The 129838-nt window shown below is 62.7% G+C and overlaps 18 protein-coding genes and 1 pseudogene across 24 annotated transcripts in view; 8 read left to right on the top strand and 11 right to left on the bottom strand.

Moving 5' to 3' along the window:
* Nucleotides 1-1222: 1222 nt before the first annotated feature.
* LOC133264029 (homeobox protein box-5-like) lies at nt 1223-3966 on the top strand. Its single transcript, XM_061443925.1, has 3 exons — nt 1223-1640; nt 2529-2722; nt 3577-3966. The coding sequence occupies exons 1-3, from the start codon at nt 1349-1351 to the stop codon at nt 3826-3828; spliced, it is 738 nt and encodes a 245-aa protein (XP_061299909.1). The 5' UTR covers nt 1223-1348; the 3' UTR covers nt 3829-3966.
* A 4880-nt stretch (nt 3967-8846) lies between these two features.
* DLX3 (distal-less homeobox 3) lies at nt 8847-12663 on the bottom strand. The gene is made up of 3 exons (XM_061443924.1): nt 12181-12663; nt 11667-11857; nt 8847-10035 (listed from the first exon to the last, which is right to left on the bottom strand). The coding sequence occupies exons 1-3, from the start codon at nt 12497-12499 to the stop codon at nt 9694-9696; spliced, it is 852 nt and encodes a 283-aa protein (XP_061299908.1). The 5' UTR covers nt 12500-12663; the 3' UTR covers nt 8847-9693.
* A 2984-nt stretch (nt 12664-15647) lies between these two features.
* On the bottom strand, nt 15648-16690 carry LOC133264018 (feather keratin Cos1-1/Cos1-3/Cos2-1-like; annotated as a pseudogene).
* Nucleotides 16691-18802: 2112 nt separating this feature from the next.
* LOC133264026 (feather keratin Cos1-2-like) lies at nt 18803-19853 on the bottom strand. Its single transcript, XM_061443923.1, has 2 exons — nt 19748-19853; nt 18803-19382 (listed from the first exon to the last, which is right to left on the bottom strand). Exon 2 carries the CDS (start codon nt 19359-19361, stop codon nt 19029-19031), a length of 333 nt encoding a protein of 110 aa, XP_061299907.1. The 5' UTR covers nt 19362-19382; nt 19748-19853; the 3' UTR covers nt 18803-19028.
* Nucleotides 19854-21653: 1800 nt separating this feature from the next.
* Nucleotides 21654-22347, top strand: LOC133264025 (feather keratin Cos1-2-like). Its single transcript, XM_061443922.1, has one exon. It carries the CDS (start codon nt 21738-21740, stop codon nt 22068-22070), a length of 333 nt encoding a protein of 110 aa, XP_061299906.1. The 5' UTR covers nt 21654-21737; the 3' UTR covers nt 22071-22347.
* A 2477-nt stretch (nt 22348-24824) lies between these two features.
* On the top strand, nt 24825-25266 carry LOC133264023 (feather keratin Cos1-1/Cos1-3/Cos2-1-like). Its single transcript, XM_061443920.1, has one exon. The coding sequence runs from the start codon at nt 24852-24854 to the stop codon at nt 25146-25148; it is 297 nt and encodes a 98-aa protein (XP_061299904.1). The 5' UTR covers nt 24825-24851; the 3' UTR covers nt 25149-25266.
* Nucleotides 25267-28814: 3548 nt separating this feature from the next.
* Nucleotides 28815-29943, bottom strand: LOC133264019 (feather keratin Cos1-1/Cos1-3/Cos2-1-like). Its single transcript, XM_061443913.1, has 2 exons — nt 29671-29943; nt 28815-29228 (listed from the first exon to the last, which is right to left on the bottom strand). The coding sequence occupies exons 1-2, from the start codon at nt 29857-29859 to the stop codon at nt 28911-28913; spliced, it is 507 nt and encodes a 168-aa protein (XP_061299897.1). The 5' UTR covers nt 29860-29943; the 3' UTR covers nt 28815-28910.
* Nucleotides 29944-32346: 2403 nt separating this feature from the next.
* On the bottom strand, nt 32347-36353 carry CDK5RAP3 (CDK5 regulatory subunit associated protein 3). The gene is made up of 14 exons (XM_061443941.1): nt 36308-36353; nt 35936-35993; nt 35575-35706; nt 35391-35491; nt 35269-35317; nt 34869-35047; nt 34392-34528; nt 34117-34261; nt 33902-34018; nt 33723-33798; nt 33185-33273; nt 32897-33102; nt 32628-32799; nt 32347-32542 (listed from the first exon to the last, which is right to left on the bottom strand). The coding sequence occupies exons 1-14, from the start codon at nt 36311-36313 to the stop codon at nt 32477-32479; spliced, it is 1533 nt and encodes a 510-aa protein (XP_061299925.1). The 5' UTR covers nt 36314-36353; the 3' UTR covers nt 32347-32476.
* A 1068-nt stretch (nt 36354-37421) lies between these two features.
* On the top strand, nt 37422-39724 carry PRR15L (proline rich 15 like). Its single transcript, XM_061443942.1, has 2 exons — nt 37422-37577; nt 38369-39724. Exon 2 carries the CDS (start codon nt 38381-38383, stop codon nt 38684-38686), a length of 306 nt encoding a protein of 101 aa, XP_061299926.1. The 5' UTR covers nt 37422-37577; nt 38369-38380; the 3' UTR covers nt 38687-39724.
* A 262-nt stretch (nt 39725-39986) lies between these two features.
* PNPO (pyridoxamine 5'-phosphate oxidase) lies at nt 39987-42774 on the bottom strand. The gene is made up of 7 exons (XM_061443943.1): nt 42659-42774; nt 42171-42295; nt 41360-41459; nt 41160-41213; nt 40822-40950; nt 40672-40742; nt 39987-40597 (listed from the first exon to the last, which is right to left on the bottom strand). Exons 1-7 carry the CDS (start codon nt 42701-42703, stop codon nt 40432-40434), a joined length of 690 nt encoding a protein of 229 aa, XP_061299927.1. The 5' UTR covers nt 42704-42774; the 3' UTR covers nt 39987-40431.
* Nucleotides 42775-46234: 3460 nt separating this feature from the next.
* Nucleotides 46235-68611, bottom strand: SP2 (Sp2 transcription factor). 3 transcript variants are annotated; one of them, XM_061443945.1, is made up of 7 exons: nt 68481-68611; nt 53496-53571; nt 52013-52966; nt 50832-51165; nt 48558-48732; nt 47292-47485; nt 46235-47044 (listed from the first exon to the last, which is right to left on the bottom strand). In XM_061443945.1, the coding sequence occupies exons 2-7, from the start codon at nt 53556-53558 to the stop codon at nt 46944-46946; spliced, it is 1821 nt and encodes a 606-aa protein (XP_061299929.1). In that variant the 5' UTR covers nt 53559-53571; nt 68481-68611; the 3' UTR covers nt 46235-46943. The 3 variants fall into 3 exon arrangements, with proteins under 3 accessions (XP_061299929.1, XP_061299930.1, XP_061299928.1); XM_061443946.1 differs by lacking the exon at nt 68481-68611 and adding an exon at nt 57089-57212; XM_061443944.1 differs by lacking the exon at nt 68481-68611 and adding an exon at nt 57092-57149.
* SP6 (Sp6 transcription factor) lies at nt 64323-68773 on the top strand. The gene is made up of 2 exons (XM_061443947.1): nt 64323-64782; nt 67621-68773. Exon 2 carries the CDS (start codon nt 67655-67657, stop codon nt 68771-68773), a length of 1119 nt encoding a protein of 372 aa, XP_061299931.1. The 5' UTR covers nt 64323-64782; nt 67621-67654.
* A 3582-nt stretch (nt 68774-72355) lies between these two features.
* On the top strand, nt 72356-74498 carry SCRN2 (secernin 2). The gene is made up of 8 exons (XM_061443911.1): nt 72356-72405; nt 72572-72743; nt 72824-73005; nt 73096-73295; nt 73383-73598; nt 73720-73885; nt 74014-74191; nt 74320-74498. The coding sequence occupies exons 2-8, from the start codon at nt 72573-72575 to the stop codon at nt 74476-74478; spliced, it is 1272 nt and encodes a 423-aa protein (XP_061299895.1). The 5' UTR covers nt 72356-72405; nt 72572; the 3' UTR covers nt 74479-74498.
* A 253-nt stretch (nt 74499-74751) lies between these two features.
* LRRC46 (leucine rich repeat containing 46) lies at nt 74752-76953 on the bottom strand. Its single transcript, XM_061443926.1, has 7 exons — nt 76835-76953; nt 76630-76738; nt 76405-76451; nt 76136-76245; nt 75837-75906; nt 75552-75712; nt 74752-75132 (listed from the first exon to the last, which is right to left on the bottom strand). The coding sequence occupies exons 1-7, from the start codon at nt 76951-76953 to the stop codon at nt 74774-74776; spliced, it is 975 nt and encodes a 324-aa protein (XP_061299910.1). The 3' UTR covers nt 74752-74773.
* On the top strand, nt 76952-78827 carry MRPL10 (mitochondrial ribosomal protein L10). The gene is made up of 5 exons (XM_061443927.1): nt 76952-77159; nt 77258-77541; nt 77749-77913; nt 78018-78162; nt 78336-78827. Exons 1-5 carry the CDS (start codon nt 76952-76954, stop codon nt 78581-78583), a joined length of 1050 nt encoding a protein of 349 aa, XP_061299911.1. The 3' UTR covers nt 78584-78827.
* Nucleotides 78828-79233: 406 nt separating this feature from the next.
* Nucleotides 79234-86864, top strand: OSBPL7 (oxysterol binding protein like 7). Of its 4 annotated transcripts, XM_061443917.1 has the most exons (22): nt 79234-79376; nt 80142-80329; nt 80505-80627; nt 80760-80813; nt 80939-81052; nt 81134-81226; nt 81307-81427; nt 81514-81617; nt 81698-81790; nt 81910-82039; nt 82114-82238; nt 82455-82535; nt 82610-82741; nt 83086-83517; nt 84527-84664; nt 84742-84805; nt 84886-84964; nt 85052-85196; nt 85974-86115; nt 86209-86335; nt 86417-86539; nt 86659-86863. In XM_061443917.1, the coding sequence occupies exons 2-22, from the start codon at nt 80237-80239 to the stop codon at nt 86765-86767; spliced, it is 2622 nt and encodes an 873-aa protein (XP_061299901.1). In that variant the 5' UTR covers nt 79234-79376; nt 80142-80236; the 3' UTR covers nt 86768-86863. The 4 variants fall into 4 exon arrangements, with proteins under 4 accessions (XP_061299901.1, XP_061299898.1, XP_061299900.1 ...); XM_061443914.1 differs by lacking the exon at nt 81134-81226 and having other exon boundaries at nt 79258-79376; nt 86659-86864; XM_061443916.1 differs by lacking the exon at nt 80142-80329 and having other exon boundaries at nt 79299-79376; nt 80919-81052; nt 86659-86864.
* A 451-nt stretch (nt 86865-87315) lies between these two features.
* TBX21 (T-box transcription factor 21) lies at nt 87316-95619 on the bottom strand. Its single transcript, XM_061443907.1, has 6 exons — nt 94807-95619; nt 89337-89491; nt 89130-89251; nt 88901-89056; nt 88293-88354; nt 87316-88189 (listed from the first exon to the last, which is right to left on the bottom strand). Exons 1-6 carry the CDS (start codon nt 95259-95261, stop codon nt 87544-87546), a joined length of 1596 nt encoding a protein of 531 aa, XP_061299891.1. The 5' UTR covers nt 95262-95619; the 3' UTR covers nt 87316-87543.
* Nucleotides 95620-106763: 11144 nt separating this feature from the next.
* Nucleotides 106764-118103, bottom strand: TBKBP1 (TBK1 binding protein 1). The gene is made up of 11 exons (XM_061443910.1): nt 117934-118103; nt 116872-117102; nt 115111-115339; nt 114914-115036; nt 114735-114839; nt 114163-114316; nt 113916-114076; nt 113777-113826; nt 110028-110146; nt 108610-109355; nt 106764-107815 (listed from the first exon to the last, which is right to left on the bottom strand). The coding sequence occupies exons 3-11, from the start codon at nt 115330-115332 to the stop codon at nt 107687-107689; spliced, it is 1809 nt and encodes a 602-aa protein (XP_061299894.1). The 5' UTR covers nt 115333-115339; nt 116872-117102; nt 117934-118103; the 3' UTR covers nt 106764-107686.
* Nucleotides 118104-122976: 4873 nt separating this feature from the next.
* Nucleotides 122977-129838, bottom strand: part of KPNB1 (karyopherin subunit beta 1) — a 23277-nt gene continuing 16415 nt past the window's right edge. The window contains exons 15-22 of one of the 2 annotated variants that reach the window (XM_061443930.1): nt 129505-129649; nt 127832-127914; nt 127178-127285; nt 126775-126918; nt 126577-126682; nt 126137-126251; nt 125379-125540; nt 122977-124491 (exon numbers count right to left, since the gene is read on the bottom strand). In XM_061443930.1, the coding sequence (XP_061299914.1) occupies nt 124491; nt 125379-125540; nt 126137-126251; nt 126577-126682; nt 126775-126918; nt 127178-127285; nt 127832-127914; nt 129505-129649 (864 nt within the window). In that variant the 3' untranslated portion in view covers nt 122977-124490. Of the gene's footprint in view, nt 124492-125374; nt 125541-126136; nt 126252-126576; nt 126683-126774; nt 126919-127177; nt 127286-127831; nt 127915-129504; nt 129650-129838 lie in introns of those variants that run through there. The other variant, XM_061443929.1, reaches the window with a different exon arrangement.

Raw genomic sequence — 129838 nt, forward strand, 5'->3', positions numbered from 1 at the left:
GGGACATGTGGGGCAGGACATGAGCCCCAAGTGTCCTGGGGTTAGCCCAGAGCTTGGCGGTTAACATCGGAGCTCCTGGCCCCTGCTTGGAGTGACTCAGCCCTGGCACGATGGCCGGATGGAAGCATGTTTTGGGGATGGTTTAATCTCCAGGGAGGGTGGGGACGGGGACCCTCCCTGCCAGCATCCCCATCCGCCTGGCACCGGCTCCCTCGGGGCTGCTCCACCCGGGCAAACCCTGCTCTTGGAGACCTGGCAGCTGGGGCTGGTTCCCCCAACCCATCCCTGCGCTGCAGCCGGGGCTCACAGACCCCCTCCAGGGCTTTGCATAAGATCTGGGACGGGAGGAGGTGCAAATCCCCCCCCTGCCAACAGCACCCAGGCTCCTGCTGGCTGTCCCCAAAGGCGCTGATGGCACAACCAGCCCGATGGGTCGGGGGGGGGGGGGGGGAACGATGCTCCGGTTGGGAGCCAAGGTGGAGGCCACGGGACTCCTCGGGGCCCCACGCACCCCGCCAGGGTCAGGGCTCCCCGGGGCGCTGGGAGGGAGCGGCCGGGCAGGTCGGCGCCTGCCGCCGGGAGCGGGGCCCCGCGGGGACCGGGCGCTGCCGACGCCGGGGAAGGGGCCTCCCGTCTGCCGGGGCAGGCGCCGACTGGGTGGCTCTGGGGTTCCCACCCCCGCGGGGGTCCTCCCCCAGCACCCACGAGCACTGCGGAGGCGCAGGGCCTCCTCAAGCCTCCATCCCTCCATGCGGTGTCCGTCCCTCCCGTCTCCATCCCTCGCGTGTCCCATGTCCCCGCACAGGTGAGCTGAGTGCGAGCAGCCTCAGCTCCACCGTGTCTTGTCCCCCAAGCGCCGGGGTGCCCCGTGTCCCCCTTCGAGGGGATCCGTCCCCCCAAGGGCGATGTGCGGGGACGTCGCCGTCCATCCCGGAAGGTCCCTGAGAACGGGGTTACCCCCCAGCATGGAGCACCCCAATATGGGGAGCAACAAGGGGCAACCTCCCTGGGGAGACCCAGCCAGGACACGGGGGTCCCCCCGGGTGTCCCCTCGGGGCGGGTGCATTGCTCCCGGCCAAGGAACCGACGGGGAGGGTTGCGAGCAGGATGGGGACACAGAGGGGGCTGCCCCCGAGGTGGGGGGCAACCAGAGGGGTGCCCGGTGGATGACGTCACGAGGGGGGGCGTGGCCTTCCACCCGAGGGGGGCGGGACGGGGCGGGCGGGGGATCCCCCGGGCGCGGGGCCGCGCTCGGCAGCGTGGAGCCCGTCGGGGGGCGGTGGGGCTCGGTGCGGCTCCTCGGGCTCCCCGGGGCTGCGCGCCCCGGCCCGGCCCGGCCCTGCCCACCATGACCATGAGCTCCGTAGCCGAGAGCTTGCTGGGGTCCGACCCGTCCAAAGCCGCTTTCCTGGAGCTCGGCCACCCATCGCCGCCGCACTACCCGCTGCACGGCCTCCACCCCGCCAGCCACCCCCAGCACGACCCAGCGCCCTTCGCCTCCTACGGCCGGCCCGGGCCTTACCCCTACCCCGGCGGTGCCCCCCCGCTCCCCCACGGAGGGCCCTACCTGCCCTACCCGCCCCCCGGCGCCCAGCACCCCCCGGCCCAGCTGGCCCACGGCGCCAGGCTGCAGGATGCAGGTAAGGAGGGCGCGGGGTGCTCGGCGCTGCGCACCCGCTCCCGGGCACCCACCCGGCGTGGGGCCACGGGCGTTTATCAGGAAGCGCCGGGACGGAGCTGTCGGAAGCGCCGTCGGGGCAGCGGCGATGCGGGGCTCGGCCTGACGGGGCAGGGGGCTGCGTCCATCCCTCCCTGAGCTGGAGCCGCATGGGGAAGGGCGGCTGCGTGGTGGCAAGAAACACTGGGGATGGGGAGCATCAGACCCCCGGCTGCCCGCATCCTGCCTCAGAGCCCGCTGAAGCCCGCGGCTGCTCTTGTCCTGCCTCTGAGACCTCCCGGCCCAGGCAGACTCTCCCCTTCTGCCCCACTACCAACATGCTGCAATCTCAGCTCCCTGCCCCCTTGCATTCCCATTCCCCACTGTTTTCTCCCCAAAGTAATGCAAAATGCTTCCGTGCCCTGTGCTCACCCACCTTAGCCATGTACTGCTGATCTAGGGGCCACCACCATCCCCACAGAAGGGACCCACTGGGGTAGGGGACTCTCCTGTTGCACCCTTTGTTGCCCCATGTTGCCTGCCCCCCAAGTTGGGTGCACGGCAGAGGGGCCTGTGGCCTGCCCACTTTTGGACTTACATAGTTATATTGTCCAGATAATCCCATCCCTCCCTTTCTCCTCCTCTTCCCCCTTTGCTTTACCTGTGGCTTAAAACACACCAGCAGAGCAAAAGCAGGTCCCACTTTTTTTCTTCCCCTTCCAAACCTAATCTCCAAAAAGCAAACCCCACAGCAGCCCAGGGCCTTGGGGGGGGGGGGGACGGGGACAGCGACGGTTTGGGGTTGGTTGTTGGGTTATTTTCTTTCACCTCCCGGCGTGTTGGTTTAACTCGGTTCCTCTCCCACCCCAAGAGCACGAGAAGCCCCTGGCCGGGGCCAACGGGGAGCTGCGCATCAGCAGCAAGGGCAAGAAGCTGCGCAAGCCGCGCACCATCTACTCCAGCCTGCAGCTCCAAGCCCTCAACCAGCGCTTCCAGCAGACCCAGTACCTGGCGCTGCCGGAGCGAGCCGAGCTGGCGGCTCAGCTGGGGCTCACCCAGACCCAGGTACGGCCGCAGCGAGGGGTGAGGGGATGCTCGCAGCCCCATGGCCGTGCACCCCACGGGAGCCTCGCACCCATTGCTGCTCCAGGAGCGACTCTGCACTGAGGCTGCGTCACGATGCCGGGGTGCAGCTGGAACGCTGCCGAGCCGGGCCGTGCTGCGGCGGGGGAGCTGGCGCCGGTGGGCCCCCGGGGCTCGGGTTCGGGGTGCTCCTGCTCGCACCTCCCAGCGGCACTGGGACTTTCCCAGCCCCGCAGCCTGGCTGCCGGCCCGGCCGTGCCCGGCGCTGGGCGGCCCTGGGCCGTGGGATGGGGCGAGTGGGTTTTTGAAGGCGATGGGGAGAGACAGGCAGGCGGCAGCGGTGCAGCCCGGAGCCAGGGGCGAAGCGAGCTAATAAAGCTGGGGAAGGAGGAGACAAGTGGGAACCTGCCGGCAGCGCGGGGGGGACTGCGGGGAGGAATGAGCGGGGGCCACCACCCCACCGTGCCGCACCCCAGCACCAGCACCCGGTTGGGTTTGGGTGGCCACAGTCCGACCCGGAGCGGGGGCCGTGGGGATGTGCATGGCTGGGGCCTCCTGGCTTGCTCTCCATGTTTGTGTGGGCTCCTCGTGCCTCTTCCCAAACGCTTCTCTTAGTGGAGTCTCTGGTGGCTTGTAAGGGAATGGGCTCAGAGCCCGGTTTATCTCATAGACCCCCATGCCCAATTGGCTGTGCTCCCTGGAAAGGGCTGGCGCAGATGGAGATGGGGACCACGGGTCCCCATAATTATTGATGCTGGGGGTTTATGGGGGGGTGCTGGCCACAGACCCCATCCTCCCCACTGACACCTCTCTCCTCTCCCCCCCCCCCACCGCAGGTCAAGATCTGGTTCCAGAACAAGCGCTCCAAGTACAAGAAGATCATGAAGCAGGGCTCCAGCGCGCCTGATGGGGAGCACCTCCATAATGCTGCCTCCCTCTCCCCCTGCTCCCCCAACATCCCCCCTCTCTGGGACATCCCCATGCCAGGAAAAGGACCCCCCCTGTCCTCCAGCAGCTACATGAACAGCTTTGGAGCCTGGTACCAGCCTCACCCACAGGACACCATCCCCCGGGCCCCCATGATGTGATGCTGCTGTGGCTCCAGCACTTGCCAGCACTGGGAGGACCAGTGAGGGGGATGCTCTGCAGCCACCCCCAAGGGACTGGGGAGCCCAGCGATGCCTTGGGGACCTCCACAAATGGAGAAGGAGGAAGAGGAGGAGGAAGGCGACTGCAGCCTGCAGGAACCTGTGAATTATTTGCTCCATCGTGGTCCGAAGTGAGGCAGCCCCTGCACAACACCTTGATGCCACCATCCCGGTGGGACAGGACTTGGCCTCCAGTCGCAGCCCTGGCTCCCTCCGTTCATAGACAGGGGGCAGGGGGGGGCCTGGAGAGGGGCTGGGGGGTCCCCAGACCTCCCCCCCAGCCTGGCTTTATTTATAAACACCGTCCATTATTGTATGCCCCCCCCTATAAATACCTGTACACTTGTAACGCCTGCTCCTCCATACCTGCCACTGCCTGCTGCGGCTCTGCCCCTGCTATGGGAGTAGACACATCAGTCCTGTCCTTGGAGGCTCCCATCCCTTGGGAAAACAACCCTATGGGGATGGGAGCGCTGAAGCAGGGGGCTGGGGCTGCGTCCCCCCTCCCCAAACACCCGTGTGGGACCTGCTGTTGTTTCCAGACACGCGGTCACTGCCCTGATTTGAGGCACGATCGCAGTGATTGCGGGGCAGGCTCCTCGTGAGGGGCTCCTCGATGCCTCCATGGGGTAATGACAGGCAATTTGGAGCTGGTGAGGATGTTGGCCTTAATAAGGGTGGCAGAGGGAGGTGGGGGGACCCTGGGCTCCTGCCCCATATCTCCAGCAGCCCCTGGAGTCGATACCTGGCTCTGGCAGGGGCAGCGTTTTGGGAATGGGGGGATACTTTTCCGCTGCAGGTTCCCTCCTGCAGTGCATCTCCCACCTCCTTTTGTACTTTCCAGAGGCCAGAACCTGGCTGGAAAATACCTGCTTGGTATTTCCCACTTTTCCCAGTCCCAGCCAGTGCTTGTCCCCTATGATGGGGATGGGACCTGCGCTGAGGTTTCCCCAGCAGAGATTTGCTGGGGCACTGAGTCCGTACTGAGGTTTCCTCCATTGCACAAACATGATCTGCGCTCCCGATGCTCCCACTTTACATTCCTCCCACTCCAAGGGTCCCTTCCTGCCCCAGGGACCACATTTCCCATCCCAGCTGGAAAAGCCTGGGAGGGAGGGATGTTGTGATGCTCTGCATGGCACTGTTTGCTTTGCACCGTCAGCAGCGCATGAGGCCAGCCAGGAGTGGGTTTGATCCCTCAGCCAAGAGGTTTGGGGTGCTGCTGGTGACCCCACCGAGCCACAGGCATGGCTGGCTCCTGCTGCGTCCCGTGATGCCCATGGGTACATTGCAGCGATGGCATGTGGAGGATGTGGAGGCTGTGGGCTCAGCACCCCCCAGGACCAACCGAGGCCAAGACATGGTGCCTGGGTGGATGATGGTCCCAAGTGGGGTTGAGGGGGTGAGTCCAGCAAAAGAAGGGGTCTGTGCAGGGCAAGACCTTGGCTTTATTCCCCTGAGGGATGGAGCCCATCACCCCCACCGAGGCTTTAGGGAGGTGGATGGATTTGCTTTGCGCTGCTCATCCAGAGACTGGGGCAAACCCAGCTCCTTGTGGGTGGGATTTATCCCGGACAGGGGTTTGGGCTGGAAGGGACGGCTTTCCTCAAGGAATTACTCTCCAGCCATGGGAAGGGGCTGGAACGCGGTGTGGTCCTGGCTCCAAAAGGTGGCTTGGGTGCTGGCGGGTGCTGAGCAGGGGATGGGGAAAACAGGAGGCAGAGGCTGCGGCGCCCGCTCGGCTTTCCCGATGGATGTGCTGCCAAGGACCTGCAGCCAGAGCCGCTCACAGGTCCCGGCTTGCAGCGGGAGGGAAGCAGCAGCCATGGGTTCCAGGAGCCAGGATCCATCCCACCCCACACTGGGACAGTGGCTGGCGCCTGGACCCCGCAATGGGGACACCCGCAGCTCCCCCTGCACCCAAACATACATGGGAGAGCCATGGCTGACCCCAGATCCTGCTCCAGCCCATCTCTGGGCACCCCTGGCCCCTGCTGCCACCCGCCTGTGCTTGGGATGCTCCTATGGGATTGGGATGGGGACAGGGATGGGGTCTGGAGAGCAGAGGAGGAGCTTTGAGGGTTGTTCTACCCTTTCTGCAGCTGAAGCGGAGGGTGCCCCAGGAGATGCCTGCACAGCATCACTGGAGCTGCTTTTGCCTCTTCTCCACCAGCCAAAAGTGTCCCCACTCAGAAAAGGCCCAGAGCTCCCAGGCATCCCTCTCTGGTAGGGTTTAACCCACTGGATGGGAGAAAACCCATTAGGGGATGTCTTGGGGATGGGCTTCTTTGGGTCCCTCTTCCCTCCACCCGCACGGGCTGGAAACCCAACCAGCTCCCTCCAAAGCACCGGGGCAGATTTGGGGGGAACCTTGTGTCCCTTTGCTGTCCCGAGCCCAGACAGGGTGATGGGACATGGACAGGGGTAGACACAAAGATCCCTGAGGCCACTTGGAAGCGTTTCCATCCTGTTTTCCAGAGCCGTGAATGGAGCCAGGGCCCTGGCTCGTGGCAATGCTGTGGTTGCCCCGTGTCACTCCGGCTGCCGCGTGCCGGGTTAGCCAAGAGCTGGGAGAGGATGAGGATTGGGAAAGGATGAGGACGCCGTGGATGCCAGGCCAGGCTGTGGGTGAGCAGCTGCCCCCGCTCCTTGTGTTGGCAGCAGGGTGACGCAAGGGGCTGGAAGCAGCGTGGCGCAATGGGGAAAGAGGTGCTGGCACCATCCCCTCCAAGGGGCTGGATGTCCCCAGCATCCCCATCCTGGTGTTAGGATGATGAAGGATGGTCATCCCATTCCTGTGCCAGGGCCGGGTGAGGGATGCTGGGAGGATCTGGGTGATGTTCCCACCCTGGTGTGTGTGTTGGGGGTCCTGCCTTTGGCTCTCAGGCTTCATTCTGCTTTTGGGAGCACTCTGGGGTATCAGCTGCTTGCAGGAGGATGGAGCTTGGCAGTAGGGAGGGAAGGCTGGGTCCTGCAGCCCCAGGAGCTTATGGCTGCCCCATCCCTGGCAGTGTTCAAGGCCAGGCTGGACACAGGGGCTTGGAGCAAGCTGCTCCAGTGGAAGGGGTCCCTGCCCGTGGCAGGGGTTGGAGCTGGGTGAGCTTTAAGGTCCCTTCCAACCCAACTCATTCCATGGGGGAACAAGGGGACAACAACAACCCCTGCGTCCATCCCTGCTGCACAAGCTGCCAGCAGACCCCAGCTCACAGGCAGTGCTGGAGGGGAGCAGGATGAACCTCGGTCCACAGGCAGGGATGCTCCCAGCATTCCTATATCATGTGTGGATACAGAACCTTCTGCCTTTCCCTTCCCTAGATTAAAAACCCAACAAAACCCCATTGCCAGCTCGCGCCGTGCCTCTCACTCCAGGCAATGCCGCTCTGTTTCCTCCTTCCCAACCTGCCTCCTCCCTGCTCTTGCTGGCAGCTCCCCCTAATCACCCCCATGTCTCCAGCCTGTCTGCCCGCCGCCGGCTCTGGGGCGCATTGCACACAGCCTCCAACCCCAACCCCAACCCCAAGCATATGGGGGGCTGGCAGCACCCCTTTGTGTGCTGCAACCAGCCGGGTCACGAAGCAGCTGGATGGGGATACCCAGGCATCCCGATGCTGGATGCATGGGATGAGGTGGGAAGCTGGGGGGTGCAGCCATGGGGGGATTGGGGGAAACCTTCATGGGTGTAAAGAGTGAGGTTGGCCCCGTGTGGTCTTGGCCATGGGATATGGGGATGTGGGGACACCACTGGATGCATCCTGGCTGTGTCCAGCACTCAGCGGAGCTGGGGTTCCCTGGATGGTGCAGAGGGACCATCCTCAGAGCCACCCCATGGAGACCGAGTGCCATGTGGGGATGAAGGGGGACCCTCCAGGATCGCTGGGGATGGGATGCATGGCTCAGTGAGGACAACATTGGGATGGATAATGGGACTTCAACCCCCGACCCTTTGCTGCACTCCTAGGCACAGAATGATGCCGGGGACAGCGGGGACAGCAGGGCAAGGTGATCAGCAAGGTTCAGCCCCAAGGACCGTCCCTATCACCGGTCACTGGAGCCCTCCCAGCCCCAGAACACTGATGGGTGAAGTCACCATCTCTGCGACTGTCGTCCCCATGGGATTGGTACCTTGGGGGGGGGGGGGGGGGGGGTGTCCCATCCCTTGCTCATGAGCATCCCCAAAAGGGACACCGGGGCAGCCCAGCACCTTCCCAGTTTGCATGGCCAGCAGTGTACTGGTCCCAGTAAGCAGCAGGGGAGGGAAGCAGGTCCCGGCTGCAGTGGGGCTGACTCTGCAACCAGGAGTAAAATTCCCTTCCTCCAGATTCCCTCTCAGCGGGGCAAAGTGGGACCCGGGATGAGCCAGCAGCACCCTTGGGTGCCCGCTCCCTTAAGCCCCCAACTGCTTCCTAAACCAGGGCACACCGGCTTTAACTCCATGTTTTCCAAGCCGGAAAACTCAGGAGTTCCTCCCTGCACATCAAAAACCCTCCCCAAAAACGACGTTTGGAGCTTTCAAATTCAAACCACTTTTATTCACACTTCGAGATCAGCTTTTGGTCACTAGGAAAGCAGCAAAGGTCGCTCGGAGGAAGCCTCTTTGTCCTTAGAGGGGGCTCCCAGCACCCAATTTTGGGTGTTTTCCCCTTTTTTTTCCTTAAAAAAAACAACCCAAAAAGCAAACAACAAAACCAGAGCAAAACCAGTTTGGTTTGGATCAACTTTATACAAACGAACCTTTATGTACACTCTCTTTTTTTCCCCCAATACACCCCTATTTATATATAAGGCAACATAAATAAGACCCTCGGCACTGTACAACGTGTATGAACACTTCTTCAAACGGCACTTGCTGCTTTTAAAAAAATAGCATCATCCTCTTAAAAAATAGTAAAATTTCTTTTTTCTTTCTCTTTTTTTTCTTTTTTTTTTTGTTGTTTTTTTTTCCCCTCTAAAACGTGCTGTTGATTCGCTTAGAAAACAGGCACCCCGCTTCGCTGGGAGCTGAACTGACACGGATGGAGTCACTGCTGGGAAACAGACTTTAGCACAGCTTTTCTCTCTACAAAATAACTTAAACCGTTCCTGAACTGTTTAAATATTAAAATAGGATTCTTTTTTTCTCCCCCTCCCCTTACACTTTCGATTTATTCTTAAATAACCACCTTATTGTCGGAGCCGGTCCTCATCCCGCGAAGCCGCCATTGAAACGGATGGGCTGCGGGTGCTGCTTGGCTCCCGTGGGGTATCCGCGGTCCCCCCCCGCATCCCGGCGGTGAAGCTCATCCTCTCATCCGATGCCGTGAGGGTGAAGCTCATCCCGCTCCTTTGGCATCAGCGATGGGCACCCGCACGCGTCCTCCTCCCCACGGGCTCCATCCGGACCTGGGTGCGGGTGCTCTGGGTGCCCCTCGTGCTCAGGGAGCCCCCCCTAAAGGCAGCTGCCCAGGGTGGCCCCAAGAGGCAAAGCTCCAGTGAGAGATTCCCATCGGGATGCGGCTCCTCGGGGGCTGGTTTTTATTAGGGGGTGATGGAATAAGGATAAAAATGCATAAGAAGAATTCGCTGCCACCTTTTCCTTGCCTGCCCTGGGCTGGTAGCTATGGAGTTTAACCCTTTGGAGTCCTCTTGTTCCTGAGATGAGCTGGGAAAGGATAGGATATCTAAGAGTATATTTAGGGGTGTGTGTACATGGGTGTCCTTTTTTGCTTTAAAAGTAGAAAAAAAAAACAAAAAGAAGAAAAAAACCCAAAAAGTAGGGGGAAAAAAAGGAGGCAAAGGAGTTCTGCCACTGTCCCTCATTCCTGGCTCTTAGTAGACGGCACCCGTGTTTGGGGGCGGCCCCGGGGAGGTGTGATGCATCGCGGCGGCCGGTGGTGGCTGGTGGGGTCCGTGGGGTCCGCTGAGGGTCTGGGGGTGGTACCAGGGGTTGTGCTCCTCCAAGAAGCCAGGAGAAGAGCTGTAAGGAAGCGGCTGCGGGAGGGGGGTCCTGCCCGGCGCGCTGCCGTGCGAGTTACTGTCCCAGACGGCCGGGGAAGGCGGGGAGTTGCAGGCCATGGAGTCGCTGTTGTTGGGGCTGTGCTCCAGCGGCACCTCGCCGTTCTTGTACAGCTTCTTGAACTTGGAGCGCCGGTTCTGGAACCAGATCTTCACCTGGCAGGGAAGGAGAGGGGGGTCAGTTCCCCCGGCACCGAAAGCGGGTTGAATGGGATGCTCACGGCGAGGCGGGGGGGGAACGGACCTGGGATGGACCCCACTGAAGTGGGAAGGGATAAGGGACATGGGCACCCCGGGGAGCTTGGCACACCATGGGGACTCACAGACATGGTGCATTGCGGGAAGCCCCCCCAGCTTGGCACCCGCATGGCACCCATGTGGACCCCAGACCACACAGTGCTGGGTGGGAAGGTGTCAACGGCCATGGGCGTCATAGGGACCCCATTGCAGGAAGCCTGCCAGAAGACCCCAAACACCCAGGAAGGCACCGGGCTGTGGGTGTCACCCGGACGCACCACGCAGGCACCACGGTACGGGTGTCACGGGGACCCTGGAGACATGGAGCATCGCAGGGTGCCCTGGTGGGGACACGGGCGTCGGGGGAAGCCCGTCACTGCAGCATCACGGGCGTTGGGAGCGTCCCTGGAGCTGGGTGAGGCGGCGCTGGACGCCCTTGGCCCCTGGGGAAGGGGTGGGTGGCTGTCACCCAAACAGGATGTCCCTCTGGGAGCGGGTGACGCGCTCCGTCAGCCCTTTGCCGAGTGTCCCCGATTGCTTCATCGCCCAAGGGAGGAGGAGGAAGGCCGGGAGGCGCTGGGGAGCGCCGCACCAAGGGCGGCACAAGGGCGCCGGTGCCGGCCCGCAGGCAGGGAGGGTGCTGGGGATGGGATGGGGTGCGGGGGGAGCCCCGCGCTGCGGCGATGGGGGGGGGGGGGGGGTGACAACCGGCTCGTCCTCGCGCCAGCAGATCCGGGGGGGGGAGGATCTGTCCCCGTGCCAGGCAAACCCCAAAAGCGAGGCTTTGGCCCCACATCGTAAGGGGGAGCCCATAGCACCCGTCCCTGCTCTTCCCGTCCAGCCTAAACTGTCACCCCAGCACGGAGATCCGAGGGGGAATGTGGATCCTATCCCAAAATCCCTTCTCTTTGCCCGGACCAAGCAGCACGGGGGAGCCGGAGCCCCGGGAGGAGCTCCCTAAGGGAAGCCTTGGAAAATCCAGCTGGAAGAGCAGGGTCTGCCCCCCAGGTGCTCCCACGAGGCAGAGGGCCAGGACCTGCTGCTGGGATGGGGTGTCTCAAGCACCCTGTCCCAAACGTCCCGTCCTGCATCCGGATTTGGTGTCCCACATTCCCGGCGTGCCGGGTGTGTGGTGACCCAGGACTCTCCCAGACACAGGGGCAGGATTCAGCCTCTGACCCTGCCCGGTGCCGGAGCAGAGCGAGGTCTGGGACAGGGCTTGCTCCAGAGGGAAGGGGATGAACCCCGAAACCTGGGAGCGGGCTTGGCTGGGATCCTTCCCTTCTCTCTGCTCCTTCCCTCCTCTCCACCTTTTCCTCTGCAAAGCAGATCTGCTCCGCACGGGGAAACGTGGCAGCAGGGACCCCTGCGCCCATAAGCAAGGGGGCAGCACCCATCCATAGGGACCCCCAGCCCCTGCTCTGTGAACAGAGCCCCCCTCCCAAACCCCACCGGTTCGGGCTATGCAAGGAGGGCGCTCCCGGCTCCTGCCCTGCCGATCCCTCCTGCCTGTGGCTGGGAACTGGGGTGCCGGGGGGCTCAGCCCTTACCTGGGTCTGGGTGAGCCCGAGCTGGGCGGCCAGTTCAGCCCGTTCGGGCAGCGCCAGGTACTGCGCTTTCTGGAATCGGCGCTGCAGAGCCGCCAGCTGGTAACTGGAGTAGATGGTGCGGGGCTTGCGGATCTTCTTGGGTTTCCCATTGACCATCCGCACCTCCGGCTCCGGCTCCTCCTTCACCGACACTGGGCAGAGAGCGGAGGTGTGAGGCTGGTGAAGGGGTCCCAGCGCTGAGCACGCACACACACACACGCACACCCCATCCCTCAGCTCAGGGTCATCGCACTCCGTGTGCCCCCATCCCCAGGGGCATCCCCTGATGGCCACATCCAGCTTGGATCCATCCCGCTGCATCTCCCCAGCAGCACTGGGGATGCCAGAGGGGGCTGATCCCACAACAACAACCCCATCCCCGGCTTGGGGACACTTGGAGGAGTGCAACTTCGCTGCCTTTGTCCCAAGGGACTTGCGGGATGGATACAGCCCCTTTTTTCCCCAAGCATCCTACCTGCTTCTTGGGCCGGGAGCTGCTGGTCCCTGAAGTGGCTGTACTGGCGGTAGGAAGGGCTGTAGGAATAGTCAGATTTGGGCGAGTAGGTGCCGGCGGTTCCGATGCCGTTGAGGTTGAACTGGTGGTAGGGGTAGTGGCTCACAGGCTGGCTGTAGGACTGGCCCGGGTAGTAGTCGTGCTGGCTGGTGTAGTAGCCCAGGTCGGTGACGGAGGACTCCGGTAAGGTGGGAGAGTCCTTGGAGGCGGCATGGCAGCTCAGGGAGCCCGAGAGGTCGGTGAGGATGCTGGAGAGCTTCTTGTCGAAAGAGCCACTCATTGCTGGAGCTGGGCAATGGGGGGGGGGGGGGGGGAGCTGCCTGCCTGGCTGGGGACCCCCCAACCCGGCGGCTCCGGCTGCCCACGTCAGGCCTGGCTTGCCCAGAGCCGGCTCCTCCACACCAGCTCTTGCGAGGAGCAACCAAGAGACTGTGCCCAAACCTCCAGCCCCGGCCGCCTGCTTAAAGCCTTTAATTAGGGAGCAGGGCAGGGTGGGTGCGCATTCCGATTGGCTCCAGAAATATTGCCTGGGAGGCAAAATAGGCTCCGGCCTCCTCTCTGCCTCTGTGTGTGTGTGTTTTTTTTCCTCTCCTTCCCTTCTTTCCCTCTCTCAAGAAACAACAAAGAGTGGGTGAAGGAGGGAGAAGGGATAAATAGAGACCGCAGGCTCCTGTTTGCGGGAGCAGGGGAGGGAAGTGGAGGGGGGGGGACGGGACGGGACTGGCGGGGCCTCTGGGGACACTGTGAGCCAAAGGGGTGCTTTCTGGCAAGGGGACTTTTGGTGCTGAGGGGGGATTTGCAGGGGGAGCAGAGCTGGGGGGTGTTTGCTGGGGGGTAGAGCAGAGGAAGGGTTGGGGATAGGGAGTAGGATGGATCCAAGTTTGGGATTGGGTGGCTGGGGGGGTACATTTTAGGACCAACCCCACCCCCACCCCCCCCCCCAAGTCCCACCTTCTCCCAGTGTCCCCCAGTTTAATGTCGTGCCCAAGCCAGCCCCATGGAGTGGTCCCCCAGGTACTCCACCAACCTGCCCTTCTCCACCTGCCCTGTGGGGACCTCGGGTGGTGACAAGCCCTGATTCTGAGGACACTTCTCCTCCTCTGTGCCCCTCTCGCATCCCCAGTCATGGTCCTGACACACACCCCCTCCACACCCCCCTCGCTGCCCTAAGAGCCCCCAGCAGCATCACCCAGCCCGGGGTCCCCAAGCCACCCCTGGGCTGTGTCCAGACCCCCCCCCCATATACCCAACTCTGGGGACTTATTTGGGGGGGGGGATCTCTGCTCTGTTGGCAGCTCCTTATCCCTGGGAGGGGCTGGGGGGGGGCTGCGAGCGGATCCTTAACTCTGGAAGGGGCTTTTTCCTCCCATCTCCCCTTGTCCCATCTCTGCGCCCTCCCGGCTCCTCCCCGCCCCGGCAGCAGCACCGCGCGGTGCAATGGCGCCATCTGACGGACTGAACGGGGAACTGCGCCCACGGGGGTCGAGGGTTCGAGTCCCGGCCCTGCCGGCACCGCACGGGCCGCGGGTCAAAGGGGGAAATAATCCGAAAGGTGAATAGAAGGGAAATGGAACGAATGGAAAGGGAGCGGGAAAAAGAACAGGAGAAATAGAATTTGAAATGATGGAAGTAAAATAGAAAGAAAAATAAAGAAATATAAAAATAGAAATAGTAGAAAAAGAATAGAGAAATATAGAAATGGAAATAATAAAAATATAATAGAGAAATATAGAACTATAAATAGAACTAATAGAAAGAGAAATACAGAAATAGAACTAACACAAATAGAAGAAATAGAAATAGAAATAATAGAATAGAAATAGAAATAGAAATAGAAATAATAGAATTAGAAATAGAAATAGAAATAGAAATAGAAATAACTCGAGATCAATTCCAGATTTGAAGAGTTCTTTCAGAGGGGACAGAAATGTCTGGGACAGCCCCAGCCCTGCTCGGAGCTCTGCAGGGCCCCCCCGTGGGGAGGTTTCCCAAGGTCTCGGAGGAGCAGCCGGACTGTCACCAGGGCTGGTTCCTGCTGGGACAGGGTTCCTCCAGCAGGAAAAGCTGGTTCGGGAGCTGCAGGTTGGGGGAACGCGCCCGGGGAATGGGACACAAACAGGGAGCAGGTCCATGCGGTCCTGAACCAGTTTGGGACTGGGAGGCACTGGTGCCTCCAGCTGCTGGAGGTTATTCAGCAAGGCTGGCCCGAAAAGGGGAGCTCATGGATGAGGACAGCTTGTGAGGAGGGAACAGTGTGAGGGGACCAGGACAGTGGGGATGGAAGAAGTCGCTGCATGGAGGTACCCGAGGGTGTCTGCAGGGGCAGCGCTGGCAGGGCCGGCCTCGGGGATGGAGATGAGCTCTTAGGCAGAAGCTCTTCCCTGTGAGGGTGCTGAGGCGCTGGCACAGGGTGCCCAGAGAAGCTGTGGCTGCCCCATCCCTGGCAGTGTTCAAGGCACAGGGGCTTGGAGCAAGCTGCTCCAGTGGAAGTGGTCCCTGCCTGTGGCAGGGCTTGGAGCTGGAGGAGCTTTAAGGTCCCTTCCAACCCAAACCAGGCTGGGATTCTATGATCCTATACAATAGTCGCATATGTAGTTCTGTGTAGCTGATTTGTTGGCCTTATTTCAACTTGTTTTACATTTACTTCCTTAATGGCTATTGCTTTTTAAACGTTCTTTCTCTGCCTACATTTATCCCCTTTCCTGTCTTGACCTTTTAATTCTTTCTTCTCTTTCCTCACTGCGCTTCTAAAACATTTTTCTTTGTCTGCGCTTTCCTTCACTGTTATTTTTTAGTTATTTTCTCTTTAAATCGCTGGGATTTTAGAACTTTCTACTTTTCTCTCCTTCACTGTCTTTATTTTTCAATTCTCTAGTTGTTGACTTCGCTTTTTAATTGACCTTTCTGTGTCTCTGTTTTAGTTTCTTTTCCATATCACTTCTTTATCTATTACATGTAGCATTTTACATGTTCTTTCTATGTATTTAGTACCCCACAGCCCAGATTTTCCATGTTTTTTTCTTTTCCATGTGGATTTCTTTTTTATGTCTTTATTTTCTTTTTCCCCCACATAGGATTCCCTTTTAGCCAATATGTTTCTCCTCTTTTTATTGGATCATGAATCAACATAGAATCACAGCTTGGTTTGGGTTGAAGGCACCTTAAAGCTCATCCAGTTCCAATCCCTGCCATGGGCAGGGACCCCTTCCACTAGAGCAGCTTGCTCCAAGCTCCTGTGTCCAACCTGGCTTTGAACACTGCCAGGGATGAAGGACGTTTGTCAAGGATGGCTTCAAACCACTTCATGTACCAGGATACCAAGGGACAAAATCCACTGCAGGGATGGAGATCTCCCCCTGCTGCCACCTTTTCCCCTGAGCAGAGTGGAAGAGTTCCCATGGAAGGAAGAAGGACTCGGAGGCCCAGGCTTGGATGCAGCACAACTTTAATGAGGGTAAAGAAGAAAAGGAGGTGGCTCCCAGGGAGCACCAGGGGCAGCCACCAAGAGGCGGTGCAGCTCCTGCAGGGTGTCCGTCTGCCTGTCCCTCACTGAGAGGGAGGGAGGGAGGGAAGCCAAGAGGTCCCCACGGGGCTGGTGCGGGAGGTGGAGACAGGAAAGGAATGGAGAGGACAGTGGGAGAAGGAAACAGCGCCGTGAAGCTCTATCTCCTGTGCAGATCCATGGTGTGAGGTCGTGGAGGTCCTTGCCCGAGGATGCTGGCAGCAGCTTTAGCAGGGTCTGCAGCAGTAGCGGTTGGTGATGCAGGAGAGGTCGAAGCCCCCGGAGTTGATGGGCACTCCCTCACAGCTGAGGATGCTGCCAACGGCGGCGGAGGTGGAGGAGCCCACAACGGTGTTCTGAGGGAAGGAGCTGAGGATGGGGCCGGGCAGGGTCACCACCACGGGGGAAGGCTCAATGACGACGGTGGAGCTCTGGCACTGCCTGACACAGCACTCATTGCAGCTGTTGGCCAGCGGGGTCGGGCCGCAGGGCTGGCAGGGCACGCACGGGTTGCAGCAGGACATGTCTGGATGCTGGAGCTTCACCTGGACACAGGGCAGGGGCAAGCAGAGGATGGGACACGGCAGCAGCAGCTCTGCACCCAAGCCTGGGCAAGCCAAGGCACCTCCTGGCCCAGCACACGCTGACCACCTCCAAGCCCAGCAGCCGCCTCAGCTCAGTCCCAGCCTCTCTCTGCACAAGCCCTTCTCTCCCCTTCCCTCTGCCCCCCTCCGAGAAGCAGCTCCCATCCCTGCGCTAGCACAGCCCCCATCAGCTGAGAGCCCCGGGGAGGAACGACCTGCTCTGGAAGCAGCAGCACAAGAGGCTTCGCACTCACCTGATTGCCAGGAGAAGGAGGCCAGAGAAGTGGATGAGGAGCACAGACCTGGGCTGCCTTTTATAGTCGTCCTGCAGTGCCTCAGGCCCACAGGCACCTCTGTGGCAGCAGGAATTTCCTGACAAGCCCATGGCAAATGCAAACCCTCCCAGGTAATGGCAGGGGCCGTGTCCCGGTTTCCGGCACTGCTGCCTTTTCATTTCCCGGCTCATGTGCTTTGCCATAGGAAGGCTTCTGTCAGTGCCGGGATGAGAAGCCCAAGGGTTTCCGGGGCAGAACCACGTGAGCGCAGCAGAAGCCTCCCATCAAGGGCTGGTGCATCCCGTGCAGGCAGGGGATGTGCTCCTGGCTCATTCCTCTGGGCTTGCTTGTGGCCACACTGTGGGAAACGGGCACCGCTCTCGTGCTTCTGTCCACGTGCACAAGGAGCCCCACGGGACAGGACACGGCACAGGGGTGCCCAGGGGACCAAAACGCAGCCTCTGCCTCCTGCAGCCTCCAGTTCTTGCCTCGGGCGCAGGAGAAGGACCACGAAAGCCTGCCCACCTCTGCAGACCGTGGACCCTTAATCGATGCCCGTCTGGTGCAGGGTTGCTGGTGACGGGGACGGGACGCAGGCTCCTCATGTCCAGCCCGTTGCCAGCTGCACTCTGCAGCTCATCTGCCTGCTGCTGAGGGAGGTGGGCTCTGAGCCCTTGCACCAAACAGGGATCGAACCGGAGGGACAGGGCTCCAGGTGCTGCTGTGCTGGGAGGTGCAGGACAGGCTCCCTGGGCCTCCAGGGGCAGTCACAGAGCGTTGAGGCCAACTCGTGTGGGGATCGAGCACCAGGACTTCCCTATCCCCCATCAAGAGCAGGCCGAGGAGCTCCCGGCTGTGTCTGGGAAGGCCGGGAATTGTGACTGAGGGTGACCCGACCAAACCCGGTGCTTTGCCGTGAGCACATCAGGCAAAGTCCCTCCTTAGACGGATGGAACCTTGTGCCACAACCGCCCCGTCCACGTCCCGCTGTGTGCTGAAAGGTGGAGCCATGAACGGAGGAGGGAAGTTGAGTCTGTGCAAAAGAGGAGGGATGGGGCCAAGGCGATTTAAGGGGTTTTGCCCGTTTCTCACCACGCGGATCCGTTTCTCCTCGTCGCCTGATGAAACGAACCTTCCCCAAGTCAAGTCTGTCGCGGCCCTGCCGGCAGTTGGCAATGATCCCTCTGCCTGTATCTCAGCCCCTCACCTTTTCACCTGACTTTCTCCTCCTGTCCTCCTGCGGAAGGACAAGCAGGAAGCAGCAGGGTGGCTCTGGAAGCCAGCCACGCTCCGCTGAGTCCTGCCCCACTTCCTGCAAGGAGAAGTAAGTGCCAGCAGGGTTTGTCATCTCCATGGGCTCCTCCTGCTTTCTCCCTGTGCCACCAGCAGCTCTCTCTCCCTCTCCTGCTGCTGTTCCCCTCAGAGCACCGTGGGCAATGACCTCAGGTGCTCTCTGCACTCGTGTACCTGGGCACCAGGTGCGGGGTCGCAGCCGTGGGCAGAGCAGAGCCCAGCATCGCTCCTGACGCAGCCTCACGTGGGGGACTTCAACGGCAGGAGCCTGGCGGGCAGGGGGCTGTGAAGGGGATGCACCGTGCTGGTGCCTTGCTTCCTGCTGCTCTTCCTGACTGCGGCCAAAGCTCTCCCCTCAGACCCGGTGACAGAGGAGAAGCGCTCGCTCCCTCGGGCATCCCAGGCCTCCTCCAGCTGCCTTTCTTTCCCCACCCACCCGTCCTTCGGTGCCGCTCTCTCCGGCCCGTTCCCTCTCAGCGTTGCCTGGCTGGGAGGACAAGGGGAACGCCTCCGGGCAGAGATGCAGCGAGGGAAGGGCTCGCAGTGAGGGGCTGCGGGGGAGCCAGAGAGCTGGATCTCAGCTCTGAGGGACAGCGCCTGAAGGAGGCCACGGGCAGCGTGTCCCGCCCTCCTGTCCCAGAGCAACGAGCAAGGGGCCGCTTGCAAACACATTTGTTTCCTCGAGGCAGATCTCCTTTCTCCCTGCACAGCTTTAGGGAGCGTCCAGAGAGCAAAGGACCACACAGAGCCAGAGGCTGCGATGCAACAGAGTTTAATGAGTCCGAAGAGGGAAATAAGATGTCTCGAGAGGAGGTCACGGTGAAAGCACCTCAATGGGCAGCCGGGAGTGAGTTCCCCCCGGGCGCAGAGGGGTGGGCAGGTCCCCCCTAAGCTGCCTTTGGTGGCATCAAGGCTGCCGGGGGCAGAAAGCAAGGAAGGCAAAGGAGGGAAAGCAGAGAGTGGAGGAAGGGAATGAGAGGCAGCGGCCGTGTTTGCAGAGAGCCCGGGCTGGCCCCTTGCCCAGGGCTGCCTCCCTTTGAGGAGGAGCGGGGCACGCTCAGCCCCTCTCCGAGGCACGGCCGCAGTCTCCGTCGTTCAGTCTGGCGTCATCTGCTGGGTTCGCGGGGCTCCTTGGCTGGGCTGTCAGCGGTGGCTTTAGCAGGGTCTGCACCTGGAGCCGCAGTAGCGGTTGGTGATGCAGGAGAGGTCGAAGCCCCCGGAGTTGATGGGCACTCCCTCGGAGCTGAGGATGCTGCCAACGGCGGCGGAGGTGGAGGAGCCCACAACGGTGTTCTGAGGGGAGGAGCTGAGGATGGGGCCGGGCAGGGTCACCACCACCGGGGAGGGCTGGATGACGACGGTGGAGCTCTGGCACTGCCTGACACAGCACTCATTGCAGCTGTTGGCCAGCGGGGTCGGGCCGCAGGGCTGGCAGGGCCGGCAGGGCTGGCAGGGCTCGCACGTCTGGCACTTCTCAGGGCAGGACATGGCTCGGGGCTGCAGCTTCACCTGGCAGAGAGGGCAGGGAGGGAGCAGAGCACAGGGACCCGTGAGGAGCAGCCTGCAGAGACACCCAAGGGAGCACAAGGCACCTCCCGTGGGGAGCTGGAGCCTGCGCACGGGGAACAAGGGACCCTTTGCCTCAGCCCTGCCACACCTTCACTGAGCATCTTAGCACCAGTGTGCAGCCAAAGAGCCACCCCGGCCCATCCCCAGGCTCTCGGCATGACAGACCCTCTCTGCTCTGCCCTCAACCACCGCCACCACCTCGGAGCACTAACACAGCACCAAGGAGCAGGTATCTGCGGAGAAGTCCCTGCAGGCTGCACCCTGTCCCATGGGAGGAGTGGGTGAGAATGGGGGCTCCAGCTCACCTGGTTCCCAAGGAGAGGTTGGAGGCAGAAGAGCTGGAGAGAGTGACCCGTTGGGCTGGCTTTTATACTGCCCCCGCAGTGCCTCAGGCACAAAGGCAGGCACTGCACAGGCAACGATTGTCCTGCACGTTCCCGATGAACGGAAACATCGCAGGTAATGACACGGCACGTGCTGCTGATTCCCTCTATGCTGCCCTTGCGCTTCCAGGTTTACGTCATGTCTGTTCCCTCACTATTGCTTCTTCTGAGCGCTGGGATGAGAGGTGCCATGATTTCCGGCACAAGCGTGCATCAGTGTGGGCAGAAGACACAAAGCAAGTGCCAGAGGGGTCCATTGCAGGCCGGTGATGTCAGCCTGGGGTCACTGGGCTGGGTTTTGTATGATTCCGCTGAGAGGAAGCGCCTCAGGTGCCAAAACACCAGTGATGCTCAATGCAATTGCTCAGCCCCCACTCACTGACACCAGCACGGCCCAAGCAGTGATCAGTCCCTTCCGGCTAACTCCCCACAGCTGCGGTCCCAACATGACATGGTAAGGAATATCGCTTTGGCTAGTTTGGGTCAAGTCCTGTCTGTTCCCTCCTGGCTTCCTGTGCTTCTCCTCACTGACAGAGCACAAAAGACTGAAAAGTCCTTGATCAGTCCTTGCACCCACTGCTCAGAGACCCACTTTCTGGCCAGCACCATCATTTACAGGTGGAGGGTAGCTGGGTAGGTGGCAGCAGTGCACAGATCATCCTCTCAGAAGCTCTTTTCTGGTGCCATTGGCTGCAGCCCTGATGTTCACCTCCTTCCTCCTCCCAGCCTCCCTAGGTTCTCGTTCCTTTTCGTATAGCTCCTGGCTCTGGACATGGGCCAGTCATGGCAAAGGGCTCCGCAGTCATGGCAAAGGGCTCCCCAGTCACGGCAAAGGGCTCCCCAGTCATGGCAAAGGGCTCCCCCATCCCCACAGGCACAGCACATCCCTGGGCTGCCAAAGTTTTCACGTGAGTCCTGGGAAGCAGCTCAGCCTCTGGAGGCAGCCTGGAGGCAGCATGAAAAGAATTGGCTTGGGTTTGGGGTTCTCCTGAGGGAGACCCGAGTGCTGTGACCCTGTCTGTGTCCCCTCAGGTAACGGGATGGAAGGAAAGAGAGGACAAGGCACTGACTCAGAGGAGCCTCTGGGGAAGAATCAAGGACGGCAGGGCCGGGAGCAGCTGGGGCGCTTCCTCTCAGCGGAATCATACAAAACCCAGCCCAGTGACCCCAGGCTGACATCACCGGCCTGCAATGGACCCCTCTGGCACTTGCTTTGTGTCTTCTGCCCACATTGATGCACGCTTGTCCCGGAAATCATGGCACCTCTCATCCCAGCGCTCAGAAGAAGCAATAGTGAGGGAACAGACATGACGTAAACCTGGAAGCGCAAGGGCAGCATAGAGGGAATCAGCAGCACGTGCCGTGTCATTACCTGCGATGTTTCCGTTCATCGGGAACGTGCAGGACAATCGTTGCCTGTGCAGTGCCTGCCTTTGTGCCTGAGGCACTGCGGGGGCAGTATAAAAGCCAGCCCAACGGGTCACTCTCTCCAGCTCTTCTGCCTCCAACCTCTCCTTGGGAACCAGGTGAGCTGGAGCCCCCATTCTCACCCACTCCTCCCATGGGACAGGGTGCAGCCTGCAGGGACATCTCCGCTGATACCTGCTCCTTGGTGCTGTGTTAGTGCTCCGAGGTGGTGGCGGTGGGAGAGGGCAGAGCAGAGAGGGTCTGCCATGCCGAGAGCCTGGGGATGGGCCGGGGTGGCTCTTTGGCTGCACACTGGTGCTAAGATGCTCAGTGAAGGTGTGGCAGGGCTGAGGCAAAGGGTCCCTTGTTCCCCGTGCGCAGGCTCCAGCTCCCCACGGGAGGTGCCTTGTGCTCCCTTGGGTGTCTCTGCAGGCTGCTCCTCACGGGTCCCTGTGCTCTGCTCCCTCCCTGCCCTCTCTGCCAGGTGAAGCTGCAGCCCCGAGCCATGTCCTGCCCTGAGAAGTGCCAGACGTGCGAGCCCTGCCAGCCCTGCCGGCCCTGCCAGCCCTGCGGCCCGACCCCGCTGGCCAACAGCTGCAATGAGTGCTGTGTCAGGCAGTGCCAGAGCTCCACCGTCGTCATCCAGCCCTCCCCGGTGGTGGTGACCCTGCCCGGCCCCATCCTCAGCTCCTCCCCTCAGAACACCGTTGTGGGCTCCTCCACCTCCGCCGCCGTTGGCAGCATCCTCAGCTCCGAGGGAGTGCCCATCAACTCCGGGGGCTTCGACCTCTCCTGCATCACCAACCGCTACTGCGGCTCCAGGTGCAGACCCTGCTAAAGCCGCCGCTGACAGCCCAGCCAAGGAGCCCCGCGAACCCAGCAGATGACGCCAGACTGAACGACGGAGACTGCGGCCGTGCCTCGGAGAGGGGCTGAGCGTGCCCCGCTCCTCCTCAAAGGGAGGCAGCCCTGGGCAAGGGGCCAGCCCGGGCTCTCTGCAAACACGGCCGCTGCCTCTCATTCCCTTCCTCCACTCTCTGCTTTCCCTCCTTTGCCTTCCTTGCTTTCTGCCCCCGGCAGCTTTGATGCCCACCAAAGGCAGCTTAGGGGGGACCTGCCCACCCCTCTGCGCCCGGGGGAAACTCACTCCCGGCTGCCCATTGAGGTCCTTTCACCGTGACCTCCTCTCGAGACATCTTGTTTCCCTCTTCGGACTCATTAAACTCTGTTGCATCGCAGCCTCTGGCTCTGTGTGGTCCTTTGCTCTCTGGACGCTCCCTAAAGCTGTGCAGGGAGAAAGGAGATCTGCCTCGAGGAAACAAATGTGTTTGCAAGCGGCCCCTTGCTCGTTGCTCTGGGACAGGAGGGCGGGACACGCTGCCCGTGGCCTCCTTCAGGCGCTGTCCCTCAGAGCTGAGATCCAGCTCTCTGGCTCCCCCGCAGCCCCTCACTGCGAGCCCTTCCCTCGCTGCATCTCTGCCCGGAGGCGTTCCCCTTGTCCTCCCAGCCAGGCAACGCTGAGAGGGAACGGGCCGGAGAGAGCGGCACCGAAGGACGGGTGGGTGGGGAAAGAAAGGCAGCTGGAGGAGGCCTGGGATGCCCGAGGGAGCGAGCGCTTCTCCTCTGTCACCGGGTCTGAGGGGAGAGCTTTGGCCGCAGTCAGGAAGAGCAGCAGGAAGCAAGGCACCAGCACGGTGCATCCCCTTCACAGCCCCCTGCCCGCCAGGCTCCTGCCGTTGAAGTCCCCCACGTGAGGCTGCGTCAGGAGCGATGCTGGGCTCTGCTCTGCCCACGGCTGCGACCCCGCACCTGGTGCCCAGGTACACGAGTGCAGAGAGCACCTGAGGTCATTGCCCACGGTGCTCTGAGGGGAACAGCAGCAGGAGAGGGAGAGAGAGCTGCTGGTGGCACAGGGAGAAAGCAGGAGGAGCCCATGGAGATGACAAACCCTGCTGGCACTTACTTCTCCTTGCAGGAAGTGGGGCAGGACTCAGCGGAGCGTGGCTGGCTTCCAGAGCCACCCTGCTGCTTCCTGCTTGTCCTTCCGCAGGAGGACAGGGGGAGAAAGTCAGGTGAAAAGGTGAGGGGCTGAGATACAGGCAGAGGGATCATTGCCAACTGCCGGCAGGGCCGCGACAGACTTGACTTGGGGAAGGTTCGTTTCATCAGGCGACGAGGAGAAACGGATCCGCGTGGTGAGAAACGGAAAAAGCCCCTTAAATCGCCTTGGCCCCATCCCTCCTCTTTTGCACAGACTCAACTTCCCTCCTCCGTTCATGGCTCCACCTTTCAGCACACAGCGGGACGAGGACGGGGCGGTTGTGGCACAAGGTTCCATCCGTCTAAGGAGGGACTTTGCCTGATGTGCTCACGGCAAAGCACCGGGTTTGGTCGGGTCACCCTCAGTCACAATTCCCGGCCTTCCCAGACACAGCCGGGAGCTCCTCGGCCTGCTCTTGATGGGGGATAGGGAAGTCCTGGTGCTCGATCCCCACACGAGTTGGCCTCAACGCTCTGTGACTGCCCCTGGAGGCCCAGGGAGCCTGTCCTGCACCTCGCAGCACAGCAGCACCTGGAGCCCTGTCCCTCCGGTTCGATCCCTGTTTGGTGCAAGGGCTCAGAGCCCACCTCCCTCAGCAGCAGGCAGATGAGCTGCAGAGTGCAGCTGGCAACGGGCTGGACATGAGGAGCCTGCGTCCCGTCCCCGTCACCAGCAACCCTGCACCAGATGGGCATCGATTAAGGGTCCACGGTCTGCAGAGGTGGGCAGGCTTTCGTGGTCCTTCTCCTGCTCCCGAGGCAAGAACTGGAGGCTGCAGGAGGCAGAGGCTGCGTTTTGGTCCCCTGGGCACCCCTGTGCCGTGTCCTGTCCCGTGGGGCTCCTTGTGCACGTGGACAGAAGCACGAGAGCGGTGCCCGTTTCCCACAGCGTGGCCACAAGCAAGCCCAGAGGAATGAGCCAGGAGCACATCCCCTGCCTGCACGGGATGCACCAGCCCTTGATGGGAGGCTTCTGCTGCGCTCACGTGGTTCTGCCCCGGAAACCCTTGGGCTTCTCATCCCGGCACTGACAGAAGCCTTCCTATGGCAAAGCACATGAGCCGGGAAATGAAAAGGCAGCAGTGCCGGAAACCGGGACACGGCCCCTGCCATTACCTGGGAGGGTTTGCATTTGCCATGGGCTTGCCAGGAAATTCCTGCTGCCACAGAGGTGCCTGTGGGCCTGAGGCACTGCAGGACGACTATAAAAGGCAGCCCAGGTCTGTGCTCCTCATCCACTTCTCTGGCCTCCTTCTCCTGGCAATCAGGTGAGTGCGAAGCCTCTTGTGCTGCTGCTTCCAGAGCAGGTCGTTCCTCCCCGGGGCTCTCAGCTGAAGGGGGCTGTGCTAGCGCAGGGCTGGGAGCTGCTTCTCGGGGGGCAGAGGGAAGGGGAGAGAAGGGCTTGTGCAGAGAGAGGCTGGGACTGAGCTGAGGCGGCTGCTGGGCTTGGAGGTGGTCAGCGTGTGCTGGGCCAGGAGGTGCCTTGGCTTGCCCAGGCTTGGGTGCAGAGCTGCTGCTGCCATGTCCCATCCTCTGCTTGCCCCTGCCCTGTGTCCAGGTGAAGCTCCAGCATCCAGACATGTCCTGCTGCAACCCGTGCGTGCCCTGCCAGCCCTGCGGCCCGACCCCGCTGGCCAACAGCTGCAATGAGTGCTGTGTCAGGCAGTGCCAGAGCTCCACCGTCGTCATCGAGCCTTCCCCTGTGGTGGTGACCCTGCCCGGCCCCATCCTCAGCTCCTTCCCTCAGAACACCGTTGTGGGCTCCTCCACCTCCGCCGCCGTTGGCAGCATCCTCAGCTGTGAGGGAGTGCCCATCAACTCCGGGGGCTTCGACCTCTCCTGCATCACCAACCGCTACTGCTGCAGACCCTGCTAAAGCTGCTGCCAGCATCCTCGGGCAAGGACCTCCCCGACCTCACACCATGGATCTGCACAGGAGATAGAGCTTCGCGGCGCTGTTTCCTTCTCCCACTGTCCTCTCCATTCCTTTCCTGTCTCCACCTCCCGCACCAGCCCCGTGGGGACCTCTTGGCCTCCCTCCCTCCTCCCTCCCAGTGAGGGACAGGCAGACGGACACCCTGCAGGAGCTGCACCGCCTCTTGGTGGCTGCTCCTGGTGCTCCCTGGGAGCCACCTCCTTTTCTTCTTTACCCTCATTAAAGTTGTGCTGCATCCAAGCCTGGGCCTCCGAGTCCTCCTTCCTTCCATGGGAACTCTTCCACTCTGCTCAGGGGAAAAGGTGGCTTCCTGGAGACGATTTATGTTGGTTGCAAAAATGACTTTTCCTCATTCCCAGAGGAAGAGAGGGCAGGACTGCCTGCACTGGGATACCTCTTGTGCTGTGTGCCTTGGAGCTGAGGAAGACATCCCTGACTCCTCCACAGGGAATGGCCATCCGTTCTTGAAGCTTTGCTGTATCTCTTCCCAGATGGGCCTGGAGCGCTGGCCCTGAAGCACGTTCAAGAAGAGGATGGTTCCAAAGGGTGGCACTAATATCTGGGGACAGCTTCATTTCTGCCTTCTCCTCCATTCCATCACCTCGTCTAGGGTCCATGGCTAGCACACAGAGGCACAGGTAGATGGGACCTCACACAGTCCTTCAGAGCTAGACATGCAGGGCTGAGGTAGCTCATGGGTTAGTACCAGTCCCAGTCCCAAAGTGGAGTCCCCACTGCCTGTGAATACACCAGATCATGGTTGTGTATCTGAGGCTGTTTGCGAAGAAACCAAACAAGAAACCACTTCTTTTTTTAAGGCAAAAGCTAAAAGCAGCAGGTCAGATGGGTTCTTTGGACCAGAAGCAGTCAGGAGCTATCAGAGATGACAAGAAGAGTTCCCAGAGGATGTCAGCATCACACAGAGAGACAGGGAGGAAAGGACAGAAACAGACGGATGAAGAGCAGGCTGAGGGAAGATGGGATGAGAGCAGATGCAGGGAAGGACAGGAGGACAGTCCAGGGCAAAGAGAAGAAGCAGGAGGTCCAAGCAGACTCGAGGGAGCTGTGGGGCCACCCCATGCCCGGCTTGATAGGCACAGCTCAAGCCCCGGTACAGTGCTGAAACCTGCTGGTTTTCACTGGGCACCCGCCTGCTCCAATGCAACGCTGCAGGTGACAGCCACTCCTTACCCCAACCCTTCCGCACACCCTGGCACCCAGGGACTCCCTGCCCCAGGGCATGGCTCCCTCTTACCTCACTCTCCTCTGACACCAGGGTTCCACAGAGCCAACACGAAGCCAAGGGGGTTCATTAGTGCAGCTCATGAAACAGCTCACGAAAGGGGGAACAATGGCAGCGGGAGGCTGTAGAACAACACCACACATCAGTTCCTGATGGGAAGAGGGGGCTATATTCCCTCATCCCTGCCGTTAGAGAGGGCATCAATGCCAGGGCAAAGCACCAAGCCTTTGGTCCTATCCTTAGCCAAATAAAGAGAAGCAGGGCAGCAGCAAAGGATATTTGTTTTAGTCCCATAGGCTCTCCTTGAGCTTCCCAAATCCTTACGTCCATCCCATTTTCCCCTTCTTATCGGTTGCAAAGTCCACGTGGCCTTTCCCCAAAGCTCTGCCCGTATTTTCTTCAGGGCTCATCAATTTGCTATGGGAGACTTTTCGGCTTGGTTATCATTATCCCTTGTATATGGGTTTGGTTACTGCATCCCCCTTTATTATCCCACACTATGGACCACGCTGCCCGACTCCATCCAACCTATCCTCATACATGGGAGGATGGCTGGTCAAGGACTGCAGGGCTGGAAGGAGCTTGGCTTTCCCTGCCAACTGGGCTGAAAACAACCCCATAGGGGTGCCCCACAACAATGCCTCCAGCCTGCAAGGGAGCCCTGCAGCACTTTGGACCCACGTTATGCCAGCGATGACATAAGCCTGGAATTCTCATCAGCCCTCGAAGCAAATATCCAGGGGGGAGCGATCATGGTCTAAACATGGGAATTCAAAGATAATAGGGCAGGAATCTCAAACACAGGCCATGCCATTAGCTGGCGGGTTTTGGATGAGCCTTCCAGGACATCATTGCTTCCACAAAGGGTTTCTCTAGGCCTGGAGCAGTGCAGGACCGGGACCGTTCTTAACTCATCTACTTGGCTCCTTGTGGAACAGGAGAGCTGGAAGCTGTGGCCTCTTCCTCCAGGATGTGGAGGATGAATGAACATCCCAGCTCAGTGCTGTGCTGAGGCGTGGGGCTGCCTGTAATAGAAGTGGGGATGGAGAAAAGGTCTGGTATGAAGGGATGCTGAGGATTCCATGAAGCGGGTTCTGAGCTCCGGACTAGACAGAAGCCTTCTTGGGCCTGGATGCTCTTGGCAGGGTCCTTGAGATCCGAAGGCAAGGAATTACATGCGCTTTGCTGTATAGCCCCTGCCTCCTCACACAGTGGGTACCTTGCATTGCGGATTGAGAGGCTGCTCCTCATCCAACCCCATGCCCTGCTTTCCTCTCCCAAGGGACACATCCTGCTGTGCCCATTGCAGAGAGCCCTGCTGCCCACCAGCTCCAATGAGCCCTGTGTCAGGCAGTGCCAGCGCTGGATGGTTGTCATTGAGCCTTCCCCTGTGCTGATGCCCAGCCCCATCCTCAGCTCCTTCCCAGAGAAATCCATTCTGGACTCTTTGTGCATTGGGAGGCCACAGCAGTTCACCAAGGAGCCTTTTGCCTTGCTGGGGATGGCTTGTGAGGGTTCTGTGCTGCCTGAGCACTGCCAATCCAGCTCTGGAGTGCCTGTAGGTTCCGAGCTGCCTACCTAGGTTCCTACCTGCCTATGTAGGTGCATGGCTCCCCTTGAGCCTCGCAGCTCACAAGCAGTCTCCCTGGGGCAGATGTATGGGATCCCAGGCAGCCCTCGGAGAGTTTAGATCCACCTTTTGGGATGAGGTTTGGAGAAGGCAAAGGATGGGAGATGTGTGGTGAGCAATGGGGCTGGAAGACAAGACTCTCCCCATCCCTTTCCCAAAGGCTGAGGAGGGCATTTGTGTGCGAGAAAGGAGCAAGTTGATGGTTGGTGGCCCTATAGGAGCCAGGGACATCTTCCTCAGTGCCTTGAACAGAGCCCAGCACCCGTGTCTCACCCTTCCCTCCCTCCGGGAACGCTGATGCCTCTCCTTTGTGCCTGCAAGATCTCCCCAGAGCGATGCTGCTCTCTCTGGCAGCTGGGGATTGCATCCAGAGACAGAAGGACCACACAGAAGCCAAGGCTGGGATGCAGCAGAACTTTAATGAGTTGAAAGAGGGAAAGGAGCTCCCCTGAGCGGGGCCATGGTGCAGGGAACACCAGGGGACCTTGGAGTCTGTGTGCCTTGGCCAGGCTGGAGTGTGCACCAGGTGTCTGCCCTCCTGAGAGGAAGAGGGGCAGCAGGTCCCTCCTCTGATGGGGCTTAGCAGGTCATTAGAGCCCAGGGAGCAGAAGACAACAGAGGAAAAGGAGAGAGGAAGAAGAGGGAGAGAACAGGCAAGTTACAAAAGGCCACATTTCCAGACTGCCCAGGCATGCCTCTTTCTGCCTTCGTTTGCAGGTGGAGCCGTGGATGCTCGGTGCCTCTGAGAGCAATGGCCGGGAGGTCCGTGCTCAGTCCATTACCATCTCCTGGGTTCCTGGTGTCCTTCAGTGGGGCATCTGCAGCAGCTTTAGCAGGGTCTGCAGCAGTAGCGGTTGGTGATGCAGGAGAGGTCGAAGCCCCCGGAGTTGATGGGCACTCCCTCACAGCTGAGGATGCTGCCAACGGCGGCAGAGGTGGAGGAGCCCACAACGGTGTTCTGAGGGAAGGAGCTGAGGATGGGGCCGGGCAGGGTCACCACCACAGGGGAAGGCTCGATGACGACGGTGGAGCTCTGGCACTGCCTGACACAGCACTCATTGCAGCTGTTGGCCAGCGGGGTCGGGCCGCAGGGCTGGCAGGGCACGCACGGGTTGCAGCAGGACATGTCTGGATGCTGGAGCTTCACCTGGACACAGGGCAGGGGCAAGCAGAGGATGGGACACGGCAGCAGCAGCTCTGCACCCAAGCCTGGGCAAGCCAAGGCACCTCCCGGCCCAGCACACGCTGACCACCTCCAAGCCCAGCAGCCGCCTCAGCTCAGTCCCAGCCTCTCTCTGCACAAGCCCTTCTCTCCCCTTCCCTCTGCCCCCCTCCGAGAAGCATCTCCCAGCCCTGCGCTAGCACAGCCCCCATCAGCTGAGAGCCCCGGGGAGGAACGACCTGCTCTGGAAGCAGCAGGAGCAGCCTTTCCATCACCAAGAACCAGCCCCAGGGGAGTTCTTTCCAAAGCAAGAGCCCAAGAGTCCCCTCAGCCCAAACCCAGCCCTCTCCACACCAAACCTTCTCCCCACTTCCATTCCCAGGACAGGCAGCCCCAACCCCGGTGCAGCTCAGAGCTTCCAACTCACTTGCTGCAGAAGGAGAAGAAGATGAGTGGAGCGGATGAGAGAGTCAAGAGCTGCAATGGTTTTTATACTGGTCCTGCACTGCCTCGGGTCCAGAGGAAGCCGCTGTGGAAGCAGTAATTTTCTGAGAAGCCCATCTAAAATGCAAAACATCCCAGGTAATGATAGAGGCTCTGGCTCCGTTTCCTGCATGCCTGCCTTTTCATTTCCTTGTTTGGCCGTACCCACCTCCCCTTGAAGGCTCCTTTTCAGTCCTGGAATGGAGCCCCAGGGATTTCAGGGGCAGGAGCGCATCGGTGCCAGCATCGGTGAGGGCTGGATGGAGGGACAGGACGCACTGCTCCACTCTGCCTTCGAGGATGCTGGCTGGGAGGTGCCAGTGGAGCTGTTGCTGGGTCCCCCTGGCAGTGTGGGCACCCCATGGTGCTCCTGCCTCGCTCCCCCTCCTCTCTGTGGGCAGAATGTGATGCTCCTCTCTGACACCCAGCATCTCCTTGCCCCTGCAGCCAGGCAGGGGTTCTCTGTGCCTGGGGAGGTGGGAGAGGAGGGAAGCCTCCGTCTGCTCCCTGCAAGAACCTGAACGCACCCATGAGCTCTGTGTGTGAGTCCTGCCGCGGCCTCGGAGGTCCCCGGCTGTGCGGAGATGCTGTGGTCCCCCTGCCCCTCAGATGAGGGATCTACCTGCTAAGCAGGAGCCCGTGTGGGGCTTTCTGCACCCCCCCAGTGCCTGTGATTCTTCATCTTGGTTTTCCAATAGCAGGAAGAAAGCAGTGTCCGGACTCCAGTGAGAGACCTGCGTTAAACAGAGCCCTTTTGGTCTCAGGGCGGGCTTTGGGGGTGAGCAGCAGCACAGGCCCATGGAGGGGTACCCAGGCAGGGTGGCTCTGTCCATCCCTCACCCCTGCAGCACCGTCTGCTCTGCCTGGTGGCAGCTTCCCCCTCTGCCGCTCGGGAGGGCGAGGGGCTGGGAGCTGAGCTTGTGCCGGAGAGGCAGCGGTTGTCTTGGAGACACATGGGGGGTCCTGAATCATTCCCATATCCCTGCTCCTGTTCCCAGTCAGCCCCGTTCCCAAGCTAGGGAATCACCTCTCACTGTCAGGGAAGAAGCTGAATGTGTGAACGTTTGTCTGGGGTCCTGCAGCCCTCCAAGCGATCTCCCCTCGCTGACACTTCCAAGGCTGCACACCCACAGCGGAGGTTGCTGGCACGGGATAACGGAGCCTCCATCCCGGCTCTGTCCCGGCTCCGTCCCGCCTCCATCCCGGTTCCATCCCGGCTCCATCCCGGCTCCCTCCCACAGCCGCCGCTCGATGCTCCCTTGCCGGAGCGGATGCCTCATTTGCATAGCCACACCTCCCTCGCCGGGCCCACTCCTTATATGGCGGATGACCACGCCTAACCCATCTTAGCCCCGCCCCTACGGGGACTGCGTATTCTCTGTCCTGCAGCGCCACCTGCAGGCGGAACTGGGGAGCGAGGGAACCCCCTCCCCGGGCCCCAACACCCCGGGTCCCCCATCCCCACCCCAGGCAGCACCCAGAGAGGGAGCAGAGAACAAAGAGGAGGAGCACAAAGGCTCCCACAAGTGACACAGGGATAACGGGGGGCTCCGGCACACCGGGGGGCACCCCACATCCCTGCTGGCCACCCCACAGCACCCTGCCAGCCCCATGGAGCCCCATGGCCATGCTGACCCCTTGGCTGTGAGAGCCCAGGAGGAGCCGGGGTGGGGGGGGCTCAGGGGGGTGGGAGGAGCTGGTCCTTGGAGACCTTGGACCCAGGTTCTGCACCTCAAAAATTGGCTGAGAGGGGGCAAGGGAGATGGAGGGACAAAGGGATGCAAACAGGGATGGAGGGATGCGGGAAAGGATGCAGGGGTGGATGAAGGGACAAAGGGATGCAAGGAGGGATGGAGGAAAGCAGGAAAGGATGCAGGGGTGGATGAAGGGACAAAGGGATGCAAACAGGGATGGAGGGAAGCAGGAAAGGATGCAGGGGTGGATGAAGGGACAAAGGGATGCAAGGAGGGATGGAGGAAAGCAGGAAAGGATGCAGGGGTGGATGAAGGGACAAAGGGATGCAAACAGGGATGGAGGGATGCGGGAAAGGATGCAGGGGTGGATGAAGGGACAAAGGGATGCAAGGAGGGATGGAGGAAAGCAGGAAAGGATGCAGGGGTGGATGAAGGGACAAAGGGATGCAAACAGGGATGGAGGGAAGCAGGAAAGGATGCAGGGGTGGATGGAGGGACAAAGGGATGCAAACAGGGATGGAGGGAAGCAGGAAAGGATGCAGGGGTGGATGGAGGGACAAAGGGATGCAAGGAGGGATGCAAAGAGAGATGGAGGGATGCAGGGAGGGATGCTCACATCTTGCTCCCGCCCTATGGGGTGGTCCAGCCCTACAGCAGAGCCAGACCAATGGGCAACTGTATAGTTTGAGGGAGCGGGACAAGAGAAGCACGGGGACCAATGGAGTGTCAGGAGGGGTGTGGAAAGTGAGTGACGTCACTGGATGCAGCAGGCCTCCCCCCGCCCAGGAGCTGCTCTTGGAGGGGTCTAGCCTTATCCTGTGGGTCCCCCCATGTCCCACACACATCCCTAGAGCCCAAACCCCACCGAGACCCAAACCCAGGGGACTGAGGGGCTCCTTTCCCCACCTATAGTGCAGAGCAACGGGTGGGAAAAGGGTTTGGGCTTTATTCAACAACATTCACCTCCTCAATGAGGCCATAGACACGTTACCAGCATCCCAAGGCTGTGACTGGAGGGGGGGCAGTTTGGGGAGCAGGACCCCCTCTGCCCCTCTCTCACAGGGAGATGCCCATGAGGTTCACTGGGCGCCCATTGTAGCGCTTGGAGACGTCGGCTTCGATCTGCAAGACAAGAGGCAGAGAGGGATGAACGGCTGTGGGGGACAAAGGGGGGGCCCTGTGGGGTCTCCTTCCCTCCCTCCTTCACCAGCTTCTGCAGCTCCTTGGTCCTCTCCATCAGCCGGTCCAGCTTGGGCTCCAGTGCCCCCTGCTCCACCAGTGCCTCCCGCCTCTTCTGGCCCATCAGCTCCTTCTTGGCCAGCAGCAGCTCCGCCTGCTTCAGCTTCTGCCGCAGCAGCTCACTGACACGGTCCACGTACCTGCAGGGGACAGCCAGGACCCCATCAGCCCCGGCCCCACCATGGGACGCCTCCCACAGAGCCCTATCGCCCCAATCCCTACGGCCCCATTGAGGACCTGGGCGAGGCGAGGATCATGAAGAGGTGCTGCATGCTGCGGGTGCAGAGCTGGCCCAGCAGAGCCCGCGTGGTGGCCAGCAGCGAGCTCACATGGGCGCTGGTTTGGCCTTGGAGCACAGCGGGGGCCAGTTGGAACTGGGTCATGGCCACGACGTCGGCCTCTTCCTCCATCTCCTCCAGGCGCTGGGACAGGAACAGCTCCAGCTGCAGGGACAGGGGTTGGGGGGGAGGAACACTCCACTATGGCATCATGGTGCCCCTTACCCAGCTCCTGCAGCGTCCTCACCTCCATGAGCTCATCAATGAACTGGCTCCGGGTCTCGGTGTGTTCCAGCAGCGTCAGGGCATCGGAGCCACAGGCAACTCCCTCGGGCACTGGGGATGAGCAGGGAAGCAGCAGGGGAGGTTGCTCCACGGCTCAGACACCCACACCCCAGCTTGGCCCATATAGCATCACCCCCATGGCACTGTTTAGTGGGGTCAGGGCCCTGCATGGGGAGTGAAGGCGGGGGGGCAGCAGCAGGACAAGGGGTGATGGGTTTAAACGGAAACAGGGGACGTTCAGGTTGGATACAAGGCAGAAGCTCTTCCCTGTGAGGGTGCTGAGGCGCTGGCACAGGGTGCCCAGAGAAGCTGTGGCTGCCCCATCCCTGCAGTGTTCAAGGCCAGGTTGGACACAGGGGCTTGGAGCAAGCTGCTCCAGTGGAAGGGGTCCCTGCCCGTGGCAGGGCTTGGAACTGGGTGAGCTTTAAGGTCCCTTCAACCCAAACCACTCTGGGATCCTGTGATTTGGACCCTCCATGTCCCTTTGCAGCCGCGCTCACCCTCGGTGCCAGCCTCCAGCACCGTGATCTGCACCTCCTGGCTCTCCCCATCTCCCCAGTCAATGCCATCATCCTGCTGCAGAAGGACAGGCACCGTGTGAGATGGGGGTGCCGGGGACACCCCAAGGTCCCCAGCCCAGCCCTGGAGCAGGGCCAGACCCCAGGATCACAAATGACACCTGAGGACCGGGCTCTACGGTGATCCCCCAGTCAATCCCCTCGCTCTGGGCTCCCCCATTGGCAGCGGCACCATCACCCACCGCAGCCGGCTCCAGCGTGAAGTCTCCCCAGTCGATCTATGGGGAGAAGGACAAGAAAGTCCCTGAGACCCCAACGGGGCCAGAGCCAGGTGGGGCTCCCCCCCCCCCAGCCCCACAGCCCGGCTGGGACTCACCCAGTCCTCCTTGGGCTGCTCCGGCTCCTCCTGCAGCTCCGGCCGCTCCACACGCAGCGGCCGCAGCCCCGTCCTCCACTCATACACGGTGGTGTTGCCTCTGCTCCCCACGAACCGCAGCAGGGGCAGCACCACCTCTGCAGGGCTGGCGGCCCCCATGGGGACATCAGTGCCCGGCATCCCCAAAACCCCATCGGGGTCCCTCAGGGTGAGCCCCATGGGGAGGGGACATGATGGGGATGGGGGGGGGGGTTCCCTGCACCCCCCAAACCCACCTCTCGCACACGAACTCCACGCAGGCCTGGTAGAGCTCGATGGCCTCGGCGAGGGCGCTGGCTCCGGCCCCAACCTCAGACAGCAGCGATGGCAGGTCCTTCACCAAGGCCAGCAGCTCCTGGCGCACGTTGTCACCCTGGGGACAGAGCAGCCCAAGCCTCCCTGTGCTGCCTTCCCCCTCTCCTTGCACGAGGCGGAGCATTTAGATTGGATATAAGGAGGAAATTCTTTCCTGTTGCCCAGGGAGGTTGTGAATGCTCCATCCCTGGCACCGTTCAAAGCCAGGTTGGACAGAGCCTTGGGTGCCATGGTTTAATGTGAGGTGTCACTGCCCACGGCAGGGAGGTTGGAACTGGATGATCTTAAGGTCCTTTCCAACCCGAACTATTCTATGATCGTGGGGTCACCCTCAGCTCCACGGGGACGCCCTGAGGAGCCCAGTGCCGGCACCGGGGCGCAGCAGCGTGGTCACTCACGGTGATGCCGTACTGCTTGCAGGAGGAGCAGAAGCGCTCCCGCAGCTCCGCTGCTCCCAGCTGGCATTCCTCCTCGCGGCGCACAAAGTCCTGCTGCGCCTGCTGGCACCGGCTGATCTGCTTCCGCAGCGACGGGATCTCGTAGCTGATGCTGCGCACCAGGAGGCTGGCGAGCTCGGCTGCACGGCGGAGGTGGGGGGAAACAGGGGCTGAGAGGCAGGGCCAGACACCCAGGAGGTCCTCAGGGTGCTGCAGCCACCTCGGCTGCTTTCCCCAGGCCATGCATGGGACTTGGGAGCCCAGCGCATCCTGCCCCACTTCCCCTGTGCACCCCATCTTCATCCCAGTTTGGAGACTGAAAGGGCCCCCCTCCAAAGGGCTCCCTCCGGAGCTGCCTCACCCAGGTAGGTGTTCTCCTTCTCGTAGAGGGACACGATCTCCTGCCAGTCCTGAGGAGGAAGGAGAAGGTGAGGATGAGCGAACACCAGCCCGTCACCCCAGGCCCCCACGGTCCACGCTCACCTTCATGCGCTGCGACGAGTAGCGCCCAAAGAGGTTCTTGGTGGAAGCCTCAGTGCCCTTGAGGATCTCCACGATGCGCAGGCAGTGGAAGTAGTGCAGGTCTGCGATGGAGGGAGGGATGCGGTCACTGGGGTCTCTGTCACGGGGGTGTCCGTGTCCCTCCCCAGCCCCAGGCTGCACTCACAGGCCCCATCCAGGAGCTGCTTTATCTCCTGGTTCTCCGGCATGTCCTGGATGGCCGCGTTGATCTTCCCCCGGATGGCCAGGACCTGGCTCTGCCATTTCAGGTTGCAGTGCCTCCTGTCCACCAGCCAGTCTGCGGTGCAGGGGTCAGCATGGACAGGGGCACTGGGGGGGGGTTCAACCCGATGGGGTCACCCCCCCCCCCCCCCGAGGCTCCCCCCAACACAGGGGTAAAGCCCCGGCTCCATCCCAAGCTCCGGGAAGGGCTGGAGGGGAAAGGGGGGGATCAACCCAGCACGGCACCGAGGATACGAGTGACCGGACCCCCCCGACCCCATCCCACCCTGTGGGGGTGCCCGTACCCAGCAGCTTCCCGGTCTGGATGTCGATGGGCACGTTCTGGTAGTCCTGGGGAGAGACCTGCGGGGGGGGGGGGGGTGAGAGGCGGCGGATGGAGCAGGGACGGGGATGGAGCAGGGCCCCTTCTCCCCTGCCCCGTCCCTGTCCCCGGTCCCAGTCACGATCCCGATCCCGATCCTGGTCCCGATCCCAGTCCCAGTCCCGATCCCGATCCCGATCCCGGCCCCGATCCTGGTCCCGGTCCCGATCCCCATCCCCATCCCGATCTCGATCCCGGCCCCGATCCCCATCCTTGTCCCGGTCCCGGTCCCGGTCCCCGTCCCCGTCCCCGTCCCCGTCCCCATCCCCATCCCCATCCCGGTCCCGGTCCCTACCTGCATGATGCCACCGCTCCAGTTCCGCTGTCCCCTACTTCCCTGCTCGCCTCAGCCAATCCCCAGCCACGGGGCCGTGCATTTCACCCAATCAAAACGCGCTCCGTCTAAAGGACCCCGCCCCGTCAGACCAATCAGAAGGGAGCGGCATAGCGACAGTGCCACTCGCCCGCGCTCCGATTGGCTGGGATCGGGCGGGGGAGGAGGCGGCGCTGACCAATCGGAAGGGCAGGGAGGCAGCGGGCCCCTCGCGCGTGCGCAGTGCGGAGCATCCCTCTGGTTGATCCCGGGGCAGATCCCATGGGGATCCCCGGGTGCCCCCAGCGCAGATCCCGGATCCCTCAGGGACCCCAGCACAGAGCCGGGATCCCCATGGGGTCCCCACCTGCTCCTCGGGGGATCCTGGGTCCCCAAAGCAGATCCCAGATCCCGCAGAGACCTCTGGGTGCCGCAGCACAGAGGCACCCAAGCAGGTCCACAGGTGCTATAGGGATCGCCAGATCCCCCCAGAGGGTGCCCCAGATCTCTCCGGGATCCCCTGGTGCCCTTCATGGGATCCTTGGGGATGCCTTTGCAGGGAAGGACCCAGAGCAGGTCCCAGATCCCTCCGGGATCCCCAGATGCCCTTCATGGGATCCTGGGTCCCTTGGGGATGTCTTTGCACAGAGGGACCCAGAGCAGATCCCGGATCCCTCGAGGATCCCCAGCCACCACTCAGGGGATCCTGCATCCCTTGGGGGATCCCTTTGCGGCAAAGGGGGGAGGACCCGACGCAGATCCCACATCCCTCAGGGATGCTCTTGGTGCTGTTCCCACCGGGAGCAGCCACCCCAGGATGCCCACGGGCTCCCTGCGTGCGTCCCTATGGGATGTGCCCGCGGGGCAGCGGGAGGAGGCAGGAACCGGTCTGGCAGCCGCTGGTTTCGGCTGATCCCACCGAGCCCGCTGCCGCCTCATGCCCTTAACCCCCGGCTGCCCGCAGCGCTCCGTGTGCCCGCCTCACAGCGGCCCTCGGGGCAGGGGTAACCGGTACCACGGGCAGCGCCGGGAGCCACCGGGGCCGGGGCTTAGCCCCGGGTTCCCCCCCCCACTCCCCGGGTCATGAATATTCAGCCCTGGCCCGGCCCCGCTGTTTGCTCACGCAGGAGGGGTTTGGTCGCGGGTTCACCTTGACCGGCAGCCAACGGGGCAGCGGCAGGTACAGATCCCAACCGGAGCCATCCCGGCACCGCCGGAGCCGGGCGGCTGCAGCGGACACCGGGAGGCGCAGGTACCAGGGAATGGGGTGTCCGTGGTGGGGAGCGGGAGGTGGGAATCCTCAGCGCGTGGTTTGGTGACAGATCCCACCCGGTCCTGGCAGGACGGGGCATGGAGCTGAGAGGGAAGGGGGGGACGGGACACAGCCCACGAACCCTCCCCGGGGGCACCGGTGTCCACCTGGGGTGGTGGTCGCAGTCTTGGTGTCCTTGTCCCCTTATCCCGGCACCTGAAAGCGATGCCAAAGGCACCGTCCGGGAGGAGCTGAGTGCTGCGGGGTCGTGGAGCCGTGCTGGCCCCCAGGACAGGGATGGGGCGCTGGGAATCCCTTTGCTGCAGGGGATCCCGTTTGGATCCTGTGCTCGGGAGCCGCCTTCCCTGGTCCCTGCCCTGGAGCCACACTTGGCACTGGAGCCTTCCTGGATTGCCGGAGCCTTCCGGGATGCAGCCGGGGCCTCTGCAGCAGGGCTGGGCATGGGGCAGGGACCCATGGCAGGGACCCCAGCACCTCCACAGCTCCCATCTGCTTCCCAGTTGCTGTTTGCTCACTGGGCATCCACTCCTGTGGCTGATCCGGCAGCTCCCAGTGGATCGAGTCCCTGGAGCTTGGCAATGCCCAAATCCCAGGAGCATCCCTCCCGGCACCTCCTGCCCTACATCCCCTATGAGCACAGCCAGCGGGAGAACCACCTTTGGCGAACAGGGCCCAAATCAGCCCCCCATATCCCTCGCCCATCCCGCTCCTTGGCTTGGGAATGCCGAGGGACACCCGGGGAAGGATTCCATCCCCTCTCTCCATCCCAGGGCGCAGCGGCGATGGCCGAGAGCCACAGCTGGTGGAAGCTGACGTTCCTGCGCAAGCGGCAAGCGGCACCCACGGTGCTGTACGAGAGCCCCGACAGCCTGGGTGCCGGCACCGGTGCCGGTGCCAGCCAGGAAGGGCCGGGCCCGGAGGGGCCGCCCGGGTTGGCGGCGCGGCTGGAGAAGCTGGTGGACAAGAGCAGCAAGGGCAAACACGTCAAGGTCTCCAACTCGGGGCGCTTCAAGGAGAAGAAGAAAGTGAGGGCGACGCTGGCCGAGCATCCCAACCTCCGCGCCGGCGGCGAGCAGGAGGAGAAGTGACCCGGATCATCGTCGCCTCCCGGCAATGCCGGCCCATGGGGATTCGGAAGGGGAAATGAGCGGCGTTGGTTGAAGGGAGAAGCAAAGACCCTGGGTAATCGCAGCCAGAGGGAGAACTGGGAATCAGAGCCAGGCTCCTGGACTGGAGGAGACCCCCGAGCACTGACTGGTTCGTACTGGGATGAGGATGCTCACCCTGGTCGCTTGCCATGGAGCATCGGAGTCATTGCACACCCAGTTCTACCACGGCTCCGATCCCATTCCCGATCCCCTCCTACCCATCACTCCTGCAAGTGGGGTCCATGGGGACCCCCCTGTCTCATCCCCAAACCCAAGGGGCTGTGTGGCCAAGGGCAGAGCCAGTGATACAGAGCCATGTCCTTGCCAGGATCACCCCCAAAACGACACAGAGGGAGCAACCCCATGGGGAAAGTGCCCCCTGAGCTGCCTCTATGAGGGGCTCTGGGCTTCCCAGGAGGAGCCAGATTCCTGCTCACACCCAGGAATCACTTCCTGGTCCTGGAAGCACCCAGAGCCAGGCCGGGGCTGTTGGGGTCGTCGGAAGCTGGTATTTAACTGCTGTTAATAAATGGGGGGTGGAAACAAAGCCCCCTTGGTTGGGGGGGAGAGTTCAGGGGACTCCCAGCCCCAGCCTGGCAGAGCCGAAGGTGCCACCACCGGGAAGCCCTGACCCTGCAGATGGGGAGGACACGGGGGTGCCCGTCCCTGGTGCTGCCACCCCTGGGTGCCCGTCCCCATGGTGCTGGGTGCGGCCGAGCCTGAAGTCAACAGCAGCAGCCACTTCCCAGCTATGACAAAAGCCGGATGGTGCCAAGTGCCGGAGTCCAGCTCCCCCCGGGTTCGCTCTGTTTGCTCTGCCCCAGCTCACAGCCTGCTCTTTGTCCCCACTGCATCTGGGATCCTGCCCCACACGGAAGGGAGGGAGAGCAGGGAGGTGTCAGCGCGGATTCGGTGCCCGCAGGCTCGGCTGCGCCCATCCCCGTGGTATCTGGGCTCCCAGCGCCGGGATGGGTGGGAGACCCCATCTCCCTTCCGCCGTCCCCACTGTCCCCTCTCACTGCCACCCACCCCAATGGCAACCCAATCCATGGGGCACGATCCTGTCCCGAGAGCCAGTGACCGGGAGAGCAAAGACAGAGCCAGGGAATGGGGGGACCTGACCCAGGGGACCCAGGGCTGCAGCACCCCATGGGGCCGGGATCCCCCCGGCTGCACCGGCTCTGGAGAGCGCAGCCTGGCCCCATGTGGGTAAATATTAACCAGAGCCAGCACGCAGCGCTGCAATGATTGGGATTTATTATGTCCAAGCTTGGCCAAGCAGGGGGGGGGAACAGGGAGAGGAACCCCCAGGATGGGGTCCCCTGCTTACAGGGAGATGGGATGCGGTGGTGGCAACGCACAGCCACGAGCACGGGTGGCGTTAATGCCACGATTCAATAAATTATTGCACAATTAAATCAGTTCTTGCACACTCCCAGGGCTCTAACCAGTGGTGTCGGGGTTGGGGATCATTGAGGTCTGTCTTGGTCCATCCACAACCATGAACGTGATGAATTCAGCAGGAGCAGGTGGGGAAGGAGCCGGTCAATGGGGCTGGAGCAGAGCCCCACACACCCACAGCACCCCCCCTCCCAGTGCTGGGTGCGGAGCAGGGCAGCTTCCGACCCCATTCCCAAGGGATAAGCACGGACAACGCTCCCAATGGCCAGGGGACAGCGGTGGCATCAGGGTGACAAGCGCTCGAAGACCCACGGGCCCTCGCCGAGGTGGCTCATGGCACCCAGGGGCTCGGAGCCGTCCCGCAGCCGCCGGAAGACAATGCGGTCGTGCAGGCGGTTGGTCTGCCCCTGCCAGAACTCCACCACGTCCGGGTGCAGGATGTAACCCCCCCTGGCACAGGACCACGGGGCTCAGTGGGGGCCGGCGGGCAGCAGCCCCGCGCCGCAGCACCCCGCAGCACTCACCAGTACGGCGGCTTCGGCACCGGCACGTCCCGGTACCGCTCCTCCAGCTCCGCGTTCCTCTTCCTTAGGTACTGCAGGGGAAGCGGGTGAGCGGGAGGGAAGCACCAGAGCTGCCGGGGCCATTCCGTGGGGAGCGGGGTGGCTGCTCACCTCCCTGTCTGGAATGACGGTGCTCTGCCGGCTCACCACAGCCCCGATCTGGCTGCTCCTGGGGCGGGAATGGAAGTACCGCTCCGATTCCTCCTCCGGCAGCCGCTTCACCGAGCCCTCGATGCGGACCTGTGCCGGGCACCGTCACGCCATCAATGGGGCCTCAGAGACCCCATGGGAGGAACTGCCCCGACCACCCCAATAATGGGCACTTCTCATCCCCCTCATCCAAGTGGGAGCCCCAAACTCCCACCCCAAGTGCGGAGCGCCCACGTGCCAAGGGCCTAACCTATGGGTGCTCCCTCTGCTCCCCATATCCCCGGGGGAACACAACTCACCTGCCGGTTGAGGGGCTCCCAGTAGAAGACCAGGGAGGCGAAGGGATTCATATCCTGGGATGCGATGGGGAGAAGACGTGAGCGACCAGAGGAACCCCACAGGTGTGCGGTGCAGGACCCAACCTGGGGCTGCTTCACCTCTCTGAGAGCCACAGCCCCGGTGTTCCCCTGCCTTGGATCCCCCATAGCTGCAGCCTCACCAGCTCCTTCCCCTTGCGGCTCTCGTGGTTGGTGAAGAAGCGGAAACCATCCTGCCCGAAGCCCTTCAGCAGCACCATGCGGGCCGAGGGCTTCCCGTCCCTGCAGAGGGGATCATAGAAACACCATGGGATGGGTTGGGTTGGAAGGGACCTTAAAGCTCCTCCAGCTCCAACCCCTGCCACGGGCAGGGACCCCTTCCACTGGAGCAGCTTGCTCCAAGCCCCTGTGTCCAACCTGGCCTTGAACACTGCCAGGGATGGGGCAGCCACAGCTTCTCTGGGCACCCTGTGCCAGCGCCTCAGCACCCTCACAGGGAAGAGCTTCTACCCATCCCATGTGGCTCCATGCCCCACGGATGCTGTGCACTGCAGCCATGGGTGTCCCCAGCATCATCCCCAGCAACCCTGCTCTGTCCTCACAGGCTGGGGGGCTCCAGCTCTGCTCCTTGCCTAAGAGCTCATCTCATCTCCCCTCAGGCAGGTTCAAGCCATTCCCCTTGGCCTGTCCCTACATCCCTTGTCCCAAGCCCCTCTCCAGCTTTCCTGCAGCCCCTTCAGGCACTGGAGCTGCTCTCAGGTCTCCCCTTCAGGAGCCTTCTCTTCTCCAGGCTGCCCCAGCCCAGCTCTCTCAGCCTGGCTCCAGAGCAGAGCTGCTCCAGCCCCCGCAGCATCCTTGATGCACGGGGACGATCCCCTCCCTCCATGACCATGATGCTCCCCTTGAGGCTCTCACCTCTCCAACCCATCCAGATCCCAATGGGAAGCTCCGTGTCCTTCCGTGTCCCCCCCATATCCCCCTCCCCACCCTCACCTGGTGCAGGTCGCCAAGCACATGGCATTGGCCTCCCCGATGTCCGGGCAGCTCACGGCCTCCTCGAACCAGGCTCGGAACTGCTGGATGGGGTCACGGGAGACCAAGTTCTGCTCCTCGAAGGCCTGGGGACAGCGGGGACACGGTGAAGGGGGGGGGCACAGCAGAGACAAGGGCACGACCAAGGCATGGATCCCCCCCCCCCCAACCCCGGGTGATCCATGCAGGGGATGGGGTGACCCCAGCTCCGTGGTAAGGGGGGGAACACGGGGGGGGTCACCCCAATAGAGGGGCACAATGAGCACGGGGGGGGGGGGGGGGGCACCCCATTCCCACTGTCACCACCAGCACGTGTGTGGGGCACTGCAGGCCTCGGGCCAGCCCTGGGCGGGGGGGGGGGGGGGCACGGCGGCCCCAGGTCACAGCCGGACCAGGGACCCATCGCCCCCCCCCGCCCCGTTCGTGTCCTCCTCACCCCCCGTCCCCACCTCCTCGTCCCCCCGGTAGCTCTTCCGCAGCGGCCCCAGGTCCATCCCGGCCGATGGGCGCCGAGCCGAGCCCGGCGGAGCCAACCGGACACCCCCCGCCCCGCAATGGTCCCGTCCAAGGCCATGCCGCTCCCCGCCTCACAGCCAATAGGAAGCGTCCTCCGCAGTGACGGATGAGGAGCGCTTGGAGCCAATTGGAGGAGGAGGGGGCGGGACGAAGAAACCCGGAAGGAGTGCGAGGGCTGTAAACAGACACATGGAGGAGCTCTTAAAGGTACAGCGTCCTGCGGGGGAGCCGGGGGAAGGGGGACACGGGCTGCAGGACAGTGGAGAGGAGCGGGGGGGAAAGAGGAAGGTGGGGGCAAGACATGGGGCTGAGGGGAGGGGGGGGACCCTGGGGATGGAGGCAATGGGGACAGAGTGGGGGCAATGGGGATGGAGGCAATGGGAACAGAGTGGGGGCAATGGGGATGGAGGCAATGGGAACAGAGTGGGGGCAATGGGGATGGAGGCAATGGGAACAGAGTGGGGGCAATGGGGATGGAGGCAATGGGGATGGAGGCAATGGGGACAGAGTGGGGGCAATGGGGATGGAGGCAATGGGAACAGAGTGGGGGCAATGGGGATGGAGGCAATGGGGATGGAGGCAATGGGGACAGAGTGGGGGCAATGGGGATGGAGGCAATGGGGACAGAGTGGGGGCAATGGGGATGGAGGCAATGGGAACAGAGTGGGGGCAATGGGGATGGAGGCAATGGGGATGGAGGCAATGGGGACAGAGTGGGGGCAATGGGGATGGAGGCAATGGGGACAGAGTGGGGGCAATGGGGATGGAGGCAATGGGAACAGAGTGGGGGCAATGGGGATGGAGGCAATGGGAACAGAGTGGGGGCAATGGGGATGGAGGCAATGGGGATGGAGGCAATGGGGACAGAGTGGGGGCAATGGGGATGGAGGCAATGGGGATGGAGGCAATGGGGACAGAGTGGGGGCAATGGGGATGGAGGCAATGGGAACAGAGTGGGGGCAATGGGGATGGAGGCAATGGGAACAGAGTGGGGGCAATGGGGATGGAGGCAATGGGAACAGAGTGGGGGCAATGGGGATGGAGGCAATGGGGATGGAGGCAATGGGGACAGAGTGGGGGCAATGGGGATGGAGGCAATGGGAACAGAGTGGGGGCAATGGGGATGGAGGCAATGGGGATGGAGGCAATGGGGACAGAGTGGGGGCAATGGGGATGGAGGCAATGGGGACAGAGTGGGGGCAATGGGGATGGAGGCAATGGGAACAGAGTGGGGGCAATGGGGATGGAGGCAATGGGGATGGAGGCAATGGGGACAGAGTGGGGGCAATGGGGATGGAGGCAATGGGGACAGAGTGGGGGCAATGGGGATGGAGGCAATGGGAACAGAGTGGGGGCAATGGGGATGGAGGCAATGGGAACAGAGTGGGGGCAATGGGGATGGAGGCAATGGGGATGGAGGCAATGGGGACAGAGTGGGGGCAATGGGGATGGAGGCAATGGGGATGGAGGCAATGGGGACAGAGTGGGGGCAATGGGGATGGAGGCAATGGGAACAGAGTGGGGGCAATGGGGATGGAGGCAATGGGGACACAGCTGGGACAAGAGGGGGGTGCAGGAGATGGGGGACCCGGACCCCAGAACCCCCCCTCAGACCCAGCCGGGGCGGCGGGAGGTACCGGGCACATCCCTGTGTCCCCCATGGGGAGGGGGCTGTGAGCCCCACACTGAGCCCGCTCCATCCCCGGGCTGGGTGAGGAGACCGCGGCAGCGCAGGGTGACGGTGCTGGTCTCGGGCACCCGCTGCATTGGTAACGGCAGCAGGGCCAGGAGTCACGGGAATGGGTTGGAAGGGAGCTTAGAGCACATCCAGCTCCAACCCCTGCCACGGGCAGGGACCCCTTCCATAGAGCAGCTTGCTCCAAGCCTCTGGGCCTTGAGCACTGCCAGGGATGGGGCAGCCACAGCTTCTCTGGGCACCCTGTGCCAGCGCCTCAGCACCCTCACAGGGAAGAGCTTCTGCCTTGTATCCAACCTGAACTTGCCCTCTTCCAGTTTGAACCCATCACCCCTTGTCCTATCACTACAGCCCCTGATGATGAGCCCCTCTCCAGCATCCAGCCATGGGGACCCAGTCTGTGGGTGGCACTGGGACAGATGAGGGGAGCACAGATGGAGTGGGACGGGGATGTGCTGGTCCTGACCACGGCTGCGCACCCGCTGTGACCCCACAAGCATCAGTAACAGCAACGTCCAGTTCCTCAAGAGGCTGGTGGGGCTGCTGGAGAGCAACATGGCCACAGAGGTGAGTCTTGATCCCCACGTCTCCCTGTGTACCCATCCCATGTGGCTGCGTGCCCCACGGATGCTGTGCACTGCAGCCATCGGTGTCCCCAGCATCATCCCCAGCAACCCCACTCTGTCCCCAGAGGCTGGGGGGCTCCAGCTCTGCTCCTCACCCACCCCAAGGGAGCAGAGCTGTGCCCCGGCTGACATCCCCCGGAGCCCCCACCGCCTGCCTGGAGGCTCCAGCCCCTGCCCCAGCACCGAGGAGGGGCCCGGCCCCCCCCAGCCATGCTCACTGACACCCCATGCCTCTGGGAGCAGAGCAGGGGGCACCCGGTGCCCGGCAGCCCCTGCGCTGGGCATCTCCTGTCGAGGTGGGTGGAAGGGCTGGATGGGGCTCCTGGGGTGTCACCGGGCACGGAGCTGTGGTTGGAGTGGAGGGGACACAGAATTGGCCCCAAGGTCTGGAGTGTGTCAGAGTACCCCAGGGTCTCCATCCAGGACCCAGACGAGAGCTCTCCCCCTTCACCCCAGGAGAACGGGAGGCCCAGAGTGGAGCTGGTGCCCAACCTGGGGGTCTGCATCACCCACCCGCAGCTGCACAACCTCTTGCAGGGTGCCAGGGACAAGCCCAAGCTCATGACCCAGTGCCTGCTCAGGTTCTTCACATGGGAGACGCTGGCCCGGTCCTCAGCCACGGGGCAGTGGAGGGGATGAGCCCAGAGCTCTCTCTGGTGCCGCAGACAGGGAGAGGGAGGACCAGGAGGGATGTGCCGGGATGTCGGGATCGTGTCCTTGTGCTTACAGCCGGAGGATTCACCCTGCAGACACCAACTGGGGCAGCCCCATGGTGGTAGAGCTCATGGCCACGTGTCCTGCTCGCTCCAGCAGCAGGGAATGGGTGCTGGCAGGGATAAGGGCTGGTTGCGATGCCAGTGCTGGTGTCCCTCAGTGCCACATGCTGATCCAGCAGCCCTGGGGGCACATCCAGGCCTGTTTTCCTGTAAATCAGTTAATTTCCAGCGACGTTTGGGATTCCTGTTAATAAACCCACTTGGTTTCTGGCCGAGGAAGCTCTTTGCTGCCCTGGTCCCACACGGTGCCAGCTCAGGAGAGCAAGGACCATGGTGGCAGACGCTGCACTCTGGTGACTACGTTTATTTAGCAAGGCAAGCTCCCGGCTGGCTCCACAGCTCCAGCTCATGGAGTGTAAGAGCTCTGTCGCCTCCTGCAGGAAACAACCCTGGGCGGTTACAACTCCAAAATAAAGCAGATTTGGTTTAATTTAAAAGCTCCAAAATAACAAGCCATATTGGTTTTTTTTCTTTTTGAAACACGTAGTAAACACAAAAGCAATAGAATCTATGGTACAATGTACACTATACACAGGGTGGAGGGCAGCAGGGGAGGGAAAGGGACTCGCGTCCCGAAATCGGTGAGGAAATGCCACGTCGCTTGGGAAAGGGGAAGTGGGGAGAGCGAAATCATTGGAGGGAAAGGAAAAACAAGCCTTCAGTGTGGGAAAACAAGGCAATGTTAGGAGAAAAAGGGGGCAAAACGGGCAGCAGAAATTAAATAGATTCCAAAGAGTGCTCACAAAACACAGTGCTCGTCATCGGGAGCGGGGAGCGTAAGGCAACGATCTCCATAGAAAAAAAGGGACCTTCCAAAGGGGTTATATAGATATTTATAGCTATTTATAGACTTTAAATATAAAGTAGGAATGTGCTGTGGAGCCTCTCCCAGCCCGCCCGCACCGGCGTGCGCAGTCCCCTCCGTACCCGGCTCCGGAATGCTGCTGGATCCCGGGATCCGCAGGGAGGTTCGGCCCCTCGCCCCCTTTGGAAGCGGCTGCTGCGTGGTGCCATCGGCCAAGGGCAGGAGGATGTCCCCGAGGGCTCCTCTCCGTGGCACTGCTGGGTGGGGACCCCCTGGCTGGGCTCTGTCCGCTCGGCCGTGGGGCAGCCCCTGGCCCTACAAGTTCTTGGTGACCAGGTGGGTTTTATAGTGCTTCGTGAGGTGGTCGCTCCGCATGAAGCGCTTCTGGCACTGCGCGCACTCGAAGCGCTTGTCACCTGCGGGGAAGAGCAGATGTGGGTCAGGAGGTGACAGCCACCCACCTGCTTCTAGCCCTACAGCCACCGCCGACAGGGGGGCAGCAACACCCATCCAACCGGTCCCCATTGCAGCCCCTTCCCGTGTCACACCCCCCATCAGAGACAGCTGAGACCCCCCCAGGACAACTTCGTGGTGGCCCGGATCCATCCCAATCCTTATCCGAGCGCATCCCAAGGGCTGGGCTGGAGGCAACGGGGCACAGACCTGTGTGCGTGCGCGCGTGCCGCTGCAGCTCGTCGCTGCGTGTGAAGCGCTTCCCGCAGAACACCCAGTTGCAGACGAAGGGGCGCTCGCCCGTGTGCAGGCGCACGTGGGCGCGCAGCAGCGAGGTCTTGCGGAAGGTCCTGCCGCACTCGGGGATGTGGCAGATGTGCTTCTTCTTCCCTGCATCGCCCGGCCTGCGGAGGGAAGCCAGGGGTAGGAACACCGTGGAATGGGTTGGGTTGGAAGGGAGATTAAAGCTCATCCAGTTCCAACCACATGCCACGGGCAGGGACCCCTTCCATAGAGCAGCTTGCTCCAAGCTCCTGGGCCTTGAACACTGCCACGGATGGGGCAGCCACAGCTTCTCTGGGCACCCTGTGCCAGCGCCTCAGCACCCTCACAGGGAAGAGCTTCTGCCTTGTATCCAACCTGAACTTCCCCTGTTTCAGTTTGAACCCGTCACCCCTTGTCTTATTGCTACAGCCGCTGATGAAGAGCCCCTCTCCAGCATCCAGCCATGGGGACCCAGTCTGTGGGTGGCACTGGGACAGATGAGGGGACCACGGACGGAGTGGGATGGGGATGTGCTGGTCCTGCCCATGGCTGAGCACCCTCTGTGACCCCGCAGGCATCAGTAACAGCAACGTCCAGTTCCTCAAGAGGCTGGTGGGGCTGCTGAAGAGCAACGTGGCCACAGAGGTGGGTCTTGATCCCCACGTGTCCCTGTGTACCCATCCCATGTGGCTGCGTGCCCCACGGATGCTGTGCACTGCAGCCATGGGTGTCCCCAGCATCATCCCCAGCAACCCTGCTCTGTCCTCACAGGCTGGGGGGCTCCAGCTCTGCTCCTCGCCTAAGAGCTCATCTCAGTCTCCCCTCTTTCAGGTTAAAGCCGTTCCCCTTGGCCTGTCCCTACATCCCTTGTCCCAAGCCCCTCTCCAGGTTTCCTGCAGCCCCTTTAGGCCCTGGAGCTGCTCTAAGGTCTCCCCTTCAGAAGCCTTCTCTTCTCCAGGCTGCCCCAGCCCAGCTCTCTCAGCCTGGCTCCAGAGCAGAGCTGCTCCAGCCCTTACAGCATCCCCATGCCCTCCTCTGCCCTTATCCATCCCCTCCACGTCCCTCTTGTGCTGCTGCCCCAGAGCTGGACCAGGAGTGTAGGGGGGAGTCCCCAGAGCACCGCAGAGGGGGAGAATCCCCTCCCTCAACCTCCTCAGCCTCAGGTATGGATGCTGGTCCTGCAGGGCTGCCCATGTCCCGCTCCACACTCACTTCTTGTCCCCATCCTTGCAGTTGGGGCAGGTACACGCCATCCGCCGCCTCTTCTCCCCGGGCTGAGCCTCTCCGGACAGCGCTTGCTCCATCTGGAGCTGGATCTGGGTCGGGCTCAGGCCGCTGATGGTCAGGTTGTTGCCGGACACGTTCTGCACAGTGAGCTGCTGCTGGCCTGGGGAGGAAAAGGGGAGGGGGGGGAAGTCAGGCTCTGCCCCTCAGCTCTCACCCACACATCCAACCCCTGCTCAACTGGGGATAGCAGAAACCGTCCAGAGGTGGCTGGATGGAGGCAAGACCCCCCCCATTGCATGTGGGACAGGACACCCCAGGTCTCAAAGCCCCCAACCCCGCATGCAGCACTGCCCCTCCACGTGCTGAGCCCCCCCTAAAGGTGGAGGTTTTGCGGTGGGGGACAGGAAGAGGGGGGGGGGTGGTAAGTCCCTTTTTTTCTGAATATACTGTGCGGTTTTTCAAAGTTTTTGGTTGTTTTTTGACCCTTCGGGGTGGGGCAAGGACCAAAGAGGAAACAAAAAAAGAAACTTTGAAAAAACGTGCAATATATTGACCAAAAAAAACGGGACTTACCCCGGAGCCCCAGGGGCCGCTCCACGCTCGGGCGTCACGGAGGCGGCAGCCTGGGCCGTGCACAGCACCCGGCAGCCGTGACAGGGGCTGGAAAGAAGAAGAAGGGGAGGGGAGGGAGGGGGGGGGTGTCAGCGTCAGCAAGCGGGATCACTGCTCCCGGAGCAGTGGGAAGGATGAGGAGGAGCGGGATGTGAGAGCGGAGCCAAGGAGGGGTGAGAGCAGGGAGGGAAGGTGGGCGCAGGCAGAGCGAAGGGGCCACGGTATCCATTGGGAAGCCGAGGGGCTGGGCAGCCCTTTGGAAGTGCTGCCGTGTTCGGGCTGAGACCAGGCTCAACCCATTGCGTACATGGGCAGCACCCAGCAGGTCCTACTTGTCCCTACCCCAGCCAGGGCTGCAACACAGTCCCTGCCCTGCGGCACAGCAGCAACATCTGCCTGTGGCATCGCTCCTGTCTGGCCCCATGTTCACATGCAAAGCAGCAATTAAACACCCCCTTAAAGCAGCCCCGGCGAGGACGGTGGCTGCGGAGGAGGAGGAAACCACACTGGGCACTGCTTTATGCTGACAGCATTTGGTTAAGCCAAGAAAGAACAGCTTCCAACTGCAAACCCCAGGCAGGGCTGCTGCTGAGGGAGAAACCAGCACGAGGCAGCAGGTCTGTCTGGATCAGAGAGCAGATAAAACTCCCTCAGACACAGCTCCCTCCCCTCGGCTCCCTGTGGCACCCACGCCACCGGGCTGGGGAAGGCTTGTGGGGCAGGACAGGAGGACAGAGCTGCTGCTGGGACGTGCCTCTGCTGGCGGCTGTCTGCGGCTCATAGACTGCTCCAGCTGCCAGCCAGGGCCACATCTGGCTGGTTTTGGCTTAAAGCACTTGACCCACAGAGGTGAGGGGCTGGGTTCACTCTCTTGCAATGGTGATCCCTCGCTTACAGAGCCTGTGTGTGTGAAAGCAGCTCTCCTGGAAGCCCAAACCAGCAGCCATCGATGGTGATGGGGTGATCTTTGGAAGGGGCTGCTGGTGGGAAAACCCTGGTGCACCATGGCCCAATGCCTGGCTGGTCCCAGCTCTCGGGGAGAAACACTGGCACAGGGTGCCCAGAGAAGCTGTGGCTGCCCCATCCCTGGCAGTGTTCAAGGCCACGTTGGACACAGGGGCTTGGAGCAAGCTGCTCCAGTGGAAGGGGTCCCTGCCCGTGGCAGGGGTTGGAACTGGATGAGCTTTAAGCTCCCTTCCAACACAAACCATTCCATGGTTCTATGTAAGAATAAAGACACCCATCTCACCCCAAGGGGCTGAGCCTCCCCCTGCCCTGAGCTCAGGAGCAACCAGAGCTGGTCTGGGCTCAGCCCTGCCCTCAGACGTGTCCTGCAGCTCGGCACAACCACAAAGCTCTGACCCTGCAGGCGCCTGCCTCTCCAACCCACCCTCCCTGACACAGCTCAACCAGGACAGGCTTGGAAACACCCAGCAGAGCCCCCAAAGAGGCACCCTACGAAAACACTCGGGGAGTGTTTTCTCCTGGAGAAGTCGATGACATTTAACAACCAGCAACACTCAAAACCTCAGGGCACAAAGGGATCTGTTTATAAATCTACAATCAGCCAGCTGCAAAGCAAAGCGGTGCCGCTAGCATGGGGGGCTTCGTGTTCCACCTCCTGCTGCCCCACATGGCACTGCCCACCTCCGGTGTTGGTGATGGTGACAGGCACACCCTGCACTTGCACGCCGTTGATGTTGATGGTCTGCATGGCCTGTGCCGCGGCCGCCAGCTGCGCCGCGCTCAGGCTGATGATGCCTCCGGCCGGAGCGATCTTGGGCAGGGTGCGCTCCTTGCGCACGGCGGCTTTCCTGCTGCTGCTGTTGCTGCTGCTGCTGCTGCCGCCGCTGGAAACCCCCGTGCCGGAGCTGCGGGACACGGGGCTGCTGCAAGAGGTCCCAGACGGAGCCACGGTGATGGCCGGGGCTTCCTGGAGCAGCACTGTCTGCAGCTCACCCGATGGGGTTTTGAAGTAGACCTGAGGGCAAGGTGGGGGGGGGAGAAAAGAGGGATGAGAACAGGCACTGACACCAGGGAGAGCCCCACTCCACCGTCCCCACATAACCCCAGGCATGCCATGAGCCAAGGAGCAGGTGTCCAAGCATTTAAAGACCCTTTATGGGCCTCCTGAAGAAAGGTCCCAGCCTTTTGTGGCTGCTCCCACCTTGCAGCCAAAGGCAACACAGTCCGACTGTGAGCCCTCATCTCCCCAGAGCAGGCTGCCTCATCCCAACCCCAGCTGGTGGCACAGCAGAGCTTCCAAGGACACTGTGCTCCTACAGGTCCTTCCAGTGTGTGAAGGGGGCTAAAAGGATGCTGCAGAGGGACTCTCCATCAGGGACTGCAGTGATAGGACAAGGGGTGATGGGTTCAAACTGAAAGAGGGGAAGTTCAGGTTGGATACAAGGAAGAAGTTCTTCCCTGTGAGGGTGCTGAGGCGCTGACATAGGTTGCCCAGAGAGGTGGTGAATGCTCCATCCCTGGCAGTGCTCAAGGCCAGGTTGGACAGGGATTCTGGTGACACGGTCTAGTGTGAGGCACCCCTCCCACGGCAGAGGGCTGGAACTGGATGATCTTAAGGTCCTTTCCAACCCATTCTATGGTTCTATGGTAAAAGCAGATGGCCAGCAAGGGAGACTTCATAAAGCCCTGCTGAGAGAACCACTGTGCTCCCAACCCTCCACACAAGCAATCCCTGAAGTGGATGCCAAGTTGGGAATCTGGTCCTCCCAAAAACCTTTCTAAAACACCCGGGTGAGGGCTCAGAGGAGAACCAGTGCAGAGGACCTGGAGGAGGAAGAGGAGGAGGACTCAGGAGGCGGTACCTGGGTAGGAGCAGGTTCCGTCGTCTGGATCTGGAAGTTCTGGGAGGGTTTTTGGGGGACGGTGGGGAGCGTGGCCGAGGCAGCCTGCACCACACGCAGGGCCTGCTGAGGGATCTGCACCACTTGCTGCTCCTGCTTGGGCTGCACCACTTGGACCTGCTGCACCACGGCCGGCTGGCCGGAGCCGGGGCTCTGCACGATCAGCAGGTTGTTGCCCGCTTGGATGATGTTCTCCGCCGTGGTCTCTATCAACACGGTCTCCACCTGCTCGGCCACGGCCACCGTGGTGGTGGGCTGGGTGGGGGACATGGCTTTCTTCCGAGGCTTTTTGATGGGTTTTGAGGTGCTTTCTGCCACGAGCTGAGCCTGGGCACCCGGCTCGGCAGCGTTCACCAGGTTGTTCACGGGCAGGGTGAGAGTCACGTTGCTGCCGCCACCGCTTAACTTGACCACGCTGCTCGTGCCCTGCGCTGGGGAAGCTCCAGCCTTCTGCACCGGAGCTGGTTTGATGGGCACGGGCTTGTGAGAGGAAGACGAAGAGGTGAGGATGGCTTGATTCGTGCCCGGAATAATCTGGATCTGGTTGGGCTGCACCTGGATGGTCTGACCCCCCGTGGCCTGGATCTGGGGCACCGCCTGGTACTGGATGTTGGTGGTGGACGAGCGGGTCCCCTTGTTGATGACAGTTGGGTTCTGGATGGCAAAAACCAGCTGCCCCCCGGGGTAGGAGGTGCTGACCTGAGAGCCCTGGATCTGGAAGACGTTCCCTTTCGACGACAGGATCCCAAAGCTGTTCTTACTGGAGCCCAGCGGGAGCGGAGCGGGTTTGATGGGGACGAGCTTGCGCGGCGTTGGCTGAGGAGGGGCAGGAGGAGTCACGACGGCTTCTGCTGCGGGGGGGCCGATTTTGCTACATGTCGCTGCGAGGAGGGCAAGAGGAGAAGGTTGGGAGTCCTGGGGAGCAAAGGAGGAGATGGGCACGTTAGAGACAGGGGCTTGTGCCACACAGCTGGAGATGCGGCCAGCGAAGGAGAGGGTACACGCTGTCAAAAGCGAGCCAGTCCATGCCAATGAGACACCCCTTGTTAAGGGAACTGCTTAATTACCCCCTACATGTGTGTCTAAATGAATCCCCTCACGCTGCTTTCAGCCATCAGGCTGGGGACCACCTTTTACTCGTGTGCCTGTGTTCTTACAGCCTCCACAAAGCTCCAAGTACCCTGCAATGATGCTGGTATCACGTAACCTGGAGTGTCCCAGGCAGCTTTAATTCCAAGACCCCCTTGTGCTAACATGATCCATGAGGAAAACACATGGAAACAACACCCCAGAAGAGCTGGGAACAAGCCCAGAGGGCAGCTCCCAGCCTGCCCTGCAATCTGCCCTCCTCCTGATGCTGCAATGCTGGCTGCAGCGGAGGCAGGAGGGGCTGAAGGACGTGGTGTTTGCTGTCCTGCACCCCAGGACACGGCCCTGCACTCACCTGGGCGCTGGAGGCGGCCGGCTGCAGGTATTCACTGGGGCTGACGGCAGCAGTCGCAGCCATGCTGCCTCTGGATCTGCAAGGAGGAAGCACAGGGATGGAGGAGTGAGACCAGCAGCAAGAGCTGCAGCACAAGGCCCCGATGCCCGAGGGGCTCTCCCTTCATCCTCCAACCACACTCATAAGCCTTCAACAGGGGGGGTTATAAAGGGGCCAGAGAAATCCCATCATCTCATCACCTTCTCCCTCCATTCCATGGGACCTCTGTTTGCCAGCAAAGGGAAGTGGCAGTTACAGTGAGCTGCAGCCTTCACCTGACCGGCACTGACAGAGCCCATCACTGGATCCCCTGGGCTGACAGAGCCCATCACCATGCCGAGTCTCTATGGAATTCAAAGGCACTTAAGGGACTAGAGGGGGAATGTGACGATGGGGGTGATACTTTGTCCTTTCCTTGAGAGTTTGGAATCTCCAACACCCATTCCTTCTGCTGCCCCCAACGCTGCAGGGTGATAACACCGAGGCCGAGGCTCTTCTTGTCACTGGGGCAGCTACAGGAGCTTCTTTTGAAGGGTTCAAGCCAGCAAAGCCAGGGAAAGAGACTCCTAAACCCTCACCCTTTGCTAAAGCTTTTGTTCTGGACTAGGAAGACATTTCATCCTTGACATCTCCCCCATCCCACAGCCACTTGTGTGGCTCCACACCTTGACAGTATTTGCCTCGATAAAGTGCCAGAGGGAATCTGTCTGAGCTGGAACGCTCTTGATGACGGCTGCTGACAACGGCCTGACTTCACAGAGGGAATTATGGCTCTCTGAGGAACGTGCCTACTTCAGGTTTACCCCAAAGCGCAGCCCCATGCATCCCCATGGCAATGGGAAGCCAGTGCTGTGGGATGCTTGGATGCAGGAGCAGCGGAAAGCACTGGCACCAGGAATGGCTCATACCCAGCCAGAAAAACAACTGCTCGGTAAGCACAGCGAGAGGCTTCCCGTGGCTTACAGGGAGCAGGCAAGACCCACATCCCAGGCCTGGCTCTGGCACAGCCTCCACTGCTGCTGCAGGAGATCCATGGGTGGGGAAAACAAGGTGTGGGGTTTGTTTAAAGGGAGCAAACTCCCCGCTCCAGCAGCATCGCTCACAACGGAGGCACCAGCATGGGGCAACGTCGAGCACCCAACCTCAGGAAGGGCAAACCTGACCTTGCTTGAAGCAGCATCCGCTGCCAGCACACGGATGCAGGAACCCCAGACACAAGGCACATCTGCTTTGGGAAAAGAAGGGGTTCCTTCACTTTGAAGGCATCAGCGAGCAGGGACAGCGCTGGAGCTGTTCTGCCCCACACAAGGGCCGGCTGTCAGGTCTTAATCCAGCTTAAGGCTGGGAGGAAAAACCCTGTTGGTAATTGGGATGCAGGCAACACTGGCATGGAAGCAAGCCCTCAGCTCCTCATCCATCCCGAGCCAGCCATCTCCTCCCTGGGAACACGAAGCCTTTCACTAAACAGAAAGCACTGAGGAAGGGAGCCCCGAGCCAAGTCACCAAGGAGCCCGCTTGCCCACGGCAGGCAGCTCCCCCCTCGCTGCTCCCGAGGCTCTGTCACAGCCCTGCCATGAACCAAGCACATAAATCCCTTGGGAAGGGTCAGCTCAGAGTCCCTGACGGCACCGCATGGGAATTCCAACCCCATTCCTTAGCGAAGGGCATCCCATTCCCTGGGAGCTGGGGCAATCTCCCGGCGCTGGAAGCAATCGGACGCTTGCGCCCAGCCAGCGAGCTGGCTGCTGATAAAAGGCTGGTTTCTCCCCAGAGAGCTCAATGGCTGCACCCTCCCTTTCAGAGCAGAATTAGGGCACCGCTGAGGATTAACAGCCCTGACTACCAATAAAGAGCACTGCTGAGCTGGCCGGAGACACACGCACATTCCAGGAGGGAGCCCATTAACCCCAACCAACAACAAGGGATAATGACTGGGGGAGCAGAGCCCTGTGCCCGCAGTCACGGTGCAATCCCTCCACCCGTTTCTCACTCGCCCGACTCCAGGTCCCAAGTCCAGCAGTGACAGTTTCACATCCCGAGGGTACAATCCTGCTCCCGGCGCAGTGAAACCAAAGCGCAGCTTCGGCCAGGCCAGACCTGGGAATGGGACCAGTGCCACCTGCAAGGAATGCTTTGGGATCAGCCCTGGGTACAGACCCTCCTGAGGGGCAGGAGCTCTCCTCCAGCCCCAGCACCGATGCTGCAGCATCGCTTGCTCCCTGTTACACACTTATTCATGCCTATATATTCCAGGTCCAGTTTACCTTGCCCTAACTCCCAGGCAAGCCTCAAGCAGAAAACTTCTCCCTTAGACACTTTAAGGGCACTAATGCATAAAATGCACTTTTTTCCAGCCATCCTCCTCCTCCTCACCTCATCACAAGCGTGGTTTTGTATGGAAACCATCCCCACACACACCACAACTCTCTCCGCACCCCTTGCCTGCCTTCACCCCTGTAAAAGGGCAAAGCCACCAAACCCTGAGCGATTCCTGGCTCCAGAGCTGTTGCCTTTATCATGTTCTTCAGTGAGCACAACCAAGGCTCGTTCCTAGCCCAGGATACGCAGACCAAGCACAGGGGCTTCTATATAGCTCCAAAACACCCTATGCAGGTGGGACTGGAGAGATGCTGTGTATTTTAGCCCCTGCTTTCAAGCCTTATCACCACAATTTCCTTGTTACCTTCTCCCAGCACCCTTCCAAGAGGAAATACACACGGGGATTCCATTTGGAGGGGACGCTTTGCTCCCCATCTGCCTGATGGAGCTGGTTTGGGGGGGGTGCAGGGGTGCACACAGTCCTAACTTTCAGCACTCATCCACGTTACTATGGTTCTAATTCACCCCTTGAGCATGATGGTGACTCAGAGCCCCCAAAGATCCACGAGAGGGAAACCTCCCTTGGGCTCACGAAGCGGGGTAAGAAAACGGCGGCAGCCCCATTTGCTTACCGAGCCCATACGAAGTATTCAAAGCCGGGCACGGATGAGCGCCGGCACCTGCCTATTTACATGGTAACAGCAGGAAACGGAGCCAAACCCTGAGGGTGAAGCGGCCCGGGTCCCTTTCGCTGCCGCTTTAACCCTGCTCTGGCCCGGCTCCGCTGCCTGCCCCGTGCCCGGTGCCGGTGGAGGGGCGAGGGAGGATTCCCGGCTGCGATCAAGGAGGAGGAAGCCAAGCAGCGGCTGCGATAACGCCCGTCCCGAGGGGCAGAGCGGGACAGGGCTGCCCCCCCCCCCCACCTCCATCACCCGCAGGGTCCCGCACAGACCCCAACAACCCCGCACCCCGGGGGGACCCCACCGCAAACCGAGCCCCCCCCCCCTTCCCTCGGCCCGGCGGTCCCCGGGGAGGCGGGCTGAGGGCTGCGGGCCCGCCCCCGACCGGGCCCCGGCCCCGGAAGCGCCGCCCGCCCGTTGCTCGCAGAGGGCGGGCCGGGGAGGCCGCGCTCCCGTTCCGGGCCCGGTGCCGCCGCTGCCGCCGCACCCCCCCCTCCCCTCTCCGCGCCGCCGCCGCCGCCCCCCCCCCCGACCCCGCAGCGGGCCCGCACAGACCGGCCCGAGCGGCGGCGGCGGCTCCGACCGCTCACGGCGCCATCTTCCTCCTCCGGGGCCGCCCGGGCACCGCCCTTGAGGACCCGCCCTCCGGCGGCCTCTTGACCAATCCGCGTTCCGCTCGGCGGCGCGCTGGCCAACAGACGCCGAGACGTTTTATCGCCGGCCAATCCGTTGCCGTTTGGAGCTTGATGGGCAGCTCCGCCGAGCAATAGGACCCGTGATGGAGTGACAGCTCCGCCAATGGGCAAGGGTCCTCTGAAATGACAGACGGAAGAGGGGGCCCAATGGGAGGGCAGAGATTTGATTGATAGCACAGCTGTCCAATAGGAGTGAGGTCAGCCTGTCACCGCCCGCTGATTGATTGACAAGCCTCAGAGGGGGCGGAGGCGGATGTCCTCGTGGGCGGAGCCACCCGACAGCCGCCTCTCGATTGGTCTATACCCGCCTGATTGACAGGCAGAACACACAATGGAAGACCAGAGACGGCAGAATTCCGCTTCTGATTGGCCGAGAGCGCCTGGCGGGGCGGGTCTGGAACGTTGAAGGCTGATGACGACAGCGGGGTCCCCGCGGGGGTGTCCCGGGGATCCGACCGCTCCTGGGACCCCCCGGCCCCCTCCGTGTCCCGTCCCCCCCCCAGCCATTGCCACCGGGGGCTCCAGCGCCTGTGGGGCCGGGGTCGTCCCCCCCTAACAGCGGGGGAGGAGGACGGGGCACCCCAAGATTGGTGGCACCCAGCCTGAAGGATCCCATCTCCCTGCAGGGATCGGGGTGCTCACAGGGGTTCAGGTCCTCGGGAGGGGGGGGGAGCTCATGGTCCTCAGTCCCCTCGCAGGAGCTGGGGTGCTTGGAGGGCATTGGGGTGCTCTGTCACCTCGCAGCACTTGGGGTCCCCGGTCCCTTCAATGGGGTTGGGGTGCGCAGGGTGCCCAATCCCCTCGCAGGGCTCAGGGTGATGAAGGCGGTCGGGGTCCCCCGTCCCTTCAGAGGGATTTGGGTGCTTGGAGGGGGTCAGGGCACACAGTCCCCTCGCAGGGATCAGGGTACCCAGCAGCTGTGACACCGCCCCCCATCCCTCATCCGGAGCCTCACAGGGGTTCCAAAGCCACCCCATACCCTGCTAGGGGAAGGGGGTTCCCCCATCACCTCCCAGCGCCCCTCACCGCGGTGCCAGGCCTTCCCAGGGCCCCGGGGGGGGGGTTGCCCAGCTGGGCTCCAGCCCCCACAGGGACCAGCACCTCCCACTGGAGCCAAATAATTGCTCGGTGCTTTGTTGTGCAGTGTCTATGGCCCGGGGGCCTCCATTTGTGGGAACTTGCTGTGGCGAGTGCCTTCCTTTTAATTACCTCCCCTCCTCATGCTCCTGCTTACTCACCGCCTGGCACCGGCGCCTCCGACCCCCGCCTCAGCCCCCGGCCCCCTTTCCGACACCCCCCCGGCCCCACACGGGGGTCCCGGTGGTGCCCCTCGGGGTGCTCGCTGTGAGCCCTCATCCCGCTCCCACCGTGGGATGAAGGCAGCTGGAAGGGGAGGGCTGCGGTGGGGGGGGGGGGGGGAGCCCATTGAGGGTCGCCAGGGTGGGGGCCACCCAATGGGCACCCCATGGACACCCCCAGGACCAGGCTGTGGCCACGCTCATCAATCAACGCAGCAGAAGCACCGCGGCCACCGGCGCTCCTGACGTGCCGGGGACAGGCGTGTGTGGGAGACGGGCACATCGCGGTGCTGCTGGATCCGCACCCCATTTCCAACCCCGATAGGGGACACCCGGGGGGGGGGGGGGGAATGCCCCTATCCGGCATCACCGTGAGGGGACCCCGGAGCTGGATGTGGAGGCGCTGGCCCCATGCAATGACCGCGGGCGGGTGACGGGAGGCAGCGGAGCCCGGGGGACACGGAGCAGCCTGGCCCGGTGCCGGCGCGGGCTCGGCTCCGCTCCCGGCGCTCCCGCCCCGGCTGCCGGGACAAGCCCCAGCCTGTCCCTCCCTGCCTCAGTTTCCCCAGGCGGGCGCTGACGCCGGCTCTCGGCTCCGAGCCCGGCGCGGACGCGAGCGCGGGCACGATCGCTGCCACCATCCTGGGAAAGGGCCATGGCTGCTGCGGGGGACGGGGACATGGGGATACAGGGACATGGGGATACAGGGACAAGGGTCCGGGCAGTGAGATGGGGGACAGGGAGGCAGGGGGTTGCACAGCAGGGCTGGGATGGGGATATGGGGATACAGGGACAAGGGTCCGGGCAGTGAGATGGGGGACAGGGAGGCAGGGGGTTGCACAGCAGGGCTGGGATGGGGATATGGGGATACAGGGACAAGGGTCCGGGCAGTGAGATGGGGGACAGGGAGGCAGGGGGTTGCACAGCAGGGCTGGGATGGGGATATGGGGATACAGGGACAAGGGTCCGTGCAGTGAGATGGGGGACAGGGAGGCAGGGGGTTGCACAGCAGGGCTGGGATGGGGATATGGGGATACAGGGACAAGGGTCCGTGCAGTGAAATGGGGGACAGGGACAAAGGGGATTGTACAGCAGGGCTGGGATGGGAACATGGGAACATGGGTCTGTACAGTGAGATGGGGGACGGGGACTCAAGCTGGCACAGAAAGGCTGAAATGGAGACATGGGGATACAACAACAAGGGTCCGTACAGTGAGATGGGGGACAGGGAGAGAGGGGATTGCACAGCAGGGCTGGGATGGGGACATGGAGATACGGGGACATGGGTCTGTACAGTGAGATGGGGGACAGGGAGAGAGGGGATTGCACAGCAGGGCTGGGATGGGGACATGGAGATACGGGGACATGGGTCTGTACAGTGAGATGGGGGACAGGGACTCAATTGGCACAGAAAGGATGAGATGGGGACATGGGAATATGAGGATATAGGGACACAGGAATAGGAAGATATAGGGACACAGGAATAGGAGGATATAGGGACACAGGGACAAGGGTCTGTGCAGCCAGATGGGGGACAGGGACACAGGGGATTGCACAGCGGGGCTGGGTTGGGGACATGGGAATATGAGGATAAAGGGACACAGGGACAAGGGTTTGTGCAGTGAGGCAGGGGACAGGGGACTCAAGCTGGCACAGACAGGCTGGGATGGGGACACAGCGACATGAGGATATGAGGACAGAGGGACGAGGGTTTGGGCAGTGAGATGGGAGACAGGGGCACAGGGGACTGCAGAGCGAGGCTGGGATGGGGACACAGAGAACACAGGTCCATACAGTGAGGCAGGGGACAGGCGCACAGGTTTGGGATGGAGACAGGGGGACGTGGAGATACAGGGACTCAAGGACATGGGAACATGGGGACACCGGGAGGACCTGGAGGAGGGACCCGGTAGCCGGTGCTGCGCACCCGCTCCCAAACCCACGCTCAATTACAGCAATTACGGCACGTCCCGGGCCCGCTCCCGGCCGAGCTCCGGAGCTGCTGCAATGGATTCTGTGCAGTTAAAGATGTTTTGTGGAGGGTCTGAGCGACACCGGGCATGGGGACAGCAGGATGGGGACCCCAGGGGGGTCCTGGTACAGCCCTGCATCGGGGGAAGGTGGCTGTGGGAGGACCTGTGTGGCCCTGTCCCCTGTGGCACCCACATGTCCCTGTCCCTGGTGCATCCATCCCCACGTCCCTGTTCCCAGTGCATCCGCATGTCCCCATCCCTAATGTAGCCACATGTCCATGCCCCAGTGCAGCCCCGTATCCCATTCCCAGTGCACCCCATTTCCCCCTCCCAGGTGCATCCCCATGTCCCCATTCCCAGTGCAGCCACATGCCCCATCCCCAGTGTAGTAGCCCAGCGTCCCATCCCTGATGCATCCATGTGTCCCACCCCCGGTACGTCCCCATGTTCCCATCCCCATGTCCCCATCCCCATTCCCGGCACAGCCCATCCCGGCACACGATGCGCAGTGCCGGGGAGGTTTCCCCACACGGTGACTGACAGCCGGGGCCGGTTGGGCGCAGATAGAACAGGGAGATTAACCCGGGGCTAATTAAAACCTCCCAGTTTAACCCTGCCGAGCCGCCAGCTCCATCGCCACGTCGCAGAGGTCGAGTCCCGACAGTAATTCCAGCTCCCGGTGAGAAACGCTGCCTCGGGGCACACACCGCGAGCAGGGAAGCCCGTCGCGATAATCCCGGTAGATATCTCTGCCATCAGCCTGTCCCCGGGGACGCAGCGGTACCGGTGCCCCTGTCCCTGTGATGGCACCAGCTTGGGGGGGAATGGGGATGGGACTGTGTCCCCTCCATTGGCTTTAATGGCTCCCATGTGGGAGCGATGGGGCTGTGCCCTTCAGGGGGGTTTGGAACCCCGCGATGGGTCTGAGGGACCCCAGACTGGAGACCGGTCCCCGGGTCATGAATGCCATGGAGCTGTGGCTCCTCCATTGGCTTTAGTGGCTCCCATGTGGGAGCAGCGGGGCTGCGCTCCAGGAGCAGCCGTGGGGATTTGGGACCCTGTCCTGGAGGTGCTGGAGGACCCCACTGGGTCCCAGTTTGGGCTGAGGGACCCCAGACTGGTGCCGGTCCCCAGGTTTGCTCAACCGAGGCTGTGACACCCCCCCCCCCCCATGAGCACCCATCCCCACTGTGCCAGCCCCAGCAGACTCGGGGTGCCCCCCCCCCCCCAGCACCAGCCATCACCCCCGGCTGCACCCACAGCACCAGCCCAGCGTCACCCCCCCAGGAGCTGTCTGGGTGCGGAGCCCCGGGGGGGGGGGCACCCCAAATCCTCCCTGTCTGAAGCCCTGCGGCTGCTCCTGGGGCTCCCCCCAAGGTCAGGGCGACCCAGACAGCGCAGCCCCACGGCACCCGCTGCAGACCCCCCCAGGAACCCCCCCAGGGCACCATCCTCAGCACCCACACGTGTGGGGGTGCATGCAGGCAGCAGGTGCACACGGAGGGATGCAGCACATGCACACACATGCACACACATGCACACACATGCACACGCATGCACACGCAAACGCTCCCCCCCCCCCCCCCCAACACCAATTTGTTTTATGGCAGCAGAAGGAAATTGCGACAGGTCCCCAGAGCCAGGAGCCCTTTGAAGCCTCTGCCCCGGGGCTGCGGGGGGGTTCCTTGGCCATCCCTCTGCCCCACAACATCCTCCCTTGTGGTGGGGGGCATCCCTCCCTCCTCCCTCCCTCCATCCCCCTGGCCCGGGGTGGGGGGGGCAGGAGGTGCCTCTCCTCCTCTGTCCATCCCTCTGTCCATCCGTCTCTCCATCCCTTTGTCCCTCATCCCACCCGCCCCTATTTTCCCCTGGGAACAGGGATGTCCCCAGCACCCTTGCACCATAGGGCTATGCCCCCCCCCCCCCCCCCCAGCACAGCCCCTGCCCTATAGCAGCCCTTCTCTCCTCCCCGTCACCCATCAGGGTGCATCCAAGGCCTTGTGTGTGTGTGTCCCCAAGGCTGTGCCATCCGGGGCACCACGGTCCCGGCGGTAGTTTTGGGGAGCACAGACCCCTCTGGTCCCCACTCAGGCTCCCAGTAGGACTCAGGGCCCTCCCCCCCAGAACACACCCCCCCCCCCCCCCCCCGAGCAGGGGGGGTGGCACCTGTGAGGGACTGGAAGCATTTGCCTCTCGTTGCAATGGATGCAAATGGGCTCTGTAATTACCTGTAATTTCAAGGCACTGCTTGGGGTTTCAGACACTCGGAGGTGCTCCCCCCCCCCCCCCCCCCCCAGTACTCCAGCATCGGCGCTATCGCCTCCCATGGGTGGTCCCAGGAGCCCCCCTGTCCCCATTGTCCCCATGGTCCCATCCAGCCGCAGGCTCTCAGCCCCCCCGCCTCACTGTTCCCGACCACTTCCCGGTACCTCCTTCCTCCCCCAGCCCAGGAGCGGTGCTTGAGGATGGGTCTGGAGCATCCCCGGGGAGCTTTGGGGCTTGGCACCGGCAGCACAAGTGGGTCATGGACTTCCCAACTCCTCGTCTCTTGTCCCTGGAGGAGGCACATGGTGGTGAGGGGGGGAAGAGGCCACAATGGGAATAGGTGGGAGAGGAGCCGCGGCAACCGGTACCGGGGACCCCCAGGCAGGGACCTCCTGAACCAGCAGTCCCTGGAGCACTGGGAGGAGAGCCCGGAGCACAGGGATGCTTCCCAGCACATCCTTCCTGGCAGGAGCTGGGCACAGAGGGCCACCCAGGCCAGCGTCCCCACCACGGGGTCCCTGCTCCCTGTGGCCACACAGCCAGGATGGGGACTGGGATTGGGATCGGTCCGGCCGGTGCCTGGAGCTCTCCATGCAAAACCTGCTCCCTGTCCCGGAGAGCTGCTGGGGCTGCAGCGCGGCGCCTGCGAGGCAGCCGGGGAGCCCATGGCCACCACCCCGGCCCCAGAGGCAGCGCCGGGATACCCCCAGGACGGAGCATCCCCTGCCCCAAGGCCACGGGGATGGTCCCCGGCACCTCTCAGGCAGGTACAGGGGAGGAGAGGCAGCGAGACCCTGGGGTTGTGGTCCTCCTGCATCCCCCCTGTGCCCTGCAGAGCACCAGAGCCGGTGTTCGCCACCATCTACGCACAGCCAAGCCGCCTGTCCCAAGGTCCCCACCTCGGGGTCCTACATCCCAGGGTTCCCATCCAAGCCATGGGGCCACGCTCACCCCACATGCAGCCGCGTTTCGGTGGCGACGGTGGAGCCATCCCTGGGATGATGAAAACCAGGAGAGCTTTTCCCCAAGGCGAAGGAGTTCCGCGCCCTCCGCCCGGCCGGGCGCTTGGCAAGCGCCGGGAGATGCGGCATCGGCCCAGATCCCAGCTCCAGCCAGGCAACCAGCACCTTCTCCCATGGGCTTTGGAGTGGGGCTGGCTTCTGCCAGGCCCACGAGGGTCCCAATGGGGGCCTGGGCATTGTGGCCATGGGAATGGGGACACGATGCCCCAGTGGTTAAGTGTTGGTGGCGTTGCTGGATGGCATCTCCTGGGGCTTCGCCCTCCTGGCACCCCCCTGTGCCGGCAGCATTGGTGGTAGGGACATGGGAGCCGGGAGGGTTGGACACCCCCAGTATCCAGCCAGGATATCCCCGAATCCACCATCAGCATCCTGCCACCAGCCCAGCTCTGACCCCAAAACTTGTCCCCTTGTGCCTGTCCCCATGCCATTTAACCTCATGGTACAGGGCTGAGCCACAAAGGGGGCTCCGAGCTCCCCAAATGGTGTGGGGCGCATCCCCGGGGGGGGGGGGGGAAGCCGACAGGCACCAGCCGGGGAGGTGGGGGACAGGCGGGGGATGCCCGGGGGTCCCCGTCGGGGGGGTTGGCAGGAGGAAGGCGGCCACTGGCGCGGGAGGGAGGCGGTTGTGTCTTTCTTCTTTAATTACCCCCCTCGTTTGCGGTGTCTGCTGCGAACTTCCCGTCCCCTCCCTCCGCTTTCATGAGCCGGATCCTGGGACCGGGACCTGGCTCCTGTCAAGCATCGGGGCTGGGGCTCTGCCTCCAAGGGTTAAAATCACCTGGGCCGGGAGGGTGGAGCTGGGCGGTGGGGAGGAGGGAAGAGCCGGGCGCCGGGCTGGGACCCGGCCATTCCTGCTCGCCCGGCCCAGTGGGTGCCCGGTCCCTGGGGAGCCGCGCGGGTCCCTCGGGGTCCCCTCGGGAACGAGCGCCCGCGCCACGCCGATGAGGACGGACCCGCCGGGACCTCCCCACCGCCGCCGCCGCCGCCGTTAGACCCGTACGTACCCCCCCCCCCCCCCCCTTCCCCACCCCGGTGCTGCCCGGCCCCGCCGCGGCTGCAGGGAGGGACGGAGGGAGCGGGGGCGGCGGGCGGTGAAGGAGAAAGGGGGATCCCCCCCCTTCCCCAGTGGGGACCCCCGGCTCTGGTCAGGGTTACCGCGGCCGCCCCGACCGGCCGGCGGCTGGGAACGTGCTGCCGGTGGCTCCGCGCCCCAGCCCAGCCCAGCCCCGGCAAGTCTTTGCTTGCCGCCCAGCCGCGTCCAGTGGCCACCGAGCCCCGGGGCTGCCGGCCCCTGCGCTGCCCCCGCCGCCCCTCGGTCCCGTCCCCCATTAACTCACAGCGCGGAGCCCTTTCCCCTGGGGCACGGACCCAGCGCCGGTGCGAGGTTGCGATGGGGGTTGTCCCCCGTCCCCCCCACACCCCATAACAAAGCCTCGGGGAGTTTCGCTTCGGTACCGGGGAGCGGTGTTGTGCGGTGGGCGGCGGGGTGAACGCGGCGAGCCGGCGGCATCCCCCCCGTTTACCCCAACCCACGGCGTCCGCCTCCCTGCCCGAGCCCGCAGCATCACCGCAAGCCCCGCAGCATCACCGCGGCCCCGGCCCCGCCGCCGTTGCGGAGCCACCCGTCGGGGCTCCCCCGGTCGGGGCCGGGACTGCGGGCAGCGCCTCCCGCCCAGCCCCGCCGCGGGGCGAGGCACCGGTGGGGCGGGAGACGGGCAGAGAGGCTTTGGCCCGGCCCGGGCCGTGACTCACGGGACGCATCACTCGCCGGTGCCTCAGTTTCCCTGCGGTGAAATGGCCAAAGCGTCGCCGGGCCCCGCCAGGGAGGGGGACGCCGGGAGCTCCTTGGGGACTTTTTGTTGTCATTCCCGGATGGAAAAAAGCCCCGGGAGCCTCCACGCGTGGCTGGGGCAGCCGCTCCTCCGGCTCCCCCCCCCCCCCCCCCATCTCATCCCAGTGCTGGTCCCCGCTCCTGGCTGCAGAGCAGGGAATGGTGTGGTTACAGTGGGACCTGGTTGGGGGGCTCGGTGCTGGGGCAGGGGCGTTTGGAAGTGGGGCGCCCAGAGCTCGCTGTGGTGTGGCTGGGTTGGCTCTGGGTCCAGTGGGACCTGTCCGGGCCTCAAGGGGGGTCCCTTCTCCTCTTGTCAGAGCTGGGGGACATCCCTGCCATGTTTCCTTTGTCCCCAGATCTGGGGGACCCTGTGCAATGCCAGCTGCCACCCCAAAGCCCCAGGACATGCCGTCACCATGGGGTTTTATGCTTGTGACCCCAATCTTGCCTCCATAGGGAGCAGGGGGCTGAGGGAGCTCAGGACCCCACTGGAGACCACTGCTGGGTGAGAGGGATGGAGCCCCTTGGTGCCAGCCCTCTCCCACCCCTCTAGCGTCCCCAGGAGACAGGGATGATTCTCAGGAGCCACAGCCGATGTCAAACTCCCCCCAGGATTAGGGTGGGCAGAGCTGAGCCCCTCTTGGGGAGCAGCACCCCTAAACCTGCTCGGGCTGCCAGGCCCGGAGGGCTCATCCCACCCGCGACCACCCTGCCTGGAGGCTGAACACCCACAAGTGTTGGTAGCACAGATGGGGGGGATCCTATTGGGGGGATTTTGCCCCCCCCCCCCAGCTCCCTTTGGGGTCCCCCTGTCCCCTCTGGTGCCATCTGGCAGGGGAAAACAGTGTCCCCATGCAATTGGGGTGGGGGATGTCTTCAGCACTGGAGACCCCCTCCCTGCTCTGGGGATTGGGGGGCAGTGGGGGTCTGGTTCCTTTGCCCAGGGAATCCCCCACCCCAAAGCTTTCAGCACCCCTTGGGGGGCCTCCTTGAGGCTCTGCCCCTGTCCCACTCGGCTGGCCGGGAGCCAGGGGGGATGATGGGGTAGGGGTGATGGGGACTGGGAGGGGAGGGGTTGCGGGTTGAGGGGGGTCCCCGCTGCGCCCCCCCCGGCGCCGGTGGGAAGTTGGGGGGCGGGAGCCGGTGGCGGCAGGTGGATTTCGACACCGGGGTGGGGCCCGTCCCCAGTGGGGTTTGCACAGCTCCGGTGAGTCACGGCGCCGTACGGGGCAGCCAGCGGGTGCCGGGGGGTCCGCGGCTGCACCAAGGGGTAGCCCCCGGGGGTCCGGGGCCGCAGGCAAAAGCAGTCCGGAGCCCGGCTTCAAAGCGCTGCCGGTGGCTCAGCCCCGGGGCTCCGCTGCCGCCCCGCAGCCGGCTCCGCTCCCCCATCCTGCTGCCAACCAGCCCCCGGGGTGCGGGGTGCGTTTTGCTCCCCCTTCAGCAGCCTGGGGGGCTCGCAGCCGGGCCAGGGGCTTGGGGCAGGAGCAGGGATGGGGGAGATGGTTTCGCAGTGTGGCTGAGACATGGGAGAGCCAGAGTGGCCTCCGGGATGCTGTTGTGTTCCCCCATGGCTTGGGGACACCACTCACGTCGCCATAGGGACCCCAGTTGTGTTGGGGTGACATGGCTGGGGGGGTGACAAGGGAGATGGTGGTGGGTTTCTTAGATTTTGGACTTAGGCACTGACCCCTTTGGGCCACAAACATGACCCAGCAGCACCGGGGCTGCCACAGGATCCATAGGCACATAGGGGTGGGTGCTAAGGGGTACCCCCCCTTACCTGGTGTCACTATCCTGGTGTCACACGGGGCTATAGAGCACAGAACCCCCCTCGATGGCTCAGGGGTGTCCCCCAGATCGCTGGTGATGGGGTGCACGGCAGTGCAGGAGAGGAACTGATACCGGTGTGCGCAGGGGTAGAGGGAAGGGGGGGTGTAGGAGGTGTGTGCGTGCCCCCCCTTCTCACACAGCTCTTCTCTCCCCACCCCTCCTTGGCCCCGCAGGTCTGTCTGCGCCTCCGCCCCGCGCCGCTCGGCAATGCTCACAGCGGTCTGCGGCTCCCTGGGGACTCAGCCCTCGGACGCGCCCCGCGCCTCGCCGAGCCACCTGGACCTGCAGCCGCTGCAGCCCTTCCAGCCCCACGGCACCGGCACCGCCGCGGCGGGGGCCGCCGAATTCGCCAGCCCGCTGAACCCACCGCCCCCCCCGGAGCTGCCGCTGGTGGGTCCGGACGACGTCGCCTTCGCCAACCCCGGTACCTACGAGCCGCATGGACCCCCGCGGTTAGAGCTGCCCAGCGACGGCCCCGCGGCCCCCGGTGCTTACACCAAGCTGCTACCGGCCGCTCCTCCGGACATGGCGCATCCCTACGAGCCCTGGTTTCGGCCCCCCCATCCCGGTGCCCCCGGTGAAGAAGGAGGCGTCAACTGGTGGGACCTCCACGCCGGAGCAAGCTGGATGGAGCTGCCCCCCGGGCAAGGCGGGGGGCTGCAGGTGCCCGGGCACCCCGGGTTGCCACCGGCCCTAGGCGGATACGGTGGTGGGGAGCACCAGCTCTGCGCTCCCCCTGCTCATCTGTTACCCCCCCCAGCCCAGCATCTCTTGGGAGCGGAGGGGGCGAAGGCGTTGGAGGGTCCCCCCGAGCCCCGCGGGCCGGAGGTGGAAGGCGGCGGGAGACCCAAGGGTGCCCGTCGTGCGGTGCCGCGGGGCGGGGGGCAGGCTGCGTGCCGCTGCCCCAACTGCCAGGAGGCGGAAAGGGGGGGTCCGTGCCCCGAGGGCGTGAAACGGAAGCACCTACACAACTGCCACATTCCCGGCTGCGGGAAGGCGTACGCCAAGACGTCCCACCTCAAAGCGCACTTACGGTGGCACAGCGGGGACCGACCCTTCGTCTGCAACTGGCTCTTCTGCGGCAAACGCTTCACCCGCTCCGACGAGCTTCAGCGGCACCTCCAGACCCACACCGGAGCCAAGAAATTCGCCTGCCCCGTCTGCGGCCGGGTCTTCATGCGCAGCGATCACCTGGGCAAGCACATGAAGACGCACGATGGGGGCAAAGACGGGGCCGAACCCGAGGTCAAGGGCGCTGGGGACCCGTCGGCCGGCAAGGGAGGCAAGCGGGAGCCCGAGGGGGGGAACGCAGCCCCCACAAACTGAGCCATTGAGCCCCGGGGGGGACACGGATGGAGGTGGGGAGGGCCCCGGGTTGGGGGGGGGGGGGGGGGGAAGTGTCCCTTTGGGGCTGGTCTCCGAAGGGTTTTAGGGTGCGATGGGAGGGCGCAGGGCTGGCACCTTGTGCTCCAAGCGGGGGGACACACACATACACACAATGCACGGCGGTGCCGGTTGGGGAGCGCTGGAGCCGGAGCTGCCCCGCGGCAGTTTCGCTTGTCCCGCTCCCGCTCTCCCGCCCCGGTTCCCCCCCTCCCCGTCCTCCCCGTCCTCCTCCGGTTTCCCAAATCATCTCTTTTTCTCCTTTCGGGAGGCTGCTGGCAGGCGGTGGGGCTGTTTGGGAGCAACATCAATGGGAGCCGAAGGAGCAGGCGCTGCCTGGGCACGTCCAGCCCAAAGGGGAGGAAGGAGAAAGGGAGAGAGGAGAAACCCGGGAGCCTTTGCTTGGGGAGAGCAGCCACAGTCGTCCCCCCCCCCGGCGCGCTCCCCATATCCCTTTCCATGAGTGTTACCATTCCCGGTTCAGCCCCCCCCCCCCTTTCCTCATTCCACCCTTCTCCTTTTGCCAACCACGCTGGTTCCGGCACCCCTGTGGGACACGCAGGGTTCGGTGGGGGGGGGGTCCCTCACGCTATGGGGCCGCTCTGTTTGGGGTTTAGGGGGTGACTCCCCTCCTTGCGCCCCACAGGGAGGGCCGGGGCGGGCGCGTGGCGCGGCGGGCGGTTGCCCAAGCGCACACCTGCAGCTTTCCCACACCCACCGCCGCCGCGGCCCCGGGCGGGAAGCTCCGGGGCGGCCGCGGGCCCGGGAGAGCCGGGGCGGCCGCATTCCTCCGGCCTGGCACGGCCGCGCTGCCCGGAGCTTCCCCGCCCCATGCCCCCAGCGCCGTCCCTCCCATTGGGGACCGCGGCGCTGCGGGACCCCCGCTGCACCCCCCCGCCCCTTCCCTGTGCATGCTGCCCCCCCCCCCGGGATCCCGTATCTCCAGGGAAGCCCTGTGCATGCTGCCTGTCCGTCCCCCCCCTCCGCCAGGACCCCATAGCTGTCCCTGCCCAGGTCCCTGTGTCTGCCTGGGCCACCCCCCAACCGGGGATCCCGTAGCTTTTCCTCCTCCCGTATCTTCCTCCTCTGGTCCCCTTTCCCCCCTTCACCCCGGGCTGGTGGGCCGCGAAATTTGGGTTTTAGACCTTTAGGGTCTTATCCCCCCCGATTTTGGCAGAACCCCTTGGATACAGAAGGAGATGCTGAAACTGGGACCTGGGGTGTGGGGGGTGTGGGGGGTGTTGTGTTGGGGGGCAGCGCTGGGGTCGGGTGTGGATGGGGCTGCTCAGGACACCCGGGGCTCCCCCGGCTTTGCCCCCCCAGGCAGCACCAGTTCACACCAGTTGGGAATCTGGGGGAGTGGGGCGGATGTGAGGGGGATGATCTCCCAGCACGGCCCCATCCTGGGGGCTCTGGGTGGGGGCTGCCCGGGCTCGGAGCACCCCAAGGTCTGGGGGGGAAGAGGTGGAGGTGAAGTCGAGTGGGGTCCGTGCCCAGAGGGCGCCCCAAAACGTTCGGGTTTGATTGTATTATTATTATTATTATTAATTAATATTATTAATTATTATTATTTTATTAAGGTGAAGCCAGGCTTTGCCACTCGGGCAGAGTGGACATCTCGGGCCGAAGCTGTGGCCGCGGGCCTTATGGATGGGGATGGGGGGTAGGACCCCCCAAAGAACCCTGTCTGCATCCCCACTGGTGTGCAATGAGGCTGACAGCAGCCCCACTGTGCCTTGGGGCTGGGGACAAGCTATGGGGCTGGAGAAACCCAGCACGAGGTGAAGTCTCGCTGGGGGGGGGGGGGGGAGTGTGTCTCAGAACGTGTCCTCAGCCCCATTGCACAAGTGCCACCGACAGTCCCCCCGCAGGACTCGGGTGACCTGGGCTGCCCGCAGCTCTCGAAGGACGTCCCCGACTCCAGCATTTGCCTTTTCCAGCACAAAATTCCCTCTGGGAGCCCCTGGCTGGGATTTCATCTCCTGAGGGAAGCCCAGAGGTGGGGCTCAAGCCCCTCCTCGTGTTGCTGTAGCATCACTCCGGTGCCCCGTTGGATTTTAGTAGCCAAGCCTGCCTCCAGCCGCGGCCGGGGGGGGTGTCTCTGGAGTGTTGGGGACCCCCTGTGCTGCTAGGGCAGGTTTAGGGGGGCTGAACTGGGGGCACCCCAAAGGTGGGCTGTGGAGGGACCCCCCTTGGCAGGGGGGCTCCCCGGTGATGCCGGGGCTCAGCCTCACCGAGCAGGGGGGGTGTCCCCTGTGATGCGGGGTGTCGGCCCCACAGAGCTGCCCCCCGCCTGGCTCGGAGCCGGGGTGGGGGGGGTTACGAGGAGGGGCCCCAGGTGCGCTCTACCCCCGCACACCCCCCGGGCCCTGCCTGCCGCGATGGGGCAATGAAGGCTGTAAAACCGGGTGGGGAAGGCCGGAGGCCGGCTCCCACCCTCCGAAACCAGTCCAGCCTGCTGCGGCGTGGGGATCCCAGCCCTGCACCCCGAAACGCCGCGTCTCCCACCCCCGAGCTGCCTCCCCCGGGGCGAGGGAGGAACCGGCCAAGCTGGGGGGCTCCCCGGCATCCCCTCGGGGAAGGGGGTGAAAGGGGTTCGGGGGTGCTGCATCGAGGGGTGTCCCCCCTGAGAGGAGGGGAGCGTTTGTGCTGTGAAGAGGCTGCGGGGCTGTGGGATTGGGTTTTGTACTGGAATAAACGCCGCGTGTTTTTCCACGCCCTGGCTCTCCGGCTCCGTCTGTGCCAAGGGATCCATCCAGGTGTCGGTATCCCAGTATCCCCCCCCTCTCCAGCCGCAGACCCTCACCCTGGCCTCGGGATGGGGATGCAGGAAGGGATGGTGAGGGCCAGGTGAACCCCGGCCTCAGGAGGGCCGCATCCTGCACCCCGGGACGTGCCGGGCGGGTGCCCAGGGTCCCTCCCCGCGGGCAGGGAGCTGCCGGCAGGTCTGCCCGCATACCGCGGGGCGGGCGTGACTGCGGGACGCTGCCCACGGAGGGAGCTGCCCGTTGGGGTGCTCAGCATGGGGGTGCTGCCCATTGGGATGCTGCCCGTGGGGGTGCTGAACATGGGGCTGCTGAACACGGGGATGATGCCTACGGGAGTGATGCCCACTCGGGGTGTTGTCAGTTGTGGGGTGATGCCCACGGGGGTGCTGCCCATTGGGAGGTGATGCCCATTGAGGCTGATGCCCGTGGGGGTGCAGCCCATTGGGGGGATGTTGCCAACCGGGAGGTGATGCCCGTGCACAGCAATTGGGGGGTGCTGTCATTTGGGGTGTGATGCCCATTAGGGCGCTCAGCATGGGGGGTGCTGCCCACCACGGGGGCTGATGGCCATGGGGATGCTGCCCACTGGGGGTCCTGACCCCCGTCCCTTCCCCACGGGAGATGCAACGCGGGACCCCCGTCCCCGGGCTCCTTCGGGCTCTGGTCCCCAAACCCCGGGCGGTGCCGGTGCCGGTCCCACCGCTGCCGCCGTTCGGCCTCCGGCCACGGGGCGCCGCCGTCGCACGGGCGGGGCGGGCCTGGGGGCGGGCCCGGACGGCGGCGGCGGCGTTGCGGGAGCGGCAGCAGGTCCGTGGGGTCCCGAAAGGGGGTTATGGGGATTGAGAGGGTTCCAGCTGCGGTGTCCCGGGGCAGGAGGTTCCCCCAGGGGATGGGCTCTCTGCTGTCCCCCAGCCCTAAAGGAACGCTGGGGACGGGGCCAAGGGGCTGACATCCCCCTCGGGGCTCGGTTTAGGATGGCGAGATGCGATTCCACACCCTCGTCTTGCGACTGCTTCGTGGCGCTGCCGCCGCACACCGCGGCTCCCGCCGTCGTCTTCGGCAAGAACGCGGACCGGCCGCGGAGCGAGGTGCAGGAGGTGCTCTACGTCCCCGCTGCCACCCACCGGCCCGGGGACAAAGTCCAGGTGAGACCGCGCTGGGGACATCGGGTGCAGTGCACTGAGCGTGCCGGGTCTCAGCCCCAGCGCCCTGTCCCCCGCCCCAGTGCACCTACCTGGAGATCGAGCAGGCGGAGAGGACCCACGCCGTGGTGCTGAGCCGTCCCGCCTGGCTCTGGGGTGCTGAGATGGGAGCCAACGAGCACGGTGTCTGTGTGGGCAACGAGGGCGTTTGGACCCGTGAGCCCGTGGGGCAGGACGAGGCGCTGCTGGGGATGGACCTGGTGAGGTGAGGACCGTGTTGTGACCCTGCCGGTGCCGCGGCTGCCCCATCGTGCCCCCCACCAGCGCCGTTAGACGGGTGCTGCCGGCGCGGCAGGCTGGCTTTGGAGCGGGGCAGCTCTGCCCGGGAGGCCCTGGAGGTGATCACGGCGTTGTTGGAGCGCTATGGGCAAGGTGGGAGCTGCAAAGAGGAGCCGGTGCCCTTCGTCTACCACAACACCTTCCTGCTGGCTGACCGCACCGAGGCTTGGGTGCTGGAGACGGCTGGGCGGTACTGGGCAGCTCAGCAGATCCGAGGTGAGCGGGTGCTGGTGGTACTGGGAGGACGGGGAGCCCTCTGTGTGTGTGTCCCTCAGCCTGATTCCCACAGCCCGGCCTTGGCAGAGGGCAGCCGGAACATCTCCAACCAGCTCAGCATCGGGAAGGAGATCACGGCCGAGCACCCGGGGCTGCGGCAGCGAGCGCGCAGCCAGGGCTGGTGGAGCGGGGATGGAGAGTTCAGCTTCGCCCAGGTCTTCTCCCTGACGCAGCAGCCCCCTCGTATGGAGGCTGCCAAAGCCCGCTACAGCGCCGGCAGGGAGCTGCTGCAGCAGCACGCAGGTGGGGACAGGGGACAGGAACCATCCCCCCCGTGGCTCATCCCAGCTTCTCCCCACTCCTCGTGGTCGCTGTGAGCATAGCTCAGGTGCCGGTGGTGACGAGGCTCTGCCTTACCCACCAGGTCACATCACAGCAGAGACGTTCATGGCCATCCTGCGGGACAAGGCCAGCGGGATCTGTGTGGACACGGAGGGGTTCTGCACGGCGGGGAGCATGGTGTCTGTGCTGCCCCAGAACCCTGCTCTGCCCTGCGTCCACTTCTTCACAGCCACCCCTGACCCCTCCAGGTGAGGACACGGAGGGGACAGCCCCACGTTGGGGTGCCAGGGATGAGGCTGTGTCCCAGGTTGAGCATCCCTGGGGAGCAGTGCCTGCCCTCGTGCTGCCCGGTCCCAGGGGTGCTCCTCTCCGGCAGGTCTGTCTTCAAGCCCTTTGTCTTCGTGGCCGGGCTCAAGCCCGTGCCACAGGTGAGGTCTCCCACCTTCCGGGATGACCCTGCCAAGCGGATCCCGCGGTTCCAGAGCACGGTGGATCGGCGGCATGAGCTCTACCGGCGGCATCAGGCAGCGCTGGAGCTGATGGAGAGCGACCAGGTACCACAGACCCTTCCCCAGGTACTGCTGCCCCCCCGGGACCCTCGTGCTGCCCCATTGATGTGGGAGGCAGTGGAACTCCTCGAGGGTACCAAGTATCAGCTCTTCTCCCTTCCTGATGCCACCAGGAGCGAGGCCAGAAGCTCCTGCAGACGCTGCGGGACCTGGAGAAGCAGGGCCTGGAGGGGATGAATGCACTGCTGGAGGGGACAGTGGCCCCCTGCCCCGAGGAGCTGGCCGACCTCTTCTTCGACTGCGTGGAGGCAGAGATGAAGTTTTACACATAAACCCTGCTCCTGTGTAGGGGGGGATGAGAGAACATTGCCGGTTCCCACCCCAGCTCCTCACTTCATCCCAACTGCTGTCTCCAGCCCAGCCTGGGGCTGCGGAGCCTCCAGCTCGCTGAGGAACCAGCACTTTGAGAGGTGCCTGTGGCCTGAAACGCAGCTGCAGGTAGAAGGAGAAGGACGTGGAGTGGGATGTGGGGTCCTGCTTGTGGTCCCATGTGTCTTTCCCACGCTCAGGCTGCAGGGGTTGGATGCTCTGTGGCAGACAGGGGGTTGGTGTAGGAATAAAGAAGCTTTAATCCCAACCGCGTGGTGCTGTGCTGCTGCTGAGTATTGGGGGCAACTCTTTGTTTCTTGCTCCCTTGGCACAAGTGTTCTCTTCCAGAGCCTTGGTCTGGGGCTGGCTCCTGCTGGGAGCTCGCTGGGGCAGCAGTGGCAGTGGTGTCCCCTGCTTCACCTGGGGATGGGACTGATGCTGCTGGGGGCCCAGGGCCTTGATGCTGCATGGGTTCAGTGGCATGGGTGGCAGCAGCAGATCCCGGCGCTCTCGCAGCTCCTCCAGCTCTTCCAGACGGGTCTGATGTTCCTGCAGGGCCTCCCTCCTCCTCCTCTCAGAGCGCCTGGCCAGCTCCTGGTGCAGATCCGCAAAGAAGTCTGCCAGGGATCACAGAACCATGGAATCAACCAGGTTGGAAAAGCCCTTTAAGCTCATCCAGTCCAACCATTCCCCAGCACTGCCAAGGCCACCACTAACCCATGGCACTGAGGGTGTGTGAACACTTGCAGGGATGGGGAGTGCAGCCCTGCCCTGGGCAGCCTGTTCCAACTCCCGAGCACCCTTTGGGGAAGGAATTGTTCCTCAGCTCCATCTAAACCTCCCCTGGTGCAGCCTGTCCTATGGCTTGGGAAGAAGAGATCGACCCCACCTCACTCCATCCTCCTTTCAGGTAGAATGGAGGGAGAATTACAGGAGATCTGATGGAGCTCCCTGCCACTGCTATGACCCCTGGGGACAGAGGGACCAGCCTGCTTAACCCCCAAGCATGCAACGTGCCCTGCTTCAACCTGAGCACCTTTGCCTGCAGTGAAAGGGCTGCTTGGCACAGAAAGCAACTCATCGTCTTCATCCTCACTGCTGCAGGAGCCTCCTTCCTCCTCCTGCTCATCCACACTGCCATGGATGGGCTGAGCATCCAGCTGCAGGAGGTGGGGCAGAGCACCCAGCACCAGCTCCCTGCAAGCAGCAAAGGAAGAGCAAATAAAAGGCTGTATGTGATCCTGGGGGGAGGGGGGGAGTTGTACCCCGCTGTGGGGTCTCCCATGGTGTGGGGGGCTGGCTGCAGCCTCCACTGACCCACCTGTATCCCTGCTGGTGGGTGCATTCGTTTCCTGTTAGGTCGAGCAGACGGAGGCTGTGGGGCAGCTCAGCTGCAGAGGTCCAAGGGAAGGCAGAAAGGGGCTGAGATGGAAGCTGAGACCCCCCCCATCCACCCCCACCCCCCCCCATCTCCCGCAGCTCTTCACCTGCTCCAGAGCCAGCAGCCACAGACTGGGACCTGAGGGCAGAGCCCAGACCAGGGCCTGCCGACGTTCCCGGGTACCCAGGGCCCTTCTGAGGCAGACCCAAGCCACATCCAGACCCATTCCTGCCTCCCACCTGGGTCCAGCGTCCGGATGCGGTTGTGGGACAGGTCCAGGCCGCGCAGGTGCTGCAGGGGCTGCAGGTTCTCCACTCTGTGGATGCGGTTCCCAGCCAGGGACAGGAACCTGCAGAGCACGGGGAGGGCAGCGGCGTGAGGTGGGGGGGACACCACAGCCCCCGGGGTCAGGGGCTGCAGCTGGGACCCCCCCTTGGCTCTGCCAAGGGAAGGAGGGATCCCTGCTCTCCTCTGCCCATGGAAAGCCGTGTCCTTGGGGTGCCCGTACCGCAGGCTGGGGAAGCTGCTCAGGTTCTCGATCTTCTCAATTTGGTTCTGGATGGGGGGGGGGGGGGAGAGAAGACAAAGAAACTGCATTAAAAAATGAGACTTTGGGAGCTCCGACCTCGCTGGGGCAACGCAGGAGCTTTATGGAGAGGGTTGTGGGGCTGTGGCTGCAGAGCTCAGGAGGACCCTAAAGCCCCTCCACTGAGCCGTGTTACCTGCCCCGTACCCACTGCAGGTAGAGGCTGTGGATGTCCCACAGGCTCCGGAGCCTCCCGATGGCACCGATGCTCTCCCGATCCAAGCGGATGGTGCAGGGGGCCGGCAGCTCGGAGGCTCTGGAGGAGAGGGGGTGCTCGGGGTGTCCCTGGGGCACAGAGACACCCCCCCCCCCCGCCTTTTTGGGGGTGCAGGGGGGCTCTATGGACCCTCACCGGCTCTCGGCATGGGGGGGCTCCACCATCCTGGTGCTGATGAGGCTGTCGGTGAGGGTTTGCTTCCCCCCCAGCCGAGTGTCCCCATGCCCGGCCACGGCTCCGGTGTCCTCGTCCATGCGCTGGGCCCTCGGGGGGCTGCGCTGCGGGGATGCCGCCGGCTGTGAGGGGCCGGGCTCTGGGGCAATGGGGGGCAGAAACCCGCGGGCTCTGGGGCTGGGCAAGGGCAGCGCTGGGACCCCCAGGCCGGGCAAAGAGATCCGTGGGGCTGCGGGCACCATGGGGCTGGGATCGGGGTCACCGGGACCGAGCGGCTCCCGGGGCGGTGCAGGCCGCAGCGTGGCCGTTGCTAGGAGACGGGCGGCGGCGGGAGGGGCGGGGCTTGGTGCCCACAAGGCCTTGCGCGAAGATGGCGGCGCTGAGCGGCGGAGGGGCGCCATGGCGGCGGGGTGAGGGCCGGCTCCAGCCCTGTGGATGCGGCCCGGTCCCTCCTGCCCCTGCTCCCGTCCTTACCCGTGCCTCTGCCCGCAGGCTGGCTGCCCGCCCTGCAGCTCGTCCGCCGCGGCTCCAAGGCGGTCACCCGCCACTGGAAGGCCATGCACTTCCAGCGCCAGAAGCTCATGGCCGTGACCGAGTACGTGGCCCCCCGGCCGGCCGTGCCGCCGCGCTGCCTGCCCCGCAAGGAGGAAGCCGAAGTGGTGGAGGAGGTAATAACTGTTATGGGTGAGGGGCTCTTTACCCGCGCAGCGCTGGGGCTCCCCCCCCGCCGTGGCGGAGCTCTCTGGGGTGTTGCTGCCCGGTTTCATCCCGTTGAGGGTGTTCAGGAGGAGATAACCGAGTGCTGGCGGAGGCTCCGGGTGCGGCAGCAGCCGCGGGTCCTTCCCTGTGTCCCATGGCTGCTGTGATCCCGTTAGGACGACGGTTACGTGCGGCTGCTGCGGCGGCAGGTGGAGGAGGCGTTCCGGGATAACCGGATGATCGCCGTGTGCCAGTACAACGCCATGCCCGGGGAGGACATGGTGCTGCTGAGGCACTACCTCCGCAAGCACAACATCGAGGTCAAGTTCTTCCTCAACGAGGTAGGGGCAGAGCTGCCGGCATGGCAGCAAGGGGAAGGTGCCGGAGCCTTCCTCAAGGGTGGGAAGCAGCCTCTGTGCTCGGCTGAGGGCTCTCTCTCCCCCAGATCGTCAGGCCCGTGCTGTCGCAGTCCAAGTACAGGAACCTCCTCCCTCTCTTCGTGGCCCGCAACATCCTGCTGGTGAGCCGGGAAGCGAAGGCCAAGGAGATGCTGCGGGTGCTGAAGGGAGTGCCGCAGATCAACCTCCTGGGTGAGAGCGTTCCCCGTGGCCTGGCTCCAGTGGGAAGCTGCATCCGTGACCATTAAAACGAGGGGATGGATGGCCGGCGAGGGGTGGGAGCCCTGCCGGCAGGAGCAAGCGTTTCCTCTGGGGACGATGGAGCCGTTCCGCGTCCCCTCTTCAGCTCTGCTCCTCTCTTCCAGGCGCCTGCATCGACGACACCATCCTGAGCAGGCAGGGAGTGGAGAACTTTGCCAAGCTGCCCTCTCTGGAGGTTGCCCAGGGGCAGGCAGTGGGTGCCCTGTCCCTCCTGCCCTCCCAGACGTCCTCCCTGCTCCAGCGCAGCTCCGCACACCTCACTGCTCTGCTGGACCAGCACATCCGCAGGCTGCAGGAGGCCGAGGGGGGGACCCCAGCGCAGCCCACCCCAGAGCCCACAGGGGCTCATTGATGCTGGGACCTGGCCCTGCCCCGTGTGTTTGGCCCCTTCACTGGGTGGGGGGGCCAGGGGTTAAAGGTTTGGCACTGGGGAGGAAGCCAGCGGTGGGACCGAGGGTCTGGCAGCGCCACCCTGGAGCCCTTCCCTTTGCTCCCTGCACCCATGGCTGTGGGGAACAGCCCTGCCGTGTTTTGGGTGCTGCAGGCAGAGGGGTGCTGGGGTCACCCAGTGGAAGCTGCGTGTGGCGGGGGAGGAATTGGGGTGCTCCAACCCCTCTTGGAATAGGGACAGCAAGGGGGAACGTGTTGTAACAACCGACTGCAGCATCCTGCTGTACCCATTAAAGCAAGTGGTCTTGATGCCAGAGGCTTCGTCTTGGATTTTGGGGGACAGGTGGGGAGGGTCCCAGCCCCTTGATGCTGTGGGGGGGGAGGACTGTGTGCTCCTCCAGGGCTCTGTGTGCAGAGCAGTGCTGGGGATGAGGGAAGTCCCGGGGGGAATGGGGAAGCTGGGACCCCCATAGAGTGGTGGCTGTGCTTGGGGGTAACCCTGACCCCCATGAGCAGAGCTGGGGGGGGGGGGGGAGCAGCCTGGACAAGATGCACCCCCTGTATGGCAAGGGGCGAGGGACGGGGGTGGATCCGGCTCGGTGCGGGGTTATGGGGGGGTCCCGGCTCGCTGCCGGCTCCGGTCCTCCACGGAGCAGGGGGCAGAGCCGAGCGGCTCCGGCCCAGCGCCTCCGCCTCCTTCCGTGTTCCGGTTCCTGCAGCCGCCGGGCAGGATGCGACCGGCCCCGGCCGCCCGGGTGAGCACCGGGGGACCCGACCCCGGGGATGGAGGTGGGGCGGGGCGGGGGGAGCTCCGGCAGCAGGACCCGGGCTCTGCCGCCCGGTGCCACCGGCGAGGGGCAGGCGGGAGGACACGGGGATGGGCGGAGGGGGGGAAGCACCGGGCCGGGCTTTCCGCTGCGTTACCGGGGTCGCGTCCTGCGCGGAGCAAGCGGAGGCTTCGCTGGAGACCCCCCCATTGCCGGGGGGGGGGGGGCCCGCTCGCTGCCAAGCTGCGTAGGGCTGGGGGACCCCCCGGCCTCCTCCCCACCGGGCAGCGCTGCGCGGGGCCGGAGGTGTCGGTGCGGGCGGTACCGGGGCTTCGCTGCCATCCCCGGGTGAGACACGGGGAAGGAGGGGGGCGCCGTGCCTCAGTTTCCCCCTCCTGTAATTGAGAAGGTCAAAGGGAAGCATCCTATGGGAGACGTCGGGGGCTGGGGGGGCCGACGGGATGGAGCGGTGCTGGTCCAGGGCTCTGTACCCCGGGTCCTGGCTGTGGGGCTGCCCCGTGGCACCGGGTGTGTGGGGTGATGGAGCAGGAGTGGACTCTGGACCCAGCAGGCGGGTGAGGGCTGGGCGCTGCAGGCGAGATAAGGCCTTGGGTAGGTCCAAGGCTCCGTCTCACACAGAAGGTCCTGGGTGAGGCTCCCACTTACAGGGGGGCAGAGCATCCCCCCCCAGCCGTCACTCCAGTGAGGGGATGGGGCAGGGTGGGCTCCTGACGTGGGGTCCTCTCCTCGCAGCGGCTCCCACTGCTGTGACAGCCGAGCTCAGACCCGCAGCACTGACCAGAGCAGGGGCTCGACCCGGTCCCTGCATCCCCATCTGCTCCCCGACCATGGGCAGCCACGAGAAGGACGCCTCCTCGCCGAGGAAGGCCCTGTCCCGCTCCAACAGCACCGTGTCTTCCAAGCAAAGCAGCGTTCAGCAGGTTGGGCGCTCAGTGGGATCCAGTGCTGGCACCGTGGGGTCTCCATGGGGGGGCTTCACCCCACTTTAGGAAGGGTGTTATACAGGGATGCCCCATCCCCAAGGGTACCAAGTGCTTGGGGACAAGGCCCCATCAGCCAAAGGAGCCCCACACTGACCCCCATTCATTCCTGCAGGGCTCTGAGAGCTGGGAGGTGCTGGAGGAGCCTCGTGTGCGGGGCAGCCCGGGCACGGAGCCACAGCGACACGAGGGCTATCTGCTCAAGAAGAGGAAATGGCCCCTGAAGGGCTGGCACAAGGTAACGGGCAGAGCTGGCAGCAAGGAGCCAGCATCTGACTGGTGCTGGGTGGAGATTTGAACCCCTGGATAAGGGGCTGCAGGGATCAGTCTCTCCTTCCCCCCCCAAACAACTGCCCCTCTCTATCCCCAGAGGTACTTTGTGCTGGAAAACGGCATCCTGAAATATGCCACCACGCGCCAGGATGTGAGTACGGGGCCGGGTTGCACCCGTGCACCTTTCCCCATGGGCTCAGGGCAGGGCTGGCACCCCACAGACCCCATGAGGAAGGGGGGCTCTTCCCCCTGACAGGCATCCCCGGGCTCCCCCAGGTCCTCAAGGGCAAACTGCACGGTGCCATCGATGTCCGTCTGTCCGTCATGTCCGTCAACAAGAAGGCACAGCGGGTTGACCTGGACACGGAGGAGAACATCTACCACCTCAAGGTGCTGCTGGGGCTGCAATGGGGCTGGGGGGGGTGTTGGGTTGTGTGTGACCCCCCCCATCAATTTACCCCTGTCCCACAGATCAAGTCCCCAGAGCTCTTCTCCAGCTGGGTGAGCAGCCTCTGCTCCCATCACCAGGGTGAGAGGGGGGATCCCGCAGGGCCCAACATGCAGGTGGGTGACACCTCAGGGGCATGATGTGGGCCAGGGTCCGGGTGTGGGGCTCCTTATGGCAGCCCTGGCTGTGCCTCCAGGGCCAGTGGACCCGGATCCTGCCCTCGGGCAGTGCTCCTGCCCTCTCCACCCTGGCCAGCTCCCGGGACAAGGTGAACGCCTGGCTGAAGGACAGCGAGGGGCTGGAGCGCTGCTCGGCCGGTCAGTGGGGCAGGAGGGGATGTGTGGGGCAGGGGGTGATGCCCCATCCCCTCTGCCTGACGGGGCTTACTCTGTGCCCATTGCAGAGCTGGTGGAATGCCAGGCGAAGCTGCAGGAGCTGACGGGAATGCTGCAGAGCCTGGAGGCCCTGCACCGCATCCCCTCAGCACCCCTCATCTCCGGCACCCAGGTGAGTGGGACGTGGCCATGATGCTGAGCATCACCCTTGATGGCAAGGGCCCATCTCCAGCCTCTTCCTCTTCCTCCCAGCCTTCAGCCGCCACGGAGAGGCCGAAGAAAGGCAGGAGGAGCACCAGGATCTGGTGCACCCAGAGCTTTGCCAAAGACGACACCATCGGCAGGGTGAGCGGCTGAGCATCCTGCTGAGCATCCCACCCAGCTCTGACCCACTGCTGCGGGGATGCAGCCCGCCCCCCCAGGGCCTCACTGACCCCCATGTCCCGTCCCCCCCCCCAACCAAGGTGGGTCGCCTGCACGGCTCCGTCCCCAACCTCTCGCGCTACCTGGAGCCATCCCAGAGCCAGCTTCCCTTCAGCCTCCCCCCGGAGTACGCGCAGCTACAGAGGAGCTTCTGGGTGCTGGCGCAGAAAGGTGGGGAAGGTGGTGCTGGGAGGGGTGCTGAGCCCCGCCGGTGGGTGCCGTGATGCAGCCCCTGTGCCCGGCAGTGCACGGCTCGCTCAGCAGCGTGGTGACGGCGCTGACGATGGAGAGGACGCGTCTGGAGGAGCTGCGGCGGGCGCTGGACCGGCGGCGCTCAGCACCGCGTCCCGGCAGCGCCGGCAATGCCGGGGTGAGGATTGCAGGGGCCGGATGGGAGTTTTAGATGTGCCCCCCCCCACCCCGCCAGTACTTTGGGGTTGGTGCTGTTGGGTGCAGCGAGTTGGCAGGGTCTCAGGATCACACCGTTGGGGGGTGATCCCCCCTCCCCATCGGCCCCACACTGGTTGGAGGGGACACGTATGGGGGGGTTTGGCTCAGCATCCCCCCCTCCCCATCACCTCTCCAGGCTGCCCTGCGCCGCTTCCACTCCCTCTCCGTCTCCTCTGACACCACCATGGACTCCTTCGCATCGCTGCACCCCGATGAGGTCGGGGGGGCCGGGATAGGGTTGGGGGTCGGGGTTGGGGGTCACGGGGGCTGAGGTGGTGGCTGTCCTCACAGCCGGACCCGCTGCCAGCCAAGGGCCGGGAGCAGCAGCTCTCCAACCGCAGCATCGTGTCGCTGGCCGATTCCCACACCGAGTTCTTCGATGCCTGCGAGGTTTTCCTCTCTGCCAGCTCCTCTGAGAACGAGGTGGGGAAGGGGCTTCAGTGAGGGGGGGGGCTCTGCAGACCCCCCTCTGCCGCTGCTTCTGTGGGTTCATCTCTTTGTTCTCTCTCCGTGTCCCCTCCCCATTAGCTGCCCTCCGTATTCCATGTCCTCCCCCCTTTAGCACAGTCCGTCTAGGCTCTCAGGGACCCCCCAGTCTCTAACACTCACCAGCCCCACTCCTGCATTCCCCATCTGCCCTCCCGAGCCCATCCCAGACACCCGATTCCCACCCCATCCTCTCGGGGGAGGGTCCAACCCCTCCTATGGGGTAATCCCCAGACCCCGGCCCCCCCTCCAAGCCGCCGGCGGTCCCTGCGTGTCCTCAGCCCTCGGACGATGAATCGTGCATCAGCGAGGCCACCACCAGCGCCTGCGAGGACGCGGCCGAGCCCCCGACAGGTACCGGGAGGGGGTCACCGATGAGAAGACGGGAAAGGAGTGGATGTGTTCGGCTCCATCCCACAGCGCCCGGTCCCGCAGGCGCGGAGGGCCCGGCGATGCCCGCGGAGCCGCCGCCGGTGGAGCTGCCCGGTCCGGACCCGCGGCGGAGGAGCCGCCTGCCCGCGCCGCCCGCCCCGTCGGGGGACGTGAGCCTGTGGGGGCTGCTGCGGAGCAGCGTGGGGAAGGACCTGTCCCGGGTGGCCCTGCCCGTGCAGCTCAACGAGCCCCTCAACACGCTCCAGCGCCTCTGCGAGGAGCTCGAGTACAGCGCGCTCCTGGACCGCGCCAGCCGCGCCCGCGACCCGCGGCAGCGCTTGGTGCGGGCACCGGCAACGGGGGATGTGGGGCGGGGGGGGGGGGTAAGGGGATACGGGGGACTTCAGGGGCCAGGAGGACACGGGGGATGTGGGGGACATGGGAGGCTCAGGAAGGTCGGGGGCTTGGGGGGCACTGGGGGATTGGATGCAGGGGGAGCTCGGGGGATGCAGGGGGAGCTCGGGGGATGCAGGGGGAGCTCAGGGGATGCAGGGGGAGCTCGGGGGATGCAGGGGAAGCTCAGGGGATGCAGGGGGAGCTCAGGGGATGCAGGGGGCTTGGGGAACACACAGGAATTTGGGGGTCGGGAGGGCGCTTGGGGGACATGAGGGACTTTGGGGACATGGGGAGTTTGGGAAGGTCAGGGGCTCTGGGAGCACGGATGGAGCGTGGGGGGGACTTGGGGAGTTTGGTGATTTAGGAGGCTTAGGGGACATGTGGAGCTCCTGGGACATTGTAGGAGCAGGGGAACACTTGGGGGGCTGAGGGGATGCAGGGGGCTTGGGGAACACAAGGGATTTTAGAAGCCAGGAGGGCACAGGGGAGATGTGGGCCTTGGGGACTTTGGGGACATGAGGGGTTTGGGAAGGTCAGGGGCTCTGGAAGCACGGATGGAGCGTGGGGGGGACTTGGGGAGTTTGGTGATTTAGGAGGCTTAGGGGACATGTGGAGCTCCTGGGACATTGTAGGAGCAGGGGAACACTTGGGGGGCTGAGGGGATGCAGGGGGCTTGGGGAACACAAGGGATTTTGGAAGCCAGGAGGGCACAGGGGAGATGTGGGCCTTGGGGACTTTGAGGACATGAGGGGTTTGGGAAGGTCAGGGGCTCTGGGAGCACGGATGGAGCGTGGGGGGGACTTGGGGAGTTTGGTGATTTAGGAGGCTTGGGGGACATGTGGAGCTCCTGGGACATTGTAGGAGCAGGGGAACACTTGGGGGGCTCGGGGGACACGGGGTTTCTGGGGGCGCCCTGCCATTGCCATGGCTCTGGTGGTGACACTGTGGGGACAGGTCTATGTGGCTGCCTTTGCCGTGTCTGCCTATGCCTCCACCTACTACCGGGCGGGCAGCAAACCCTTCAACCCGGTGCTGGGAGAGACCTATGAGTGCGTGAGGCCTGACCGCGGCTTCCGCTTCATCAGCGAGCAGGTAGGGCCAGGCACAGTGGGGGCACAGGGGGGCCGGATGGGGCCGCGGCATGGCCCATTACCCCCGCCTCCATCCAGGTCTGCCACCACCCTCCCATCTCCGCCTGCCACGCTGAGTCTGACAACTTCATCTTCTGGCAAGGTGGGTGCTGAGGAGGGTGCTGGGGACATGCGAGGGGGACATGAGGGGGTCTCACCCCCTCCCGTTCCTCCATCCCATAGACATGAGGTGGAAGAATAAGTTCTGGGGCAAGTCCCTGGAGATCGTCCCTGTGGGCACCGTCAATGTGCAGCTGCCACGGTGAGAGCCCAGCACCAGGAGGTGCCTCCCCACTGTCACCGCCACCATCACCGTCACCATCCCCATCCCGCCCTCGTGCTCCCGCAGGACCGGGGACCACTTCCAATGGAACAAGGTGACCACGTGCATCCACAACGTGCTGAGCGGCCCGCGCTGGATCGAGCACTACGGCGAGGTGCTGATCCGCAACACACGGGATGCTGCCTACCACTGCAAGATCACCTTCGGCAAGGTGCGGCCGACACGCCACGACATGCTGCGACATGTCATGACACGCCTTATCATGTCCTACCCTATTCCCCCCTTTCCTTTTCCCATGGCCACATCCTTTTCCAATACCCCTGCCTATTACCCGGTAGCACTGCCCCTTTCCCAGTGGCCCCTCGTTTAGGTGACCCATTCCCAATAGCTCCACTCCATCACTCATGGATTCCCCCTTCCCAATGGCCCCATCCTTCCCAATGAGTCCACTCCATCACTCGTGGATTCCCCCTTCCCAACGGCCCCATCCTTCCCAATGACTCCATCACTCATGGATTCCCCCTTCCCAATGGCCCCATACCTTCCCAATGACTCCACTCCATCACTCATGGATCCCCCATTCCCTATGGCCCCATCCTTCCCAATGGCTCCACTCCATCACTCGTGGATCCCCCCTTCCCTATGGCCCCATCCTTCCCAATGGCTCCACTCCATCACTCATGGATTCCCCCTTCCCAATGGCCCCATCCCTTCCCAATGGCTCCACTCCATCACTCATAGATTCCCCCTTCCCTATGGCCCCATCCTTCCCAATGACTCCACTCCATCACTCGTGGATCCCCCCTTCCCAACGGCCCCATCCCTTCCCAATGACTCCTCCCTATTTCTCATGGCCCCGCCCCTTTCCCACGGCCCCACCCGTTTCCCACGGCCCCGCCCGTTTCCCACACCCCATCCCTTCCCATATCCATACTCTTTCCCATAGCTCCCCCCTTTCCCCCCCCCCCCCACCTTGCCCCTCCCGCAGGCTCGGTACTGGGGCGCAGGGGCCAACGAGGTGCAGGGCTTGGTGCTGAGCCGCAGCGGGGCCGTGGTGGAGCGCCTGGCCGGGAAGTGGCACGAGGGGCTGCACCGCGGGCCGGCACCGGGGCACTGCGTCTGGAGGGCCAGTAAGGACCGGTGGGGTCACACACACACACATACATACAAGTGCATGGGGAAGGGGGGGGTGTCTCAGCACTGTGCCCCCCCCATCCCTCCAGACCCCATGCCCCGTGACCATGAGAAGAACTACGGCTTCACGCAGTTCGCCCTGGAGCTGAACGAGCTGACGCCGGAGCTGCGCCGCGTCCTGCCCTCCACTGACACCCGCCTGCGGCCCGACCAGCGGTGAGCCAAGCGCCCCAACACCGCGGTTCGGGGGTGCTGAGGCTGCCCAGGGCATCGCAGCCGCGGCCTCATCCTCCTCAGGTACCTGGAGGAAGGCAACGTCCCGGCGGCCGAGACGCAGAAGCGCCAAATCGAGCAGCTGCAGCGGGACCGGCGCCGGGTGATGGAGGAGAACAACATCACGCACCAGGCTCGCTTCTTCAGGTCCAGCTTGTGGGGCAAGGCGTGGGGCGCCCCATGGCTTAGCGGGATGTGGGGTTCTCATGGAATGGGGACACCCCTTGGGAGTCCTGATGGCACGGTCCCCCCCACTCCATCCCTAGGCGGCTGATGGATGCTAATGGCAAGGAGTCGTGGGTCACCAACAACACCTATTGGAAGCTGCGCCTGGATCCCGGCTTTGCCCACCTGGACAGCGCGGTGCTCTGGTAGTGACCCCCGCAATAGGGTGCTGAGCCCCTCCCCAGGCTCATCACAGCAGTGGGGCTGGTTCCCCCAGCACTGGGCACGTGGAGCCAGCCCCCCAACCCTGGGGCAGAGCCTCAGGGCTGGCTGGGACTCAATGGGGCAGGGGCTGGCGGTGTCCCCCCACTGCCCTGGGGGAGCGGGCAGCAGGGGGTTGTGGGGTGCCCGCGGGCGGGCAGACCCCTCTGGCCCCCCAGGGGTTGCTCCAATAAAGGCTGTAAAGAGATGGGGTGTGTGGAGGGCTTCCTTCTCCCCCATCCAGGTCTCCCCTCCCAGGCCAGGATGGGGGGGGGGGACGGACACAGGGGTCCCTTCACCCTCCTCCCCATGCCTCAGTTTCCCCCCCCCCATGTACATGCAAAGGATAGCAAAGAGCTGTGCCCCACAGCGTCCCCTTTATTGCGAGATATGCTGCTGCCCCCAGCCCCACACCGGGCACGTGGGGGGCTCAATAAATACTTCAGCATTAACACCACCCCCCCCCCGACACCTTAAAACCAACCAACGACAAAAAACCACCCCCTTCCTCCCTGTTCCCTCCTCGCTTGCCCCCATGGCCCCACCGGGGTGGCACTGGGGGCTGATTGATTGTCTGGCTTCATCCTGCCCCCCAACATGCTCAAGTCTTCCCAGGATATGATGTTGAACTGGGGGGGGGAACAACACACGCACACATTGCACCCCTTGGGTCCTGAGGCTTTGGGGTGCCCGTGGGGATGGGTTTTGAGCCCCCCAAGTGTGGCTCAGTTGCCGTAGAAGCCATAGTAGCCACCGTCGGCACCCGGGTCCTTGTCATAGAGGTCCCCATTGCGGGGTGGGGGGGAGCTTTCGGCGCTGGAGGGGTACGGGGACACCCGCCGCCGCTTGCACTCGTACAGCCCCAAGTCCACGGAGTCCGCTGGGGCGGGGGGCTCGGGGGGCCAGCCCTCTGCTTCCTTCCCCTTCTCCTCCCGGGGCTCCCGGTACCAGCCTAGAGCCCCGGGGCTGCCCTTGGGGCCGTATTGCCCAGGGCTCCAGGCCCCCGCCACCCCGAACCCCGCCGGCCCCTCGGGGTAATAGGGCAGGGGTTGATGTGGGGCGGGCGGCAGGGTGAAGGGCTTCACCCCATAGGGCACCAGCTTGCCCCCCCCGTACCCCGCTTCGTAGCCGCCGTACTCCAGGGTGCCCGTGGCGGGGGGGGGTTGCTGGGGGGTGAAGTACCAGCGCGGGGGGTCTTTGGGGGGCAGCGGCAGCGGAGCCCCCCGCTCCGCACTGAAGAGGCGCCCCGGGGGCAACGGGAACTGCTCGGGCAGGAAGGGCTGGAAGCGGGGGGCGGGCAGGAGCTGCCGGCAGCCGGGACCCTCCAACGGGGACGGGGTGAGGCGGTCGCCCTCCGAGGCCGTGTACATCCTGGGGGGGGGGGGGGCACAGGGTGGGAGTCGGGGGGTGCCCTCTTACCAACAGAGTTGGGGGGGGGGGGGTACCGGCAGGAAGGGGGGGGACACACACTCACGAGTCAAAGTTATCCCGGAATCCTTTGGCGAAGGGGTTGTGGTCGATCTTCAGCTGCGTGATCTGGGGGGGGGGGGGGGGGGGTATGGACATGGGGGTGCTGCTGCCAGTCTGATCCCCCCCCCTCCGCACCCCGGGATGCACCCTGCACCCCGCCAGAGTGCCCCCTGCCCATCCCTGGACCCCTGCTCCATCACCCATGAGGTTCAGCTGCATCCGGGAGAATGGGGGTGATGCTGGGCTGCTGTTGGGGTGCTGGGGGGGCACTGAAGGGTGTTGGGATGCTGAGTGGGTGCTGGGCTTCGGGGAGAGGCACTGGGATGCTGAGGAGATGGGGGGTGTGCAGAGATGCTATAGACAGGGGTGTTTGGAGGATGCCGTTGGGGTTTCCCTAATGCTGGGGACCTTCGATGGTGCTGGGGGGGGGAAGCGGTTCCGAGGTGGTTACTGTGATGTTGGGGTGATATCGGGGTGTATCAGTGGTTGCTGCGGCCCTGGGAGGAGGCTGGAGGGAGGATGTTGGGGTCCCTGTGCTGGAAGCAGAGGGGGGGGATGTTTGTGGGGGTACCCCCATACCAGGGACCGGAGGAGGGGGGGTCTCATACTCACATCAGCGTTCTGGTAGGCCGTGACGGCGATGAACTGCGTCTCTGGGAAGGCGAAGGTGTGCGTGTGTGGGGAGGGGAACCCCTCATCCTCACCCTCCTGCACCTCCGTCACATGCAGCCGCGGCTGGTACTTGTGCAGCGACTGCAGCACGATCATCTGAGGGGGGGCAGCGGGCGGTCAGGGGGGGCTATAGGGGGGCTATAGGGTGGTTTATGGTGGGGAGCCTCACCTGCCCGACGTTGTTGGATGCGCCCTTGTTGTTGGTGAGCTTCAGCTTCCCAAAGGAGACCTCTTGTCGCATCCAGTGCGCGCCCGTGTTGGGAGAGTCGGGGTGCAGGTAGAGGCGGTTCCCTGGGGGATAAAGAGGCGGCAGGGATGGGGTTACCCCGCTCTCGGCACCATGAGGAGGGTGAGGATGAGGACTGGGAGCCCGTACCTGGCATATTGCCTTCGGCTTTGCCACACTGCACCCACTTGCCGCCCTGGTAGCGCCAGTGATGCTGGTCCATCAGCACCACGTCCACGCAGACGCTGTAGTGGGCTACGGGGTTGAGCCCTGAGAGGGTGAAGCTGAGGAACGGGAACATGCGCCTGGGGGGGGGGGAAAGGGACAGACAGTGTTTAACCCCCCCCCCCGGCTCAAGCTCTGCCATGGTGGGGATAGGGAAACTGAGGCAGCGCAATGCCCGGTCATTGCCCCCCCCCCGTCCCGGTGCCCGTGAGGAGCTGACTGACCCTGGCAGCTGGGGGGATGCTCTCGGGGATGATTCCCCCCCCCCCCCGCCCCGGCATCTTCCTCCCCCTCCCCAAGCACCTTCCGGATCGGAAACCAACACCGCTGCTATTTCGGGCTGGGCGCCAGCCTGCGCCAAGGGCAGGAAGGGGACAGGATGGGATGGACAGGGGGGACCCTGCGGCCCTGGGGCTGCAGCTGCCACCCCCCGGTGCCCCATGGGGATGCACCCCGCTGTGCCCCACACCCCAAAATCCCAGCCTTAGGCTGGGGAGTCTGGCCCCCCTTCCTCCAAGTTCAATCCCTCCTTTTCCATCACCGGCCTCAGTAGTCCCAGTTGCCAGCCCAGGTTTGCAGTCTGGTCCAGACCAACATGGGGGACATGGGAGTCCTCAGCCTTCCCCCCAGGTATGATATACATGGGGTGATGGATGGGGGAATTCAGCCTGAACCCCCCTCCTTGGTGGAAAAGGAGTGAGGGGAACCCTGGCCCCATCCCTCTCTCCTCCTCTTCCTCCTTCCCTTGTGCTTTGCCGCTTCCAGCAGCCAGTACCCGGTGGGTGAGGATGGGGGGCAGCGAGTGCGGGGGTTATTTCGGGTGTCCTGGCATACCCCAGCATATCCCACTGGCCCAAGGCAGAGACCTGTGAGCTCACGACAGGGATGGCACCATGCACCAAAGGGCAGCAGCACCCCCATCTCCACCCCAACAGCACCGGAACCACAACAGCTCCCCTCCAGCATCCTCCCAGGGCCACAGAAACCACTGATACACCCCGGTATTGCCCCAGCATCACAGTAACCCCCCCGAACAGCCCCTCAGAACCCCCACGGCACCAATGGCAACACCACGGAGCCCCTTCACAGCAGCTTGGGGTTAAGGAGCAAAGCGAGGGTCTGGGAGCAGGGGGATACATCAGGCATGGCCCCGGCAGGAAGCATGGCTTGGGCAGTGCCATGGCACCAGGGAAGCAGCGTACGAAGAGCTGAGCCCGCAGCCCAACCCGGGCGCTGCTGACTCAGACTTGCCCTTGCGATGGAGAGGAGGAAAGAGAGAGAAAAGAGAGGAAGGGGAAAAAGAAAGCGGTTCTTGTAACGAGGAGCCTCACACGTGCTCCGCGGGGCCGGGATGCACGGCGGCCCCGAGCATCCCGGGTACCACAGGCTCCATCCGAGCCGTGGCAGCGCCCACCCCACCGCCGCTGTGCCGAGCATCGCCTCCGTGGTTCCTGCCGCCGATGAGAGCTGCAGCCACATCAAAGGGAGGCAGCGAGGGGCTCCGAGCTCTCCTGGGGCCGATGCTTCACCACCACCTGAGCCCTCACCACCAAAGCCCCACGGAGCCGCGGTGATGCAGGCTCTGGGCTGAGCAGCCCCGCCGGGTGCTGCAGCGGCCCCGAGCTGCTGCGAGGAGCTGGGAGGAAGAAACCAGCCTTTTTTTTTCTGGGGTTTTAGGGGGTTTTTGTGCACCTCGCTCGGCACCGCAGGCTCCCGGCTCCTCGCGTTGCCGGCGGAGCAGAGACGGGCTTAGAGCTCAAGCGGTGCCGCGGTGCAAACCGCAGGGCTCGGCCGGGGCACGGCAGGGTGGGGGTAAGACCCGAAACCTCGGGGTTATTTATAACCCCTCAGCGCTGGAGCTGCTGCCGCCGCCGGAGCGGGACTTGGCTCCGCTGGGGCTGGGAGGTGCCGCGGTTGGGGTGATCGATGCACCCCAAAAGTGGGTGGGAAGCGATGGTTTCCCTCCAGTGATGGAGCTCTGGAAGGGGGTCCCGGCTCTCCGGCTGCCCCGAGGTTTGTCCCTGCATGAACCCCTCCATTCAGAGGGTTTGGGGTGTACGCAGGGGACACGGGAGATGTGGGCGCAGTGGCGCATCCAGGTGTCAAGGGGATGCTGGGACATAGGACCTTGGGGTGATGGGAGGCAGGGAGCAGGAACAGGGAGTCCAGAATGAGCCCAGATGGAAGGAAATTTGGGGTCAGCCACCTAAACCCCATTTTCCGGCCCGTTTTCCCCCCTGCCTGCATCCCCAATGCCTTCCACGTGCCCTCAGCACACTGCTGCATGGCACGGTGCACAGCAATGCATGGCACAGTGGCACGGTGCTGTGTGGATGCATGGCATGGCTGCATGGTGCCCTCCAGTTGCATGGCAGGATGACACAGCGATGCATGGCACAGCAGCACAGTGCCATGTAGCTGCATTGCATAGCAGCATGGTTGCATGGCATGGCGCTCTGAGACTGCATTGCGTGGCTGCATGGCATTGGGGTTATGCTATGGCTTCATGGCACTACGGGACTGCATTGCGTGGCTGCATGGCATTGGGGTTATGCCATGGCTTCATGGTGCTACATGGCTGCATTGCGTGGCTGCATGGCATTGGGGTTATGCCATGGCTTCATGGTGCTGCGTGGCTGCATGGCATTGGGGTTATGCCATGGCTTCATGGTGCTACGTGGCTGCATTGCACAGCAGCAGGGTTGCATGGCGTTGCTGCGCGGCACAGATAGGTACATGGCACAGTTACATGCTGGACCAGCATCTCCCAACTTGGGCAAAGCAGCTCCGAGGCCCCCCCAATGCACACCCACCCCTGCAACCACACCAACCTTTGTGTTTGCCAAACGCAACCCTTTTGTCCCCAAAGCTGTCCCCTGTGTTCCTGCAAAGGCAACGCCAATCCCTGTATGTCTTCCAAGTGCAAAGCCATTGCCAGCAGCCTCCCCAAAAGTGACGCCATCCCTTGTGTCCCCAAAGATAAAGCCACCCCCAAAGGCAGCACCAAATCCCCCCCCCCAGCCGCAAAGCCAGCCCCTAATGGCATCCCTGAGTCCCCCTCAAAGTCAAAGCCAGCCCCTGTGCCACCCCAAAAGGCAAAGGCAGCGCCTGCTCTGCAGCAGAAACCCACAGCAGGAATTCCCCAGGTCCTTGCAGCGGGGGCAATGGGGAGTGCTTGGGGGTTTCCACAGAAATCCAGCCCTGGCTGAGCCCCAAGAGTAGAGGGGATGGAGGAGGAATGGGGACGGAGGAGGGATGGGGACGGAGGAGGGATGGGGACGGAGGAGGGATGGGGACGGAGGAGGGATGGGGACGGAGGAGGGATGGGGACGGAGGAGGGATGGGGACGGAGGAGGGATGGGGACGGAGGAGGGATGGGGACCCGCGTGTGAAACTGGCAGGAAACCAGTTCTGCTGGGGATGAGTGGGCACGGGATGGTGTGGGATGGGATGGGATGGTGTGGCATGCACAGGACAGCACGTTAGAGCCAGAGCAGAGGTAAATCCCAGCACCAGAGCAGGTTCACCCCAATGGCACCATCTCCCACCCGGCCTCAGCTCCTCTCCACTTGGAGCTGAGACACCAGAAACCCCAGAGACCATCGAGGGACCAGCGCAGCCCGCTCCTGCCCTGCCCCAGAGCCCCCCAGCCCGGGGGGGGTGCCAGCTCTGGGGCTCACATCTCCCTCCAGCCCCACGCTGGGGTTTTTCCTGTGCGAGCAGCGCTGCAGCCCGGCCCCGCAGCCACCGCTGTGCAAAAGCAGCTCAGGGTCGGGGGAAACGGATGTTTTGTGGCTCCGAGTTTGACGGCTCCCCCGGGCTGGGTTTGCTCTGACCCCCCCCCCCAGACCCCGACCTCTCTGCAGAGCCATTGTGGGGAATCAGCGGGGAAAAGAGCCCCAAAATCGCCTGGTTTTGGGTTGGGAGCTGGCAGCAGAGCCCCAGATGGGATTTGGGGGGGGGGGGGGGGCAGAGAAGATGGGATCTCGGGATGGACCCTGCTTTCCAGAGCCTCAGCACCAGCCGCCTGAGCCGCCCCGATGCAGCGGGGATGGGCACTGCCCCAGGGGATGGGGAAAGAGAAGAGAAAAGCAAAGGGGTGAATTTCAGTGGGTTCTTGTAGGAGAAACAACACTTTGGGGGGCGGGGGGGGGTCCCAAAGCCTCAGACACCCACTTGGCCGATGCTGGGGACACGTCACCCCATCCATGCTAGTGCTGAGCGGCCCCTGAGCCCGGCGGGGGGGAAGAGGCCTGGGAATGGCTGTGGCAAACCAAGCGGCCCTAACGTGTTTAGACTTCCAACACATTAAACAGGTTGGGCTCAGCATCGAAGTGACACCGTCTGTCTCGGCCAAGGGAGGGAAGGGGCAGAAAGAGAACCCCTGGGCAAGGAATGGTGGTGGAAGGTGGGGGTGGTCACTGAAGCAGGAGGAGCTGGGGGGGGGTGTGTGGAAATCCTCACCATGGGGTTTTGGGAACCCCAAAGCCACCACGCTCATGCTGCCCTCCTGGCCCCAGCATCATCCCCCCCGAGACATCACACACTGCAGCACAGGGCCTGCTTCCCATCACCCCGGTGTGGGGCTGAAGGATGCCCTCCAGACCCTGCAAACAGGGATGTTGGCAGGGCTGCGGTGGACTTTAGCTCCCCCCCACCCTGCCCCAGGCTCAGGACCCCTGTGGACAGCCCAGCAGCACAGAGGGAACAGCAGGTCCCTGCCCGCGGTCGCACCAGCGGCTGCTCCGGCACCCAGGATGCTGCCGAAACGCTTCCGCAGGCACACGGAGGCACCCGGCCTATGCCCGTCCCCCATCCCCAGCGAGCAAAGGGGGAGGGGGGGTCAGCCCCACACTCTGCTGCGTCCGGGGCTACCAGCACCCTCCTGTGCTCTCACTACTTGGAGCGGTGCTGAGCTCTGGGTCGAGGCCAGATAAACCCTGCCTCCAGGGTGCCAATACCATTGCCATGAGCTTCCTTGGTGCACAAACCCTGCCTGGATCCCCCTTCTCCCACTCTGACACAGGAGGGGACACCCCCAGACCCTTTTCTCCTTCCAACTCCCCTATAAATGAGGTCTCAGGGAGGTCTGGTTCGCTTTGCTCCCCCATTTTCCTTTGACCATGCAGAAAGACATCATCCCAAACCCACAGGGGTGGGATCCCTCTTGCACTTCCCCCCACATCCTTTGCACGGGCAGATGGGGAACCCACACAACCATCACCCACACCTCCAGCCCCTCACCGTGCCGGCCACCCCACTGCCCACCACAGCATCCCCGGAGCATCCCTTCCATACCAGAACCCCAACCTCTCCTCCCCAGTGCCCATGAGGGTCCGGGTACCGCTGCCGGTCCCTATCCCGATCCCCCCCCCCCCACGGTGTCCCGGCTCACCTGCCCTGCTTGGTGATGATCATCTCGGTCTGATGCTTGTGGAACTTGGCCCAGAGCTGGTAGTTGTTGAGCATCACTTGCACCTTCCCTGCCGCCCGGTACCCGGGCAGGGCACAGAGCGGCCCGGAGCGGGGGCACAAAGAGGGGGCCCCGGCCCCGAAACCTCCGTCGGCTCCCGCGTACAGCTCCGCGCCCCCGTAACCCTCCCCCGGGCCGGCGGCGGGAGGCGGCGGTGCTCGGTAAGGCGGGCACGGCCCCAGGAACCGGCCGCCGAAGCCACCGGGAGCACCGTAAGGGAGCGGGGGGGTTCCCGGTTCCGGAGGGGGTCCCCCCCCATCTCCGTAGTACGAGGCGGCGGCGGCGGGGGCGTCCCGGGGGGCCGGCGCCTCCTTGGCGAAGCTGAGCATGGGAGCGGCGGGGCGGGGGGCTCCGGTGCCCTGCTCCAGCGCGCCCATGGACGGGCCGGGGGAGGGCCCCCGGCTCCTCTCAGCCGCTCATGGGGGCCCCGCCGGCGGCCCCGGGACCCGGAGTCGGGCGCGTTTCAGCCGCCCCCTCCATGCCCGGTGGCCCCGGAGGGGCAGGGGGGGGAAACGAACCGTGGGGACCCGGGGAAAGCCAAGTGCGGGGGGGGGGGGAAGACAAAAAACCCAAACACCCCCCCAAGAAAAGCCTCAAAAACACCCGGAAAGAGCCCAAAAGTGGCGTGGGGAGGATCCGGCCCCGTCCCGCTGCTGCCGCTGCTCTCACGCGTTCACCTGCCCATCCCCGTGGCCCCGCGCCTCTTATCCAAAGAAGCGGCTCCGCGCCGGGAGCTCCGCCCCCCCCATAGAGGCGGCCCTCACTGGGGCGGGGAGCGGGGCACGGGGCGGGCCGGGGGGCGGGCCACGAGGGGAGGGGATGGGGGACACCGGGGGACACGGGGGGGGGACGGACATGGGGGGACATGGGGGTACAGGGGAGGGGAGGGTGGGAGGGGATGAGGACATGGGGCCATGGGACACCTGCAAGAGATGGGGACACGGAAGGGGACACAGGGACCGAGCATGAGGGGAGCAGGGGGACAGAGCAGGGGTCCCTGGGGTGACACTGGGGGCCCCCCCATACCCTGTCGTGTGCCCCCTCCCAGCACCCTTAATTGAGCCTTTAATGACCTCACTCACCCTGGGGTGCTGCGTGGGGTCTGTGCGGGTGCTCCCCCCTTTCCTGCAGTCTTGGGGACCCCCCACAGCCACCTCTGCCACCGTGTGCGGATGTTTGGGGTCCCCCCGTGGCTCACGCATCCACTGGGGGTGAGCTGGGGACATCCTTGGCCTCTTTCCCTGGGGTCGGGGTTGCTCGGAGCTCCGTGGGGAGCTGGGACAAGCCCTGGGGCCCCCTCCGGTGCCCACCCCGAGGCCGGGCCTCCCCGGGACCTGCCCTTGACCCCGCTGTGCCCGGGGAAGACCCCACGGAGGCGCTCGGGGCCGGATCCCTTGGCAGGTCCCCAGCCCATCAATACTTTCCATGCCCAGCGGTGGGGCACGGCTGGAGCATCCCCGCGCCTGTCGCTCCCGCACCGCATGGAAGGACAAGGGACGGGCTGGAGGTCCCGGTCCTGGGGTCCAGGCTTGGTGTCTGGGTGCTGGTGGGACCCCACTAGAGCTGGGGTCTTGAGGGGTTGTGGGGAGAAAGGTGGGGGGGGGCTCTGGCAAACACGCATCTAGGTCTTTTGGGCTCTGTGGCCTCAGGGTTGCAGGTGATGGGGCTGCCAGGGGACAGCGGGAGCGGATGGGGACATGGATGTGATGGGGGGACAGGAATAGGACAAGGATGTGGATGGGATAGGGATGGGGACAAGGGTGGATGGGGCAGGGAAATGTTTGGAGACAGGGAAATGGATAGGGACAGGGATGTGGATGGGGACAGGGATGTGGACAGCTTTGTTTCCCCCATGGAGGGGTCGGTCCAGCTGTGGGGCAGGAGGAAATGGGGGGTTAAGGATGCACGGGACGTGGAGGGGGTGGATGGGGAGGACCCCCATGTCCCCACAGTGAGTCCCCTGGCGGCCTCGGTGGTCTCCAGGGGGTGTGTATTGGCCATCAGACACAGCTTAGCAGCCATTCCATCCGGCTTTTCACCGGGGGCATTGTTCAGAGGGGTCCTCGGCTTCAATCTCTATGCAAAACCCCCTCCTGCTGCCCCCCCTCCCCATCCTTTCCGGCTCCCTGCCAGCTCCTCCTGCCCTCTAATCCCCTGGGATGTGGTGGGGGCAGAGTGCTGGTGCTGGGGCATGTAGCAGTGGGGCGGGGGTGGGTTTGCAGACCCCATACTCACACCTTGCTTCGTATGTGCACACACATGCACATGCACACGGGTGTGCCCCCCTCCCGGGCACAGCCACTGCGCTCCTGCATCCAGGTCAGAGCATGCAAGCTGCCCCCCCCATCCCTGGGCACCCCCTCCCCATCCATCAGTCAGGAATTCGCCCCCCTCCAAGTGAGAAAAAGCAGGAAAACATGGAAATTTCCAGCAATTTTTTTTTTTTCTAGGAGGATAAAATAAAGGCCGGAGGGGGGGTTATGGATGGGGGGGGGGGGAGTGACTCATTAATGGGGGGGAAGCAAGTGCTGCAGCACATGTGCTCCCCAACATCACGACGTGCTAATTCATTCCCGTTATACCATCGCCGGCGAGGATGAATTCACAGGCACAAACTCCCCCCCCCCCCGCTGCGGGATCAGCGCCGGGCTCCCGAGCATCCCGCTGTGCCCATGGCTGGGGACCTGCCCCCGTCACCCCACGTCCCCCTGGTCCCCGTCGCTGTGACACCGGGGTCTGGCATGGATCTGTCCCCAGGATGTCTTGTCCTTGAGTGTGTGTGTATGTGTGTGTGTGTCCCCCCCCGTAAAGTGACACCGGGGACGCTGCCCTCCCCGGGAGCCACAGCAGCACTCCCGGAGCTCTGCTTGTCACAAGTGTCCCTGCGCAGGGAGGGCTCGCTCGGGGCCAGGAGGGGAAGGAGAGCTGGGAGCCGTGTCCTGACCGTCACCTTGAACAGCTCCCATGGCCCCGACGGTGACCGGGTGCTCCGGGGCATCCTCAGCCTCGCTCCTCTCCAGCGCGGTGTCCCTTGGCGTAAGGGACCAAGCAGCCTGAGCTCAGCTCTCCGCGGTGAGGAAGCGCTGGGATTTGGGGTCCAAACCTCCCTGCAGCACTAATTCCACCCATGCATCCCCATCCGCAGCGCTCCAGGACCTCCTCGGGGCTACATCAAGCCCCGTGCCTCAGTTTCCTCTCTTTAGATAGCTGATGCTACACTGCACTTTGCAGGTTAAACAGCGTTGGGGATGGTGGCCGAGGGCAGCAGCGTGTGTCCCCCCCCCATAGCCCTGTCCCTCCTGGAAGAGGGAGGAAGGGTCCAACGCTGCAGGATGCGCCCCACCGGACACATCCCTCCCCACTGCATCTCCAGAGCTGAGCGCCAGCATCACCTCCTGCCTCAGTTTCTCCTCCTGTAACTGCAGGGTTGAATATCCCCATCCCTGGGGTCTCCAGCACCGATTGGGATGGAGGTCAGAGCCTTTGTGGGGGCATTACCCTGAGCACCGCCTTGCTCCAGGTCACCCATCCCTGCAACACGTCTCCATCCTGCATCTCTTCACTCATGGACATCAGCCCCAGGACCAAATCCCTGCCAGAGGCACTGGGCAGGAGCCAGCCCTCATCAACGGGCAAGCCCTGATGTCCCCAAGCCCCAACGTCCCCAAGCCCTCCTGTCCCCACACCACCCTCCAGCACAGACGGATCCCAGGCAGTGCCGGTGGTGCTGTAGGGTGGGATATTTGCATTCCCATCAGGAATTTGGCTGCTGGGCACCAAGGGGAAACTTCGGGGTTATTTTCTTACTAAACGGCCCCGTTCCTGTTTTCATTATTAAAACGAGCACGAAGGCACTGGGCACCCACGGGGCCTAAATTTGGTCTCAGGGAAAACCAAAAATACTCCCCCCACCCCAGAGGAATTTGCATCTCGCTGCTGCTCGAAGGCAATGTGTTGCTGAGAAGTTCATGGAGGCCTGAATGCGAACTGCAGGGCGGATGGGGCAGGATGGGGACACCCACCCAGCCAAGGGACACCCAGCCTGTCCTGGGGCTGCACTGCAGCCAGCATCCTTGGTGCATCCAGCCCCTGGGGCTTTGCAGCCCAGGGGAGAGATGGAGCCACATTCCCCGGTCCTTGCTGTATCCCAGAGCAATGCTTCAGAACTCCCCCCCTTGCTGCCATCGGTGTCCTGGGGAAACTGAGTCACGGGTGGGGAATGAGTGGCTGGGTTGGGGGGTGTGGGCTCAGACTCCATCCGCCCAATGCCACCCTTCCCCACCCTGCGCCCCAACACTGGCACCCTCCTCCTTCCTGCCCCAAAGCACCACGCTCCACCCCAGCCACTTGGGGGAAACCCCATGGAAGGGGGTGTCCCGTGGGAAGGAGGCCGGGGGTGGGGGGGCACGGAGTTCGTCCCACCGTGGGGCTTCCCCTGAGCAGCCTCAAACCACCACCCTGGTGGGATGGATCCTGACCAGCGCCGGGAGGTTCCTCACCCTGCACCCATGGGTGCTGCTCCTTCAGCAGCGCTGCCAGGGCCAGCCAGGGGTGACACGGCGGTGGCAGCTCCGGGGAGGGGGGGATGCCAGCAAGCAGGGAGGGGGGGACACACTGAGCAGACGGCTCCTTAATCTCAGGGAAGGAAGCGGCTCTGGTTACGGAGCTGCCCTCGGTGTAAAAGGAGAGCAACAGGAAGAAAAGTCATTAACATCGTTCCAGCCGCTGCCATCCAAAACCCGACTGGTGCCGCGCCCCGTGCGACAGCCCCGTGTCCCCAGCGCCGTGATGGAAGGGGGGACATGGGGGGGGGGGGTGTAACATAAGGGGGGTTCACCCCAGAGAGCCCCCAACACCCCATCCCTGTTGGGGTCCCGCTCAAAGCCCCGGCTCTTGGGGACACTGAACCGCAGCGCGGCTCCGGTCCCTCCTCCTCCTCCTCTTTCGCACCCCAGCGTGGGAGCCCGTGTGGGATGTGGGGTGTGCCCAGCCCGCAGCGTCCCTGTGCGGGTGTCACCGTGTGGGGGTGACACCGTGTGCGGGTGTCACCGTGTGCGGGTGACACCGTGTGCGGGTGACACCGTGTCCACAGTGCCACCGTCCATGGGGCAGAAGCTCCAGGGAGCATCGATGGGGTTGGTGTGAGCGTGCAAAAGGCCGGGTGTGTGTGCAAGGCTGTGTAAGGGGGGGGGGGGTGTGCACAGGCATGTGAGGATGCGTGCATGAGCGTGCACGGGAACATGGGTGTGCAAGGGAACACGCGTGTGCACAGGCAGGCAAAGGATGCTCATTGCACACAGATACCCACCATGTGCCCGTGCAGCACGGGGGGGGGGGCCATGAGGCCGTGTGAAGCACCCCCCCCCTCTCCATCACTCCCCGGGCCGGGGGGGGGGGTCCGTGTCGCCCCCCGCTGCTGTAGGACGCGATTTGCTTCAGCGGGAGGCAGATCCCCGGTGCAGAGCCGGGGCTCCCTGGGGACAGCCGGGGGGCTGCAGCCCCTGTCTGGCCGGCTTAGCGTGACGGGGGCACACGGGGCTCGGGGCCCCCCGGCCCTTCCTCTTCATCAGCGGGAGGCGAAGGCCGGGGAGTGATGTGCGGGGCGGAGGGGGGGGAACACAGGGACAATGGGTGAGATACGGGCTACAGCTTCTGACAACGCGTGATCCCGGCGGGCACAGGCGTGTGCGGGATCACCCGCCCTGGTGCGGGTGACTTGGGGTCATGGGGGGGCCGGACCCTTCTGGGATGAGGCTGGGGATGGTCGCACCCAGCCCAAGAGATGGTGATGCCTGATCCTGCCCCACAGGGTCCAATCCTCCCTCTTTAGGTTCTATTCTATCCTACAGAATCACAGTCAGGTCTGGAAGGTTCTGTCACGTAGGACCTTAACCCATAGGGTCCAATCCTGCCCTGCAGGGTCCCATCTTCCCCCACAGGGTCTCATCCTGCCCCACAGAATTTAGCCCTGTTTTCCTAGGGTCCAACCCTGCTCTACAGGTTCCAATCCTGTGCTGCAGGATCCTGTCCTGCCAGGTTTGGTCTTACCCTGCTTTGTTGAGCCCCATCCTACTGCTCACGGACACATTCTAGTGTGAATGGTCCCATCCTGATACGTAAAGGCTGATTGTCCCCTATAGGGTCCAGTCCTCCCCCGCTGGGTCCTATCTTCCCCCACGAGGACTCATCCTGCCCCACTGAGTTTAGCCCTGCTTTCCAGGTCCAATCCTGCTCTATAGGCACCCACCCGGTGCTGCAAGGTCCACATCCTGCCTCGTTGAGTCCCATCCAACTCTTCAGTGTCCCATCCTATGTAGGGGCTGATCGTCCCCCATAGGGTCTCATCCTGTCCCATCCTGCGCCATTGGGTCCCGCAGGGTCCAACGCAGCTCCGGACGGTCCGATCCTGCCCGGGGCACAGCGCTGGGGCCGGGCACTCACCGCGTGCCAAACGGCAGAGCCGGGAGCTAAAAATACCCGTGGGGGCCCTGCCGACGGAAGTGGAGGTGTCGGCACCGGCTGCTGGAGCCCGGGAGGGGGGGGGGGGGGCCATACTCAGGTGTCCCGGCCCCCACCGGGGACCCTCCTACCCAGCCCCGGCCCGCACTCAAGTGGGCGGCAGCACCGGGTGCTGCGCCTCCACCGGACACCCCGAACCACGGGTGCTGAGGAGCATCCCCCGAGCCCATCCCGCGATGGGGACCCCGGTCCCGACGTGTGCCCAGGGGTGAGGGCCCTTTGGGAGATGCAAAGTGACAAATGACGGCCCGCACGCGTTAATGGATGTGACGCGGGGCTGACACCGCGGTGGCACCCGGGAAGAGAGGGAAAAGATTCCAATCGGATGTTAAAAATAGGTCATGGGGAAGGAGCCGGAGCCGGGTGCGTTTCAGCCGCCGGGTAAAAGGAGCCGCCTGTGGGTCCAGCCGGCGCGGAGGGAGCCGAAAGTGGGGTGGGATGGAAGTGGGAGGGGATGGGATGCTCCATCAGTGCCGGGACCCCAGCCCCACATCGCGCCTGTCCGAAGCCCAGCTCAGCATCAGCCTGATGGCCACATTGGTCCCCGCAGACACCCCCGGGGTCTTGTGGAGGGGTTTAGGGGACCCCAAGGTTTCCCTATGGGGCTGGTGGTGGCCCCGGTGCCCGCGGTGGCCTCGCGCTGTCCCGGTGGGTCACAGGGAGTTCAGGGTGTCCATGGCCCCCGGGTGCCCGCTGGGTGCTGGATTTCAATGGGGCCACCAGCGGGTCGTGGCTGTCACAGCCCCACAATGTCCCCAGCAGCAGGTCCCCAGGGGACGCGTCTGCCAACGGGGCCACCACCATGGTTGGCCACCACTGTGCTGTCCCCAAGAGCCACACAGCAACCAGGGGGACCATTTCCATCCCCGCTTTGGGTGCATCCCCGTCGCAGAGCATCACCACCCCGGTGGCAACTGGGGACAGGGGGTTGGCCAGGGCACAGGCACAGGCACAGGGGGATTTGGGGTCTGTGTTTCACAAGCCCCTTGGATGCTCGATCGGGGTGACCCCAAGTTTAACCCCACTTACGGCGCCGGCACACGCTGCCCCCGATGCAGATGGGTTGTGACAGCCGAGAAGTCCCCCCCCGGCAGCACTGGCGAGGCTCTGACCGCGGCGGGGAGGGACGGGGGGGAACGGGGACGCGAGACCCATGTCAGGGCGCGTTGGCTCCGTCACCTCCCCGCAGCGAGACGGCGGGTCCCACGCGCGGCGCTGGCGTGTCCCCGGGGGGGCCGGTGGCACTTGTCTCTCTGCAGCATCTGTGATGGCGCTGGGCACATGGCAGCCGGGGCCGTGCGTGTTGTTATGTGTGGTTCCCCCCCGCCTTCCTCCCCTCCCTTTGCTGGCTGGGAACACGGAGGGATGCTAAAGAGCTGATCCCATCACACGGATGAGGAAGGACACTGCGGTGGCTTGGCCGGGAGGGGACTTGCCGCATCCTGCCTGGGTGGGAAGGGCACATCCCCGGGGGTAGAAGGCAGGAGGTCCGTGAGGACCACGGGTGCCACCAACTCCCCTGCAAGGCTGTGGGGAGCCGGCGCTGGGGAGGGTGAGGCACGTGTGAAAACCTCCAGGAAGAGCATCTGAGAGAGGTCAGGCAGTGGCCAGCACCCCTGTGGGGCAGGGACCAGCGGTGCACAGCCAGAGCTGGGGCTGACAGCAGAGTGACAGCCCTGGGCCATGGGGTGCCACAGGGTGATGCAGGGACCAGCGCTCCAGGTGGATGCAGTGATGTGGGTACAAAGAGTGATGCTGGCACTGGGTACCCAGACTGGACACAGGCACTCAAGGGTGATGTGGGCATCCCAGGGCAGTGCAGGGACCAGAACCTCCTGAGGATGCGGGCACCTCAGGGTGATGCAGGCACCCCAGGGTTATGCAGGCAACCAGGGGTGATGCAGGCAACCAGGGTGATGCTGGCACTGGGTACCCAGCGTGGATGCAGGCACCCAAGAGTGATACTGGATGAAGGCTTCATCCAGGCACATCCCTGGATGCAGGTACTCAGGGTGATGCGAGCACCCTGGGGTGATGTGGGCACCTCGGGGCGATGCGGGCATGGAGCACCCCTGGGAAGGGGCCGAGCTGAGAAGCTGAAGCGCAGCAGCCCCGGGTCCTTCACAGCAGCCAAGAGCTTGGCCCTGTGGCCACCGCTGCAGTCACCAAAGGGCTTCACCCCAGGGTGGGGACAAAGCCCCGGTGCCACCCAGGGTCCCTTCCCCCTCCCGGGCAGCCCCTCCGTTTCTTATAAACGCCTCTGGCGATGCTGCCCCATGACACGGCAGCTCTGGGGCTTGTGGTTAAACCCCAGGGCTCCGGCTTTGACTCACACCGGATCCGCGGCAGAGAGGGGGCCTTTTGGCACCCACGGCTGGAAAGAAACGCTCACCCCGGGCAGGAGCGCCGGGCGCTTCCTCGCAGAGCCGTTTCCTATAAACCCCGACGGAGGGGACACGGGGCTGAGCTGCTGCTGCCCCCATGGGGTCCTCTGGATCCTGCCTGGAGCCGCAGGGATGTTCCCAGCCTGGTTTGGGGAGGATGGGGGGGGGGGGAATCAGCTTCTGGGGGCAGGTGATGCCCTTCGGGGGGCAAAGACAGGAGGAGCAAGAAGCACCCAGGGCAAGACATGAGCACAACCCTCACTGGACATCAGAGAATCGCCTTCATAACGCAGGCAGTCAGGGACACCAGGACGCTGTCCTCCCTGCTTGGAGCTGACCCCGAACACCCGGCACTAGGGAAGCAGCATCCCTGATCCCCATCCCCTCTCCGGTGCTGCAGGAGCAAGCGAGAACTGGTTCATTTTCCCCCTAAATGATAGAAATGCCGAGAAAAGAAAACAAGCCCCAAAACTGAAAGTGTTCAGGAAAAAAAGCAACTTTTCACCCACCTCAAAATAAGGGTTTTTTTGGGTGGGAGAAGTCAAAACAAAGGAAGCTGCTGTGGAGGAAACGCTGAGGTGCGACCCGCATGAGGGGATGGGGACAGGGACACGGAGCTGCAGCGTGGCCCCCATGGGAGGGGGGCTCTGGGGGACAATGCCCTGAGCCATCCCTGGTGTTTCCGGGCACAAACCCCACAGGGATGCTCCCGCTGCCCTTGAACAGGCCGGAGGAGACGAACCCCATCCCTGGCCACTGCAGGAGGGTCCCCACATCCCAGCCCTGCTGTGGCTGAGGGGGGTCTGCCTCATCCCAGGTCACACCGGGGACCCGATGGGTGCAGCCGGATGCGTGACACCCCCCCCCCCCCCCATCCCCCGAGAGCCCTGCACCCCGACGTGGGTCCTCCCACCCCCGGGACCCCCACACCAGACCCCGAGGCATGGTCATTGCCACCATCCCGGTCCCCACAACCGTGTTGGGGTTTGCGGTGCCTGTGGCATAGAGGGGGATGCTCCTAGCATCAGCCCCCCCCCAGGAGCCCCCAGTTCAGCCCCGGGAGGGTGCCCCAGTGAAGGCTCTGTCACCCCTGGGGGGTGTGGGGAGGTGGTGAGAGGGAGACCAAAACCACAACCGAGCTCTGCGGTTTGAGCTCCCTCCTGCGAGAGCCGAGGAGGCGGCAGCACCGGGGGAGGTGGGGAGGGGGGGTCGGAGGAAACGGGGCCGCTCATGCATCCCCCCCCCCCCCCCCCCGTCCCCCCATCCCCGGGCAGTGGGGCTGCAGTGGGGTGGGAGAGGGCAACAGAGGCACGGGGGTGTTGGTGGCGTGGGTGGGGATGGGTCAGGGTTTCCCCATGCAGAACGGGGTGAAGGTGGGGTGACCCCCATGAGGTGATGGATTGAAGGCTGCAACGCGGGGAGTGATGCACCCCCCTCATGGGGCATACCGAGGTACTCGGCCCCACTGAGCCTTGTGCCCACCAGGAGCATGGGCACCCGGGGTCGCATCCAGCCCTTCGCCTTCCCTGGCCCCACACACAATGGGCAGCAGGAGCAGGGCAGCCCCTCCAGGAGGTGAACACCCCAACCCCGGGGTGGAGGCACCCCAAAACTCACCGAGCATCACAAACACTGGGCATGGGGACGCATCTGCCTTGGGGGAAGCGTGTCCTGGAGCTGCCTGGTTCCTCCCACATGGTTCAGAAGCTGCAGACGGGGGCCGATGGGTTTGGAGGGGGTGTCAGGGGGGTCCCCACACCTTTGGGGGGGAGCCTGGCATCCTCCTGACTCAGCAGCAGCCACCCCCAGAGGAAAGAGCCTCCGGGTCGGGGGTGGATGAGTAACGGCACCAACGCTTGACACCCACCACGTGGCTTCAAAGCACAAGAGCAAGGAGCTGGGGAGTGATGGAGAGTTTGGGGGTGCAGACACCCCCTTCCCACCACCGCCCCCCCTCTGCTCCAACCCAGTGCATTCCCAGTCCAAACTGATGAATCCACCCTCAACACCACCCTGGGGATGGATAAGGCCTCATCCCTTGGTGGGTTCATCCCCCCTCCAGCATAGGACCCTTTGCTGCATGAGCATCACCGCATCCCCCCCCCTCCATCTCCTCCCCATCTCTGCCTGGTACCCGGTGCCCAGCTCTGGCTCAGCCCTGGGTAGGGGCTGCTTTTCCTGCCCCCGGCCCCTGTCAGATGCAGAGATGAGGGTGTGATAACGCCGGTCGCATCGCTGCGCCGCTGCCTCGCTTCCAGCGCGGGGCCTGTATCTCCTTCACACCATCGCCCTGCAGGCACCGCGCTGCAGCGAGCTGGGAACCGAGCCTGCACCCAGCTCAGGGAGCAGGGACCGAGCCCCTGACACCCTCTGCAGCCTCCCCCCAGGGGCAGAGGTGCTGGAGAACGGTCACAACTCATCACATGGATGCTCCCTACCAGAGCCAGGGGCAGGGAGCTGCGGTTTCCCATCAGCAGCTGAGTTTAAGGGAGTCTCATTGCACCCGCATCCCCAATGGGTGCAAAACCAGCCAGGAACACCCCCCACACACACACCCCACCACCCCCCGAACCTCAGGCACAGGCAGGGATGCTGTAGGCCCTACAATAACACAAAGGAGTGGATCCAGCAGTGCTGATGGTGCAGTGGTACCCACAGGATGAGGGATAGGGCTTCCCTGTGCATAGGACAGACCCTTCCCACAGGCTAACCAGGATGATCCCATCCCAGCCATCACCCCCACCTGGACCCTGAGCCCTGTGGGGTGCCCCCCATCTTTGCACCTTTAGGAGAAGCATCGGCCCTAATGACGCTGATGCAAGCAGGTGATGGAGGCGTGAAGCCCAATAGCCCCAGTGCCACCATCCTGGCATCTGTCCCCCACCCTATCCCCATCGCTGAGTGGCACCCATACCTCAGCCCCCCCATTCTGCCCCATGGGACCCAAAGAGAGGAGACAGCTTCAGCCCCTCCACGGCATTTCGGGCACTGGAAAGGGTTTATTGGAGTTGGTGGCACTGGGGACGTGGGTCCCTTTCCCCAAGGGTCCCGGTGCAGTGGAGGGGGGCTGCACCCAGCCGAGACCCCAGTGGTGCATGGGGAGGGTATGGGTAGGGGGGGACATGCAGCGTGGAGCAGCTCGGCTGGGGGGGATGGCGCTGTGGACCCCCCCAAACCCGGCAGCTTTGAGGTAGATTGAACGTGGGGGGATAAGGGGGGACGGGGTGGGGGGGACTTAGGGTCAGCAGCACCCCTGGGCTAAAGCGGGGGGGGCTGGTGGGGTGGGGGGTGCGTGGTCCCCACACTGGGGGGTGTCACGGTCAGGGAGAGCCCCCAGAGCCCAGTGCAGTGGTGGTGGGGGGGTCCATGCTGCACCTTGGGGCTTGATTCTCAGCATCATTGTGGGGAGAAATGGGGAGGAAGGGGGGGCTTTTAATGGGAAAGATGCTTGAACCAGTGAGATGAGGTGAGGGGGACCAAGAAAAAGCAGCTGCCCCCCACCTCGTGCCCCCCAAACCCAACTTTGACCCGGGGAAAGGACAGCCCTTCACCTGCTTCCTGGGGGCCAGATCCAGGACCTGGCCCCTCGAATCCTCCCTGAGATCAAGCAGCAGCACCCAAGGGTGCAGATGACACCCAAGGATGCAGTCGGGTCCCCTCGGGATGGCGTTATCCTGCTGCCCCGACTCGAGCATCCGGACCCGGCGTGGATGCAGGGATGGGGCGAGGCGGGAGCAAAGGAGCCCCCCCTTATGGAGGGCGGGTGGGCTCCGGGGTTGGGGGGTCTCAGTCTTTGTGTAGCTACTGAAGACTTGGAGGTATTTGGGGAGCCGTGTCGCTCCTCGTGTGTTTTCATGCAGCATCCAAAGGTCGGGGAGCAGGGGCTGGGGGGGGAAGGCTCAGATCTTGCTGTTCTCGAGGTGCGAGTCGATGTGCTTCACCAGGGCATCGTCTGGGTAGCCGATGGGGAAGGTGAGCTGGCACAGCGGGCAGCTCCGCACCTCCGAGTCCACCGTCTCCAGCAGCAGCTGTGGGGCAGAGCGAGGTGTTGAGCACGGCCTGCTCCCCATGGGGTTAGACTGGGTTGGGGTGGAAGGGAGCTTAAAGCTCATCCAGCTCCAACCCCTGCCACAGGCAGGGACCCCTTCCACTGGAGCAGCTTGCTCCAAGCCCCTGTGCCCAGCCTGGCCTTGAGCACTGCCAGGGATGGGGCAGCCACAGCTTCTCTGGGCACCCTGTGCCAGCGCCTCAGCACCCTCACAGGGAAGAACTTCCTCCTTATCTCCAGCCTGAACTTCCCCTGTTTCAGTTTGAACCCATCACCCCTTGTCCTGTCACTGCAGTCCCTAATGAAGAGTCCCTCTCCAGCATCCTTGTAGCCCACTTCAGACACTGGAAGCTGCTCTGAGGTCTCCACGCAGCTTCTCTTCCCCAGGCTGAACAACCCCAATGTTCTCAGCCTGGCTCCATACGGGAGCTGCTCCAGCCCCTGCTCATCCTCATGGCCTCCTCTGGCCTTGCTCCAACAGCTCCAAGTCTTGATGTTGAGGACCCCAGAACTGCACACAGTGAGGTCTCACGAGAGCAGAGGGGGCAGGATCACCTCCCTGGACCCCCTGGTTATGCTCCTTTAGATGCAGCCCAGGATATGGTTGGTTTCTGCCACTGCTTCCATATCCCCCCAGCTCCTCTCCAACACCCGCTGCTGGGTGCGGAAATAGGGAAACCGAGGCGCTCCATGCAGCAACCACCCTGCCTGCACATCAATGGGGTTCCTTTGCCCCCACCACCTCATCCCGGGGTGCTGGGGGTCCCCACTTACGTTAATGGAGGGCCAGGACTGAGCGTGCTCTGCCCGGGCGTAGGCAGCAGCCGTCCGGTGCGCGGCGTCGGCATCGGGGCTGGGGAAGCCGGCACAGAAGGATGCGCAGCGAATGGCCCCGGCCTCGGGGCTGGGCGGGCTTGGGAGCGCCCAATCCTCCTCATCCGATGACTGCTTCTCGAAGCGGACGTGCTCCTCGAAGGGCTCATGGGCGCTCAGGGGGGCCCCGGCACCCCCCAAGTACACCTCGCCATAGGGTCGGTGCTTGGGGAGCGTCGAGGCTTCGGGCTGGAGCCAGAGCGAGCGGCTCTGCTGGTACAGAGCCACGTTGCTCACCTCCGAGTAGCTCCGGCGGCCCTGGAAGCCGGCCTTGATGTGCCGGCTGGAGGGTTTGGCGTAGCCCAGCTCCATCCTGTCTCCGGGCAGGCGGTGCGGTGATGCTGAAGCCGGTGATGGGCACGGTGGCGGCACCGGGGACCGGCGCTGCTGGGCAGGGGATTGGCTGGACGGGGGCACCGGGGACCGGCGCTGCTGAGCAGGGGACTGGCAGGGGCCGGGGGCTGGCGAGCGGCGCTGCTGGGCCGGGGACTGGCTGGGGGGACCCGGCGAGCGCCGCCGCCGTGCGGGGGATTGGCACTGGGGTGCGGGAGGGCGCCCCGGAGGGGCGGGCGAGGGGCACTGCGGGGCGGGCGAGCGGCGCTGTGGGGCTGGGGAATGGCACTGGGATAGCGGGGAGTGGCGCTGGCCTGCAGGGAGGGGGGGAGAGCAGAGAAAACAGCCCCGGGTCAGGATGGAGGCGAGGAAAGCGTCCCATGTCCCCCGTGTGCATTCGGGATGGATGGATAGGGGATGTGGCCGTGGGGACCCCCGGCGGGAGGGCTGCTCCGTGGGGTGGATGGTCCCAGGGATAGAATCATGGGATCAACCAGGTTGGAAAAGCCCTTTAAGCTCATCCAGTCCAACCAGCACTGCCAAGGCCACCACTAACCCATGGCACTGAGGGCCTCGTCTGCACGGTGTGTGAACGCTTGCAGGGACGGTGACTCCAGCCCTGCCCTGAGCAGCCTGTTCCAATGCCTGAGCACCCTTTGGGGAAGGAATTGTTCCCAATATCCAACGCTAATAAAATAGCTTGCGTTGGAAGGGACCTTCAAAGCTCATCAAATCCGACCCCCCCCCCCTGCAATGAGCCAGGAACACGTTCAACAAGACCAGGTTGCTCGGATGGTCTCGGAGATGGATGCTCTTGGGGAGGGATGGTCCAGGGAGGGCTGCTCCCCAGGATGAACGCATGCAAGAGCTCATCACCAGCCTGATGACAAGGGCATCCAGCATGGTCTCCCCATTATTTGCCCCCCCCCCCCCAGCCCTGCCTGGCTATGGGGTCCAGCCCCCAGTGTGTGTCCCCCCCCCCTTACCACCATTGAGGCTCTTCTCCTGCAGCAGGGCGCGGAGGATCTGGCTCTGCAGGGAGCTGAGGTTCCGCAGGCGGCACAGCTCCTCCGTCAGCTCCGTGTAGGCCAGCGCCAGGTTCACCCTGCGGCGAGGACGAAGCATCACTGAGGGCGAAGCAGCCCCTGGCTCCCCATGGTGGTGGTGGTGGTGGGGGGGGGCACCCGGAACCCGCGTTCGGGTTTGTCCCTCAGAAGGGGAAAGCTGTGGCCGTGCATCGAGTGCAACCGGAGGGACGTGGGAGCCGGGCCCCCCCCCCCCCCTCCCCGTGCCGCTTGCGGGGGCCCTGACAGAGGCATTAAATCCTTCCCCAAGTTGGGTGTCACTTCTCAAAGCCGCGTTCTCTGCGGTGATGCGAAGGCCCCGCGGGCCGGGGGGGCTCAGAGCATCCGCACCGAGGGGAGAACTGAGCTGTTGTGACACCCCCCGGACCCGGGAGATGCTGCTTGTAACAGCAGCTGACAGGTCTACCCCTGCCCCCCCCCCCCCGGCATCGCACTTTGGGGGGGGGGGGGGGAAGAGGAAAAAGAAAAGAAGAAAAAGAAAATTAGAAAAAGAAGAAAAGGGAAAGAAGAAAAAGGAAATGGAAATAAAATCAGTCAGAAAATAAGGGGAAAAAAGAAAGAAAAAAAGGAGCAAAACAGAAAAAAGAAGAAAAAAAATGTAGAAAAAAGGAGAAAAAAGAAAATAAATTGAAAAGATAAAAAGAAAAAGAAATAAGAAGAAAGAAGAAAAATAGTTATAGAAAAGAAAAAAGAAAAAGAAAAGAAGCAAAAGAGAAAGAAGAAAAAAGAAGAAAAAAAGAAAAATGGAGACAAAAAAGAAGAAAAAAGATAATGAAAAAAAGATAAAGGAAAAGGAAAAAGTAAGAAGAAAAAAGAAAAATAATTATAAAAAAGAAAAAAGGAAAAGGAAAAAGAAGAAAAAAAAGGAGAGAAATAGAAGAAAAAAAGAAAAAAAAAAGAAAGAGAAAACAGACCCAGAGAAAGGAAGAAAACCAAAAGCAAAGGGGAACGAGGGAGCTGTGTCCTGAGCCGGGTCCCCACTGACCCCAGACCCCCCCCCCAACCAGCACCTCTGCCTGCTCCCACCTCTCGTGCCTCAGTTTCCCCCCTGCTGCCCATCGTGGGCACCGGGCTCTGAGCCAGGGCCCTGCTGCAGAGGCTGTGGCTGCTCCCCACAGCAGGGGGGGGTCCCATCTCCCCCAGCCCCACGGTTGGGTTTGTGTCCCCCCCCCAGCTCCCCTCCCTGCTGAGGCGCAGAGAGGAAGCACCAAAACCGCAGTGCTGGGGTGGAGGAGTAAGAGATGCTGGGGGGGGGGTGTGTTGGTGTGAGCACCCCCCCAGCCCCTCACCCTCCGAAAGCAGGGACCTGTCCCATAACTCCCCCCCCCCCAGCCAAGGGGGTCCACGAGGGGTTTTGGGTGGTTTAAAGCCAGCAGAGGGGAGCTTGGGGGGGGTCTCGGTGTCATTCGTGTCCGTCCGTCCCCCCCCCCCCCCCCCAAAGGCGCTGTTTCAAGGCAAACTGCGGGTTTGATACGCAAGTGCAGATAAGCCGTGAGAACAAAAGAGCCACCGGAACGAGCATCGTTGCTCCGGTGGGAACGGCTGGATCCCATGGGACCGCCGGGGTCCATGGCACCACAGCCGTGTCCATTCCCCCCCCCATCACCCAGCCAGAGATGGCTGGGACCACCAAAGTGGGGGGCTGAGGATAAGCGGGGCACTGGGGTGCAATTGTGCTCCCCCCCCCTCAAAGCACCAGGAAGGGGGAGAAGAACTTGGGGGTGACCTCAAGAGAGTCCTGCCTGGTAAATAAGAAGTGGGGGAAGACTGGAATACAAGCAGGAACGGCAGATGTAGGTGCTACCAAGGAGCTGGGGGGGCCCTGGCATGACCCTAGAAGCTGCTTGGCACCCCCCCCTTTAGGGTTGGGGAGCAGGGGATGGGGATGTCTCAGCTCAGCACCATTGGCAAAGGAGGTGCTGAGCACCATGGCACCTTTGGCAAAAGCACCAGCATCATTAAACCCCATAAAACCCCACCAAACCGGTGTCAGGAACGGGGATGAGGGTAAGGGTCCGACCCGCCTGCACCCATCACCCCCAGCACTCAGCACTGCATCCCCCTGGGTATCAGTAACCTGGGGCTCCATCCTGCAAAGCATCCCCTGCTGCTGCAGCACCTCAAAAAGACACCCCCCCAAAAAAAAAGTGCAAAACTATGGAAAAAAAAAACCCAAAACAACCCCAAAAAGAGGGGCTGAGGGACCCCCGCCCCGCTCGGCGCGCTGAGTAATTCAGCAAAAGCCACCCAGAAAAGTCACCCGGAGATGGAAAGCGCCGATAAAGCGTTTTTCACACCCAAAAAAGAAGCGGTGAGGAGGAGCGGGTTACAAAAAGGAGCCGTATTTACAAGAAAACACCAGGCTGCGGAGGGAAAGGCAGTGCCCGGGGAGGAGGGAAGGTGCCCCCCGGCTTAGGGGTGCCGGGCACGGGGCTCCCCGTGCCTCAGTTTCCCCACACTGAGGTGGGGAAGTGAGGCTGAAAAGCGAGGTGGGTTTGGGAGGTGTTAAGGGGCGCGTTGGGAGTTTTAGCTGCTGGTGGGGGCTGCCGATGGGGTGGGATGGGGAGCATGGGATGAGGGAGTGTGGGAGAGCCCAGCGGTCCCGGCTGGGAAAGAAAGTGAATGAAGGGGAGAAACGAGCAGAGGGGGAACGGGGGACACCCGTGGGGTGTGCGGCACAGACGGGGCTGCAGCGCGGATGCGTCGGTGCCCGCAGCGCCCTGAGCCCCGGGGGAAGACAAGAAACGGCGACGGCATCCGACATGTAGGGAAAAAGGAGGGGGGGGACGGGACACCCCCTGCACAGACCCCAAAACACCCAGCCCCGGCCCCGCGCGTCAGCTTGGATGTGTCCACAGCCAGGGTGTGAAGTCCCGCTCCTGCATCCCAGCCCATAGCGGGATAACGGGAACGCCGCCTCGGTGCACACGTTATGGGCGGCTGCTGTCAGGGAATGTCCCCGAACCGGAGCTGCTGGGGAGAGTTACGGGGTCCAGCCATGGGCAACAGCCCTGGTTCAGCCTTGCCACATCAATCGTCCCCGCGTTTGGGGATATCTTTACCCAAACCCCCCGTTCCGAGGTGTTCAGTCCCTGTCCCAGCACCGGGGTTTGCCCCGATGGAGCTCCAGGAGCTCATGGATGCAGCGAGGAGGGGACCAGGATGCGGCATGAGGACCAGAGAGGAAGGATGCCCAGCACCACCATGGCTCCGCACCCGGGTACCAGCGCAAAAAGGAGCATGCCAGCAGGGATTGGTGCAGGGGACGGTGGCTCCGAGGAGCCCGGGCATGCTCCTGGTGCGGTGTCCTGCAGCCATGGATGCATGGCACGGGTGGCACGGCGCGGTGCTGTGCGGTGACGGCTGCTCTGCGGCAGCCGCAAGCCATCAGTGCCCTCTGGAGGCAGCAGCACAGGCACCGAGCCGGTGCCACTCAGTTCAACCCCAAACTCCCGAGGTGCAGAGGGTGCTTTTGGGGTGCTGGATCCCCCCCCTTCCCCCGCAACACTTCAATATGGGGAAGCCCCCAGGGGTCCTGTCCCCTCCGGGACACGCTGGGTGTAAAGCAGAGTCCTAAATGCCACCAAACCCTCCCTGCCGAGGTGGGGACCCCCCCCCCATTGCATCCCAGCTCTCACCCCAATACTTACTGGTCGTCGCCCACCTTCTTCACCCAGGCCATGTCCCGCTCTGACTGGTCCTGGGGGGAGAGCAGACATCCCGTTGGCACCCGGACCCACATCCATAGGGCCGGGGGTTGGTCCCACACGACCGGTCCCTGCTCCGAACCTGCTCCCTCGTGTCCTGCAGGTGCTTCAGCTCCGCCTGCAGCCGCTCGCACTCGGCCTTGAGATGCTCCTCACGGTGCTGGGCCCGTTGGGTCTCCTGGCGCGCTGCTTCCAGCTCAGCTTCCAGCCCCCGGCTCTGCCAGCCCCCGGCACGCTCCAGCACTGCGGGCAGGGCATTGCTCAGCACGGGCACGGAGCCCTGGCGGGGGGCTCGGGGGGTCCCGGGTGTATGTAGGGGGGTGTCTCACCATGGGTCAGGCTGGGGTTGGGGTGCAGGGTGATGAAAGGCACCTCCTGTCCCGGTATCGGGGTGCTGAGCCCCGGGAAGGTGCTGCCGTCGCGCTGCCGTAGCTGCTGCTCCAGGCTCCGGATGCGGCTCAGGTGAGTGTCCACCAGCGCCCGCTGCATGGGGAGGGGGAGAGGGATGAAACCCCCCCCCCCAGCACTGCACCCATCCCAGGGGCCATCCTGTCCCCACACCATGGCAGACCCAGAGCTCAGGGTCCCCATGGAGCTGGTGGGTGGCGTGTCCCTAGGATGTGGCCAGCCCCCCTGGTGCTGGATGGGATGCGGGATGCTGGGGATGCCCACAACAGGGGCACCACAGTGGGGCTGGGAGCATCCCTTGGCAGGGACATGAATAAACCCAAGCAAAGTGCATCACTAAACCCCCAATGTGGCCATAATGGGGGTGAGCAACCACAGCCCCCCCAGCCCTGCACCCCACCGAGCCCTGCTGGTGGCACCACCAGCATCCCTATGGGATCTGCCCAGCCGGTGCCATGGGGAGGGGACACGGATGTGTCCCAGCAGCACACACCATCTCTCCCAGCTCCGTCTCCAGGTCAGCCTTCTCCACGCACAGCTTCTCATAGGCCTGGATCATCTCCTCCAGCTGCTCCTCACGCTCTTTGCTCTTCTGCAGCTGCGGAAAGAGGGGAAGCCATGGGTTGGGGGGCAGCTCGGGGACCCCCCCCTTTGTCCCCCAGCCCCATTCACCTCGTGCTGAAACTGGTTGAGCTGCTGCTGCAGCGACGCCTTCTCGCTCTTGAGCAGCGACGTCTCCTTGGCCTCGTAGAGGGAGAAGATGTGTTCCTCACCGAACTCCCCGATCAGCGGGTACTGCAGCCATGGGGCAGGGCGTCAGCGGGGACCCCCCGGTCCCCAGCCCACCCTGAGCCCCCCGTGCCCCTCACCTTGACCTCGTACATCTTGAGCCCGCGCTTGAGCGTGGAGTTCTCCCTCTCCAGCCCCGTCAGCCGGTTCTTGATGTCGTCGTAGGCGGTGATGAGGGCGAAGTGGGAGGCTGAGCACATCTCGCCCGAGAGGTCGGTGTTGGGGCTGTCGAGCCAGTCCTCGTCCTGCCCCAGCGCGTCCTGCGTCAGGATGCTGATGTCGTCCTCGAACATGGAGTCCATGTCCTGCCTGGGGTGGGATGGGTGGACAGAGAGATGGCTGCTGGTGACCCCATGGCAGGGGTGGGTATGGATGGGAGCAGCACAAAGCCCCCAGAGAAAGGCTGGGCTGTGGGGACTCCGGATGCTCGAGCCCAGCCGGGTCCTGCCGATGGCTCCGGTTGGATATAAGGAGGAAGCTCTTCCCTGTGAGGGTGCTGAGGCGCTGGCACAGGGTGCCCAGAGAAGCTGTGGCTGCCCCATCCCTGGCAGTGTTCAAGGACACAGGGGCTTGGAGCAAGCTGCTCCAGTGGAAGGGGTCCCTGCCTGGACCTGGATGAGCTTTAAGGTCCCTTCCAACCCAAACCATTCCATGGTTCTATGGAGCGGGGCTCCCAAGGAGCTCAACCTCTCCCATCGGCCAAGGGGGATGGAGAAAGGTTGGGCCTGGAAGCCGCCACCAGCACCGGCTCCAAGCCCGCAGCATCCCTTGGGGATGGGACAAGGAGCGGGGGGGGCTGTATCCCGGCATCCCCTGCAGGAGGAAGCATCAGGAAAAGCGGGAGCCGGGGCAGCAGGGAGCACCCCCAGCCTGGCACCGGGGGGGGACGTGGTGACTTTCCCGCATCCCCCTGGGAGCAAGCACCAGGAATAGCACCGGGAGCCGGCTCCTCCCGCCCCGCGCCCCGCACGCGAGCTGCTTCCCGTGCTCCCACGCCTCGGCGGCAGCAGCCTCTGCTGTGCCCTATATACCGGGAGGCCCCGCCAGCCTCCCCCCACAGCTCCAGAGCTGGAACTGGGGACCCGATCCTGCCCATGCGTCCCTGGCCGAGGATCCTGGATGGTGCCCGAGGGGGGGGGGATGAGACCCTGCAGGATGTGTCCCGGGGTGCTTGAGGCTCTGCAAAGCATCTGCCACCGGCTCCGCTGTGGCTCCTTGGGTGTTTGATGGGGGATATGGGCGCCATGAGTGCGAGCCCCAGCACCGGACCCCTGTGCTGATGGGCACCCCATGGGCACCGCGGTTGCTGCTGCTCAGGCGCGGCCTCGCCGGCTCAGCCGTCACCACACAAATAATTCATAGCAGAAAGGCGGGCGAGGGAGGTGACATCCGCAGGGTGATGGGGGGGAAGGGGGGACAGCCCGGCCCTGCTCTGCCCCAGGAGAGGGGGACACAGACCTCCCCCCCATTGCCCTACAGCCGGTGCTGGGCAGTCAGAGCCTCCAGTGGGGCAAGGAAACAGAGACACCGGCTCCGTGCCCTCTTGTGAGGGCCTTAAATCCACACCGAAGTGGACCCCAGGGAGGGCACCATCATCACCCCCTTGGGGAAACTGAGGCAGCCAAGAGGAGCTTCCCCAAGCCCTTGGGGACCCCTCAATGCAAGACCCCATGAGTAGGGTCCGTGGCTACCCAGACCCCTGCTTGGGGGCTGGCTGGGGACGGGACCCCCTCCCTTCCTCCCTACCCACAGGGCCCGGCAGCAGCTCTGCACCCACAGCCTGGCCCGGTCCCGTGCCTCAGTTTCCCCCCTCCCTCGCCGTGTCCCACCGTGACTCGTGCCTGGCAGCGGGCCCCGGGTGCGGGGCGAAGCGGTGCGGGCTGGGCAGGGCTGCGGCGCGGCCACGCGTGTCCCAGGCGTCAGCGGGGAGCAGGGAGAGGGGCAGCGGAGCGCGGCGGCTCCGTCATGAGGCTCCAGGGGCAACGGCGACGGTCCCCGCGGCACCGCGCTGGCTGCGATGATGCTCCCTGCACGGTCCCAGCGGTCGCTCCCTTCTCGAGGCCTACAAATACCTTGAACGAGAGAGGAAACGGGGCTGCAGCTCCCCGGGATGCTGAAAGGGGGGGGGGGGTGGAGGCAACGGTGATGGGCGCTGGTTGTGCCGGGCAGCGGGTGGTTGGCACCCAGGTGGCATTAGGGGGATCGGCACCGTGTCCTCAACACAGCCGCACTCTGGGGGTCTGTGAGGACCGAGCTCCAGCCCCGGAACCGCGCCAAGCCCCCTCCTCATTGCTGGGGGGGGGTGTGGGGGGTAGGATCGGGGGTGCGATGCCACCGCCATGGCCCCGAGTGAGCGCAGACGGGCTGCGAAGCGGCGTGCAAAGGGGGCCGGGACCGCGGTGCCCGACCCCGGCAGCCCGGGGGGGGTCAGCCCGGGCGTGGGTCCCGGGCACCGGATGGCGGGGGAAAGGGGAGGGGTTTGGCCTGCGGCGGCCCCGGTGCCTCGGAGAGACCCGGCCCGGGGCTGCGCACCCGCTCCGGAGCCCAGCCCGGGGGTCGTCAGGCGGGGACCAGGACCGGAGGTGCAGGAGGGGCCCGGGATGGAGCCAGGGATGGAGGCGGGATGGAGCCGGGGACGGAACTGGGATGAATCCGAAGATTGAACCGGGATGGAGAGGGGGATGGAACCGGGATGGAGCCAGGGATGGAGCAGGGATGGAGCCGGGGATGGAGCAGGGATGGAGCCGGGGATGGAGCAGGGATGGAGCCGGGACGGAGCCTGATGGGCGATGGGTCTGGGGGCGCGATGGGGCGGGGGGAGGCGGGTCCGGGTGTGGCGGTGTCGGTCCTGTTCCCCGGCCCGATTTCCCCCCCGCCGGCCCCGGCCCAGGCCCCGCACTCACCGGCGATGCGATGCGATGCGATGATGCTGCGGCGGCGGCCGCCGGGATGCGGCTCGGTCCCCGCCCCGGCGGGTCTCGGTGCCGGTCTCGGTGCCGGTGCCGGTCTCGCCCCCGCCTCAGCCCCGGCCGCCCGTTCCTTTCCGTTCCGCCGTTTCTTCCGCTCCGGAGACACCGAGAAACCACGTGGGCACCGGGCGGCCGCCAGCCCCTCCCCCCCTCCAACGCTCCGGTGCCGCCCCCCCCCCCCCCCCGTTTCCCCCTCCCGGGGCACCGCGGGTCTCCGGGGCGCTCCCAGCGTCCCCGCCCCCCCCGGAGCCATCCCCCCCCCCCTGCCCTGCCCCGGTGGGAGGTCCCGGACCCCCCCATTGCAACCGGGGCCACCCCCCCCTTCAACCCCCCCACCCCATCGGGGCTGTGTCCGGAGCCTGGGGGGGGCTTCAGCCCCGGGGGGGGGGGGGCAACGGCAGAGCCGAGCTGCAGGGATGCGAGGTGGGGGCTGGGCTCGGCTCCTTTCCCCCCCCCCCCCCCCGCTTTTCCAGGAGCGTTTTATTCCCTGGATTGTTCTCTCGGAGCCGCTTCCATTATGGAATTCCATTTTTCTCCCGTGGCTGCGCAGCGTTATTAATAGCTGCTCTCCTTTCGCCAGCGCTGCTGATGCCGGGGGCTCTACCGGCAAATCCCTGTGCTCCGGGGGGGGGGACAGATCCTGGCACCCACGGGCCTGCATGGACAGACCCATGGCACTGCACCAGCATTCCTCAATGGAAGCCCCCGGTGGGAATCATCCCGGCCATGTGCCTCCATCACATGACAGCTCATGGAAAAGGTGTCAAAACCAGGCTTCACCCAGCCCCTGGTTCCCACTTGGGCACCCAAAAGAAGGGAAGAGCCCAGTTGAGGAGCTCTCATCCTAGATCCGGGTTCCTGGCATGGCTGTATCATCACTTGGATGGAGCCTGGGATGCTCCGGGAGAGCGCCGCAGTGATTCGGCACCAGCCCCCAGGCTGGCATTGCCGGGTACCACTCTCGGGATGCTCACATCTGGGGGCTGTGGAGCCCAGATGCAGCGCTGGAGGCTTCAGGAGGCCGATGGCAGCCGGGCACGGGGCCGTTCCCATTGGAGATTTTGCCAGGGAATCGCCACCATTGGCTTTAGCGTGCGGCCGGGAGAAGAAAACAGCTCCTGGGGGGGTCACAGCGCGGGGCTGAAAGGCACCATTGACCCCAGGGAGTCCCATGGGGCCGGGCAGGAGCCACGGGGCTGGAATGTGCTGCAAACACGGCTCCGGATGCAGCCCGGTGCCATCTCCGGCCCTGCGGATCTGCTGCGAGTGCTTTGAGGCACAAATGAAGGCTTCCATCAGGTTCCAAGGGAATTGGGAACGCGAGGCAGGAGCTGAGCTGGGGGACAGGGCCTGATGCCCCCCCCGAGGGGCTGCACGCAGGGCACGGGGTGCAGGCATTCACTGCGTGTGAGGGATGAGCCTTGCAGGCACAGGGTTGGCAGCGGAGAGGAGGGAGGCTGAGGAAGACTCTGGAGCAGGAGCAGTGATCCAAGCTCCTGTGGTTGTCTCCCATATAAGCCTGGTCCTGGCATTTGGGGTCCCCATTGCACCCCGATTGCCAGCGCAGCATCCGGGAGTGCAGCTATGAGCAGAGCAGGATTCAGCCCAGGCATCCCGCGGGATGCTCTGCTCTTCTCCTGAGGCTTCATAGAATCACAGACTGGTTTGGGCTGGAAGGGACCTTAAAGCTTCCTGGTGTTTCCAAGCATTTCTCTCCCACATTCCCACCTTTGCTCCATAATGGAATTCTTTATTCTAATGCATTTCCAGGGCAATGAGGTCTCAGCTGATCCGGTGCCTGTGATGGGGACTGATGGGGAGCAGAGGGAAGCAGGAGACTCCTCGGATAGCCTGTGTTACCTGGAGGCTGCAAGCTCCTTGGGTTCACACGAGGCCTGAGCCGTCCTAAAGCATCCATTGAACCCCAAAACATCACCTTCATCTTCCTCAGGGAGCATCTCTCGTTTGTCACCCTCCTTTACCAACGCTCAGGAGGAAGGAAGGAGCCTGTTGGGTCCTTCAAAGGCTTTACTTTGCCTGAGCCTTTGTTCAGTGCCTTCATGGCAGAGGATTTGCTGGGTTATTAGCGGTGCAGAACTCAGCCCTTTGGCAGGGGACACTTAAAATCCCCCCCGGTGACACCGGGCAGCGTTAACTGGGGCTGAGGTTTTCCCTTCCAGCCCCATCAGCTCCGGCTGCCTCCGAGATGAGGCCAAGCACTGAACTCACCCATTGCTTCCTGCTGCCAAACAGGGTCCCAGGTGGGACCACGGAGCTCCATTCCCCACAGATGTGGTCGTTCACAGCAGCTCTTCCATCTCTATGGGGAGAACCTCTGCTTGTTTCCCCTTTGACTGGAAGCATCGGCCAGGACCTGCACATCACACCCGGGCTCCCCAACAGCAGCAAGGGGAGGAGGATACAGGGGAGCGTGAGCAGGGAAAGCTGCATCCCGCAAGCAGAGAGCAGAAAGCTCTGTAAATCCCTGTGCCAGCGCCCGTTCCTGATGGCACAGCCCTTCTATACCTGTGCTGATCCCAGCTCCTCTGGGCTCCGGCTGGGGCAGGGAAAGCCCCACGTCCCTGCCAAGCGAGCCCATGCGAGTGATGCTTTCGGGATGCTCCTTTGGGACAACGGGGCTCCCAAGTAGCCAACACACGGAGCATCGCAGGAGAGGAGCTAAAGGAAGGTTCCCCTTGGCTCTGGAGCCCCAAGGCCACGCTGACGACCCTGTGCTGCCACCATAGGAAACCGCTTGCATTCAGCAAGCGCCAGCAGTGCCAGACAGCACCGGGGAGCTGCAGCAGCCCTTGCAGGAAGGCGCTGAGGCCACAGCATCACCTCTAGAGGCTAGAAATCAACTTGTGGGGCTTCCTTTCCCCTCCCCAAAGCTGCAGGAAATGGGGTCTTTTTTTTTTTCCCCTCCTCTCCCCATAGGGACACAGCGCTCCGGGGGCAGGGCTGGGGGATGCTCCTCACCCTCATCCCGTTCTGCTCCACGAATCCAACCCAGCATCCCAGCAACGGGCGGGCAGGGCCGCGCTGTCCCCGGGTGCCGGAGCGGGTGGCACATATGGCAGATGACACAGTGCTGTCACCTCAGCGAGAGGAAACGGGCGAGCGTCACTCATTGAGCGCGCACCCACTCAGTCTCCGCAAGCTAAAGGATGCTGCTGCCAGCGGGAGACGCGGCGGGAGCTGGGAAGATGAAGCAGCAAAAATAAATCCCCCCCCCCCCTCCATCAGTAACAAAAATAAAGCGTTTTGGTTCAGGTTTTATTCATTTCGAAGGTAAATAAACCCATCTTCCCCCCCCATCCCCATCCCTTCGGCACGGGGGCCCTGCCAAGTGTTAGCATCCGGTGGGTGCAGGCGGTGCTGGTGCATCAGGGTGGGATGAAGGCTTTGCCATGGGGAGGCAGGAGTGGAGAAGCGCTGGTTCCTCCGCTACGGACAACTGATGGGTGGATAAACGGGAGTTAATAACGGAGGGGTTTGGAGCTGCGGATGCAGGGGGGGGGGTAAAGGGGGCTTTGAGAGATGGGGTTAGAGAGGGCAGGATGCAAAGTCTCACCCTGGGTGCTGAGGCGCTGGCACAGGGTGCCCAGAGAAGCTGGGGCTGCCCCATCCCTGGCAGTGCCCAAGGCCAGGTTGGGCTTGGAGCACCCTGCCCATGGAACTGGATGAGCTTTAAGGTCCCTTCAACCCAACCCATCCCATGACTCCACACAAGCGCCCGAGCTACCAAACCCCAGCAGCGATGCCCAGGCTGGGCTGCAATGGATTCCTTCTATGATCAAAGCCCCCAGTGAGCAAAACCAGCCCTAAACCAGACTTTGCCCTCCCTCTGCAGCAGGAGCAGGGCAAGGGGAAGAGGCGCTGCTTTTGAGGACACTTGAAATCAACCCCAAAGCCACCCCAAAGCCCAAGGGAAAGCCCCCCCCAAAACAAAGAGGCCGGACACGGGTTTGTTTCCACTACTATCTCAGTGTACTTTATTCTCCTGCTGTCTACAGCTGAACAGCCACACAGGACAGAAACAGGTAGCACTGAGGAATGATCAGATTTGCTTCCCTCCACGTCCCCTCCCCAACTTCAGGAATGGCTTTTTCTGTCGTTTTTTTTTCCTTTTTTTTTTTTTGTCTTTTTTTTTTGTTTGTTTTTTAATATATATCTTTTATTTTTTAGGAAATCCCACCCCACCTCCAGAAACAAAATAAAAAGGCATCACTATGAAAGGTGACCCGGGCCTGCGCCCAGGCCGTGCTCCGGAGCGGGCCGGCATTCCCAGCTCCCAGAGCTCCTCCTTTTCCTCTCCAAACCTGGGATTTCCTTTCCTTTCCTTTTCCTTTTGAGTTTCTGCTTTATTTTTCATACACTGGTTCAAAGTCGGCACTTCGACTGCGATCTGAACCCAGCACTGAAAGGCACGTATCTGATACCCTGTACAAGAGCTAGTGTGGATGCTGCAGTGCAGATGGGCAACAGAAGTGGGACTCCACTGTCCTGGATCCTCAGTGGGGGAAAAAAAGAAAGGGAAATGGGGGAATAAAGCAGATTCTTGCTGCTTTTGAGAGAACACCAACAGAAAAAAAGGAATACTGGCGAAGGTTTTCTATTCTCCCTCCCACAGCAGCTTTGCAAGGATGCCCGTGTTAAACTGCAGAGTCAGATGCTGGTAGTTCAACTGCTGCATTAAAAGGAAATGAGAAAGAGCCTCAAAACCCTGCACCTTCTCCAGGGGTTGGTTGGGTCTTGGCTTATTGCTGACAAGCTAAATGCAATGGGCCTATTCCTCAAAAGCAAAAGGCTCATTGAAGAGGAAAGGAAGAGATTCGGATCCTTCACGTGGCCGGGGGAAGCATCAGCAGCCGGTTCAGGTCCGAGTTGCCCATCAGCCTGCTGCTAGCGACCAAAACATCCTCAGTTAAAGGGTTCCCCTTTGACTGGAAAGACCAAGAATACAAAAAAAGGAAGTATTGGGGAATGTTTGACACCATTTTATTCATCTTCAACTGCAGTGGAAAAATAGAACCTTTTACAAGTGCCGTCTTGTGTAAGCTCAAGTCAGTATATATATATTTTCTATAAATTTCTCTTTTTCCTTTGTTTTTGAAGTGCAGCAAGAGACCAAATACCACATTAAACCTGATCAAATAAAGAGCACAAAAGGCCAAGCAGTTTCCAAATGGCATTTTTATCATCGGATCTTGGTTGCACATTGAATTTCGCCTCACTTAAAGCCGTTTGGTTTTGTGGGTTGGTTTTCTTTTTGCCATTCTCTTTTTTTTTTTTTTTTTTTTTTTGCTATTACCTGAAGTTTGCTTTTTGTTTTTCAACTCTTTGGCACAATTTGTCTGTGGGTGTCGGGGCTGCTACAAGTCCAAGTCAGGAGAGAGCTTTCCCTTTGCGTTCTCACTGCCAATTGGGAGCACTGAACACTTGTAACTTTAGTTTTGAAGCCTGAAATCGCCTTTGCCATTTGCTTTCCAGTCCCTCTAAAGCAAGAGGTTGGGGTCGGGTTGGGTTGGTTTATTCTCCCCCCCCCCCCCCCAAATTTCTACATTCACAGTTGAAACAATATTAAGGAAGGAAAGGCGCTTGGATGAACCGAGATCATGGAAAGCGGCACCGGGAACGGGAGCTCTGAACATTCGTCAGTGTTTCCCTAAAATAAAAAGCCCTAAAGAGCGACTTTCCTTATTTTTTATTTTTTTTTTAATTATCATTTTGTCTTTTTTTTTGTCTTTTTCCCCTCTTTTATTTGTACATCTCTTACGCTGCATCAGTAGACTGAACTCTGGTTAGTTTATGAAATGCAACAGCTAACCCTTGGGTGATGGTTTGTTGGGTTTGGTTTTTTTTTGTCTTTTTTTTTTTTTTAATCATTTTGTGTGGTTTTTGGGACAAGATAAACTGCAATGACTCGAAGTTGAGAATGTGGATACCGCCTCATTCACACACACTCACTCCTAGACTGAAAATCCTTCACCTCCTCCTCTCATCCCATCACCGAGCGGCAAAAGGTTAGGGCAGGCGGCTGGAGCCCTTGGCTCCATCCCTCTCCAGCAGCCCAAGCCAAGAGCACCACAGTTGAACCCAGTCTCCTCTCCTCCCCACCGGCCGTGTTCCCCTTCTACACCGGCCACAACAGAGAAGCTGGTCCTGGTCTGCCTGAAGAAGAGACTCGCTCATTCCATGGACAGAAATCGGCTCATTCCCTCTTCCCAAAACCAGCCGGCGCCGGGATTCCTACGCAAGTCAGTGCTCAGCTCGCTGACAGCGCTGCTGCTGCGGCGGGGATTCACAATGTGGTGTGTTTCAAAGCCTCACTCACACTCATCCTCTCATTCCCAAACATTCAGCATCCGTGCACACTCCTCACTTCCGCGGTTGGTTTTGTTTTTGTTGCTTTTGTTTTGCTTTTTTTCCTCAAAAAAAGATTGGAGATTTCCAGTGGGGGCCTCAGGTGTCATCCCAATGGTAACAGATCTGTAAGCAAAAAGGGTTCATCAACAAGCAACCCCAGCCCCGCGGGCAGGAGGTGAAGCCGAGAGTAAGTGGGGTAAAAAAGTGGCTTTGCAGAAGCAAGGGAAAAATACATAGGGACACATTGGAGCTTCCCCTGGTGGGGTGACAAAGCTGTGCCACATTCATTGTCCCAAATGCACTTACTCCACCCTACCTCCTTTCTAAATGTGCTTCACCAGAATCACAGGCTCTGAGTACTTCAAGTTGGAAGGGACCCTTAAGGATCATTGAATCCCAGAGTGGTCTGGGTTGGAAAGGACCTTAAGATCATCCAGTTCCAACCCTTGCCACGGGCAGGGACCCCTTCCACTGGAGCAGCTTGCTCCAAGCCCCTGTGTCCAACCTGGCCTTGAACACTGCCAGGGATGGGGCAGCCACAGCTTCTCTGGGCACCCTGTGCCAGCGCCTCAGCATCCTCACAGGGAACAACTTCTTTATTACCCAACCTAAACCTCTCCTGTTTAAGGGAGCTCATTGAGTCCAACTTCCTGCTCCTCGCAGGACAACCTAAAACTAAACCATAAAGACAAAGAGTGCTCTTCAGATACTACTTGAACTCCATGCAGGACTGAGGAGACAACAAGGCTTCAGCAAAGGGACACATTCCCCAACACAAGACCCCCCCTTGGTCTGCACCTGGTCCTGTAAAAGCCACGCAGCTCCCTGTGCTCCTCAGTTTGTATTTGTTCTGATAGACAAAGACCACAGATGGGGCTTGCTGACAGAGAACCACCCGAGCTACAACCTCCCAGAGCACAAGGCTTTGGGGAAGCATCTCTTTCAGACTCAGGAGTTTAGCCAATTTCACAATTATGCAACATGCAAAGGAGGTGGGTGGAAGCCCTTACCAAGCTTGATTCTTCAGTTTTCTCAGCTCTTTAGTCGCCCAGGTAGCAAGGGTTTTTGTTTTGTTCGTCTTGGATCTTCTTCCTTCAGTTAGCAGTTCATGTATCATGGGTCTAGATTCTACTAATTTCAGGACATCTTTCCCAAACGCTGTACACAAATCCCTGCAGAAGCAGAGAGAGAGAGGCTGTAAGGCTGAGTGTCACAAGCAGATGTTCCACTGTGATCAGCTCTTGCAAGCAAAGAGAGAACTGACTCACAGCTCATGTCCTTTTGAGGATGCTGCATATGGTCACTAATTTCAGCAGAGGAAAACTCAAGTCTCCTGGAATTGTGACTAACAGGAGATGTTCAATCTCCTTGTCCAAAGACTGATCTCCCCCATGTTTCCTTCCCTAAATTCCATAGACAAGATTAAACCCTCCTGACCCTCGTTCCTCCATACCCAGGGAGCTGAAGGTGGAAGCTGGGGGGGGGGGGAGAGCTCGTTTTTAAACCCAGGTCATCCTTGACCAATCCTGCATCTGGGATTTCTGTAACACACCCCCAGTGCTCACTCCTACCTAAGGATTTTCACCCTGTCAGTTAAAGGACCTCACCTGCAGAACCCCTTCACCCCTTGGGTTCAACATCCAACATGCCAGAGCTGACACTAAACGCTTCAGACAGTCATAAAAGCACAGCTTCAAAGAGGAAGGCAGTTGTATAAAGGTTTCTATCTATCCAAAGAGCATGCTTGAAATGGGATTGGGATGCTTACCCTATCAGTCCAGCAGCGCACGCCACTACAACATCGGTGTGATCCTCGTCTCCAGCAATGTGGTCAATGTAAGACAGAATAAATTCTACTCTGGGCTGCACCAGCATCACATCCGCTGGAAGGGAAGAGCTTGATGAGAGCAGGGTGAAACACAGGTTGTGTTTTAACACAAGCCCTTGAAGAGGGCTTCCAGGATAGCCCCAAACCTGACCCCAGAAATGCTGAGATAGGGAGAGGAAAAAACTGCCAGAGGAAGAGGAGCCGTAGTGAAGGGCTCCAAACCCATTCCCAACTCCTGGCAGTAAAGCATTCACTCCCACACAAAGGGAATGAACAAGGACATGCCCTCGGATGTGACAACAGCTTATCCAAGCCCAGCTCTTCCCATGGCCCTTTCCCACCTCGAGCCCAGCAGCACCACAGCAGGACAGAGTACTCACGATGCACGTTTTCTTGGTCTCCTTTCAATCCCTGGATAATTCCAGTGTAAGCTTCCAGGCAGCCCTCCCTCAGCTCATTCAGGTAATCCACCATGTCATAGTCAGACTGGAAAGGCATCAGGAAAGGACCACTCAGTGGGTGCACAGCCCTTCCCTGGGGTTTTAATGCACCAGAGAGGCACAGCACCACTGGCTCACCTTATCGACCTGTGCTTGAGAAGCCTGCTGGAGGGTGTTCAGTACAACGTCGAGGTACTTCTTAAACTCTCCTCCAATGGCAAGGGCAATATCACCAAACACCGAGAGAATCTCAGGCTTCACAGACCTATGAACGTTTTCATTCTGGAAGAGATTTCAGAGCAGTTACATTCAGTGGCATTGCTTTTGTGAGGAGGGAGGAGCTAATAAATTAGGCCACTTCCTTGAAACGCACATCCTCACCCCCAATAAATTTGGATTCCATTCAAATAGTAAGCCAGATAGTTGTCAAACACGAGATCTTCAGAGCATGCCTAACACTTCTGCTTCTCCCACCTCCCACTTTCTTCTCAGTGTGCAAGCCAACTGTTACTAACTGGCTAATGAGAAGGTAAACACTCACCCCCAAGTTCTCCAGGAGCAGCTGCATAACCTCATCACAAAAAGGCAGGATGTTGGATTGCAGGGCTCTGCATAAGTCACCAACCAGGCCCACTGCAGCCAGACAAACCTGCAAATAGAACAGCAAGTGAGACACCCACCCAGTGAGTCAGTCTTCCATGTTCTATCCTTGCAGCTTCAGCTTATTAAAGCCCTAAGTGGTGAGAGTCTGCACCCATTAAACGACCCTCTTAGAGCAGATGAGGCTCTTCCTTAACCAGCTGTATCACCAAGCTGCAAAGAGCTCAACTTGCTTCACCAAGGGCAGGGGGAAAGAGATCCAGCTGCCAAAGCACTTGGTGTGAACACAGCAGCTGGGTGGTCGAAACATCCACCCCACAGGGAGCACCAGGACTTGACCTTCTAATGGGAACACACAGCCAGCAGCAACCTCTTTCCTCATCAAGGCCAACTATTAAGTGAAAACACAGGTGTCAAGTCAATGAAGGCCTTTAAAGAGGAGGCTAAATCTGTGCATGCAGCCAGTAATTAGAGAGAAGTGGGGCTGCAATTCTGGTTTCATCACCAGAAGCTGTGGTATTTCATGGATGAAATCAGCATCCAGGAGCAGATGAGAACTTAGATTGTGAACAGGGCTGCCTGGTTTGACCTCTACCTGGTACTCAGCGTAGTTCTTCAGTCCAATGCCAAGGAACGGTTTGAAGGCATCCATGTACTTCAGAAACTCTCCACCTAAGACTGTGCATGGAAAACAGTCCAGTTAGAAATCCCAACTTAAGGCGTATTTGTTGGACTTGAACCACACAGCAACCCACCATCATATTCCACCCAACCCCAGTCCTTGTTAGGTTTCACAGAAGCCCAACCAATCAGTTCTCCATTAGACACAGATCATCTAGGTTGGAGAAGACCTTTAAGATCATTGAGTTCATCAGTTACCCCAGGTAATGCCACTAAAACCATGTCCCTAAATCCTTTTCTACCTGGTTTTTGGAACACTTCCACCTCACACACAAACCAAGCACCGGTGGCATGTGTCCATCTGGACTAAACAGGTTTGGAAGTGCTCAGCTCCTCGCAGGCCTCTGAACACAATCACCTCCTGTGCTTAGGCAGGATGGTGAGATCCACCTTTCCCCATCACTTTACCACCATAACAGCTTTAACATCTTCCTTCTGGAAAGAGCTGCTTGGCCTCTTCAGTGGGCTCGTATTTAACCAGGATTTGAAGTAAAATATTCCTGCTCTTTGCAGGCTCCGACCCTGCTCCAAGTCACTTGCAGCTCTAAGACCACACATGCAGACTTCTCTATCCAAAAGTGAAGGGGTCTTGGTCTCAAGAGGAACACGCTTCCATTCCTGTGTGCAATGATCCCACTCAGCCTTCTCATTCACTTCCCAGCTTCCTCAGGCAATCCCACGGAACATTCTCAACAGCAGTCTGATGAAGACCTGCCCTCAGAACACACCGGTGTTGGAAAGGGCTTTTCCAAACAGCCCAAACTAGCTCTGCTGCACTTCAAAGGCACTCTCAGACCAATCAGGGATGCGCTTCCATTAGGAACAGGTCCTGTCACCTGCTAGCCAGGATAACAGCCTCAGGAAAAGACGACTCAAATGAGCCTCTCTCCAAAATCATCTCCCTGAAGGCCATTTCCAACCCATGCCTGGCTTTTATTAGAGGGAAAGCAGCAGTGTCAGGCAATGAGGTTACGGGCTTCCAACAGCACCTCAACTTTCCCACTCCTTTGACAGCAGTGCGTTCCTAGAGCTCTGAGTGATGCCACATCCACCACCCTCTAACCCAAGCCACGCAGCTCAAAGTGCTTGGAACACCACAACTCGATTTTCCCCGCCCCACTGGGACCCACTCTAAGGCTGATCTTTGCCCAAGTGATTTCTTTGAAACAAGAACAATGACTGTAAATCTACCCCTAACAAAACTCCAGGAACCCACCATGACTCACAGGCAGCGGTAAGTATGAATCATGAAGATAAATGTGTCCTGCAGCAGCTCAGGGACCAGGTTCTGCTGGGCACTCTATGAAGCAGCACTAGAGGTGGGTTTATTTCCTGGCAGAATTTGCATTTTAACTGTGTTAACTGAAACCAAACCATTCATTCATGAAACAGCCCATCATAACCAGCCACTCGCAGCTTCACGGAGCGACGAGGTGAGATGTGCGGTCAAAACCATACCCCAAGCAAAACCAGGAACTCATCATGGCTTTTGCCATACAGACAAAAAAGAGAAGGAAGGAAACCCAGTTCCTGCCCCAGCTTTGCCTCTTCCTGAGCAAAACCCTTGCTCTGCAGCACAACACTGACCTTCCACCAGGGTGCTGACTGCCATCAAGGCATCCTCCTGCACACCCCCCGAGCCCGCCGTGCTCTGGAACATTCTCAGCAGAGATGCCATCACCACATCAGAGATCTGCAGAGCATCCTGGTGCTGGACCTTCCGGAGGACGTTCTGCGTGGGGAAAGGGGAAAGAGATTGTAATTGCTTCCATCTCTGTGAGCCTGGATTGCTCCTTTCCATCCCCTGCGCTCGGCTCTGAACACTCGTGACCGCATTTGGGCTGCTAAAAACGAAGCTGCTGTTTGAACTCCGCTGCTGCAAAAAAATCTGCTTTGTCAGTGCAAGTGCAAAGTCCCATTC

This window comes from Pezoporus flaviventris, unplaced genomic scaffold, assembly GCF_033815535.1.
Source record: "Pezoporus flaviventris isolate CSIRO_AGI_PZ_B2104156 unplaced genomic scaffold, CSIRO_AGI_Pfla_v1 ptg000569l, whole genome shotgun sequence".
NCBI classification, from domain to species: Eukaryota; Metazoa; Chordata; class Aves; order Psittaciformes; family Psittacidae; genus Pezoporus; species Pezoporus flaviventris.

Coding starts and splice junctions, on each gene's coding strand:
- LOC133264029 (XM_061443925.1), top strand. CDS start 1,349: ATGACCATGAGCTCCGTAGCCGAGAGCTTGCTGGGGTCCGACCCGTCC. Junction 1,641..2,528: donor CGCCAGGCTGCAGGATGCAG/GTAAGGAGGGCG, acceptor TCCCACCCCAAG/AGCACGAGAAGCCCCTGGCC. Junction 2,723..3,576: donor TGGGGCTCACCCAGACCCAG/GTACGGCCGCAG, acceptor CCCCCACCGCAG/GTCAAGATCTGGTTCCAGAA.
- DLX3 (XM_061443924.1), bottom strand. CDS start 12,499: ATGAGTGGCTCTTTCGACAAGAAGCTCTCCAGCATCCTCACCGACCTC. Junction 11,858..12,180: donor GCTCCCGGCCCAAGAAGCAG/GTAGGATGCTTG, acceptor CTCTCTGCCCAG/TGTCGGTGAAGGAGGAGCCG. Junction 10,036..11,666: donor TCGGGCTCACCCAGACCCAG/GTAAGGGCTGAG, acceptor CTTCCCTGCCAG/GTGAAGATCTGGTTCCAGAA.
- LOC133264026 (XM_061443923.1), bottom strand. CDS start 19,361: ATGTCCTGCCCTGAGAAGTGCCAGACGTGCGAGCCCTGCCAGCCCTGC.
- LOC133264025 (XM_061443922.1), top strand. CDS start 21,738: ATGTCCTGCCCTGAGAAGTGCCAGACGTGCGAGCCCTGCCAGCCCTGC.
- LOC133264023 (XM_061443920.1), top strand. CDS start 24,852: ATGTCCTGCTGCAACCCGTGCGTGCCCTGCCAGCCCTGCGGCCCGACC.
- LOC133264019 (XM_061443913.1), bottom strand. CDS start 29,859: ATGCAGGAAACGGAGCCAGAGCCTCTATCATTACCTGGGATGTTTTGC. Junction 29,229..29,670: donor TTCTTCTCCTTCTGCAGCAA/GTGAGTTGGAAG, acceptor CCCTGTGTCCAG/GTGAAGCTCCAGCATCCAGA.
- CDK5RAP3 (XM_061443941.1), bottom strand. Junction 35,707..35,935: donor CCAGACCGGGAAGCTGCTGG/GTACGGGCACCC, acceptor CCTGCACCGCAG/ACTGGCTGGTGGACAGGAGG. Junction 34,529..34,868: donor GCAAGCAGTACGGCATCACC/GTGAGTGACCAC, acceptor CTCTGTCCCCAG/GGTGACAACGTGCGCCAGGA.
- PRR15L (XM_061443942.1), top strand. CDS start 38,381: ATGGCCGAGAGCCACAGCTGGTGGAAGCTGACGTTCCTGCGCAAGCGG.
- PNPO (XM_061443943.1), bottom strand. CDS start 42,703: ATGGACCTGGGGCCGCTGCGGAAGAGCTACCGGGGGGACGAGGAG. Junction 41,214..41,359: donor GCCGCAAGGGGAAGGAGCTG/GTGAGGCTGCAG, acceptor ATCGCATCCCAG/GATATGAATCCCTTCGCCTC. Junction 40,743..40,821: donor CCGTCATTCCAGACAGGGAG/GTGAGCAGCCAC, acceptor CTTCCCCTGCAG/TACCTAAGGAAGAGGAACGC.
- SP2 (XM_061443945.1), bottom strand. CDS start 53,558: ATGGCTGCGACTGCTGCCGTCAGCCCCAGTGAATACCTGCAGCCGGCC. Junction 52,967..53,495: donor CGGCCGCCTCCAGCGCCCAG/GTGAGTGCAGGG, acceptor TTTGCTCCCCAG/GACTCCCAACCTTCTCCTCT. Junction 48,733..50,831: donor CACCATCACCAACACCGGAG/GTGGGCAGTGCC, acceptor TTTCCTCCCCAG/GCCAGCAGCAGCTCACTGTG.
- SP6 (XM_061443947.1), top strand. CDS start 67,655: ATGCTCACAGCGGTCTGCGGCTCCCTGGGGACTCAGCCCTCGGACGCG.
- SCRN2 (XM_061443911.1), top strand. CDS start 72,573: ATGGCGAGATGCGATTCCACACCCTCGTCTTGCGACTGCTTCGTGGCG. Junction 73,296..73,382: donor GGCAGCTCAGCAGATCCGAG/GTGAGCGGGTGC, acceptor CGGCCTTGGCAG/AGGGCAGCCGGAACATCTCC. Junction 74,192..74,319: donor AGCTGATGGAGAGCGACCAG/GTACCACAGACC, acceptor TGATGCCACCAG/GAGCGAGGCCAGAAGCTCCT.
- MRPL10 (XM_061443927.1), top strand. CDS start 76,952: ATGCGCTGGGCCCTCGGGGGGCTGCGCTGCGGGGATGCCGCCGGCTGT. Junction 77,542..77,748: donor AAGCCGAAGTGGTGGAGGAG/GTAATAACTGTT, acceptor TGATCCCGTTAG/GACGACGGTTACGTGCGGCT. Junction 78,163..78,335: donor GCCGCAGATCAACCTCCTGG/GTGAGAGCGTTC, acceptor CCTCTCTTCCAG/GCGCCTGCATCGACGACACC.
- LRRC46 (XM_061443926.1), bottom strand. CDS start 76,953: ATGGACGAGGACACCGGAGCCGTGGCCGGGCATGGGGACACTCGGCTG. Junction 76,739..76,834: donor CCCCCCCATGCCGAGAGCCG/GTGAGGGTCCAT, acceptor CCTCTCCTCCAG/AGCCTCCGAGCTGCCGGCCC. Junction 75,133..75,551: donor CCCTTTCACTGCAGGCAAAG/GTGCTCAGGTTG, acceptor GATCCCTGGCAG/ACTTCTTTGCGGATCTGCAC.
- OSBPL7 (XM_061443917.1), top strand. CDS start 80,237: ATGGGCAGCCACGAGAAGGACGCCTCCTCGCCGAGGAAGGCCCTGTCC. Junction 81,227..81,306: donor CCGCAGGGCCCAACATGCAG/GTGGGTGACACC, acceptor CTGTGCCTCCAG/GGCCAGTGGACCCGGATCCT. Junction 86,540..86,658: donor CACCAGGCTCGCTTCTTCAG/GTCCAGCTTGTG, acceptor CTCCATCCCTAG/GCGGCTGATGGATGCTAATG.
- TBX21 (XM_061443907.1), bottom strand. CDS start 95,261: ATGGGCGCGCTGGAGCAGGGCACCGGAGCCCCCCGCCCCGCCGCTCCC. Junction 89,492..94,806: donor ATCATCACCAAGCAGGGCAG/GTGAGCCGGGAC, acceptor CCCCCCCCCCAG/GCGCATGTTCCCGTTCCTCA. Junction 89,252..89,336: donor AGCCGAAGGCAATATGCCAG/GTACGGGCTCCC, acceptor TTTATCCCCCAG/GGAACCGCCTCTACCTGCAC.
- TBKBP1 (XM_061443910.1), bottom strand. CDS start 115,332: ATGGACTCCATGTTCGAGGACGACATCAGCATCCTGACGCAGGACGCG. Junction 114,840..114,913: donor TCAACCAGTTTCAGCACGAG/GTGAATGGGGCT, acceptor CTCTTTCCGCAG/CTGCAGAAGAGCAAAGAGCG. Junction 107,816..108,609: donor AGTCCTGGCCCTCCATTAAC/GTAAGTGGGGAC, acceptor TCTGCCCCACAG/CTGCTGCTGGAGACGGTGGA.